Source organism: Muntiacus reevesi, chromosome 1 (genome assembly GCF_963930625.1).
Source record: "Muntiacus reevesi chromosome 1, mMunRee1.1, whole genome shotgun sequence".
Classification (NCBI taxonomy): Eukaryota; Metazoa; Chordata; class Mammalia; order Artiodactyla; family Cervidae; genus Muntiacus; species Muntiacus reevesi.
This window is the reverse complement of record NC_089249.1, coordinates 117,266,054-117,410,232: the sequence shown is the minus strand read 5'-3', so window position 1 is coordinate 117,410,232 and position 144,179 is coordinate 117,266,054.

The window sequence follows — 144,179 nt, the reverse complement described above, 5'->3', positions numbered from 1 at the left end:
TGTTTTGGACAGGAGGTGGTTTAGATGCATTTTTAAAAAGTCCTTGAATTTACCTGATGAGTTTTGTGTCCTTGTGATGGTTGTAGCCTATTGCAGGGTAGGAATAAATTTAGCAACACAAAAGAGGTCATTTAAAAATCTCTCCTTTCAGATGCCCCATTTCGTCTGGTGCCCCTTTTAGCTTTCTCTTCTTCACAAATTTGGCAGCCTGTGAGGCTGCCCTTCTGATCATGAGTTTACAATTAGTGGTATATGGTTTCAGAAATGTTTCAAAACGTTTATAGAAGGGTTGTGAAAAGGTGGAGGTTTCCAGAAAACCCATAACAGAAGTTCAGAGATCCGTTTATTTATTTATTTAGACTTTAAAACAACATTTCAGTTTAAACTAATTTTAGGCTTGAAAATGTTGAAAAAAATACTATAAAGTATTCCTTTATATCCCTCACTCTGCTTCTACTTATGTTAAAGTCTGTCATCACCATAATAATTATCAAGAATAGGAGATTAATATTAGTACAGTGTTAGTTACTAAACTATAGACTTCATTAGAAATTCACAAAGTTTCCTACAAATATCATTTTCCAGTTCCAGGATCGTATCCAGAACCTCACATTGCATTTTGCCTCCAATCTGTCACAGTTTCTCAGTCTTTCCTTGTCCCTTATGACTGACTCTTTTAGAAGAGTAGTGATCAGTAATTTTGTAAAATATTCTTTAACTTAGCTTTGTCTAATGTTTTCTCATGACTGGGGTAAGATTATGCAGGTTTTGCAAAAATACCACAGAAGTGATATTGTGTCCCTTTTCAGCATATCATATCATATGATATAATGCCAATATGTCTTATTCAGTTCAGTTCAGTTCACTCACTCAGTCATGTCCGACTCTTTGTGACCCCGTGGACTACAGCACGAGAGGTTTCCCTGTCCATCACCAACTCCCGGAGCCTATTCAAACTCATGTCCATCATGTGGTGATGCCATCCAGCCATCTCATGCTCTGTCATCCCCTTCTCCTCCTGCCTTCAATCTTTCCCAGTATCAGGGTCTTTACCAATGAGTCGGTTCTTTGCATCAGGTGGCTGAACTATTGGTTTCAGCTTCAGCATCGGTCCTTCCAATGAATATTCAGGACTGATTTCCTTTAGGATTGACTGGTTTGATCTCCTTGCAGTCCAAGAGATTCTCAAGAGTCTTCTCGAACACCACAGTTGAAAAGCATCAGTTCTTCAGTGTTCAGCTTTCTTTATAGTCCAAATCTCACATCCATACATGACTACTGCAAAAACCATAGCGTTGACTAGATAGACCTTTGTTGGTAAAGTAATGTCTCTGCTTTTTAATATGCTATCTAGGTTGGTCATAACTTTCCTTCCAAGGAGCAAGCGTCTTTTAATTTCATGGCAGCAATCACCATCCGCAGTGATTTTGAAGTCCCCCCAAAATAAAAAGTCTCTCACTGTTTCCATTGTTTCCCCATCTATTTGCCATGAAGTAATGGGACTGGATGCCATGATCTTAGTTTTCTGAGTGTTGAGTTTTAAGCCAACTTTTTCACTCTCCTCTTTCACTTGCATCAAGAGGCTCTTTAGCTCTTCTTCACTTTCTGCCATAAGGGTGGTGTCATCTGCTTATCTGAGGTTATTGATATTTCTCCCAACAATCTTGATTCCAGCTTGTGCTTCCTCCAGCCCGGCATTTTGTATGATGTACTCTGCATGTAAGTTAAATAAGCAGGGTGTCTTAATACTGGTGTGTCTTATTACTGGTGATATTTACTTTGATTACTTGGTTAAGTTGGTGCCTGCTTGTTTCTCCACAATGAAGTTACTCTCTTTCCCTTTGTTACTATCTTTGACTCTTGATAAGTACTTTGAGGCAGGTACTCTGAGCTTATTCAAATTTTCTATCATTCTTGAATTTCTTCTGCATGAAATATTAAGCACCTAAGAAAAGGAAAAGTCATGACAAACCTAGACAGCATATTAAAAAGCAGAGACATTACTTTGCTGACAAAGGTCCATCTAGTCAAGGCTATGGTTTTTGCAATAGTCATGTATGGATGTGAGATTTGGACTATAGAGAAAGCTGAGCACCGAAGAATTGATGCTTTTAAACTGTGGTGTTGGAGAAGACTCTTGAGAGTCCCTTGGACTGCAAGGAGATCCAACCAGTCCATCCTAAAGGAAATCAGTCCTGAATATTCATTGGAAAGACTGAGGCTGAAGCTGAAGCTCTAATACTTTGGCCACCTGATGTGAAGTACTGACTCACTGAAAAAGCCCCTGATGCTGGTAAAGATTGAAGGCAGGAGGAGAAGGGGACGACAGAGGATGAGACAGTTGGCTGGCATCACCGACTTGTTGGACATGAGTTTGAGCAAGCTCTGGGAGTTAGTGATGGACAGGGAAGCCTGGCATGCTATAGTCCATGGTGTTGCAAAAAGTCAGACACAACTGAGCAACTTAACTGAAGAAAAGGAGATACACTCTTTGATGATTTGCTTCTCACATAATATATGTGAAACATCAGTTCTAGCAGTTTTTTTCAGTTTTCTACAGTTGCATAGTACTCTATTACATGACAATACTAGTCTATTCAAGCACTCTTCCACATACGGGCATTTAGGTTGTTTCTAGTGTTTTGCAATTACAAACAATGAGGCAGTGAATAAATTTGTGCACATATGTGTTTACAATGTTGGAGATGTGTCCCCTAGAACTGAGATTGCTAGGTTAAAAAGAAAATGCATATGCAATTTTGTTAGATATTGCCAATGTTCCTCTAAAAGTGTTGCAATAATTTGCATTCTTATTAGAAACGTAGGTAAGTGCCTGTTTCTCCATAGCTTCAACAATAAGCTTAACTAATAGAATGTTTTCTCATATTTTACATGTTTTGCCAGTCTGATAGGTGAAAAATGGATTTGTTGGAGTATGAATGAATTTGAGCAGCTTTTTGCATGTTTGAAGGCTTTCTTTCTTAATCTTTGGGATGTATGTGTGAATTTCCCTTCATTTTCCTATCAGAATTTGTGTCTTTTGTCCATTAATAATTAAGATTTCTTTGTATATAAAGAATATTAGCCCTTTTTTCTGGTATATATTACAAATATTTTCATCAGTTGTCCTGTGATCTTGTTTATGGTGCTATTTGTCATGCAATAATTTTTTCATTCAAATGCAGTCAAATTTATTAACTTCTCTCTGGTCTCTGATTTTAAACCATAGGTAGAAGTCTTTTTCTTACCAAGGTTAAAGAATAGAATAATTTAGCTATGCTTTTCTTTATATGATTTGATTTCAATGTTTATATTTAGATATCTAATCCACTTGGAGTTTATCTACTGTATGATGTGAGATATAGATGTATTTTAACTTTTCCAAATGATTACATACTTGTTTCAGACTATTTATTAAAAAGTTCATCTTAACTCCAGTGATTTGAAATGCCAGTTTTTTCATATACTAAATTTCCATGTGATTTGGAGGCTATATCTGGACTGCTCTATTCTAGTCTATTTGTCTGTTTCTCTACTCATGTTCCACATTGTTTTAATTGTCAAGGCTTTATAGAATATTTTAATTTCTAATAAGAACTAATCATCACACAGTTTTTCTTTCTTAGTGTTTTTCTACCTATCTTTGCATGCTTTTTTTCCCATTTGAATTTTAGTATCAAATTGTCTAACTTCAGAAAATAGCTTGCTATTATTTTATTGCTATTATATTCAATTTTATTAACTTTGGGAGAACATTTTTTTTTATTTTTATAATAACTACAGTCCTATTAAGAATAGAGGATGTCTTTCCATTTGTTCTAGCCTTAATTAGTGTCATTCAAGAGTATTTAAAATTTTTTCCTTTTGTAGGTTTGTATTTTTTGTTAAATTTACTTGTAAGTACTGCATTTTGATACTGTTGTAAATGGGTTTTTATTTACCATGATTTCTTCTGTTTATTATTTCTTTATATGAAGGGATTTGATTTTAATGAGCTAATTTCATATCCCACTAGTTCGGTAAATTCTTTCATCGTTTGAGTTAGTTTTACTACTGATTCTTTGAATTTTCCAGGTTTATTATATCATCTGCAAATATAGTTTTCTTTCTTTAGCCATTCTTATGCCTCTAGTTGATTTCTTTTGTCTAATTGTATTGTAGTAGAGATCATAGGCATTTGTGTTCCTGATGATAGTGGAGATGGCACTAGTGTTTCTTCATTAAATAAGATATTAACTTTGGAACTATTCATTATTTCAAGAAGTATCCTTCAATTCTTATATATTGGAGTAATTTTATCATGATTGTGTTGAATTTAGTCAAATGCTTTCTCAGTGTCTATGGAAATTGTCATATCACTTTTTTTTCCCTTTAGACTTATTATTTGTAGTAGACTGAATAGTGGCCATCAGGTCCTAATCCCCGAAAGCTGTAAATGTTACCTTTTACAATAAAACTATTGTAGATATGATTTAATTAAGGAACTTCAGATGAGGAAATTATCCTGGATTGTCTAAGTGGACCCTAAATGCTATCACACATGTGCTTGTAAAATAGAAATAAAGTGAGATTAGATACCTATGTAGGGGAGAAGGTGGTAAGAAGATAGAGGCAGAGATTAGAGTGATATAGTCACCAGATAAGACACTGATATGATTTAGTTGGATGAAGCTCCTTCTTTGGTAGATTCTTTTTTTATTTTTTGGTAGATTCTTTATGAACAATCTATAGGTATAGAATTTCATAAGTTCTTATATATTAAAATTGTTATTTGATATTTGAAAGATAACTTGACTGTATATAAAATCCTTTGTTCACAATTTCTTTCATTAAACATTTAAAAAATGTTACTCTATTGTCACCTTTTTTGTACTTTGATTTTTTAAAACTCTGATGCTAGTTGAATTTTCTTGACATCATTAGTTTTGCCAAAAAGAAGTTTTGAAAAAATTATTTGTTCTTTTTGTCTGGAGGTCTTGAAGATTTTATCTTTGCATTTGAAATCTAAGAGTTTATAAGCATATGTCTCAGTTATTATTTACTTTTCTCAGATACCTAGTAAGCCTTTCCAACCTAGATTCATGTCTTTCTCTAGTTCTGGAAATTTTTTTTTGGATTATAATTTTAAAGACTAATTGCACATCAATTTGTTTTCTTTTTCTTCTCAATGGCTCCAGTAGTACAAATATTATTCCTTTTTGTCTGTCTTCTATTTCCACTATTTTTGTCTGATCCACTTTATATTTTCCTTTGTGTCATTTCATTCTCTTTGTTGTTTTCCTGCATTTCTTCAATGTCCCTTATTATTTTCATTTGAGTCTCTTTTCTCTTGGGCACTAAAATTTCTTCTTTATTTATAATATCATCTTTTTCCTTTCATTTCTTTCCTGAGTTCAGTCAACTATTTTTCATTCTCCCCCTTTTTGACCATTTCTGTTCTCAGTGTTTGAATTCATAATTTAAAGTGTATTTTTTCATATCTTTAAATCTTTGTTATGATATATTTAATTTGATTTGGAGTGTAAGCGTAAAGTTTCCTTCTGCTTCATGTTTTATTTCTGTTTTGTTTTTGTCTTTTTTTTTCTTTTGGAGGAGGGTGGTTGGATTTTCCTCTGTTGATTTCTGTGTAAATTTATTCTGCTGCAGTCCTTTTTGGATTTTATTGTTCTGAGTTTCCTTTTTGTGATACTGGAATATTTTACATGGTTCTAACTGAAAGGCATTCTTCACTGTTGTGTATTAAAATTCAAATACTTTAGCAGGTTTTGTTTGTTTTGGTGGTGGAAGAGGGATTGTGAGTCCACTAATTTTGTTGATCTGTTTTTCTTTTTTTTCTTGCTGAACTCTACATTTTTCTTCATTTCTGCTTTACTCCCTAATTGCTAAAGGACTCTTGTTCTTTCTTTTTTTTCTTTTATTTTCTCTTCCCAAAGCTATGTGTATGAAGATAGTTCCTTTAAATATTTAAACTATACCTATTCCTTTAAATTGTGTGCCTAGATCTTTAAAGAGATGCCCACACCCTTTCAAAGGCACAGACTTTGAAATCTCCTTTAGGATATTCTGCTCTGTTTAATCTTTCTGGTGCCCTCTCTAACTTTCCTTAAGGTCCCCTTGTCTGTTCCCTCTTCTCTATTCCTAGCAGTTTTTATTGACCCGTCTTTGCTTACAGCAAAGCTCTGTGGTGGAGGATGAAAGGGGCAGAAAGGCATAGAATTTGTTTCTTTTTCTCTTTTTACTCACTGTATATATTAGCATTAGCATTCTTTTAAAGTAATATTGAGAATATGATTTAGTAGAGAGATTTCATTGTTCTTAAGTTATTGTGTACTGTTCCATGGAGGGATGGATATTGGCAGGCATTTACAATACACCTGTCACTGTCTTCAGTTGCATAAAAGTCCTTATAGGATGCACATTTTCATGTTAAAAGAGCAATCTCATCTAGGCCAGTGGTTTTACTAACCACCTGTACAGCTGATGACACCCATATTTAGATTTTGAATTAAAACTTTTTCTAAGCTTTGGATCCTCATATCCACCTATAATCAAACAACCTCAAATTCAGCAAGATCAAAACCCAACAATCTCCCTTCCCAGGAACAATGATCTCCTCTCTCCTCTCACACACTCTGTTTTGGGTTGAAAGGTAGCATTCTCTACTGGGACACCCAAGCTAGAAACTTGAGAGTCATTTAGAGTTGCCTATCTTTCTTGTCACACATCCAATTGACACTTAGTAAACAGCTATTGGATGAAAGTCCTCAAACTTTGGAGAAGAAGATGAGAAAGAAACAAAATTTCTGTCCATTGACAACCGGTCTAGGGCCGGATCACTGTTCTTTGCTACTCAGGGTTAGATGTTGCTAGTGGTGGGAATAACAGCACAGAACACTTATAATTTAATAAGGAGTTTATAGGAGTGATAAACTTCTTATTGGAGCCCAATATGTTAGAGACAGGGACAATGTCTTAGTCATTTGATAATCGTTCGCAATATTTGGCAGAAAGCTTAATAAAGTTCATTAGGGATACTTAAAAAATTAATAATAAAATGACTGAATGACTATAATATCACCTGTGATTAAGGACACACCTCCTAATGCAAAGAAAAACTTTTCAAAAAGATCCCTAAACTTAAGCAAGTCAACTCAAATTCCTACAAGCATTAGGAATGTTAAAAAATGAATGACTAGGCTACTTTGACACTGGCAAACTTGAAATCTGAAAGGGGCTTCTTACTTACATTTCTGTGTGTGCCATGAACCCCTTTGATATCTGGTTGAAACTTATGAACCCCTCTCAGAATAATGCTTTAAATATATATATAACATTAGGACATATAGAATTACAAAGGAAACAAATTACATAGAAATATAATTATCAAAGTATTAAAAACACACAAATGTGTGAGATAGTAATATATGTGCTTCTTTATTAATGCATTAAATAACAAGATCTAACAGCCAAACTAATAACTAGCATCTTTTAAGTAGTGGTAAATATAAGCAGTTTTTCAAGATATCTATAGCAACTGTTATATATATGAAAACATCTGTGATTTCCATTGGTGATGCAGTGAAGGCATATCTGCCAACACCACAGTAGATTTTGCCTGTATTCATACTTGAATAAAATGCTAAATTTCAGTTAGAAATTTATAAAAATAAAGATACAGTATTTTTTTCCCTAACCAAATTTATGGCTATCTGAATTCCATACACATAGCTGCATCTGTGAACTCCAAGTGAAGAACCCCTGATTTAGAAGGTGCCACTGCTATCAAGTCTATCTGACTCTACCCAGACAGAATAGTGGCCTTAAGGGCTTCAGTTTTTTTTATGATCTCTGACATAAACCCTTGTGCAATTATGGATCCATCATTTCACAGTCCCTCTCTAAGAGTTGTCCTTATGAAGGGAAAAAAAAAAGATTGGATTATGACAACTGAGTTGTCTCTTGACAGGCAGAAAGTTCTGTTTTGCCTGAGACAAAGTGGACTTGTATTTTTGCAAAGTTGAGATGATATTCATTAGTCATTCTCTGCAGACTCCAGTCTGAAGGAGCTCTCAGAAGCTGGGGCCATGACAGAGGAGGGTGTGGAAGGTGATGGAAGAGGGCTGGAACCTGGAAAACAAATTCTACAACTTGTAGATAATAAACGAAAAGGGTAAGAACTTCCCACTGGCTGATAGAAAGAAAATGTCACAAACACGAAAACATAATAAAGCTGGCTTTGAGTCCTGGTGCCTTCCCTTCATGATTAATGATTGGTCTCAAATAGGATGGGTAAGGGAAAGTGAAGTTCCTCTTGAAGTAGCTTTAAAAATGCCACAGCTTAAAAAAAATTATTGTAACATCAATTTAAGAAAAAAAAACTCTGCTGAAATGTAAAGGTCAAGAAAGATTTGGGTGTTTTTAAATGCTGTCTAGAAGAAATTCTTATAAAGGTTAAGATGTCATGTAGTTTCAGAGTTATGGGCATAGAAGGGGGGTACTGGACAAAAGCCGAGTTACCTGGGGGCCTTCGGTGACGGTGCCCCACGCAGACAGTGGGCAGCGGGCAGCTGCCGGATCACAGCGTGTCACCGTGTCTGTGGGGAAAACCAGCCGTGTCCCTCTCACAGCCTTTAAAGCCGGGGAACACTTCACGTCCAAAGCTCTGTTTTGACTACACGCAGGCCTTAAGATGACCTGCGCCCGACCTCCCAACAGCGCTGCTCAGAACCGCACTTAAAGACCCCCAGGGGAGGGAACGCCAAGCCCCTGCTGCCCCTCTGCCCTCTGTCACTCTGTGTGGAAACTCTTAGTCTTCAGAGAAAGTTTCCACAGACAGAACCAGGCCTGCTTCGTGAGTTTATGATATGTAGGAGAAAAATCTCCCGACCTCCGCAGAGAAGGTGTCCTGTGAGTGCAGCGGAGGTTTCCATGGCTTCACACCTCAGTGGTCTAGGAATAGGTGCCCACTTGGTCTCAGCTGTCCTAGTCATAAGCTTTTTTCTGCTGTTCAGTCACCAAGTCATGTCCAACTCTGTGACCGCGCGGACCGCAGCTCCCCAGGCCTCCCTGTCCGTCACTATCTCCCAGAGTTTGCCCAAGTTCGTGTCCATTGAATCAGTGATACCATCCAACCATCTCAACCTCTGTCATCCTTTTCTCCTTCTGCCTTCGATTTTTCCCAATATTAGACTCTTTTCCAATGATCCAGCTGTTTGCTCTGGTGGCCAAAGTATTGGAGCTTCAGCTTCAGCATCAGTTCTTCCAATGATTATTCAGGGCTGACTACCTTTAAGATTGGCAGCCATAGGCTCCCAGGCTCCCAAGTGATATCTCCTGGCCACGGTGATCCTGCCGGGGGAATGCAGCATGGAGCGCCCACACACCAGTTCATCCGAGCAGGACTACCGCTCGGGGATGCCCAGGGGAATCCAGGGCGTCCTCTGGTCACTGCAGAGCACCGGTTCTCAGCCAGTCTCTACAAGCCTGCCTTCCCGAACCACCTGGAAGGGGCCCACATGCTTTCAGTGTGGTCTGTGAAGAGGCAGCTCAGGAAAAATGGGAATGCCCAAGAGCCTGTCAGAAAGGCAGAATTTCAGGCCTTACCTCAGACTTCTTGAACTAGAAGTTGCATGTTAACAAAATGTGACATGTGTGCCCATAAAATTCTAAGGTGCTCTGCTTGCTCAAGACATATGTCTGCATGAGTAAGTGTGTGCACACATGTGGACGCACACAGAGGCCACCTCTCCTCTGGGGAACCTCTGCTGACTGATCGAGTGGGGCATAGCCCGCAGAAGAAAAGAATGGGAATGACCATTATAGAGAGTTTTAATTTGTCTTGCCAACCCCTATGAAAGGCTCAAGAGTTAGATACTGTGCACTGGCTGTGGATGTTTATCTCAGTGAGTTTACCTGGATGATATGGGCCATTTGCAGACCAAATCAGGTCATTTGAGCCCTCACACCATCTCACCCTGAAGATAACCACAATGGTGGGATCACTCACCTAGAGCCAGACATCATGGAATGCGAAGTCAAGTGGGCCTTAGGAAGCATCACTACAAACAAACTAGAGGAGGTGACGGAATTCCAGTTGAGCTACTTCAAACCCTAAAAGATGATGCTATGAAACTGCTGCACTCAATATGCCAGCAAATTTGGAAAACTCAGCAGTATCCACAGGACTGGAAAAGGGAAATTTTCATTCCAGTCCCACGGAAAGGCAATGACAAAGAGTGTTCAAACTACCACACAATTACACTCATCTCACACACTAGGAAAGTAATGCTCAAAATTCTCCAAGCCAGGCTTCAACAGTACATGAACCATGAACTTCCAGATGTTCAAACTGAATTTAGAAAAGGCAGAGGAACTAGAAATCAAATTGCCAACATCCACTGGATCATCGATAAAGCAAGAGAATTCCAGAAAATCATCTACTTCTGCTTTACTGACTATGCCAAAGCCTTTGATTGTGTGGATCACAACAAACTGTGGAAAATTCTTCTAGAGATGGGAATACCAGACCACCTGACCTGCCTCCTGAGAAATCTGTATGCAGGTCAAGAAGCAACAGTTAGAACTGAACATGGAACAACAGACTGTTTCCAAATTAGGAAAGGAGTACATCAAGGCTGTATATTTTCACCCTGCTTATTTAACTTCTATGCAGAGTACATCATGCAAAATGCCAGGTTGGATGAAGCACAAGCTGGGATCAACTTTGCCGGGAGATATATCAATAACCTCAGATATGCAGATGACACCAACCTTATGGCAGAAAGTAAAGAAGAACTAAAGAGCCTCTTGATGCAAGTGAAAGAGGAGAATGAGAAAGTTGGCTTAAAACTCAACAATTAGAAAACTAAGATCATGACATCCATTCCCATCACTTCATGGCAAATAGATGGGGAAGCAATGGAAACAATGACTTTATTTTGGGGGGCTCCAAAATCACTGCAGATGGTGAATGCAGCCATGGAATTAAAAGATGCTTGCTCCTTGGAAAAAAAGCCACGACCAACTTAGATAGCATATCAAAAAGCAGACACATTACTTAACAACAAAGGTCTGTCTAGTCAAAGCTATGGTTTTTGAGTAGTCATGTATGGATGTGAGATTTGGAGTATCAATAAAGTTGAGTGCTGAAAATCGATGTTTTTGAACTCTCGTGTTGAAGAAGACTCTTGAGAGTCTCTTGAACTGCAAGGAGATCCAATCAGTCAATCCTAAAATAAATCAGTCTTGAATTGAATATTCATTGGGAAGACTGATGCTAAAGCTGAAACTACAATACTCTGGCCACTTGATGAGAAGAGCCGACTCATTGGAAAAGACCCTGATGCTGGGAAAGATTGAAGGCAGGAGAAGGGGACGACAGAGGATGAGATGGTTGGATGACATCACCGACTCAATGGACATGAGTTTGAGCAAGCTCCGGGAATTGGTGATGGACAGGGAAGCCTGCCATGCTGTAGTCCATGGGGTCACAAAGAGTCAGACACAACTGAGTGACTGAACTGACTGACACCCTGAAGCATTCTTTGTGACATTAACTGGTCTTTTGTGGCACAGCCAGACTTTGAGACAGGCAGGTAGATTGTTGCAAAGCAGAATTTGCAGGACATCAGGAAGCGAGTCTCAAAGTACAATCCATGTGTCTCATTAATTGAGTCTGGAATCTATCATCAAAGATCCAATCAGTTGGGTAAATGGAGAGTTTCTTGTTAAATATATAAGCCTCACCAATGCTGCTCAAACCACTTACTCTGGAGTGGGCAAAATATGTCTCATCTAGTGTCTGTCTCAAACTCTTTCCCAAAACCACCTCAATTTCCCTGACACTCTACTTACTACTGATGCTTCCTACTTCTGTACTAATGTTGTGTTCCATTCACTTAGCACTGAAAATACACTTTTTTGCTATTTCATATAACCTAGCTTTCCAACTAGATTTTTAAGCCTGTCAGGAGTACATATGTATCCTATTTCTTATATGCCAGCCCCAGCCCAGAGCACTATATCCAAGTGGGGTCTAATAAGCTTAAAAAAATTAAAGTGTCATCATCAGCTATTAATAGTTCTAGATGCCAATGCTTTCCAGATGTCAGGCATTCACACACAGTGCTTTACGTCCTTACCATTACCCTTGGATCTCCAATCTAAGAGGAGATCAAGGCCTGGGGACTTTGCAAAGTCACATAGCTAGTGTGCGGCCAGGCTGGATCTGAACTCAGCTCTATCTGTAGTGTGCGTCCCTTCTTCATTAACTCTGTTGTGGGAATGAGGTTGTCTCTTGCTGTTTGTTGGAAACCAAATACATATGAGCTCTGGGAGGTGAAGACCGGCTAATCAGAGAGGCAAGACCAGGTCTCTGTGAGTAATCGTGACACATATGGTCCTGACAAAGTTGTTTCTTTTTTGGTATCCCAGAGTCTCCCTCTCTAGCATGGGGGTGGTTATCTTTAATTCACTAGGTCACTGAAAACTTCAACACTCACTAAGTGTCAAGGAAGGGAAAGGGAGCTGGTTGTGAGAGCTGACCTCAGGGACAGTCACCAGAAGTTGGGATCCTTTGACACTCCTGAGGAGGGTGGTTCTGTGTGCAGCCGCCCCAGCTGCAGAGTCTTGCTTTTCTTCCCATTCCTTGTGTCCGATTTCTTAAAGGAGTGACAGCAGATCTTTTGGATAGTGTCTTCATACCATGAACGAGACTGCAGAGGTCCATATCCTACCTTATGACATCAGAAAGAGTAGCTTTATTCTTCACACTCAGGGCATGGAAGCCAGAAATTGCACATTTATGAACCTACTCACAGAGAAACAATTCTTGCTGAAGGAGCTTGAATTAGTTTGTTGACATTTACCACAAAAACCTTTGCATTTCTCATATCCAAAAAACAAAACCAAATCAAAATGAACCCCCTACAGTGCCCTGGATTCAGGAAGAAGTGGACATAATGTGATTCTTCCTAATCAAGAGTCAATGGAGATAGTGCTTTTCAGGTCTACCATATCCTTCTACTTCTCTGTATATTCATTTTATTAATTTTGGGGAGTTTGATATTGAAACTCCAGCTAAAAATCTTGATGTAGCTACTTAAAAAAGAATTGTAATATATAGTGAAGCTTCCCTGGTAGCACAGTTGGTAAAGAATCCGCTTGCAATGCAAGAGACCCCAGTTCGATTTCTGGGTTGGGAAGATCCGCTGGAGAAGGGATAGGCTACCCACTCCAGTATTCTTGGGCTTCCCTTGTGACTCAGCTGGTAAAGAATTCACCTGCAATGCAGGAGACCTGGGTTTGATCCCTGGTTTGGGAAGATCCCCTGAAGAAGGGAAAGATTACCCACTAGACTATTCTGGCCTAGAGAATTCCATGGACTGTATATTCCATGGGGATCCCAAAGAGTCAGACATGACTGAGCAACTTTCACTTTCACTTTCATAGTGAAGCTATATGTAACTTGGTTCTGTATTTTCCAAGTCTCATGCAGATATATTATAACACTTTCATAATTTAAAAAATAAAAAGAAACAGAAAAAAAGAATCAACGAGGAATTTTAATTCCTGAACACAATTATGATGATGACTGGGACCTCCATGGAGTCATTGCATTTTGCTGTTCTTCCAGGGAACTGGATTTCCATATCTAGGGAGGATAGCATGATACAAGGAATCTTATGTAGCAACACAAAATTCTTTCCAAAATATACAGTGCTTTTCTAAGAACCCTTTCCAACTAAATGATTCAGCCTAATATCAAAACATTCTACCATGTGATCTAGCAATCCCACTCCTAGTCATATATCCAGAGAAAATCGTAATTTGAAAAGATACATTGCACATGCATTGTTCATTGCAGCACTATTTATAATTGCCAAGACATGAAAACCACTTAAATGCCCATTGACAGAGAAATGGATTAAAATGATGTGGTTCATATACACCGTGAAATATTACTCAACCACAAAAAGAATGAAATAACGCCATTTTCAGCAATATGGATAGACCTAGAGATTATCATGCTAAGTGAAGTAAGTCAGACAAAAGCAGATATTATACAGTATCACTTATATGTGGAATCTAAAAAAAAATACTAATGAACTTATTTACAAAACAGAAACAGTCTTACAGATATAGAAAACAAACTTATAGTTACCAAAGGGGAAAGATGGGGGTGGGGAGGGATAAATCAGGAGTTTTGGATTAATATATACACACTCCTGGCATGCTGCAATTCATGGGGTGGCAAAGAGTCGGACACGACTGAGCGACTGAACTGAACTGAACTGAACCATATATAAAATAGATAAACAACAAGGACCTACTGTATTGCACAGGAAGCTCTACTCAATATACTATAATAACCTATATAGGAAAAGAGTCTAAAAAAGGATGAATACATGCATATATATAACTGAGTCATTTTTCTGTATACCTGAAACTAATACAACATTGTAAATCAACTATACTCTAATATAAAATAAAATAAAAATTTAAATTCAATTAAAAAATATTTTATGGATACATAATTCACCAGCCCAATTAAGATGAATGTTGAGTAAACAAAGGAATAAAGTTAAAAAATGTCCAAGGTTGCTATCAGAGCAGCTCCTGCTACACGAGTTCCTTCTGAGCTGCCATCATGACTGAGAGTCTCACATTTGAGCAGTTCTTACCATTAAATTGGGACTTCCCAGGTGGCTCGGTGGGTAAAGAATCTGCCTGCAATGCAGGAGGTACAGGAGACACAGGCTCAACCCTGGGTTAGGAAGATCCCCTGCAGGAGGGTATGGCAACCCACTCCAGTATTCTTGTCTGGAGAATCCCATGGACAGAGGAGCCTGGCAGGCTGCAGTTCACAGCATCACAAAGAGCTGGATATGACTGAAGCAACCGAGCATGTACTATTAGACCAATGTCATTTGGTTAAAGCCATTGTCTTTGGAAGGAACCTATTAAAAGTACAGGTTATTTGGGCCTAGAAACACAATTCTCACAAAAAATCGCTTTTCTAGCTGTGTGAATTACTTATCAGATTAATTAGTTGTCACCTCCCAGATAATATGGCTCTGAGGAAATAAGGCCTATTTTAAAGGACATCACTGTCTTAAGTATGAAACATTATATGGGACCCTATGGTGGGGGTCTAGGAGGCTAGAAGACAGAGAAAGACTGATTAAGTAGGGAGGACAGAGGAGAGATCTGTCAGGGGAACATCAAAATCAAACTTCTGTCCCCTTTGCAGTAGGACCTCTGATCCATGCAGTTCTGTTTTCTGCTGAAATGTTTCTAATGTACAAGTGACCAATATACTCTCTTCTTTGTACATGCCTCCAAAAAATAAGTCCTTCCTGTATGAAAATTAAAAGTGAAATGAATTCCCTGATCCTTTCTAACAATGTTCACCCACATCTACTCTTCCCCTCCTTTCTGGACACACAGCTAACCTCATCTCCCAGCCCCGTGTGTCTAGATGGGAGTCATGTGACTGAGGGCCAGACACCAGAATGTGGGTGACCGTAGGACATGGACTTCTAGCTTCTCTCCCTCCTCCCTCAAGTGACTGAAAACCAAGAACTGGAAAACACAGGGAAATGGAAGAAGTCTGTTGGCAGTAGACGACTTGTTCCCTGAGTCACCAACTGAAGAAGGACAACCCAGAAGTGTGTCTGACCAGGAACCTTCACTTTGGACTCACCATTGGTGGGAAGCAAAATGATTATGTTGAGACACTGAGATCTTCCCTGGTGGCTCAGCAGCAAAGAATCTTCCTGCAGTACAGGAGATGAGGGGTCGATCCTCTGGAGATCAGGAAGTCCTCTGGAGAAGGAAATGGCAACCCACTCTAGAATCCTTACCTGGAAAATCCCTTGGACAGAGGAGCCTGGAGGCCTACAGTCGTGGGGTCATAAGAATCAGATGCTACTTAGTTACTAAACCACCACCACAACAAAACATTGAGATCTGGGTATCCTTTTGTTATGTCACAGTGATCATTTATCTAAATTGCTAAAACTTACTATCTATATTAATATTTATCATCACTATATTGCAGGATATTTAAATAAACTGAGCAAATCAGGACGATGAAATGATTTTTTTAAAAAAGAGTATCATGTATATTATTAGCTCTAGTTTGCTAAGGACTTTCTATCAGGCACATTAAGTGTTCTAGATTCTTATTTAATCCAATAACAATCTTTTGAGGTAGATTTATTATCCCCATTTTACAGATGGGGAAATGGACTTAGAAAGTCCACTGAAGAACTTGCTTTAGGTCAAGCCATTAATGAGAGGCAGTATTGTGACACGGATCCCAGTCATTCAGGGTTTGCACTGAGCGCTTTACTGATGTGTGATTATATTCTTAGAATTGCTGAGGGAAGCAGGATCAGACCACGGAATGGCACAGCAAGGTCATACCATGAACCAAGGAGAAGTCCTGGCCTCAAAAAGGAAAACAATTATCGTATCTCTCTGACCACAAAATAGTTGAGAGAACATTTCCTTTATTTCTCTTCCACACCTCAAAAATACTGAATTGATTTTCGGTGATTTCCCTTTCCTACTCTTCATTGAAAGCCTTGATTATGCCCCAGTTTTCAGCAAAAAGAAAATTCTTGCTGCTGAGTTATAAATTCTGCAGGTTCTAACTAGGTGTCAACTGAGGGAGTTTTATTCTTTCATTGATACGTGCGTGTCACTCCCATCAGGGGAACACTTTGCTTACAGGAAACAACGTTCTGTTTCTATAGAGGCGAAATAGAGAGAGGGGGACAATGTGTGAGAGAAGCCTGCACCCTGAAGGGAGAGGAAAAAAAGAATGAAGCTAAGTAGATGTGTTTATTGGCTGTTCTTGTGGATGGGGAATGTTGAATTTCTAGTTTTCTTTTTTAAGCTGAGAAGGCAGACTCGTACCTGACAGATCCCTACTGAAACTGTTGCCATTCAAATTCAACAAGAGGATGCATGTGGAAGGGGTTGTGTCAACGTGTGGGGCACCTCACATAGAAGATATTAAGACTGCAGTCTTTATTGATAGAGGGTCTGTATATGGCTGTTATAGATGGTTCCCCAGGAGACCACAGCCTGATAAGGAAATGGAAGGCAGAAGTATGTGGTGGTTTAGAACACAAACTGAGGAGGCAGTTATATCTGCCAGTGCTGCCCTGTCTAGCTGTACAATAGTTACTAAATCTTTCCAGGTTCCAGATTCCTCCTATGTAGAATGGGGATAATGCTGTCTCCCTCATTGTGTTTGGAGAATGGCACAGGATAATGCATATAAACACTCATTGATTGTCACTTGTTTTGAGGAGAATGATAATAATGATGCTGACTCACACAAAAACATAGAAGAGAGAGAAGTCAACCAATAACAAGACCATATTTGCTTGTAGCTCAGTCAGGTAAAGAATCTGCCTGCAGTGCAGGAAATCTAGGTTTCATCCCTGGGTTGGGAAGATTCCCTAGAGAAGGAAATGGCGACCCACTCCAGTATCTTTGCCTGGAAAATCTCATGGACTGAGGAGCCTAGTGGGCTGCAGTCCATAGGGTTGCAAAGAGTTGGGCCCAACTGAGCTACTAACACTTACTCACTTACTTATTTGCTTATCTGCTTTTCTTTTGTTAAGTTAGTATCCATTTTATGGATTGGAAAGATGAAAACAAATTGGACTAGAAGGAATCCTAGTGAAATTTGGCCAGGCAATAATGACACAGATGTAGATATGGCAGGAATTGAAACTTGAATCGTGCGATAGTAGAAGGAATCCATCAGTGAATCTAGCAATTTTTGCTTGAGACTCATTGTAATTTGAGATCTGGTCCAGGTCTCAGTAAGCAGCCACTCATCAGAGAGGCAGTGAGGTTTCCACAAAACACAACTGAAAGCAGAAGTGGACTTGTAGGAGAAGAAGGGGCTCTGAGTTGGCAGAGAGAAAGAGAAACAGTTTTGAGAACAGTCCAGTAAGGTCTGTTGTGGGTTTAGGGAGAGTCTGGACCGCCCCATGCTCTATAGGCTAATCCTTCATCTTTCAATCACTTAATGTCCATCCTGTGGGAAGGACAAATCCTGGTTAATAGAGTTCAGAAAACAGCTTCCAGGTTGTATGTTCTGGAATTGCTTTTATCCTTTCAATATTCTCCAAGTTTCCCACCAGCCTTCTACAGAATATCATTTCTTTGTGGAACAGAATGCTCTGCTTTGATACTAAAAGTAAGGTGTTTGTTTTGGAAGCAACATAGATTCAAATAGTGATAACAATTCTTTGTGGAAAAGAAAAGCATCTTTATATTTATTTGAGTAAACAGAAAAATAGCACTATTGAAATGATTTCCCACCTGCCAAACAAAGCAATTTCCTTTTGTGAACTGTGTTCCAAATACGAGGGGGTTGGAAGCACAACACTGCACAAAGAGAATGGTGACGGATTCAGCTAGTGTGGCTGCTGCACCCGTCCGCGGGGCTCACCCGGCTCCATTATCTCTCACCTCAGCTGAAAGGCGGCCATCTTGCACGCACCGGACTGAGGACTGTGCTCTTTTGCAAAAGATGTCAGTTCTCTCCTCAAATGGCTGTATTTTCCCTGGGAGTTAATTTGTGCGGATTCATGCCTGTTGCAGACAAGGAAATGGCAACCCATTCCAGTACTCTTGCCTGGAAAATTCCATGGATGGAGGAACCTCGTAGGCTACAGTCCATGGGGTCACAAAGAGTTGGACACGACTGAGCTACTTCGCTTTCCTTTTGCTTTATGCTTGTTGAATCGGGCCTAAAGTCAAAGCAAAACTTCAGAGAAGCTGTCCTCTGTCCTGTAAACCAGGTTAAACCAGAAATATTTATTGCAGCTTCCTTCTGCAGTCAGATAGCTGTTGTCTCAGCCAGAGGTTGGGATTTTCCACTGCCAGGTATGCTTCTACCTTGGAAGGCTGGTATTGAGGATCCACAACCTTTTTTTTCTTCTCTGGTTCTCTTTAGAGATCTGGCCAAGCTGATCCACTAGTAGCCCACAGGATCAAGGAGGCAAACGGAAGGACATGGAGTTTGCTTCTGACAGCCTAACACTATTTTCACTTTTCTCAATTCTTAGGGCTTCTCAGGTCTATCCAGGAGCTTTTAGCTGTCTCCTGGCTCCCTGAAACCTTTCCTGTGACAGTAAGCCTGTATGTATGAATGCTTAGTTGCTCAGTTGTGTCCAGCTCTTTGCAGCTCCATGGACTAGAGCCCGCCAGGCTCCTCTATCCATGGAATTTTCCAGGCAAGAATACTGAAGCTGGTTCCAATTTCCTTCTCCAGGGAATCTCCCCGAGCCAGGGATTGAATCCTTGTCTCCTTCATCTTCTGCACTGGCAGCTGAATTCTTTACTACTACGTCATCTGGGAAGCCCACCGTAATTTTAAAAAATGTAGCAATAATGACAATAACAACAATCGCCATTTACTGGCTCTTTATTACATGCCTTGTGTTATGCTAAGCATCATATCTGCACTATCCTCTGTGACTTTCTGCATCAGCTATGTGAAGCGGCTCTGTGTGTAACTCAGTTGATGCCCATCTCCACTCCTTGCTCTACCCTTGGAGGCCTCCTGCCAGCAGTCTGGTCCCGTGTGTGACAGCAGTGTCTCTCCCTGAGGTGTGCTCTGGTCTCAAGGGAAGCTTCTCAGCCCAGTGACGGGCTAAACTGGAAATACCCAGGAATCCCTGGCCTGGGAACAACTCTCAACGTTTGAGGAATGCATAAATCCCCCACCTTCCTCTCACTTTGCTGGGACACTTCCAGTTTCCCAGTGTCCTTCTAGGTCCTCACAGAGCTTGAGAGCAGTAACCACAGTGGAAACCCTTCATTGAAGCCACTTGGAATGATTTTCCCCTTCTCCCATCTCACTTCTCCAGTGATCCCTGGCAGTACCGTCCAAACTTGCTCCCCATCCTTAACTCCATATGTGCCCTTGGGAGAATCCAAACCGAGAACATGCACGATTGTTCTCACATAACAAAGGAGAAACGGAGGCTTAGCGAGGTTGACTTGCACGCTGCTATGTAGCTGGTGAAGAGCCAGGCAAGACTTGGACCAGAATTATTATTCTCTTACTGCCTCATTCTGCTTCCATCAGAAATAGTCTGGACCATTTTTTTCTAGTTAAATAATTGCATTAATTAATATATAGCTTCTTTGCAAGAATGACTTGAGTTTGCAGAACATGACTGATACTCCTTCCTTCCATTTTGCCCTGCGTCTAGTTCCACTGGGATTCAGGATTCAGCTAACAATATAATTAGAGACAAATTTCATAAATTAATTAATATTGCAATGCTATTGTCTGAGAGTGGCTAAATGTAGTATGCCTCTAGAGCTATTGACACTTTACAGAGGGCTTTTGAGATTCCAACGCAATCATGTAAAGAAAGGACTGTGTGGAATATTCAGCATTGACTGTCAAGGAGACCTCCCCTCCACATCCTGAGATGTAGCTTTTTCTGAACTCCCTGTTTTATTCATCGACCCGTTGGTTCCCTGCTCACCGATACCAAATGCACTATCTAATCCAGATTCCTCTTGAACAGGAAGGCAAATTCAGTCCTTCCTGTGTGCTAGCCTGGTTCCTTCTGAGCAACAAAAAATGTGCAGCCCTCTCTTCTTTAACTCCCTGTCTCGCCAGGGGACACAGAAGACCTGTTTACCTGTCCTGGTTCCCCAGCCTGTGAAAGGAAGATAGCACCTGCTCCACCTTACTTTTCGGTGGGGATGTGAAAATAAACGTAAAGATGTCTACCAAATCCTGGAATCCTTGGGATGAAGGTGGCCACGTAAATAGAACATGGCCATGTAAATGGTCTTAGTATGATTAAACTTTAATGCAGCCTCTCTCCAGCCCATAAAGTGAGCACAGTCTGGCTGGAAGGTAGGACTGCAGGGCTGTCCCCTCTCATCATTGCTCACATGTATTCACCATCCGGCAGCCCTATCTTAGAAGTGCCCGTCCTTTCTGCTCATTCAATTTGGCTTTTATTTTCAAGAGGCCAGTTACACAGTTATGTTTTTGCCCTTCACATTCTTCAGATTTGGGGTCAGCTTTTAGAAAACACATATATACAAACATACACGCATCGTCTAATAGATGACCCAACTCCTGGAGGGCTTGGGGGCTAGATCAGTAACTAGACATTTAGATATAAATTCTACTCTGAAAACACTATTCTCGACCCTCTCTGTGTTTGTCTGTGGCCTGATACACGCTCAAGCATTGCCGATTTTCAAAATAACAAACTACATGGTTTTCCTTATTGTGACAGAATTGGAACTGCTGGATTTCCCAGCAAAAGCAAAACAAAACAACCATAGAAAACCACCACCTTTTCCTTCCCAAATTAATTCTTTCAGTTTATGCTCCTAACTCCATAAAAATGTGGCTTAGCTTTTGAAGTTTTTATTAATATTTATAATGCCCGTTTGGTGCCCTTGAACCTCACAGGAACAGAGCCCTGAAATAAATACCCAGCTTCTAGGTGGTAGGCTACCCAAGCCCAACCATAAACTTTAACGTTTACACATATATATTTGGCTTGGCTTTGTTTTTCCTGTCTCTTGATGTAGAAGATTTTAAAGAACCCACTTTTTAAAATGCAAATTTTAATGGCTTATATTTTAATTTCAAAAGTAATGTGTGCTTATAAAGAAAATACAGATGTGCATATAGACACAAAGGGAAAGTCTCTCTTTCTGGCCCATTTCTAAAATCTCAGTGCCAAGAAGTAAACCATATACTTTAAATCCTTTTAAATTAGAGTACTGTTGGTTTGAGAAATTGAAATTGTCTGAAGAAGCCAGTAACCAGTCATATTTCTCTCTTTTATTTCTGAATAAGAATGTAATAAAAACTGTAGAAAGTTTCAAAAATACAGTGAACTATAAGAAATTAAAATTGCCTATAATTTCACTACCCATCAAATAACCGATTTTTGAAAACATTTTATTGTTTTTCTTACTGAATTTTCCTCTGCAAATATGAATAAATAATAGGACTCTGTTTCACACTGCCCCTCAACACTGTATTATGACAGTTTTCCAATGTCCAAAATACTTCTGAACAGTTGCAAAGCATCCCATTGCAATTCCTTCATTTAAAGGGAAAGAAAGAAGAAAGAGAAGTTGCTCAGTCGTGTCCCACTCTTTGAGACCACATGGGCTGTAGCCTACCAGGCTCCTCCGTCCATGGAATTTGCCAGGCAAGAGTACTGGAGTGGGTTGCCATTTCCTTCATTTAAAATTATTTCCAAATAATAAGGTGGGGTGAAATGGAAAGTGCTTATTCCTCTCACCTTATGTTTCTATGGCTGAAGGTGGGGAGGATGTCCTTTCCGCTGACTGAGGGAGACATGTAAGCAGAACACTGACTTGTCACCTCTCTGGATGCCAAGGTGAGCTGATTTCCTTGGTTGGTGACAATGGAGAAGTCATAATGACTCAGTCATTACCACCATGATTCTGTGAAATCCCCAGGCTTTGTGGTTCAGCCCCTTCTTCATCTCCTTGGAGCTGCTGGTTTCTAGAGTGCAGCCAACTTCTCTTTCTCTTACTCTCCAAATAAGATTCACTTCTTTGGGCCACAGATTGAGCTACCTCTAATCTGGTTTAATCAACAATTAGATTATGTGTAGATGCCCATCAGTTAGATTCCTGTGTTTATCTCTCATTCATTTCCTGACACAGATGGGGAGATACAAGTGAGTCAAGAGTGAAAGTGTAAGTGATTATATCTTAAACTGCAACTAATACTCCTATCGTTAACATTTATCCAATGTTTACTCTGTCCCAAGCTGCATTTTCTCATAACTCTCCCAACAACCCTATGAGGTTTGGTATTATTATTCTCATTTTAGAGATGATAAAACTGAGGCATGGTAATATCTCTAGCAATAGCTGGAAAGGGGATTTACTCCCATGCTCCTAGTCACTTCATTATATCACCTTTCACTTATTTTGTATCATAAATAACACATGAACATTTTTTGTATGTAAATTGGAGCTTGAACTTGTAAACTACCCAATGCTATCTCCCATCATACAATAGATCTATCATTACTTATGTAATATTTTATTATTGTTATAGAATGCCTTTTAATACTTTATTATAGTGACTTTTTATTTAAAAAATTTCTATTCAGTTAAATCTATTCTCATTTTTCTTCATGATTTATTCCACCTTAGATTTTGTCCTTGCCCCCTCCCCAAAGATTTCACCTGTTACTCTAGATTCCTATGGTTTTATTTTAAAAATATAGCTTTGAGCATCCAGATATTATTTCATATAAGAGAGATTTTTTGGTAAGAGAAAAATCAGTTGACTCAGTACCATCCTTTCTCTATGATTTATTATATGTATACACTTTTTCTGGTCTCTGCTTTCCTCCATTGCACTATAGGCTTATTTTTCTATAATTCAGTCTTTTTGTTTGCTTGTTTTTACTATAATTTTATGATATGCTTTAATGTTTAGAAGAATAAGTTCCTTCTCATTACTCTATTTTTAGAAACTTATTTGTTGTCATCATAAGATATTCTTCTATATACATTTAACATTTATTTTTTTTATCAAATCTGATCCCTAAATTCTTACTGGGAGTTTAATTTGAATATAGCTGTTTTTACAGCTCAACTTGGAAATATTTAATAACTTTCAAAATTCCTTTTACCACGTAGGAACATGTGACTTATTTTTTTATTACTTTCTGTTGAAAGCCTCAACAATGCTGAATTTATATTTGTATAGGTGGCATTCTTTCTTCTTCAGGTTGTTTCTATTTTTAAAAAATTGTTGAGGCTACCAGAAATGGAATCTTATGTAACTAGTTATTATGGTTTAACATTGTTTAAAATAACTCATTATTGCTTTCATTGGACATTTTTTAAATGTTTATTTTGCTGTGGCTTCTTTATTGAACTCAGTGTTTTTAAAATTTTTCCTTATCTTCTTGCGTTGTCTACATATAACTGTGTCACCTAAAATAATGATAACTTTTGTTACTTATACTTCTTATATATGTTTTATTTTAATTTATTTGACTGGAACTTCCAGAATCATGTTAGATAATAGCACTTATAATGGCCGTCCTTATTTTGTTTCCAATTTTATTGCGAATGCCTGTAGGGTTTCACTGTAAGGATGTTGCTTGCTCTTTTAGGATAAACATTTAACATATTTGCATAGATTTTAACAGATAGTTTTAAATTAGACATTTAAAGAAGTAATATTTCTATTTATAAAAAAGTTTTCTTTTTAACCCCCAAGACTAGATGTTGAATTGTATTATATTGTTTTCCTTTACTTTGTTTTTATTTTTAAATATTAAACCATCCTTGCATTTTTAGAAAACTACCCACTAATGATGTGCTGGGAGGCAATTCTCCATGGATCTCTCATATTTCTGTGTCTTGTGTAAGCAGAGGCACTGACTGCTCTTTGTTTCAGAATATCTTTTCAAAGACAGAGATAGTCTTTCCCTCCAAAGCAAAGGGCAGGTTTACTTATAGCCTTGAAGATATAGTGTCTCCCTCTGGAGCAAATAGCACTCATGCTTACTGTCCACTATAAAAAGATAATGTCTCCCTCTGGGGCAATAGGAGGATTCTTACTGCCCACTTTTAAAGATTCGAGTTTCCTAAGCTCAGGGTTCCTCTCCTGTAATGCAACTCACTGAATGCGCCGGCATCTATACGGGTCCATGTAGCTTCAGCCCTCTGAGAATGGAGGGCAAGGGGCCCTGGCATACATACTGAAGCTCAGGCTACTTCCCGTGCTGCAACTAATAAAATCCTTCATCTCTGACCCCAAAGTCTTATTTCTTCTGCCTCATGAAACTATGGCAGGCTAACTTACCAGCTTGTAAATAGGGTAAAAGCTCACAGTCTTCATTATTTAATTAAGAAATCCCAATTTCAAGAATTTTCCTTATGAGTTTATATCTATACTCAGAAATAGCATTGGTTTGTAATTTTTCCCCATGTTATCTTCATTAGGTTCTTGTGAATATGCTCACTTTGAAAGGAGTCTGAAAATTTTCCATCTTTTTCTGTGCTAAAATGTATGGGTGATGAGCAGATGATTTCTTCAAAGACATGCAAAGACTGGTAAAATAGCTTTTTTTTTTTTTTTTTGGTAAAATAGTTTTGACTTAGAAATCTTATTGGAATTAATTTTTTTTCCACTGACAAAGAATTATTCAATTTACTAGTTCTTTTTGAATTAATTTTAACCATTTATATTTCCCCAGAACATTAGTAAACTTTGAAAATTTCACAGTATATGGTATTGTATTGTATAATTTTAAAAGTGTCTCTCATATCTCTAATTCTACCTCATTTCTCATCTTTTGTAATTGTCCTGTTTTTTTTATATATTTTTAATTTTTTCTGAATTTCCAGAATATACTTGACTCTTATGTTTGCTGTGTTTGCTTTCATTATTATCGGCTTTAACTTTTGTTATTTATTTCCTTCTGCTTTCAAAAATTATTTTTACTTTCTAACTTCTTAAATTCAATTACGCTTAAGTCTTTTACTTGAATTACATCTGCTCTAATAAAGCAAGTATAGAGATCTCTTATTTCTTCTGACTAGTTTTAAATATATTATTTAGTTTTAATATGGAATATTCTAATATACAATTTTCTGACTTGTATGTAGTTTATAATCAAAATTTTTTTCTCTGATCCAAGAGTCACTTATGTATTTTTCTAATTTACAAATAAAGTTTCCTTATTTACCATTCTTGCTCCTATTTTCCAGTTTATTTCATTTCAGTTGCAGGATGTAGACTGTATATTTTTCCTTTATAGAATTTATCAAAGTTTAATTATTTTTGGTACATGATCAACTTCTAAAAATATTCTACATATTTTAAGAGTCTATGTATTCTGGGAAGTTCATAAACTTTAAGCTAAAACATTATATTATTTAAAAATTACTGGTTAAATATAATTTATGTTAGGTCTACTGATTTATCAAAGAAGGAAAACTTTCAAGGTCTCAGTTGTGTATCCGGCTATTTCTCTCACTTTGTCTAAGAGCTGTGTGCTTTATACAGCTTAATACCAGTTACTAGGTAAATAATGGCTCCTACCTATTATACTTTTGTTGTCAAGTCTATCTTTTTTATTCTAAATTAACACTTTTTATCTAATGCCTTTTGTGTACTTTTTGTGTCATTAATCTTTTGTTTTATATAAACCTGGTAAAACTTTACTGATCTTTTTACTTTTAATTTAGATGTATTTTTTTTAGTCAAGTATATAGTTGGATTCTGCTTTTTAACCCAATTTTAGAGTCAGTCTTTTAATAAAGAACTTTATTTATATTTATTTTCATAAAGATATTTTTGCTTTATCTTTTTCATCTTGGTTTTGTGCTTTTCTCTCCCTGCTTTTTTTGCTGCCTTTTTCCCTCTCATCTGGTGTACAGGCTAGTTTTTCTTTGCTCTTTTTTCCTATTGAGATTAGAAGAAATGTTTTCCTATGTTTCCCTGAAGTTTTAGCTAATGTGTGCAATCCTATATTTCTCTAGTCATGCCAAGAATGAAACAATGTATTGACCTCTTATTTTGTAGATGATGAAGCTAAGTTTTTTCCTATTGTGAGAAAATAATTTTGTTTTCAGGTATTGACCATGGGATAGTTCTGAGACCTTTGCTTAATTTCAGTAGCTAGTCAATGTTGCTAACATTATAGAAAATGTTCTTAATAGAAAATGTTCTTAGAGAGTCTTAGTTCTTCAATATTGTCTGGTCCAAATCTATTATTACTATAGTGAAACCACTAAAATCTCAGGGCGTTTAAGTGTTAATTCTTAAGTCCCCAAACTAGTTCATGGCAGTATTGTGAAGTGAAGTGAAAGTTGCTTAGTCGTGTCCAACTCTTTGGCACCCCATGGAATTCTCCAGAATACTAGAGTGGGTAGCCTTTCCCTTTTTCAGGGGATCTTCCCAATCCAGGGATCAAACCCAGGTCTCCCGCATTGAGGGTGGATTCTTTACCAGCTGAGCCACAAGGGAAGCCCAAGAATACTGGAATGGGTAGCCTATCCCTTATCCAGTGGATCTTCCCAACCCAGGGATTGAACCGGGGTCTTCTGCATTGAAGGCAGCTTCTTTAACTGAGCTATCAGGGAAGCCCATGGCAGTATCAGGCAATTATGAACCTAAGACTTATGTCTCTTGCTCTTTGTAAGAAAAGATATGACCAACTTAGACAGCATATTAAAAAGCAGAGACATTACTTTGCTGACAAAGGTCCATCTAGTCAAAGCTATGGTTTTTGTAGTAGTCATGTATGGATATAAGAGTTGGACTACAAAGAAAGCTGAGGGCCAAAGAATTGATGCTTTTGAATTGTAGTGTTGGAAAAGACTCTTGAGAGTCTCTTGCACTGTAGGGAGATCCAACCAGTCAGTCCTAAAGGAAATCAGTCCTGAATATTCATTGGAAGGACTGATGCTGAAGCTGAAACTCTAATACTTTGGCCACCTGATGCGAAGAACTGACTCATTTGAAAAGACCCTGATGTTGGGAAAGATTGAAGGTGAGAGGAGAAGGGAATGACAGAGGATGAGGTGGTTGAATGGCATCATCAACTCGATGGACATGTGTTTGAGTAAGCTCCAGGATTTGGTGATAGACTGGGAGGCCTGGTGTGCTGCAGTCCATGGGGTCACAAAGAGTTGGACACGACTGAGTGACTGAACTGAACTGAACTAGGTCTCTTGATCTACAGCTTGTACGCTTTACAGTACATTATGTCCTTTACTATAAGCAGTTGAGACAAGCCTGCAGTTATTTAGAGTTGGAAAGAAGTGGGTAGAGGAAGAGAGCTCTGAAGTTTAGAGAAAGAAATGGTGGAGGAGGATAAGAGTGTCTGATTAGAAAATATGCTGCTATGACTTAAAAGAAATATAAAACAAAAATAGAAGCTGCTTCTGTCGCCTCATTAAGAGAGGACTTAACCTGTGGATTAACTGGCTGCTCCTGTGCTCTGTATTTTCCTTTTATTCTTTTATTGCGTTTTAATAAGAATCCATCTGGTGAAATATTTTGGACTTAGATTGATATTTAACATGTAAAAAGGGCTTTATTTCCTGTGAATAAAATTTTAGAAATAACAGCAGTATTAACGAAACTATAACCAAACAACATCTTATTTTAAAATTTGTTGGTTGATATGAAGTTTCTGGCCAATTTTCTTTTAGTTTTGAGATGCAACTTTTTGGGACATCAGTCCAGAAAAGCTCTGATATGAAGAAATAGGTTGTTTTATTTTCTCCTGATACTAAATACCTGATGTCTTTTCCAATACCACTTCCAGATTTGTCAGATACAACTGTGTATCCAACAATTCAATTCAATTCTGACACTACTTACCTGGAGCTAGCCTCAGATCCCACAAGTTAAAGGGTTCAGTCCCACAATTCTGTTCCCACTTCAGAGGCCAATCTCAAGTCCTAGGCTACCCGCGCTTCTGACTCCCTAACTCTAAATGGTGGATTTCCGTGACAGTCTCCTCAAGTTTGATAATTTGCTAGAATGGCTCTCAGAACTCTGGAAAGTCTTTTACTTACTACATGGAAGAGAGGCATAGGTTAAAGTATTGGGGAGTAGAGGAGGGCCAGAGAATGGAGTGTCCATACCTTCCCAGACACATCACCCTTGCTGCACCTAGAGTTGTTCACCCAACTGGGAGCTTTCTGAATTTCACTGTTCATGATTTTTCTATAGAGCTCAATGTCCAGCCCCACCCTCCCCTTCCTGTGAGTGGGGCTGACACTCTAATCATTTGGTCTCTCTGGTGACCAACCCCATCCTGAGATTATCTCGGGGCCCTGCCCAAAGTCATATGACTAGCATAAACTCTGGAATAACAAAAGATACTCCTATCACTCAGGAAATGCCAAGGGTTTTAGAAGCTCTGTGCCAGGAACTGTGGGCAAAGACCAAATAGATTTTTGTATTATGCCAGGTGGCTCAGTGGTAAAGAATCCACCTGCCAATGTAGATTTGAGTTCATGTAGATTTGAGTTTGATAGACTCAAGTTCGATAGACTTGAGTTCGATCCCTGGGTCGGAAGATCTCCTGGAGAAGAAAATAACAGCTCACTCGAGTATTCTTGCTGGGAAATCCTATGGACAGAGGAGCCTGGAGGACTAGAGTCCATGGGGTCACAAAAGAGTCAGACATAACTTAGTAACTAAATAACAAATTATGCCTCACATTCTGATGTTTTTCATATATCCCCCTTAGGCAGAGCAAAAAGGCTCTCTACACAGGACTCACAGTTTATCAATGAAGGATTTCATTCATGAATACCTGATGAAATATTGAGATTAGAAGATCTAGAAGACAGGTGTAGCATGTAGCTTATAGAGGAGGGTGTCAGGGTGTTTTTAAGGACTATTTTGGTCTTATCCATTTCACACATTTCTTTTTTTTTTTTTTTTTTTTTTTTTTTTTTAATATTATTTTATTAGTTGGAGTCCAATCACTTTACAACATTTCAGTGGGTTTTGTCATACATTGACATGAATCAGCCATATAGTTACATGTATTCCCCATCCCGATCCCCCCTCCCACCTCCCTCCCCACCCGACTCCTCAGGGTCCTCCCAGTGCACCAGGCCCGAGCACCTGACTCATGTATCCCACCTGGGCTGGTGGTCCGTTTCACCATAGATAATATACATGCTGTTCTTTCAAAACATCCCACCCTCACGTTCTCCCCCAGAGTTCAAAAGTCTGTTCTGTATTTCTGTGTCTCTTTTTCTGTTTTGCATATAGGGTTATCGCCACCATCTATCTAAATTCCGTATATATGTGTTAGTATACTGTAATGTTCTTTATCTTTCTGACTTACTTCACTCTGTATAATGGGCTCCAGTTTCATCCATCTCATTAGAACTGATTCAAATGAATTCTTTTTAACGGCTGAGTAATATTCCATGGTGTATATGTACCACAGCTTCCTTATCCATTCATCTGCTGATGGGCATCTAGGTTGCTTCCATGTCCTGGCTATTATAAACAGTGCTGCGATGAACATTGGGGTGCACGTGTCTCTTTCAGATCTGGATTCCTCAGTGTGTATGCCCAGAAGTGGTATTGCTGGGTCATATGGCAGTTCTATTTCCAGTTTTTTAAGAAATCTCCACACTGTTTTCCATAGTGGCTGTACTAGTTTGCATTCCCACCAACAGTGTAAGAGGGTTCCCTTTTCTCCACACCTTCTCCAGCATTTATTGCTTGTAGACTTTTGGATAGCAGCCATCCTGACTGGCGTGTAATGGTACCTCATTGTGGTTTTGATTTGCATTTCTCTGATGATGAGTGATGTTGAGCATCTTTTCATGTGTTTGTTAGCCATCTGTATGTCTTCTTTGGAGAAATGTCTGTTTAGTTCTTTGGCCCATTTTTTGATTGGGTCGTTTATTTTTCTGGAATTGAGCTTCAGGAGTTGCTTGTATATTTTTGAGATTAATCCTTTGTCTGTTTCCTCATTTGTTATTATTTTCTCCCAATCTGAGGGCTGTCTTTTCACCTTACTTATAGTTTCCTTTGTTGTGCAAAAGCTTTTAATTTTCATTAAGTCCCATTTGTTTATTTTTGCTTTTATTTCCAATATTCTGGGAGGTGGGTCATAGAAGATCTTGCTGTGATTTATGTCGGAGAGTGTTTTGCCTATGTTCTCCTCTAGGAGTTTTATAGTTTCTGGTCTTACATTTAGATCTTTAATCCATTTTGAGTTTATTTTTGTGTATGGTGTTAGGAAGTGTTCTAGTTTCATTCTTTTACAAGTGGTTAACCAGTTTTCCCAGCACCACTTGTTAAAGAGATTGTCTTTTTTCCATTGTATATCCTTGCCTCCTTTGTCAAAGATAAGCTGTCCATAGGTTCGTGGATTTATCTCTGGGCTTTCTATTCTGTTCCATTGATCTATATTTCTGTCTTTGTGCCAGTACCATACTGTCTTGATGACTGTGGCTTTGTAGTAGAGTCTGAAGTCAGGCAGGTTGATTCCTCCAGTTCCATTCTTCTTTCTCAAGATTACTTTGGCTATTCGAGGTTTTTTGTATTTCCATACAAATTGTGAAATTATTTGTTCTAATTCTGTGAAAAATACCGTTGGTAGCTTGATAGGGATTGCATTGAATCTATAGATTGCTTTGGGTAGAATAGCCATTTTGACAATATTGATTCTTCCAATCCATGAACACGGTATGTTCACACATTTCTTTACATATCTCTTTCTGCCAAAGAGTTTAGTGTGCTTTGCAGGTTGTAATTAAATAATTGTCAAACACTCTAAGACAGTGTTATTAACTCTATTTTGAAGATAACACTCAAACAAGAAGTACTTAAGGCCACACACAAAATATCTCTCCAAATTGACAATAGATCTATGTGTATGCATCTTCTGGCTCGCATGATCCTTGAGTTTTAGAAATGGTGACAGTGGATATGTGCCAACATGACCTTCAGTCTTTAACAGGTTTTGCGCTCATGTACTGACTGTATCATTGGGCTTTACTGATCACACTTTCTCTTGACTTTGGGTGATTCTAAAGTTGAATGTGACACCACAACTATGTGAATCAATCCCATTGCTTTCTAGATCTTTGTTTCAGATTTAAAATTGATGCTATAATGACAATATGACTTTTGTTTTATTAGGAAAATCATTTGAAAAGGTTTCTCCCTCCATCTACCTACCATGTGATAATACATGGGCAATACCATCAAATTTAGAACTAAAAAACCTCTTGATGAAAGTGAAAGAGGAGAGTGAAAAGTTGGCTTAAAACTCAACATTCAGAAAACTAAGATCAAGGCATCTGGTCCCATCACTTCATGGCAAATAGATGGGAAAAAAAAATGGAAACAGTGAGAGACTTTATTTTTGGGGGGACTCCAAAAATCACTGCAGATGGTGACTGCAGTCATGAAATTAAAAGACACTTGTTCCTTGGAAGAAAAGTTATGACCAACCTACATAGCATATTAAAAAGCAGAGACATTACTTTACCAACAAAGGTCCATCTAGTCAAAGCTATGGTTTTTGCAATAGTCATGTATGGACGTGAGAGCTGGACTATAAAGAAAGCTGAGCACCAAAGAATTGATGCTTTTGAATTGTGGTGTTGGAAAAGACTCTTGAGAGTCTCTTGGACTGCAAGAAGATCAAATCAGTCAATCCTAAAGGAAATCAGTCCTGAATATTCTTTAGAAGGACTGATGCTGAAGCTGAAACTTTAATACTTTGGCCACCTGATGTGAAGAACTGACTCATTTGAAAAGACCCTGGTGTTGGGAAAGATTGAAGGTGAGAGGTGAAGGGGATGACAGAGGATGAGGTGGTTGGATCGCATCATCAACTCGATGGACATGGGTTTGAATAAGGTCTGGGAGTTGGTGACAGACAGGGAGGCCTGGCATGCTACAGTGCATGGGTTCACAAAGAGTCGGACGTGACTGAGAGACTGAACTGAACTGAACTTTACCTCGACAGCAAGTTTGCTCCACTGGGTTGAGGCCTTCGTGCAGGATTTGGTCATCCTTGTATTCTCAGAGCATGGTGATTTTGCACCTATCAAAGAATTCTAAAGCACTGCTTCTGGAGCCTGAATGCTCACCTGAAAAAGCTGAGCAGTGTTAAGAAAATATATAGATTTGATCTCAAGCTTCAGTCAGATCAATGGAATCATAATCTCAAGGGTCCTAATATCTGAGTTTTGAATCATCTGTTTAAGTAATAATAATGTTGCTGGGCTCCTACTGAGAAGAACCAGTTTAGAGGCTTTTGACTGCTACATGTGTATACATTCATGTATATGTGTGCTCAGTCGCTACAGTCATGTCAACTCTATTCAACCCCATGGACTGTAGCCTGCCAGACTCCTCTGTCCGTGGGATTTCCCAGGTAAGAATGTTGGAGTGGGTTGCCTTGCCCTCCTCCAGGGGATTTTCCTGACACAGGGATCAAACCCACATCTTCTGCATCTCCTTCATTGCAGGCATATTTTATTTACTGCTGAGCCACTGGGGAAGCCCATGCATGTATGTATGTAAGAGGTACTAAATAGTAGCACCTTAGAATTAGAATGAACCCTTTGAACTCAACTTTCATTTCATGGGGAGAATGTAGAGTTTCTGAAGTTACATGTCTAAGTATACACAGTTTGTTTTTAGAGTGTTGATAAAAGTAAAGCAAAACAAAAACCAAATGTCTTGATCCTTAGTCCAGGCTTGTTTTCTCTAAATTAAGCTAACTTTGAATATTTTGTATAAAGTGCTACTGTTTATAAGTTCAGTATTTTCCCCTGGAGGGATAAGTTAAATGTCTTCCTCCCTTGAGCATTAGGGTAAAAGCAGAATTTGAGAAGCAATGAGTTCAGTGAACAAAGCAGCTTCACCACCTTAGTTGCTGACAAACATTAATTGATTATTCAAAATGTCACTTGTGGTCCAGGGTGATCTCAGCCTGGGCTGGTGTGCTGAGAGAAGTGGAGGAATATTATACAACTAGCAAAGCCTTTGTAGTAATATAGGCCTAGGATCAAATCTTGACTCAACTATGTGATTCTGGGCAATTTTAGGCTTCAGTTTCTGGGTCTATACTATGGATAAAATATTTTCCTTTCATGGCTGTTGTTAGGTTGTTTATAATATATAAATGGTATTTGGCATGTAGGAACTAATAATAATTTGTTTCTCATTTTTTGAGTGCTTATTAAATTATAGCTACTGAACAGATCATTAAAACTCACACTTACCCTTATGAGTGTGTTGTAATTCAATTCAGTTCAGTTGCTCAGTCCTGTCTGACTCTATGAGATCCCATGAACTGCAGCATGCCAGGCCTCCCTGTCCATCACCAACTGCTGGAGTCCACCCAAGCCCACATCCATTGAGTTGGTGATGCCATCCAACAATCTCATCCTCTGTCATCCTCTTCTCCTCCTGCTCTCAATCTTTCCCAGCATCAGGGTCTTCTCAAATGAGTCAGCTCTTCGCATAAGGTGGCCAAAGTATTGGAGTTTCAGCTTCACATCAGTCCTTCCAATGAACACCCAGGACTGATCTCCTTTAGGATGGACTGGTTGGATCTCCTTGCAGTCCAAGGGACTCTCAAGAGTCTTCTCCAACACCACAGTTCAAAAGCATCAATTCTTTGGCACTCAGCTTTCTTTATAGTCCAACTCTCACATTACGTCTATCTTAAAGAAGTTTAGGCTTTGCTGGTGGCTCAAAGGATAAAGATCTGCCTTCAGTACAGGAGACCACGGTTTGATTCCCAGTTTGCGAAGATCCCCTGGAGAAGGGAACAGCTACCCACTCCAGTATTCTTGCCTGGAGAATTCCATGGACAGAGGTGCCTGGCAGGCTACAGTCCATGGGGTCACAAAGAGTTGGATACAACTGAGCAAATTTCTCAGATGTTCACTCTATACTAAACTATACTACACTATACTAAAGATGTTCACTCACCTCTCTGGGGTCATGGAGGTGTTAAGAGGTTGAGATTGGAATTTGACCTGTCTTAAAAGCCCCAGGTTTCCTTTTCCTGACTGTATCAGCTTTTAATAAATGATAGCTATCATTATTGCCCCATCCTCGCTTGGAAGCCAGTATAATCAGTGATTAAGCACAGGGTTAAGGAACCAGACTCAGGTTTTATTCCAATTCCTTTCTTTCCAATAAATGGCAGCTATGTAACTGTGGTGTTGGAGAAGACTCTTGAGAGTCGCTTGGACAACAAGGAGATCCAACCAGTCAATTCTAAAGGAAATCAGTCCTGAATATTCACTGGAAGGATACTTTGGCCACCTGATGCAAAGAACTGACTCATTTGAAAAGACACTGATGCTGGGAAAGATTAAAGGTGGAGTAGAAGGGGATGACAGAGGATGAGATGGTTGGATGGCCTCCCAACTTGATGGACATGAGTTTGAGCAAGCTCCGGGAGCTGGTGATGGACAGGGAAGCCTGGCGTGCTGTAGTCCGTGGGATCGCAAAGAACTGGACACAACTGAGTGACTGAACTGATGTGATGTTGGATGAATTCTTTAATCTCTCTATTCCTAAATTTCCTCATTTGTAAAATAAAGATCTAGTCTATAGGGTTGTTGTGAGGGTACTTGGTAAGTAAGCCTCAATACTTTTACACTTTACACACTAGTCAGTCTATCATACCAAGTTAGAGAGAATGCTAGGTCTTATCTTGGTCATGTTGTAGAGGATTATGTGGGAGTTTTTTCTTTTTTAGTACTTTCCCTGAATCTAAAATGCTGTCACAGGAAAGGTGAAGAGCAATGGAAAAAAAATGTTGCTTATGCCTTCAAGGTTCTTCCATCCCATGATGGTCTTTCTTTTAACAGGAAGTAGACTCTCTCAAGTTCTCCAGCTCCCAGGATCCCTGAAATTTCATAAGTTGAAGGAGAAGATGGGCCAGTGTCTGAAGAGTACCTTATCAGGCACTTGTGATATGCTTGGCTAGCATGCTTTTGGAGAGGCACTCAGTTTTCTGGTGTTCTAACTGCTCTAAAGAAGAAAATCCAGTGCTAATAAGGCATTGATAATGTAATGTCATGTGATGGGAGAGCTGAGGAAATGTATGCTGTTGAGATGTTGTATATCATTGTATATTGTTTATTTGAAAGGAAGATTTTAAGGTATAAAAGCAGATAATGCTAGTGAAACTAATGAGCAATTGTGTGCATGTGTGTGTGTGCTTGTGTGTTAAATGCTTTTAGCTTTTTTTTTTTTGGTACTAAATCGAAGGAATGACCTTTAAAGACCGTTTTTATATATTTTATCTTTCTGAAGGGGAAAAACTGTCATTAAAAACATGAAATATAACGTACTATATTTGAGTTCAGTAACCCAAAGTTTGACAAATTTCTCATAGTCTCAGCTCTCTTAACAGAAGGAATTCATGGGTCTACTTCTCGGCCTTCATAACACTTCATTCTTTGTCATGGAAGAAAGTATTTGAATGCTCCTTTCTCTCTCTCCTTCATGCTTACTGTGCATGAATTGAGCACAAATGCCAACATGAGGCAGAACCACAGCTTGGGGTAGACTTTCTACCTCAAGCAACTGGTTTTCTGCTGCTTCTACCTCTACCAAGAGTTGTATTCTTGACTGAATGAGATAATACCAGTTGGGCTTTACTTATCTGATTTAAAGTATGTCTGCTACAGGTCAACATTGTACTAAATATAGTTTTATTAATAACCATGGCTTTAATGTAGTACTGAATAAAGTCTACATAGATAGGAAAGAAATTTTACATGCCTATAAATGAGTATATAGAAAAATCAGACAGGTGATGAGCTGCACTTACAAAATTGATAAAAACTGTATGATTATTTGAATGGCAAAGGAACCCTTCACTTTATTAAAATGTGCCTTTAAGAAGTAATAGTAATGTCATATATTTACATATTGAGAAAGTCTTTGCAGATGAGATACATATTATCTCATTTGCTTCTCTCAGTGTTCCTGTGAACTAAGTGCAGTAGTGACTGCATGCCTTATCAATGAGAAAAATACAAATTATTCTTAGCAATTTGAAATGTGGCTACCTTTACAAAAAGGCAACTCATCACAAATTTAGGGTGTATAGTCTATTGTGAAAAATGTGCCTACGTATATTTATTTATTATATGAATAGTCAGTGTTCTGGTTATTTCTTGCTATGTAACAAGTTACCCCCAAACATGGGGGCTTAAAGCACCATGTTATTATATCTCATGTATTTTTGGTTAATGGTTTGCATAGGGGTCATCTGGATGATTGTTTCATATGGAGACAATTGAGATCACTGGGGATTCTCAGCTGGCAGTTGAGCTGGTCTGTAGAAAAAGATTCATTTACAAATTTAGTTCCTAGGCTAGATGCCTGATCTTGGCTTCTGGAGTACTTCTTGTCAACTAGAATGAATCTCTTCAAAATAGCATGATGTAGTCGAGGATTCAGGACTCCCAGAAATGGCATTCCAAGAGAATGTAAGGTGAGGTTGTCAGTACCTTAAGCCTGGGTCCAACAACTGGCCCACTCTCACTTCTGCCATATTCTGTTGACCAAAGCAAATCACCGAGCTCACCCAGATCCAAGAGGAGGGAATATATACTCCACTTCTTCATGGAAGAGCAGAGAATTTGTGGCAATATTTAATCTGTCACAGTATATTCTTTGATCATTGATTATTTACATTCCTTCCCTATGCAAAAACACCTTTACTCTCTCTGAAGTACTCCCCAATTCTCATCTAACAATATCAGGACCCAGGCATCACCAAAAGCAGGCTTAAGATCCAGGTTCTTGTCATCTAAATCAGGTACGGGGATGAATGAGACACTTGATCTAGAAACTGTTTCTAGATCTACTTCATCTGTTTCTAGGAGTATGGGTCCTCTCAGTCTGAAAACCTGAGAACTAAAGAAACAGGTTATTTCCGCTGACATACACTGTTGAAATGGAGGTAAGACACAGGCAATAGGTATTCCTATGCAAAAATGGAGAGACTAGAAAGCACAGAGAAGTCTCTACAGCATTTCTGAAATCTTAATGGCCACATATTGGCATTCTTTGATTAACCTTCAGTCTTACTTCCTAGGAATTATGCAGAATATAATAAAATAATATAAATAATAATTTAATTATAATAATTAAGCAGTTCCTATTTTTTCACCCACCTTTATTTATCTATATCATATCATGTGCCTAAAAATAAATCATTTGGCATTCCTTTTGGAAATCCAAATCCAGCTCAATCCAGTTCATTATGTCTATTTTCTATTGCGTATATTACCATAGGCAAAAACACTGCCAACATTTCTGCTACTTCATAACCAGGATCAACTATTCTCCAGTTTCCAATAACAGTCACTGCACTAGCTTCTAAGTGTTCACCAACAGTCTCCTTCAGGTCCTCCCAGCTTTCACTGACAAAATCCTCAAAGTGTTTTCAGTTCTGCCCATTGTCTGCTTCCCAAACCACTACTACATGGTTTCACTTATTGTTATGATAGCACTCTACTTCCAGATAGAAAATTCTGTTCATTATATGTTGCTGCATAATATATTATTCCAAGACTCAGTAGCTAAACGTAACAACCATTTCTCATATATCAGGATTTTATTGCATAGGAATTCAGGCATGGCTCAGTTCAGCGATACTTCAGCTTCATGCTGAATTGGGTAAGATTGTTCAGTGGCCTTCAGCAGGTGAATGGGCCTGTCTGGAGGGCTCAGGATGTCTTCATTTACCATGGCAGTTTTACCTGAAAGGTGGACTGTGGCCTGGAAGGCTGATTGCATTGCCTTTCTAACACGGTGGGTCCCAGGCAGTAGCAATTCTTACATACTGATCCTGGGTTTCCAGAAAGATGTTCTAAGAGACAGGAAGTGAGAGTTGCCAGTTTCTTAAAGCCTAGGCCTGGAATCTGGCCCAGCTTCACTTCTCTATTCTATTGGCCAAACAGTCATAGATTCAAGGGCATGAGATACAGAGTCAATCTCTCCTTGAGAAGAATGTCCAAATATTTAGTGCTACAGGAGATAATGTTTAGTTTATTTATTTTGAATTATTTATTCATACTTATGGTGCCGACTGACTCAATGGATGAACTCAGGATTAGGAATTAGATGTTCAAGCTTCTGCTTCCATTTTTCCTACTACATAGCTACGTTTGAGCCGAGATAAATCGTCTTTGGATTTCAGTTTCCACCACAAAGTAAATGGAGATGATGATAACTGTTGGCATCCACTAACTCAGTGATATGTTGTGTCTGTTTAAAAGAAGGAATTACTCAGGAAGTAGAATAATAAATTATTATAACTAATTGGACCAAAACAAATTCACCAAATTTTTCTACTAAGAGTGAAAATTGGGTCTTGGTGTTATGTGGAATAAGGCCACATGGGAACCCTGGTTCATACACAACACTCATATTTTAAGCACCTAATTCCATGCCACGGCATATGTTTTTTTCTGTCTCCCCTGTATGCCAGGCAGTATACATTTTCCCATTGAATCTTTGCAACACTCTTTTGAGGTAGATGTTGTATTAACATTTTAATCACGTTTTCTGAAACATTTTTGTTCTGGAGTTTAAATTCTAACACATCTTTTGCATATTTATACATAATACATCTTAAAAGAATCTAATGAAAAGTTTAGCAGAGTCTGTAGGGGTTTTGTTTAAATTCTATGAAAATCTTCCCTTTTCATTTTGTACAAATATTCTTGCAAAATGAGATAAAAGCAGATTTATGAAGATATCAAAATGATATAACTAAGGGGAGGGAGAAAAAATAAAAGAGGCAGAAGAATTAAAAGAAGCTAGTTTTACTTACAGAAGCCAGAAGAAAGATAGAGTGGTTGGTACTATGGGAGGGAAGTGACCCTGCTATGCTATTAACTAAGAACTAGGTGTGCAATCTTGAAGGATTTCTTCTCTTTCTAGATCATGTTTCCATTTGTGTCAAATGAGAGGGTGGGATAAGGGGAACTCTAAAATTCTCCTCAACTTTGATATTTTTTCTTATTACTCCAATAAAGGGGCTGAAACACTAAGTACAAATAAACACATTCCTCTATCAAGGAAGTGAAGTTGCAGACTAGAAGATGGGTTTAGGGGAAAAAAGAGGAGATAGGGAGTTTTGACCTGGAAAATTACATGTAATAGAATGGCCATAAATACTGAAAAACAAATCAGCAGATGAGGAGGGAAGGCAAGACTAAAAAATAATACCAGCCCAGCTATCAAGAAAGTAATTTTAAAAAAAGTTTCATTTATTCTTTCAACAAATGTCTGTTGAGCCTCCTATGGGCCAGGCCCCTATCCTGAGTATTTTAAGTACAGTAGTTAAAAAATCTTTGCCCTCATGGAGCTTATGGAGAAGGCAATGGCAATCCACTCCAGTATTTTGCCTAGAAAATCCCATGGACGGAGGAGCCTGGTAGGCTGCAGTCCACGGGGTCTCTGAGTTGGACAATGACTGAGCAACTTCACTTTCACTTTTAACTTTCATGCATTGGAGAAGGAAACAGCAACCCACTCCAGTGCTCTTGTCTGGAGAATCCCAGGGACAGGGGAGCCTGGTGGACTGTCGTCTATGAGGTCGCATAGAGTCGGACATGACTGAAGCGACTTAGCAGCAGCAGCATGGAGCTTATGTCCATTATTGGTGAATGTGGGCAATAAACAAATTAGTAAGTAAAATATTTGGTTTGTTAGATAATCATAAGTGCTTAGAAGAATAAAGCAGAGAAGGAGGGTTGATCAAGCTAAGTGGGATTTGCAACATCAGAGAGGGTGGCCCAGGAGGCTTCACCCAGTAAAGATCTGAAGGAAGTCAGGAAATGAACTGTGATGACTTTACTCCCTATTTCATGAACATGACAGTAACTAAAAAGAGCATTCAAGACAGGGGAAGAGCAAGTGCAGAGGTGCTGACGTGGAAGCATGCCTGATGTGTTCAAACATTAGCAAGGAAGGTAAGATAGCTGGAATGGAACAAATGAATACGAGGAAAGTAGGAGTGGAGATCAGAAGAAAGACTGGGAAGATGTTGAGTAGAAAGTGCTATCTGGCAAGTTGAGAACAGATTAAAAAATAATCAAGATAGAGAAATTGGGAATAGTTAAATGGTTGCTGCACTAGTCCAGGCAAGAGATGATGGTGGCTCAGGCTAGAATGGCAGCAGTCTTGGGAAATGATGGGATTCTGGATGTATTTTGAAGGTAGAATGAACAGGGCTTGCTGGATGGTTAGCATGTGGGGCATGAGGAAATAGAAGTCAAGTTCAGAGTTTTGGTTTGAACTGTTGTCAGTTGATGAGATGGGAACGATTGTGAGAACAATAGTTTAGATGGTGGTGGTGGGGCTATTAGGAGTTTTAAACACGTCAACTGTTAGTTGCCTAGTAGTTGTATCACGTGTCATGGATACATGAGCGTGGATTTCAAGGGACAGAGAAAGGTTGGAAGTATAAGCGCTTAGATCCTTGAGACTGGATCAGTTTCTCAATAGAGTAAGCATAGATAGAAAACAGACAAGGTCCATGGACCAAGCCTGGGGACTCCAATGCAGAGATGAGGAAAAACATAAAAGACAAATGAAAAGGATTCATCAGAGAAGTAGGAATAAAACCAAACAAGCCAAGAGTCTTGAAGGCCCAATGAAGGAACACTGTCTCAAAGAGGAGACAGTGATTGTGTACAATGGTAATGATTGGCTGAGCAAGATGAGAACTGAGAAATGATCTCTGACTTAGCAAAGCAGAGGTCTTTAGCAGCTTGATAAGAGTCATGTCTTCAGAAAGTTGTAGGTAAAGTCTTGGATTGGAGTGGGTTCAAGAGAGAATAGAAGGAGGGAAATTGGAGACAGAGGATACAGGAACTTTCAAAGTTTTGCTATAAAAAGAATATGAAAAGGGGAATAGAAGGAGGAGGATTGCAGTAAAGAGAGTTTTTATAGAAGATAGGAGAAAATAACATATGTCATTCCAAAGTTTCAATGTTGAAGAGAGTGATCAAATAGAAAAAAATTGGTAATGCAGAAGAGAGAAGGGAAAATTGCTGGACCAATGTCTTTTATTGAGTGAATGGGATAGGACATAGTGGCCAGTAAAGGTTTGGTCTTGACTAGGAGTATGGCATGAACTCAGGTAAATTCTGGGAGATGGTGAGAGACAGGGAAGCCTGGCATGCTGCAGTCCATGGGGGTACAAAGAATCAAACACAACTTGGTGACTGAACAAGAACAACATGGTCGGGAGGGAAGGTGGAGTAGATGAACCCAGATGTAGGTAGGGAGGTTGATGTGATGGTCGAAGCTGAGTAATAGGTCTGTCATTTTCTCAGTGAACTAGGAAGCAAAGTCATCAGCACAGAGAGAGGATGACGAAAGTATTTAGAGATTTGAAGAAAGAGGAGTAGGTGTAAAACAGTTGTCTATAGAGGGAGAATTATTAGACTATGAAAACAGTACTGTATAATCACTGGAGGATATTAAGAGCACATTTGAGGTGAATATAGAATCCTTTGGTTTCCTGGAGTCATATATGTTTGGTCCTTGGCAAAGTGATGTTCTTATAGGAGAGCTAACTGAGAGAAGAGGAGATAAAGCCTGGAAGCAAATAAATGTCCTAAGATGCAGCTGACAGAACATAACCACTTCTTCTAGAACAGGATCAATACTTCTCTGGGATTTCTTTCCTTAACTTTCTTTTGCATGCCCCTCCCGCATGATCCCCATCCTTATTTGCACTGAGATACAGCTAGAATGGTCATATGAGGATTTCAGGGAACAGAACCACTTCCTGTACCTGATGGATTTGTTTCACTTTTGTATTGGTCGGTTTTTCCTGTGTTATTTTCTGGTAACAAATAATGCCCAGTTCTCAGTGGCTTGGGACAATCGGTGTTTATTTATCTCTCTTGTTATGTATTGGTTGTAGCCAGTTACAGATGTGTCCAGTTACAGCTGTGTATCCCATCTTTATTCTGGAATTGAAGCTGGAAAAAACTCCATATTTTAGGTCATGCTGTTCTGCAGGCAGAGGAAGAAGAGCAAGGTGGAACCACATGATGGCTCTCATAGCTTCTGCATGGAAGTGGTAATTGTCATATTTGCTCATATGTCATTGACCAAAGCAAGCACATATCCAAGCTTGATATCAGTGGGAAAAGGGAAGTTAAACTTCTTTTAGGGAGGAATGAATAATTTGAAACAATCATATAATTAGCCACAACGTTTTCCATGTGTGGCAGAACTCCTTCTCAAGCAACACAATGGGTCATATTACGTCTTTTCAAACACAGTTGACATTTAGCCCCCAGGAGTAACCTCAGGGTGGTTAGACACTTGGTATGAATTTCTGGTTGTAATTTCATGTCTGGCCCTGTGGGTTATACTATTTAACTTTAGAATTTAGGAAATACCTTTCTGGAGGCAGTTAGATATTTCAGCATATACATTAAAGGTATTATAATATTAAAACAAATATGCTAAATGTTACAAAATACACTTTTTAAATGGAGAGAATCCTATCCAGACCCATCTTTTGAGAACTTCTTAAGTTCCATGAGCAATTTCATAATAATATAAATATAATAGACAGACTGTGGGAAATTCTTAAAAGAGATGGGAATACCAGACCACCTGACCTGCTTCCTGAGAAGTCTGTATGCAGGTTAGGAAGAAATAGTTAGAATTGGACATGGAACAACAGACTGGTTACAAATTAGGAAAGGAGTACGTCAAGGCTATATATTGTCACCCTCCTTATTTAATTTCTATGCAGAGTATATCATGCGAAATGCCAGGCTGGATGAAGCACAAGCTGGAATCAAGATTGCCAGAAGAAATATCAATAACCTCAGATATGCAGATGACACCACCCTTATGGCAGAAAGGAAGAGGGACTAAAGAGCATCTTGATGAAAGTGAAAGAGGAGAGTGAAAATGTTGGCTTAAAACTCAACTTTCAGAAAACTAAGATCACAGCAGCTGGTCCCATCACTTCATGGCAAATAGATGGGGAAACAATGGAAACAGGGAGAGACTTTATTTTGGGGGCCTCCAAAATCACTGCAGATGGTGACTGAAGCCGTGAAATTAAAAGATACTTGCTCCTCAGAAGAAAAGCTGTGACCAAAATACATAGCATATTAAAAAGCAGAAACATTACTTTACCAACAAAGGTCCGTCTAGTCAAAGCTATGGTTTTTTCAGTGATCATGTGTGGATGTGAGAGCTGGACTAGAAAGAAAACTGAGTGCCAAAGAATAGATGCTTTTGAACTGTGGTGTTGGAGAAGGCTCTTGAGAGTCTCTTGGACTGCAAGGAGATCCAACCAGTCCATCCTAAAGGAAATCAGTCCTGAATATTCATTGGAAGGACTGATGCTGAAGCTGAAACTCCGATACTTTGGCCACCTGATATGAAGAACCGACTCATTGGAAAAGACCCTGATGCTGGGAAAGGTTGAAGGCGGGAGGAGAAGGGGATGAAAGAGAATGAGATGGTTGGATGGCATCACTGATGCGATGGACATGAGTTTGAGTAGGCTCTGGGAGTTGGTGATGGACAGAGAAGCCTGGCGGGCTGCAGTCCATGTGGTTGCAAAGGGTCAGACACGACTGAACGACTGAACTGAACTGAATATAATAGAGGAAAGAGCTCTGCTATAACTCAGTAAAATAAAAATCCATATGTGGTAGACAATTTCATATTCCTTCCTTGTGTAGAAGGAGGAATTTTATAGCTTGATGAGAACTGGGATATCTCTTTAAGATGCTGTATAACCAAGGTCTAGGACTGAGGACTTCCTGTGCCAAGGATACTGTCCTGCACAGAGCAGTGAGTTGTTCTGAGGGATTGCCTAGTCCTGGACTCACAGAGGTGAGAAACTTGAGACCATCCATGAAGGTATCAACCTTGACATGGATGCCTGGTATGTCGGTTTAAACAATTTCATGTTTTCTTTCTTAACACAGAGGGGACCAGGATCTGTCACTCTTTGTTCTCTGGTTTTATGTTAGTGAGTCTTTTCCTCTTTGTTTATGAATATGTGATTCTGACAGTTGACAAAGGACATTCCAAGAACTTAGCTAGAGCCCAAATAGCGCATTGCTTTGGGAGTTTCTCTTCTAAGGTTTGTCAATGACTCTGCTCTGGAGAAAACATTCGGGTAATACATTCCCAGTGGTAGATCACCTCCCATCAACTCACCACTGGTGCCCTCATTAGGGTGTTTTTCTTTCTTTAGGTTTTAGTTTTTTTCCCTAGTCCATCCCAGCCTCCCACCACAGTGACTGTACTGTCCATGAAGGGGGCTGGGTAACTGTCCCCGGAGACCATCTTAGGTTTATTTTTAGTGCAGGCAGTTTAGAAAAATTACTTTTCCTTGCTGACTGTATGCGGACTGCCTTAACTTTGACTTAGAATTCTGGACTTCTCACATGGGATTGAGACTGAGCAGGTAACTCACACCTTCATCTTTAAGATGGGGCAATCACATTACAATGAGGATGAAAGACTTGCCAAGAGTTACTCAGACATCCAATTGCAAGACTGTTTTTCTTTGGTCTGTTGGTCTCAGATCCATAAGATGTTTAACTGTGTAAAATTGCAAGTTAGTCTGACTAAATTGGACAGCTTGCAGGTAAAAACCCCACTCCCTAAATCCCAATTGATCCCTTGAGCCATCCATACTCCTTAAAAGTGTTATTATTACTATCAAGCTACATGCTCAAAAATTATTTCCCTTGGGAACACACACCTAACCTAGACAAAAAGATTACTATTGTTTTTTTTATTCACTCAATACTCTTTGTCCCAGCTTTCCTGTTTGTTCCTTCCTTTCTCATTTTACGTCTCATTCAAAATGATATTGAAATGCTATGATCTCTACAGTCCCCTATCTACTATTAGGATGAACCATACGAAACTGCTGGTGGGTCAGCTAGTTTCGACCTACAAGTGTGGTTAATTTGTGGTAATTTCATATGGTTTGCTCTAAATCATTCAGAATTAGACAGTGAATTATGAAAATTCTCATGCAGAAAAAAATGCAGATTATTGATCGAGTTAATGGCAACTCATTGATAACATGTAGTAGAGGTGAATGCATTGTTGTTGTTCAGTCACTAAGTTGTGTCCGATTCTTTTTGGCCCCAAGGACTGCAGCATGCCAGCCTTCCCTGTCCTTCACTATCTCTTGGAGTTTGCTCAGTTTCATGTACACTGAGTCGATGATGCCATCCAACCATTTCATGCTCTGTCACTCCCTTCTCCTCCTGCCCTCAACCTCTCCCAGCATCAGGGTATTTTCCAATGAGTCAGTTCTTTGCATCAGGTGGCCAAAGTATTGGAGCTTCAGCTTCAGCTTCAGTTTCAGCTTTAGCATCAGTCCTTCCAGTGAATATTCAGGGTTGATTTCCTTTAGGACTGACTGGTTTGATCTTGCTAAGGGACTCTCAAGACTATTCTTCGGCATCAGTTTTTCGACACTCACATGTGGTTCACTTCTCACATCCATACGTAATTACTAGAAAAACCATAGCTTTGACTACACAGCCCTTTGTTGGCAAAGTGATGTCTCTGCTTTTTAATACACAGTCTGGGTTTGTCATGGCTTTTCTTCCAAGGAGCAAGAGTCTTTTGATTTCGTGGCTGCAGTCACTGGAGGGAGCCCAAGAAAATAAAATCTCCCACTGTTTCTATTTTTTCCCCATCTATTTGCCATGAAGTGATGGGATGGGATGTCCTGATCTTAGTTTTTCAAATGTTAAGTTTTAAGCCAGGTTTGTCACTCTCCTCTTTCGCCCTCCTCAAGAGGCTCTTTAGTTCCTCTTGGCTTTCTGCCATTAGAGTGTTATGATCTGCTTATCTGAGATTGTTGGTATTTCTCCCAGCAACCTTGATTCCAGTTTGTGATGCATCCAGTTGAATGTGTATCCAAGTTTTAATAGATCCTTTTCAAAATGAAGATCAAATAGTGCATTAAATGAAAATTTTAATTTGGAAGAGAATTTCAACTCACGATAGAAAAAAAAAAAAAGAAAAGAGAGAGAGAAAAAAGTGTAACTGAGCTGCACACATGCATGTTAATATGTCAAGATTCTCTGCGATGGCTGTGACCGCTACTTGGCGTGTGCAACTAGAAAACTGGCTCTTTATATTAAAACATTTTCTCTCTGTCTTTCTCTTTTCCTCTTATCCTTCCTCCCTAATCTTTCATAGTCAGACTGAAAAAAGCAGTCTACACCCACTTTCTTCATGTTCTGTCTCTTACTCATTGTGTAACACACTGTAATCTGGTTTCTGTCCCCAACACTCCACTAAAACTATTTTTGCCAAGGTCGCTAATAACCTTTGATTGACAAATTCAATAGAAGCTTTTTTATCTTTATCTTACTTAACTTCCCTGTTGCATGTGACAGGATGGGCCAAGATTTGCTTCTTCATGTTTCATCTTTTTCCCTGAATTTCATGGTTTCTTTTTCTCTTCATTGTGTCTCAGGACACAACATAGTGTAGGGATCAGAAAGTACTTATCTATGTTTGTTGAGTGAATGAAAGAATGAACTGATATAATTGCAACACTTTGTTAATTATTAGTCACCACCAATAATCAATTTAATCCTCACTTCCAGCAACTTCTTTACCCCAGCCCCTACCACATACATTTTTAATCACATATAAGTTGAAGGGTGCCACCTTCTTCATGTTCCCATCTCAAAAATTCTACTAGATAGTTGTGGGCAAGGCAGACTAGACTGAAGAAGCTGCTGGTTCCTTTTCATATGATTTCCTCTAATTCTGAGCATTATAAATATGCTGGGTCATCAGTCATGTTTTTTAGTAACTCCTAACTCTTAGGAAAAAAAGATTTATGCCCTTTTTCTTTACTCCCCAGGATGTATCATTTAGAGATCCAATAAAGTGTGTCCACAAACAGCCACTTGTTGCTTGCTTAGACGTATGACCTGACAAAAAGACAGGAGAAAAAACCCAACACAGGACAAAACAGAACAAAAGAAAGGCACCAACAGAAAACATCACACACACACACACACACACACACACACACACACACACACACACACTTTATGCATGTTTAATTTCTGTTGTTTTGGTTGGAAAACAGCTGCAGGTGTCCTCTAATTATAACCCCATTTTCACAAATATCAACTGTCATATTTAATCTGTTATATTCACCGTATAGTCTACTGTTATAGCACATTTCTTTCATTACAAATTTAGTAGCAGAGTTTCAAATGCTCAAGCTAACATTCAGGCTAGTCAATTAATGCATTATTTACAAGTTAAATGTTATTAAAAAAAGGTTCTTAATTTACTAATGATTTAGTAGGCCCAAGGCGATACTCCAATTTTTTTTTTTAATTGAAAATGGAGGAATATTTAGAACCATTGAGGTGGGGAGGGATGTCATGGACATTTTGGCTTCCCTCAACATTTTCCGATTTTCTTTTCTGCTTTCTTCTTTATTCTGTGTTGTTGATGCCTATACTAACCAGTTGTGGCAGGAGTGAGAAGAAAGATGTATGAAAAATAAAAACAGCATAAATGCCATTGTGAGTGGTGTTTTTAAAAATCACCAGGCAGTTTGGAATGGCTCAATACACATGTTCCCCATACAATTCAGTGTATTTTGATTTACCGTGCCATTTCCACAGCACAGCAGGTTAAGAAGGTTAGAAGTCAAGGAAATTAAATGTTATTAGCATTCCACTGTTGTCAGGCTACAAAAACAGAATATATGTCTTTTCAAATAAGCTTGGGAAAATTAAGAGTTCCTAAGGTTCAAGGGCCCCAGAATCATCACTGAAATCTGGATTTTGTTCTTTATTGTAGTTTTTCTCTTCTTTCTCATTTGACCTAGATCATGTTTTAAATCCACGTTTCATGTTCCATAATTCCATGACACACTACTTATTTATGAAAGATAATGTAGGGTGAACTCTTTGTTGACCAGGGATTCTGGCTTCATGAAGCCTGTTACCCTGTTTTCATGCCTTTCTCTCCAGCTGTCTTCTTGGGCTAGAGTCAACCGTTTGTCCTCTCCATTTCTCTCCTCTCTTCTAATTATCTTTTAAAAAACTTAACCAAGATCCACCTTCTTAATGAAATCTCACTAAGATGAAGTCTAGTTCTTAACATTTTTTCCCATTCCTGCATCCTGATAGTTTTTTATGTCTGTGTCACAGTCACTCAGGCTTCCCTGGTGGCTCAGACGGTAAAGATTCTTCTTACAGTCTGGGAGACCTGGGTTCGATCCTTGGGTTGGGAAAATCCCCTGGAGAAGGGCATGGCAACCCACCCCAGTATTCTTGCCTGGAGAATCCCCATGGATCAAGGAGCCTGGTGGGCTACAGCTCATGGAGTCACAAAGAGTCAGACACGACCGAGCCACTAAGCCCAGCCTAGTAACTCACTCAAGAGTATGCTCCCCTGGACTTTCTCTACAATTGTTTCTCTATAGGACAAGCAATAGAGTCAGAGAGACCTACCATTTATTGGTGGTGTGGCTTAGGGCAAATGATTTCTTTTATCTTGGTCTCCCTTTTCTTCTCTCTTAAATGAAGATGAAAACCTTTATTGTGAGAACTAGTGGGATCATGTATGCAAAGAACCTAACTAAATGGTAGAAGCCAATATACAGCAACTCTTGTTGCTGAAATGAAATAAGATAATCTATATAAATCACCTAGCACAGTGCCTAGTTCATGTTTGGTACTCAATAAAATTTAATTCCCTTCAGTACAATAAATAGGTCATAAGTATTTCATTTTCACTCAGAGCAAAGTTTTCTCAAGGGCAAGGACTAAATTTTTTTTTTCAAATTTTTTAGTTTTTGTGGATCACTGTTTCATCTTCTGTATTTTGGAAGGTGTGCTGTGTATCTCTTAGGAAATCCAGGCAGAACTGAGTGACGACTGCCCATACCAGCAACCTAGAAATGGCTCTTTCTTATTCCTCTGCCTGCCCCTCTACCAACCCCACCACCCCCAACTGTCCCTCAACTCCTGGGATCACTTTCCAAATTGACTGCTGGCACCAAAGCCATTGACTCAGGCTCTACTTTTGGGGGAATCTAAACCAATTGGCTTAAAGCTTAACATTCAGAAAACTAAGATCATGGCATCTGGTCCTATCACCTCAAGGGAAATAAATGGGGAAACAGTGGAAACAGTGTCAGACTTTATTTTTTTGGACTCCAAAATCACTGCAGATGGTGACTGCAGCCATGAAATTAAAAGACGCTTACTCCTCGGAAGGAAAGTTATGACCAACCTAGAGAGCATATTAAAAAGCAGAGACATTACTTTGCCAACAAATGTCCATCTGGTCAAGGCTATGGTTTTTCCAGTGGTCATGTATGGATGTGAGAGTTGGACTGTGAAGAAAGCAGAGTGCCAAAAAATTGATGCTTTTGAACTGTGGTGTTGGAGAAGACTCTTGAGAGTCCCTTGGACTACAAGGAGATCCAACCAGTCCATCCTAAAAGAGATGAGTCCTGGTTGTTCATTGGAAGAATTGATGCTGAAGCTGAAACTCCAATACTTTGGCCACCTCATGTGAAGAGTTGACTCATTGGAAAAGACCCTGATGCTGGGAGGGATTGGGGGCAGGAGGAGAAGGGAGAGACAGAGGATGAGATGGCTGGATGGCATCACCGACTCGATGGGCATGAGTTTGAGTAACCTCTGGGAGTTGGTGATGGACAGGGATGCCTGGCATGCTGCGATTCATGGGGTCGCAAAGAGTCGGACACGACTGAGCGACTGAACTGAACGGAACTGAACTGAAACCAAGTGTGAGTCTGAGAAAACTCCGGGAGTTGGTGAAGGACAGGGAAGCCTGGCGTGCTGCAGTCCATGGGGTCGCAAAGAGTTGTACATGACTTAGGTACTGAACAACAAAAACTAAGTAAGGAAATGATTCAAATGACACAGAAAGACAATAAACTAGACACTGTGCGAAGTAGCAAAAGAGCCTTCAGATTTGCCCAAGGTAGCTGACAATGTCAATAGAAAAAAGCCAAGAATGGAATTCATTCCTTCTTCTACTCAAAACTTACCCACGGAACATAGAGTGTGTCCCACACACTCTTAGGCACTGGTAACCAAAACAGACAAGGTCTTTATGCTCCCATGGCCCTTACACTCCAGTGATGGAACATGCAGTAAACAACAAATCAACAGGCAAAATCATGTCAGGGAGTGATATGAGCTTTGGAGACAAAAAAGGCAGGGTAAGAGTTCAACCGTGTGCCAGAGAGCCTGCTATATTAGAGTGTGATCCATTTAAAATGAACCGAGGCCCATCTGGTAAGGTAATATTTGAACAGAGACCTTGCTAAAGGGAAAATGACCCACCTTTTCTCTATAGCCCATCGTCTTCAGAAGTAGAAGCAGAAAAAGTTAACAGAAAGCTTTCTAGCCTGAGGAGTGATCAAAATCCTGCTGGTAAGAAAAAAAAATGGGGTGCAGAGATTTGTCAGGGTGCAGTTTCCCCAGCAGAGTCCTTGAAAGGGCCTCAGCTCCTGTGTAAACCCCTCCTTTAAGAATTTCTGCGGGGCTCCTTCACCCTTTTATCTTCCCTCCTATTTCTCCTATTCATTGTGTCCTTCTCTTCAATTTCTCAAATATCAACAGAAAGAATGCTTTTATTTATATAAAATTTTAGAGTGTATACAGAGCATACTTTTCTCATTTAATTCCCATACAACTTTGTCCATTAAATACTTTCATCACTATTTTATAGATGAGGAAACTGGGACTTGGGGATCTTGCTTGGGACCACCCAGTGGTATTAGAGTTTGGAACTCAAATTCAGTCTTTTGGCTCCAAGTCAATATTTGTTTCAGTTCTGAAATGGTCCTCTTAACCAATTTCGCCCCCGTCCCTCACCCCCACGCTGACCCCTAACCATGGCAGCTGACTTGCATAGGCTCATGGTCTTTCTTTCTGGAGGATTCCATCATTCTGATTTTCCATCAGTGGGTGCAGGATCAGATCTCCGCAAATCCAGAAGTTTAGAATAGGAGCATCTGAGACAACTCTATAAAGAGATTCTGTCTTCACTATTCTAACTTAGCCCAATGCTGTACTCTCTTTCTTTTTTAAATTGAGGTATAGTTAATTCACAATGTTGTATTACTTTCGAAAAGTGAAGGTATTTGTTGCTCAGCCGTGTCTGACTCTTTGTGACCCCAGAGTCAAGAATTTCTGACAAGAATTTCCCAGACGAGAATACTGAAGTGGGTTGCCACGTCTTTCTCCAGGGGATCTCCCCAACCCAGGGATTGAATTTATGTTTCCACTGTACATAAAATAGGTAAAAAACAAGTACAACACAGAGAACTATGTGCAATATCTTATAAAAACCTGCAATGGGAAAGAATCTGAAAAAGCATGTATTTACAAATGTATAAACAGCAACCTGGTTGTTTACCTATTGTATGTACAGTGTTGTCTATGTTAATCCTAAACTCCTAATTCATCTCCCCTCCATTCTCTTTGGCAATCATGTTTATTTTCTATGTCTGTAAATCTGTTTCTACTTTGTAAATAAGTTCATTTGTATCATTTTTTAGATTCCACATATAAGCGATATCATATGGCATTTCCCTGACTTATTGTGATTGTGTGATGATCTCTAGGTCCATCCATGTTGCTGCAAATGGTATTTCATTCTAGTGCTGTACTCCTGATTGTACTTTCCCACTGCTATGTTAAGACATTGAGGATTTTTATTTACAGGTAAGTATTTTAAAGCGTGTGCCCGGATAGCTGATCCTCAATGCTCCCCTTTTTGAGAAAACATGCGATAAAATTTGACAGAATTGCTCCTGGATCCGTTTCTCTGTGACTAGTGAACATCCTTTACTTTTTTCTTCCAGGACATCCCACTTGATTCTGAATCAGAGATTCAGTCCCTCAGTGATGGATCCTCTCCCTATGAGTTGAGGGAACTCGGAGATGATTTCCTTTGGGGGGTGAACTCTGCTGCACAATTTAAGGTATCAGACTGAGTGGAACTTTCTTTAAGCTGCTGTTGGAAACTGTAGATCTTTTAAAGTTTAAAATCCAATGTTTGATGTCAGCATCTCAGAGAATATATGGGAAGCAACTGAGCTTTTAAGGAGATTGCTCTTAAAATGTTGGAAATTCAAGATGATGAATGACCACTTAAGACTGTTTCTTCTGGCATACAGGTTGACAATGCTGAACATTTTTTAAAGTTTCTATTTTGTATACAAACATTTCAACTAGTATTTTTTAATACTTAAGATAATTCTGTGTGAGGTAAGCATTTCTCCAATTCCCACTTTATAAGCAGTAGCACTTCCGACTTCTTCAAAACATTTTGCTCACTTGTCATTATTTAACAGTTTAGTTATTGTAATTATTTGTTTAATATGTGGGAGTTTCAAAGACACATTCTGAACCAGACAGACCTTGTTATGATTTCTGGTTCTGAAAGTTGTATGCCCTGGGACCCTGAGAAAATGTTTTAATGCCTCCCTGCCTCAGTTTCCTCATCTGTAAAATGTGAACAATAAAGGTGTTGGCCTTACACAGCTGTTCTGAGTTTTAGAAGTAATAATATGAACAGGGCTTAATACAGTGCCATTCCATGACTGTTAGCAGTTGTTATTACTATTGCTGTTACTATATGCTACATGCTAAGTCACTTCAGTCATGTCCAACTCTTTGCAACCCTTGGGCTATAGCTTGCCAGGCTCCTCTGTCCATGGGAACCTCCAGACAAGAATGTGGGAGTATGTTGCCATGCCCTCCTCCAGGGCATCTTCCCAACCTAGGAACTGAACCCATGTCTTTTACATCTCCTTCATTGGCATGTGGGTTCTTTACCTCTAGAGCTACCTGAGAAGACCCATTACTATATATTACTAATGTAATAAATAGGTGGCCGTCTGTCAGATTTTGCAAGAAACAGTCCTCATTTGCTTTCAAAAGTGTCCAGGTGGGAAAAGCCATAGGAACAGAGGACTGATTAGTTGTAGCCTGAGAGAGGGAAGTAAAACTGGGTAAATTTGAATAAGATTAGTAGATGGCACCAATGTCTATAATTTATTTATGATATTGTACTATAGTTTTGCAAGACTGAGGAAAATTTGATAGTACACAGGATCTTTCTGCATTATTACTTACAATTCCATGTGAATTTACAATGATTTTAAGATAAAAAGTTATACTAAAAGAAGAAGAAGAAAACAAGTGAGCTTGAAAGATAAGTAATAGTATGCTCATCCAAGAAACAGGATCCATGATCCTATCAGGCCATGACCACCATTTCTAAAAAGAATTTCCATTGGTTCCCTCTATTTTCTTTACCTGGTTTAATTTTTCTTCATAGTACTTATCTCCCCTTGATATATATTTATCTGTTTTATTTTTCTACAGCTATTTATTGAGTGCCTACTTGGTGCCAGCCTTGTATCAGTGAATAAGCTCTTTGTGAAATTTTCATTCTACAGGTGGGAATAAATAATAAACCAAAAAACATATTTGATGAATTATTTAGTGTGTTGGAAAGTGATGTGTAATGGAGAAAAGACAAAGAACAGATGTAATAGAGTTCTCCGGAGAAACAGAGCCAATAGAATATATATATAAATACTTGTTGTAAGAAGTCGGCTCATGTGATTATGGAGATCTGCAGTTGGCATCAGGGAGACCCAGAATGGTGTTGTTCCAATTCAAGTCTGAAGTCTGAGAACCAGAACAGCTGATGGCATAAGTTCCACTCTGAAAGCTGATAGGTTCAAGAGCCATGAAGAACCAATGTTTCCATTCACGTCTGAAGACTGGCAAAAGCTCACATCCCAGTTTGAAGGTGGCCAGGCAGAAGAGGTCCCTTTTACACTAGGGAAGGGCAACCTTTTTGTTCCATTCAGGTCTTCAACTGATTGGACAAGGCCCGCTCACATTACTACTTTACTTGTCAACTGACTTAGTGTTAATCTCATCCCAGACACTATCACACCCAGAATAATGTTTGAACAAATATCTGGCCACCTCAGGCCCAGTCAAGATGGCACATAAAATGAACCATCACAGCAGGGAAAAGAGAATGGATACTGGATGGTGGCTGAAATTTCAAACAGGGTTTATTGAGAAAGGAATATATAAGCAAAGACTTGAAAGAGATGAGCTGATTATTGGCTGTTTGCTCATCTTCCCCAATCAGAATAAAAGCTTTATAAAGCAAGAAACTTCATTTTTTTTTATCAGTTATAATCCCTGTGCCTGGTGCTTATCAGGTCCTCAAAAATCTTTGTGGGGTGAGTGAATGAATGATTGCAAATGAGAGCTGTGGTTTGCGTGCAGCTTCATCTCTGGTCTCTAGTTCAGTGTTTGACACAGCCTAAGCCATCAATAAGCGTTGGGTTTTCTTTGATTTCTGTAATTGTTTACAACAGCTAATAAACATCACTGAGGCTGTGGGATTGCATGTTTTGTTTGATATGAGAACACACACAGGAGTTAGTCAATAATTGCTATTATTGACTGTGGGCTCAGGTAAGGAGACAGAGGCTGGGAAGTGTGAGGTGGCTTGACCATGGTCTCGTGGCCAAGAAGCGGCAGAGTGGGGCCTTCACTCTAGGTTTTCAACTCTCAAGTCACAATATGCATCGACATCACATTGCTTTAAAAATTATCGCGAGGTCTCTCCTTTGGCCGTGGTCTCTCTGTCACTGCCCTCTTGTCCCTTACTTTCCCACACAGGGCTGTGTTGGGATGTCTCCCCAGGTGACAGGCGGGCAGGCGATATTGAGTTGTCAGCACACACAGCCCCCGGAGGACCACCACCTCTTCCTCTCGCCGGGGTCAGACACCCTCTCACGTGAACACTAGTGGAAGGTAGTGCAACATTTTGGCGACCATCGACTTTGTCAGACCATAGCGCAGTTCAGTTTGAAAGGCTCCACCGGGAAGTTGCAGACTTTTTAAAACTAAACTGGTGTTTATTCAACTTTGCAATCACTTCTATGTACTATCTGTGTTTCACACACCGTGAAACGGCACTGCACTGTGCAATTGAATTAGTTGTACAGTGACTCAAAGGCATTAAACAATGACTTTGATATTTTAAGTACTGACTAGGAGGGATTTTTAATTCCTTCCTCATAATGAAAGCAACAAAAAAACCCAGTTACACAACCCTGGAACACTTTTTCTCTTTTCTATTCTGGGTGGATCCCACTGAGACAGAAAAAAAATCTCCTAGCATTTAGTTTGCTTAATGGCAGAAGAAAAATTAAACAAGCATAGACGTGCAACCTTAATGACACCCAGCCACACTAGAATAACAGTTCCCAGCTTCTAAAACCTGTTATTTAATATAATGGGGAAATCTTGTGGGAGCTTTTCAGGTGCTGCTGAGTCTGAAAAAAACAGCTACTTTGGCAGGAGGGGCGGGGGCGGAGGCAGGACACAGGCCCCGCTGTGTCTTTGTGCTTGGGGTGGGGGTGTCTCAGGGCACCTTCCCAGGCAGGCAGGTGCTGGCTGAAGTATAGCGCTGGCTGGATGTCCCTGGAGGCTGTGGCCCTTGAGAAGGGAACACCATGGTTATGCGAAGCACAAGTGTTAGTTCTGTCGGGGACCTTATGGGACTCCTCATCCACAGCCTTTCTGGAGATGGCATTGACAGAAAAGGAGAAGAGAGAGGAAACACACACACACACACACACACACACACCACAGCAAGTGAATTAATGCCGTGAAACTACAAGCATTAGCTGGTAATAGTTCAGGGCAAAGCCCCTAAGTGATGATTCACATCTGACAATAAATATATGAATAGCTGTTGAAAGCTTGTTTGATTTTCACAAAGAGGTTTAAACAAACATTCATTTGTTCATTAGTCTTAAGCAACATTTTTATGGCAAGGGATGTATTAAACCACACATACGTCTGCAACTAAGATATCTGGTGGTTTTAAAGATGAAGACACAAAGCCATGCATATCATTTATGCAGAGCGGCCTTGAACTACCTGTAATGGAGTGAGATACAGTTATTATGAATTAGTGCTGTGAATCTTCATCCAACGAGGGGAAACAAACAGGCGAGGAGGAGGGCCTCGTCTTTGGAGATAAAGACTTAGAGGGCTCCGTTCTGCAAATGGTACTGTTTGCATAAACTCATTTTGTTTTTTGTGTTTTTTTTGCTGCATACTTTTTAAAAACACAAGTGGTTTAAATCTGTTCCCGGAGGTAATTTATGCTAAACTGGCATTCCAATACCATAAATTCCCTGCTTATGGCAATCTCCGCTGGGGTGTCAGGTCGGGCTAGGTTACTGAGGAAATGGCCGCTTCACAATTTTTAGGGTAATTGCCTCTATAACTCGTTGAGTACAGGCCCTGTCGGGAAATCTCTAATTGTCATCGACACTTTCGTTCCTTTTTTCCTGCCTGCTTCTTTTCTCCGCTGTTGAACCGAAGGCCACTCTTTGGTGCAGAATGGCTTGGGCCTTTCATCTTCCGGAGCACCTGGGTTTTGTCACTGTTAAAGCCTTTGCTCATGACATCGTGATGTCCCTCTCATGAGGCCCAGCTTAGCCCTATCCTTGCCCAAGAAACCATCAGCTGAGAGAGAATAAGTCATGATGATGGGCTTGGAGTCAAATGAAGAGTAAAAGACCATTAAGCCAATTCTCCTAAGGTTTTTTTTTAACCAGGTCTGAATTGGTTATTGATGTCTACCAGGATGGGGCTTCCCAGGGGGCTCTAGTGGTAAAGAACCTGCCTGCCAATGCAGGAAACATGAAACTCAGGTCCGATCCCTGGGGAGGAAAGATCCCCTTGAGGAGGGCATGGGGACAATACTCCAGTGTTCCTGCCTAGAGAATCCCATGGACAGAGGAACCTGATGGGCTGCAGTTCATAGGGTCACAAAGAGTCGGACACAACTGAAGCGACTTAGTGTGCATGCACACACGTCTACCAGGATGGTGTGAACCATTTAAATAGCATACTTTGATATTCTTCCCCTTGTGTGTGTGGGCACGGGGCCTGAGTAGGAAGGATGTCTTTGGATTGTAATCTAGACCTACGGCCAAGAGTTTTTATTGAACTGTCTCTACATATGGGGGTTTTTTCATCAAACTGCATCATAAAAATATGTTAAATATTCAGCTCCTAAATTCAATTCATTAATTACCTTGCTTAAAATATACTTCAAATAGATCACATTTGACATCGTATGTCACTGATAGTAGAGGGAAATGATAACACTTAAAACCAATAAATGTTTTAAATTTATTTTACTTATTATGGTTGTCATAATATTTTGACACAGGGGGCTGACATGTCAACAACGGTGTTATCATGATCTAAAGCAATGGCATTGAACTGTCTCACCTTTCGTGTTGCTGTTTCAGGGTAAAATGGCCCCAGGGGAAAAGTATAGTTAAAATCTCCAAGGAAGTATCTGCTTATGGAATCAATACAGGTCATCACTGAATAAAGCAGCCTGAGCTCAAAACAAAAGCAGAGGGAAAGTTTGTACTCTGATCTGTTACTTTTCTCCTGGTGGAATAAAAAAAAAAGAGAGAGAGGTAAAAAGGAGGTTTTCTATGTGCCAGACCTTGTGCAAAGTATTTCATGCCTCTTGTCGCATTCCATCCTATGAAGCTAGGTATTTTTATCCCTGATTTATAGATGAGAAAACTGAGGCTCGAAAATCATAAGTCACATTCATAAGATCACATAGCTAGTTAAGGGACAAAACTCGAGTTTGGAAGGATCAATGCCTGGCTTTACTCAGACACCAGAACCATCACTGTCCTGAATGTTTGGAACTAAAGTTGATTCTGGCTTCTGGCTTGTCTCAACTTCCCACTAGAATCCAATCTCATTCTGAGGCTCTTGCTATCTCTGACTGCTGGATGATGATAGACTAGAACTTAAATGTGGACAGTGGGTTGTGATTTCCAAAATGTTTTCATATACCTGGGGAGGATAGACTTGGAGGCAACCAACATACTTCTCTTTGTCACCAAGCTTTAGAGAATAAAGGTAAAGTCAAAGGAAACTGCAAGAAAAGAAAGCTTAAGAGCTATGCTTTTTCTGCTATTTAGGACACTATCAAAGCTAGACTTTTTAAAAGGCTAAATGTAGGCTTGACCCTGTTTGAACTATGCACCAAAGCAATGAGTAATAGATGTGACTTGGAATCTTTCACAGCAGCAGTGTTCTGTATGTCCAGCTAATTAAAATCCAGCAAAGAGCTTTTGACGGGGAGGGCTAATGTCTTCTGTACCTCAATCCCTGTTTTGTGCCCAACTAATATTTGTTGAATATGGTTGTTGATCTATAGTCAGAAATGAGAATTTTGTTCATATTTTAACCCTTCTTTTCTCAACTATTATTTTTTTAAATCAAGCAGTCTACACCAATGCCTTAACAATTAGCCTTGACAACTAAAAGCTAGTCATTTGTCTGACTAATGTTTATTTACTGTTATTTTTATGGACAAGGCTTTATGTTAAGCACTAGAGATATAGCAGCAGTGAACAAAATAGTAAAACGTTGGAGATAGGCATTCATCAATCAATGAATTAGACAATTATTTCATTATCATGGTGGCAAGACTTACAAAGGAAAAGTATAAAATGTTATGGGTGACCATAACAGAATAACTTTATCTAGACTGAAGGATCTGTGAAGGCTTCCTTGGAGAAATAATGTTTGAGCTGAACTATTCAGGGTGACTGAGAATTAACCAGAGCAAGCAGAGTAGGGAATTGATAGGAAGGAGAGTGATGAAGAAACAATCCAGGGAGAGAGTGTTGCTGAGAACAGTTTGATATAAAAAAAGCTCATTTATGTTCTGAAAACAAACAAACAAACAAAAAAAAAAACAGATCTGTTTGACTGGAAAGAAGTGGGGAGCTGTGGAGCAACATGAGCCTTTTTTTTTAAACCAGCTAAGACATTTTGGTTGCAATAATAAAGGAAATTTATTGGTTCAGTAAACAGAAAAATCCAGAGGTAGATGACTCCAATCAAAACATTATTAGAGTTCTTTATCCTCTTGGGTTTCCTTGGCGTTAATCTCCCCTGTGTGTTGACTTGAGTATCCTAAGGTAGTGAAATGACTGCAGCAGCTCCAGCCCTCACATCTGCCTTCTATACCACCCAGAAGAGAGAAAAAATTGTTACAGAAGTCCTAGTAAGATGCCTAAGATGTCCTCCAACTGGAGCAGTGGAAGTCACATACTCTGCTTTGGACCGTGCATGGGGTTGAGGAGACAGGAAAAGCCTGCTTAGCTTGGCCTGGGTCAGGTGTTTGTTCTCTGGAGCCAATGTAAGAGTCAGCTTCTCTGGAAACACAGAGATTATTATGACAGAAAGTGGGACTGCTGGGAAGCACAGAAAGGTGATGAAGGCTGAAGAGGTGAAGATAGGCATGTGCTAAAGGATTTGGGGATTCTTACAACCACAGGGCATCATGACATGATTTTCAGCCAGTCAGTAAGATCATTAGATAAAACTGAGATGTTTAAACACAGATTATGAACTCTATGTTGATGTATATGTAGTTCCTAAGAGGAAAATCAAAGTCAGGTAAATAAATAAATCATTAGGTTAGGAACAAAAATGCAAATCATTATTTATCTAGTCTTTCTAATAATTATAATGGCTAATTCTTATTAGTTTATCTAATGTTAATAATAGCTAATAATGATAATGAGTCAGACATTTTGAGAAGAGCTTTACAAAAATTATCTCATACAATCTTCACTAAAATCCTAGGAGGTGGGTTCCATGATTATATCTGAATTATTAGTGGGAAAGGGAAGCTGAGGTTTGGGGAGATTAATTTACCTGCTAGGAAATAGCAAGATCAATAACCACTTGTACTGAAATACTCTGTTCTTTCCACTATACTCTGAAATATCATGGGGGAAACTATGTCTTTATTTGGCAAATAAATATTGAACAAAGCCTTGTGCCAGGACTCATGAGTCTTAACTGGCTACCCAGATTGAGTAGATTGTGCCTGAATTAAAAAAAAAAATTGTAGAGACACAGACAGAGAAGGGACATCTGGACACCATCTCCTCTTGTTCATTCTAAATCTTGACTCTTCCCATTTATGTCCTTCACACAGATCTTGAGATGGGGAGGCCTGTGACAAATGAAAACAGAGACCATCACTTTCAGCTGCATAGCAAGACAGAAGGTTGTTGTGGTCTGCGTGGCATTATCCTCTTTCCCAGTAGCCTACTGTTGACACCCCAATAAGCGGGATTTCCAGGTGACATGGGGGGTGGGGTGGGAAAGGGGAGGGTGGGATGAATTGGGAGAGTAAGAATGACATATGTTTATACACTATTGTGTTTAAAAGAGATGGCTAGTGGGAAGCTTCTGTATAGCATAGGAAGCTCATCTCAGGGCTCTATGATGACCTAGTGGTGAGGGATGGGAGTTGGGGTAGGAGGGAGACTCAAGAGGGAGGGGCACTTTATTGTATAGCAGAAGCTAACACAACATTGTAATGCAATTAAACTCCAATTAAAAACAAATAAATATATAATCAAAAATTATTGTGGTAAAATATAAATAATGCAAAATTTTCCATTTTAACTATTTTTAAATGTATAATTCAGTGACATTAATCAACCATCACCACTGATTTCCAAGGGTTTTACATCATCACAAATGGAAAGTGTAACCATTAAGCAAAAACTTTCCATATCCCTCTTCCTGTGTCTATGAATTTTTTTATTCCTGGCATTTTATGTAGGTGAAATCATATAATATCTATCTTTTGTTCTTATTTTATTTTGTGCTTATTTCACTTAGCATCATATTTTCAAGTTTCATCTGTATTCTAATGTATTTCAGAAATTAATTTCTTTCCATGGATGAATAATCTGATAGAAAGTTGACAAAACTATTGATATTTTTGTTAGTAGAGTGATTACAAAATATTTGAAGTTCAATAGCTGTAATTTTAAGCAAGCATTGTACTCTTCAATTTTTACTACGCTCATGATATTCTATTGTCTTAAAATCAGCAGCCTACTTTCACGCAGTGTTTTCTGTTTGGTTCTGAAGGCATTTGCGTTTGCAGTCATCGCCTTGCAATATGGGGTGATAGAGCTCTTGGAGATGGGTTAAACTGAATCCTCTCCTGAAAAAGCTAGAAACTTCTTTCTATACTCAATTTTGCAATTACCTATCTGCACAGCACCTTATATACCAGGTACTTAATAAATATTTGTGGATTCAGATTTAAATTCAGTAGGAAGTATTTATGATGTTGCAGGCACTGTATTAAACAACAGGGATTCAATGGAGATGAAAAGAAATGTGGTTCCTATTCCCTTGGAGACTACACTACAGATAGACAATAATGATGATAAGAGCCAATAATCTTAAAAATAACAGTGCCTTCTATTTTTATAGTTTTTTGTTTCCAAAGGCTCTTCACTTCGTGTATATATTACCTCATTTAATGCCATGACGTTTGACATATATTTCCTTCTAATGGCTATTTTTTAGTATATTCCAGATGTAATAAGTTAGAAGAGATTATTGGTTAGCCATGATTTTAAGGTTTGACTTAATGGGGTGGTAAATGATGAATTGGGCTTCCCTCGTGGTTCAGTGGTAAAAAATCCACCTTCCAAGGCAGGAGACATGGGTTTGATCTTTGGGTTGGAAAGATACCCCAGAGAAGGAAATGGCAACCCACTCCAGTATTCTTGCCTGGGAAATATCATGGACAGAGGAGCCTGACGGGCTATGGTCCATGGGGTCACAAAAAAGTCAGCCATAACTTAGCGACTAAACAGCAAAAAAATGATGAATTAATTCTTTCAGAAAAAGGTTTCTTTAAATCTAAAAAATGGTTTGTAGAAAGGACATTGTTTCTCAGCCAATCATGCTAATTTTTGCCTGGCCTTATATTCCCATTTGAATGCAGAGTTCCAAAGAATAGCAAGGAGTGATAAGAAAGTCTTCCTCAGTGATCAATGCAAAGAAATAGAGAAAAGCAACAGAATGGGAAAGACTAGAGATCTCTTCAAGAAAATTAGAGATACCAAGGGAATATTTCATGAAAATATGGGCTCAATAAAGGAGAGAAATGGTAAAGACCTAACAGAAGCAGAAGATGTTAAGAAGAGGTGGCAAGAATACACAGAAGAACTGTACAAAAAAGATCTTCACGACCCAGGTAATCACGATGGTGTGAGCACTCACCTAGACCCAGACATCCTGGAATGTGAAGTCAAGTGGGCCTTAGAAAGCATCACTATGAACAAAACTAGTGGAGGTGATGGAATTCCAGTTGAGCTATTTCAAATCCTAAAGGATGATGCTGTGAAAGTGCTGCACTCAATATGCCAGCAAATTTGGAAAACTCAGCAGTGGCCACAGGACTGGAAAAGGTCAGTTTTCATTCCAATCCCAAAGAAAGGCAATGCCAGAGAATGTTAAAACTACCGCACAATTGCACTCATCTCACACGCTAGTAAAGTAATGCTCAAAATTCTCCAAACCAGGCTTCAGCAATACATGAACCGTGAACTTCCAGATGTTCAAGCTGGTTTTAGAAAAGGCAGAGGAACCAGAGATCAAATTGCCAACATCCGCTGGATCATCAAAAAAGCAAGAGAGTTCCAGAAAAACGTATATTTCTGCTTTATTGACTATGCCAAAGCCTTTGACTGTGTGGATCACAATAAACTGTGGAAAATTCTGAAAGAGATGGGCATACTAGACCATCTGACCTGCCTCTTGAGAAACCTATATGCAGGTCAGGAAGCAACAGTTAGAACTGGACATGGAACAACAGAATGGTTCCAAATAAGAAAAGGTGTACGTCAAGGCTGTATATTGTCACCCTGCTTATTTAACTTATGTGCAGAGTACATCATGAGAAATCCTGGGCTAGATGAAGCACAAGCTGGAATCAAGATTTCCGGGAGAAAAATCAATAACCTCAGATATGCAGATGACACCACTCTTATGGCAGAAAGTGAAGAGGAACTAAAAAGCCTCTTGATGAAAGTGAAAGAGGAGAGTGAAAAAATTGGCTTAAAGCTCAACATTCAGAAAACTAAGATCGTGGCATCTGGTCCCATCACTTCATGGGAAATAAATGGGGAAACAGAGGAAACAGTGTCAGACTTTATTTTTTTGGTCTCCAAAATCACTGCAGATGGTGACTGCAGCCATGAAATTAAAAGACTCTTAGTCCTTGGAAGGAAAGTTATGACCCACCTAGATAGCATATTAAAAAGCAGAGACGTTACTTTGCTAACAAAGGTCTGTCTTGTCAAGGCTATGGTTTTTCCAGTGGTCATGTATGGATGTGAGAGTTGGACTGTGAAGAAAGCTGAGTGCCGAAGAATTGATGCTTTTGAACTGTGGTGTTGGAGAAGACTCTTGAGAATCTCTTGGACAGCAAGGAGATCCAACCAGTCCATCCTAAAGCAGATCAGTCCTAGGTGTTCATTGGAAGGACTGATGCTGAAGCTGAAACTTCAGTACTTTGGCCATCTCATCTGAAGAGTTGATTCATTGGAAAAGACCGTGATGCTGGGAGGGATTGGGGGCAGGAGGAGAAGGGGGTGACACAGGATGAGATGGCTGGATGGCATCACCGACTCGATGGACATGGGTTTTGTAAACTCCAGGAGCTTGTGATGGTCCGGGAGGCCTGGCGTGCTGCGATTCATGGGGTTGCAAAGAGTCGGACATGACTGAGCGACTGAACTGAGCTGAACTAAAGAATCCTTACCAATCTTCTAGTCATTTTATGAATTTAACTCTCTTGATAGCTCTACAATTTAAGTTAGAAGAATGCCTAAAACAAAATTCAGAGCACATGACCCTTGTCTCTTCATGTATACTGTTTGTCTCTAGATCAGTTGTGAAGGCTTTCAGAGAGTGAACAGTTTCACTGTTTCTTTGAGCGGGTTTCCTGAGTTCACCAGACCTGCTGTCACCTGGAAATGTCCTGCTTATTGGGTTGTCAACAATAGGCTACTGGAAAAGAGGATAATGCCACGCAGACCACAACTTTCTGTCTTGCTATGTAGCTGAAAGTGATGGTCTCTGTTTTCATTTGACACAGGCCTCCCCACCTCAACATCTGTGTGAAGAACATAAACGGAGAGTTTATTTAGGATGAACAAGAGGAGATGGTGTCTTTCTGAATTTTGTATTAAGCGCTTATTCCTGTGTCATTGCCAAGTAAGGATGAAAGGGGCCCATGGACATCAGTGGACTAGGATCATTGAAAATCTCCAAATGCAAACCACAATTACAAAAAGTGCTTTTTGTCAAACATTAGGAAGGGGCATGACTACATTTGAACAAGCTTACCTAAGAAAATTGTGTAGGAGGGAGAGAGGAATGGGAGGAAATTCCAGTTCAGTCTGGTTTATAGAAACTTCAACCACAAGCTCTTTTCAAAAGGATATCAGGATTCAAGCATGACATCATTTAAAGAAATCCTTATTGGTGTTCAGGCTCTGACTGGCTGGAATCTGGTTCTCTTTATTTAACCCTTTCTCAGCTGAGACTTTGCTCATTTAACTTTAGGAATACACTTTTTATGTTGTTTCCAACAACAGTTAGTGGAGCAGAGAGCAATTGAAGGAGTTGCTTTCTATAAACCCCTCACCTCAGTGTAAGTTTTTATGCTTAGCGTGTCAAAAGTTACATCAAATGCTTTACTGCGTTACTAACCGTAATCCTAACGTTTACAGTTGTGAAAGCAGCATTACTAACAGAAATGCTTTAATTAAAGCTTTTGAAAACTAGAGAACAAGTCATTGTATGATTACTTTCCCTGTCTCAGTCTCCTTTTATTTTTTATCCTAATTTTACTGAAATATCATTGATATATAACATATTGTGTATGTTTAAGATGTCCAACATGAAGATTTGATACAAATATATACTGCAAAATGATTACAACAATATAGTTATTTAGCACATCCACCTCCTCACATAGTTGTGTGTGTGTGTGTGTGTGTGTGTGGTAAGAACATTTAAGATCTATTCTCTCAGCAACTTTCAAGTGTACAACACAGTATTGTTAACTATAGTCACCATGCTGTATGTTAGAATCCCAGAATTCATTTATCTTATAACTGGAAGTTTGTACTCTTTGACCAGAGTCTCATTTCCTCTGCCCATAGCACCAGACAACCACAATTTTTCTACTCCACTTATGTATGAGTTTGCCTTTTTTTAGCTTCCACAGATGTGAGATCATACACTTTTTATCTTTCTCTGCCCAACTTATTTTGTTTCGCATAATACCCTCAAGGTTCATCTGTGTTGTTGCAAATGGCAGGATTTCCTTCTTTTTCATAGTTGAGTACCATTCCCTTGTATGCAAATACTACATTTTCTTTATCCATTCATCCTTTAACAGACAGGTTGTTTCTATACCCTGGCTATTGTGAATAATGCTGCAATGTACAGGATAGTGCAGACATCTTTTCAAGATAATGACTTCATTTCTTTCAGATATATACCCAGAAATGAGATTGCTGGATCATATGATAGCTTTATTTTTAATCTTTTGAGGAATCCCTTCATACTGTTTTTCATAGTGGCTATATCAACTTACATTCTCACCAATAGTGTGTAAGGGATCCCTTTTTGCCACATCCTTGCCAACACCTGTTGTCTCTTGTCTTTTAGTGATTCTAACCATGTGAGTTATATCTCCTTGTGATTTTGATTTGTATTTCCCTGATTTTAAGTGATGTTCTACATCTTTTCAAAAAAGTACCTGTTGGCCATTTGTATGTTTATTTTGGAAAAATGTCAACTCTTCCACCCATTTTTAAATTAGATTACCTGGGTTTTTAAAACTTTGTCTTGTTTTGCTATTGAGTCATATGAGTTCATTATATATTTTGGATATTAACCCCTTATCAGATATATGGTCTGAAAATATTTTCTTTTATTCTATAGGTTGCCTTTTCATTTTGTTGATGTTTCTTTTACTGTGTAGAAACTTTTTAATTTGATGTAGTCCCACTTATTTGTTTTTCCTTTTGTTGTTTGTGTTTTTGGTATAATATCCAAGAAATCATTCCCCAAAGCACTGTCAAGAAGGCTCTTCCGAAGTTTTCATTCAGGTATTTTATCTAAAAGATAAAATATATTTAAATAATTTCTGTTCTTACATCTAAATCATTAGTCTATTTCAAGTTAATTTTTTGTGGTGTTAAGACAGGGTCCAATTACATTCTTTTGCGTGTGAATAACCAGTCTTCCCAGCACCATTTATTGAAGAGATTTTCTTTTCCCTATTCAATATTATTGGTTTCCCTTGCCAAATATTAGTTGACCATATATGTGTGGGTTTACTTCTGGACTCTCGATTCTGTCCCATTGATCTATGTGTCAGTTTTGATGCCAGAAACATACTTTTTTGATTACTATAACTTTATAATACAATTTACAATCAGGGAATGTGATGCCTCAAGATTTGTTCTTCTTCCTCAAGATTTCTTTGTCTGTTTGGGAGTCTTTTGTGGTTCCATACAAATTTTAGGATCATTTGTTCTATCCCTGTGAAAAATGCCATTGGAATTTTTATAGAAATAATATTGTTATATAGGTGACTAATAAGGCAAGTTCCTTTTCTTATATAATCATACTGTTTTCTTTTTGGTCAACACTTATGTCAGATTATTGGTTTACCTTGTTTTTATAGTTAGACATTAAATTTACAGGCTTATAACTAAACAGCTCTTTTCAAAAACTGAAGTAACATACTATGATCAACAAAGAGATGTAAGTTACTTTGGCTGAATGGTGACAATTTTGTTTGAGTATTTCCCACTTTATCTAAGGCTTCCCTGGTGGCTCAGACGATAAAGAATATGCCTGCAATGTGGGAAACCTGAGTTCGATCCCTGGGTTGGGAAGATCCCCTGGAGGAGGGCCTGGCAATCCACCCTTAGTATTCTTGCCTGGAGAATCCTCATGGACAGAGGAGCCTGGGGGCTGCAGTTCACGGGGTTGCAAAGAGTCAGACATGACTTAGTGACTAAGCACAGTAGGGCCCTTTATCTAGGAAAAGGAACAGACAGAGTTAATAATTTCAAAAGCATGCAATTTGGAATTAGCCTTTATTCTCATCTTCTCACTGGGTTCTTCAATGGAACCAGATAGACACCGGCAGTAATTGTGGGTCAGGGTGATAAAATGATGCATAATAGCTTGAGAGTTGTGAAACTTAGGGATGTTATCTTGATTTCATATCACTTTCACTGTCTTTAATGGTAATATAGGAAATATACACTTTCTAGTTAATAAATTAAAACCTTCCCTATTTCAATAATTTTTGGTTTTCATAACATCCCTGGAGATAAAGAAGACAGCTACAAAAGTTAAGAGGTCTAGAGGCATGAGGAGTTATATAGGATAAAGGAACATAGGGAAGAGAATATGGGGGTGGAGGACGAGACATACTGTCAGTCATTGGACTAGGGAGCAAGGAGCTACTTCTTGAGCTTTTCAAACATGATATGTTTACACTTCCTTCTGGTTCTATTACTACAAAAACAATCATAAGACTTTATTGACAAGTTAAGATCTAGTCCTCAAAGAAATGAAGAGAAAGGTAGGAGCAAGACTCCCCCCAGTGTTTGACCTTTAAAGGAGATAGATAGTTCAGATAAAGGGTGAGTAAGAATAGTTGGGGAGTATTAGCTGTTTCTTTGGGCTTTCCTGATGGTTCAGCAGTAAAGAATCTGCCTGCAATAAGACTCTGATGCTGGGTAAGATTGAAGGCTGGAGAAGAGGATGATAGAAGATGAGATCATTGGATAGCTTCACTGACTTAATGGACAAGAGTTTGCACAAACTCTGGGAGACGGTGAAGGACAGGGAAGCCTGGTGTGTTGCAGTCCATGGGGTTGCAAAGAGTCAGACATGACTTAGCAACTGAACAACAACAAATTAGGTCTCTTTGGCCTTCCCTGGTGGCTCAGCAGTAAAGAATCAGGCTGCAATGCAGGAGCCACAGGAGATGGGGGCCAGTCTCTGGGTTGGGAAGATCCCCTGGAGGAGGACATGGCAACCAACTCCAGTATTCTTGCCTGGAGAATTCCATGATCCCGGAGGGCTACAGTCCATAGGGTCACAAAGAATTGGACACGACTGAAGTGACCTAGCACAGCACAGCACATCAGCTACATTTCAGCTGATACAAAATTGGCAGCTTACTCAGAATGTTTTAGCGTTAACACTGTAAAATTTGTTGTGTTTGGAAGAGTAACATTTGTATATTTTTTACCTGATTCAGCAATATTCTCTTATCCCCTGTGAAAATCATTTTTCTAGAATAAAGTCTCCCTCTACCCCAAAGCTCAAAGTTATTAGTCATACTGAAGAGAAAAAAAAAAACAACAAGTTAACAAACTGCTATGCATTTGATTTTCAGTTGATCAATTCACTATGTTTCAAATATCCATGTTGTCGGCAAATAGACTCTGGAGCATGCGTTGGGTAGTACCCTGCCTTTGGTGGAAGGGAAGGGAATAGGATCAGGGAGAGGAAGGAGTAAAGCTGTGATGCAGCCCCATCAAAAGCCTCGGGCTCCTGTGAGCCTTGTCAAAGGCCCTTTGGGGATATCTGAAACTGGGCTAGCTTTGCAGAGTTGCCCTGAAATGGGGTAGAAGAGTGGGCCTTTATACCCCTGCAGTGACCAGTCATGGGATGTGGGTGGCCCTGTGACCCTAGGTGAGGTGGGTCTCTAGGGCAAGTCCTAAAGAAGGACTCAGCTGAGAGCTGAGGGAATGGGTGTCTCAGTCTCAGAGGATGGATTTGGGCGGTCTCCGACATCATCAATTGCAATACAAATTAGACTTCTAAAGTTATTCAATTCTTTCAAAATTTGCCAGAGTGTACCAGAGCTATACAGATTTCAAAGAGAAACTTCAATGGCCCAGAGATGGCAGATCTCTTAGAAATTTATGGCAGTCACATTTTTAGAAACTTTTTTACAAGTCATCAAATAAATAGCTTTTCTATTTAATATATAGTAGCAGAAAGACAAGGGCTCTTCTGGTTTTTGATATGTAGGGTGGTTGGGGGACTGGGGTAGGAGTGTAGCTGCCTTTATCACAATCTGCTTGGAAGAATAAAAACGGTTGGCTTAACCTTCACCACCCCAGCTTGAGTCCACATTCTTAGAGGATGAGCTAAAGATTGAATTCTGGATCTTTTGTGTAAGAGAGGGAGAAATCTGCTGCCAAGTACAGGAGCATTGGAGCCTTGAGACTGAATCCAAAAACTGATTGTGGATTTGGAACAATGCCTTATATGGCATGATTGTTCGGAGCCACTTCAGGGAGCTAGGGGATCATCATGGCATTGCTTACGATAATCAAGGGCTGTCTGAGGTTCAGGAGGTGAAGCAAGAAGATATGTGTGCCTAATGTTGAAGAAAAGCATTTTTATGTCTGTTAACATTTATGGTGTCCGATTGAGTGGGTTAGCAAAATAAAGACAGATGGCAACAGATTAATGCGAACACTTACAATACCTACAATATTGCACCCACTCCAGCTGAAGCTCTCCCGCTCAACTTCCTCTACAACTCACAGTCAAATGTCACTTAGTGACCCTGAAGAGAAGAGCAATTTATGATGGATCAGGAATCAGGATTAACCATACATTTATCATGGAATGAGGAATCAGAAACTTCATTTAATGTATAACTGTGATGTTTGTCTGGGCCTGGTGGATCATTACTTTGCAATCACTCCTTGTGTTAGGAAGCAGGAATTGATTAGCCTAGGGTCATTAAGTCCATCCCCTGCCTCCAGGCTGTACAGTTTGTGTAAATGGTTCCAGCTGGATATGCCTTTATGCTATTCTTAAGGAGCTCCTGAAGAGGAAATTACGAGATGTCCCGGAGGAGCACATTGTGAAGGTCTCACAGTCTTAAGCTCTGAGAAGTTCTTTTCCATATTTAAGGAGCATTGGAGTAAGGAGTCACAAAATCTGGGCTCTCCTATTAACTCTGATATTTAGCAGTGGCTAGACCTTGGACAAGAATTTGAGCAAGCTCAGGGAGATAGTGATGGACAGGGAAGCCTGGTGTCCTGCAGTCCTTGGGGTCCCAAAGAGTCGGACACGATTGAGCGACTGAACAAGATCTTGAAGTAGCCATTCTTTGATTCAATTTTTCCTATGTAAGAGACGGAAAAGTATTTCTTCAGCCACCTCTTGACACCCCCCACAAGATGATAGGGAGGATCAAAGGAGGCAGTGATATGTGAAACACTATTGTGTTTCTAAATTAGGTTGTGATGTACTAGTTCAAAGGTACAAATTGCGATTAATTAACTACAATTAAGTGCTGATCAGGCCATGATGAAGCAGATGTGATCAAAAGTGAAAAGCCTCAGCAATTTTAGATTGAGAGAACAGTCTAAGATGGAGTTTTATCATGCCTGCAGTTGAACATTAGATGCATTCAACTTGAATATGCAACAGGTGATGTTCAAGCCTATTTATTATCTTTATCATAATGTGACACCAAAGATTAACTTTTTTGGTACAGGCATTCCAGTTATCATGGTTGGGTTTAAGTATCATTTGGAATGATTTTTGTTTCTTATTTTAAGATGCTCAATGACCTGGAGTGCTCTGTCCTGTATTTGGCTGAATCCAATTACTAGTAGGACAGTGTGGGTTTGGTGTTGAACCAGAAACCCACCCACCCATGCACATGTGTTTCCATATCACATAATGAAAAATACATTGTAGTTTCAAGCCTTTGATAAATGATGGTAAATTTTTTCCAATGTTGGAATTTTTCTAATGTCTGATAAATGTCTTTCATAATTCACCAAAGCTTTCTGAGCACAAGAGAACATCCATTATAAAGCAGAGATATGAATTCTCCCTGTATATACCTCTGACATGATCCCACCTTTGCTTTGCCGGCATTCTAGTCGGGGCTGCCCCACGGGCTACACGGTTGCACTGGAAGAGTTGTGACCCCCCTCCTTCGACACTTGGACACAATTTGTCCTGTCTCTTTCACCCTTGGAGAGCCTCACAGCTGGTCTGCATGATACCCGATATCATTTTGATGATAAATGAAGGCCTCTCTTAAAGTACAGTATCTCTGTCCTGCGATGGTGAACAGAATGCCTCCTCCAAGGACAAGGTATTTCCTATTAGTCACAGCTATTGCACAGCCATTCCTGCCCTTTGGTTTTTTGCATTTCCTAAAGTTTGCGTATATATCTTTTACTCCTTTTCTGTTTGATTTCTCGGGCTTTACAGGAGAGTTTGTTTGAAGTTCCTGTCTTTCAGAGACCTTTTAAAATTTGTTTTTAGAGTAATGAGTGGCGGCTTCTGTAAACAACAAGTTGTGAAGACTGAAAATAATGTAACAAAATATTATATTTGAAATAACACTTCATCATTTATGAAGTACTTCTATTATGAAGATTGGCCTTTCTTCACTTATGCTCACATTGGTGCTGCAAGATAGATAAGGAAAATTATCAGAAAGCTGGGACTTAATAAATTTAGATTTTAGATTTTGTTCATTTTCTTATTCCTAGCAAATATTCAAACTCACAGAGAAGGCAATGGCAACCCACTCCAGTACTCTTGCCTGGAAAATCCCATGGACGGAGGAGCCTGGTAGGCTGCAGTCCTTGGGGTCACTAAGAGTCGGACATGACTGAGAGACTTCACTTTCACTTTTCACTTTCATGCACTGGAGAAGGAAATGGTAACCCACTCCAGTATTCTTGCCTGGAGAATCCCAGGGACGGGGGAGCCTGGTAGGCTGCCGTCTGTGGGATCTCACAGGGTTGGACATGACTGAAGCAATTTAGCAGTAGTAGCAGCGTTCAAACTCAAGTCTTCCGGTGATTTGTCCCATGTATTTTCAACTTGATCACAGTGCTCATTAGTAAATAAAACTTACAATGCTGTTTATTTGACACATTTAACAGCATGACTATGGGTGACTGGGCTGCCTGGCCCTTGGACAGACATGGTAAGTTACTCAAGTGAAAAGGGTGAGTGTGTTTTAGGCAAAAAGTCAACAATTGTAGGAGTGATTGGAGAGTGAGTGGAGAAGGAGAGATAAAAAGGCTGTGCCTCCCAGCAGCCCTTCCTTGCAGGTTCATCTTCAGGAGGGTGCATGAAGCCAATTCTGCCACCCCAGGCTTGGGAAGAGAAACAGGGTGGAAGCTGGGGTGGTGAATCTCTTCCCTCTCATGGCACCTGCTGAGTCTGGCTCCTTTCAGTTCCAGGAGACAGAAAAAAAGCAAGTGCCTCAGAGAAGATTATTTTAGGGTTCAGTAGTCGTGACAAGTTTACATCTGTGGTGGTCAGTTCTATGTCAACTTGATTGAATCATGGTGTGCTCAGATATTTGGTCAAACATTACTGTGGCTGTGTCTGTGAGGATGTTTCTGGATAAGATTAACACTTAATCATAAGACTGGGTAAAAGAGATTGCCCTCTCCAATATAGGTGGGCCTTATTCATTCAGTTGAAGGTATGAATAGAGCAAAAATGCTGACTGTCCCCTGCATAAGACAGAATCCCTCCTGTTTGACCACCTTTGTACTAGGACATCAGCTTTTGTCTACCTTCCCATTCAAAGTGAAACATCAGTTCCCGAGTCTCAAGTCTGCCAACCTTCCAGCCTGAACTAACCACCATCAGCCCTCCTGAGTCCCCAGCTTGCCAACTGTGGCTCATGGGGCTTCTCAGTTGTCATAACCATGTGGACCAATTTCTTAAAATCAATCTCTCTCCAAATACATCTTGCTGGTCCCATTTCTTTGGAGAGCCCTGACTAACATCCTTCCAGTAAGACAGATGGCAAGTAGCAAAGGGCAAGGGAGACACGGCTGTGGTGACAGCACTGTTGGAGGTTTGGAGAAGGGGACTGGGGTCCTGGCAGGGAGGATACTCAAGAAACAGGACACAAAAATGCAGAAACAACTACACTCTCCATATATCGCATGAGTGTGATTTCTCAGCTTTGTTGTGCAGATAGTTTTGTTAAGGAAGTAGTGAAGGGGAAGAGCCTGAGGCCGAAGGCAATTTGGGAGCAGGAATGAAGAGACCTGGGCCAGATTCCAAGGCAAGGGTCTTGAGCAGTCATAGAACAATATAAAATGTGCTGGGCTGAGGAAAATTGGAGAGAAGCAGAGATGCAGAAGAGGGTGAGAGAGCCATTCTGAGAGGGTAAGAGAAGAGCACAGAGACAGCATCTCAAAGACTGAACTTTGCCTTCAGCATCTGTTGCTTGCTCCTCTCTTAGAGTTTAAAGTGAAAGTGAAAATTGTTCAGTTGTGTCCAACTCTTTGTGACCCCATGGACTGTATAGGCCAGAATACTGGGTGGGTGGCCTTCCCAATCCAGGGATTGAACCCAGGTCTCCTGCATTGCAGGCGGATTCTTTACCAGCTGAGCCACCAGGGAAGCCCAAGAATACTGGAGTGGGTAGCTTATTCCTTCTCCAGTGGATCTTCCCGACCCAGGAATGGACCTAGGGTCTCCTGCCTTGCAGATGGATTCTTTACCAGCTGAGCTACCAGGGAAGCCCCTCTTAGAGATTAAAAGAGCTGCCATTTCACTCTGTCAAATTAAATTTACCGATTTTAACTCAAGCCATCAAATATTTTTTCATTCATTTACTCAATATTTACTGAGTGCTTACTCTGTACCAAGCATGGCTCTAGAGTGCTGGGGATACAGTAGACCAAGCAGACAGAATTCCTCACCCTCCTGGGGCTGTCTGTGTGTGCTGCACTGTAATAAGTTGCTTCAGTCATGTCTGACTCTTCGTGACCCCATGGACCACAGCCCGCCGGGCTTCTCTGTCCATGGGATTGTCCAGGCAAGAATGCTGAAGTGGGTTGCCATGTCCTCCTCCAGGGGATCGTCCCCACCCAGGGATCAAACCCGCGTGTCTTAGGTCTCCTGCATTGGCAGGTGGGTTCTTTACTGCTAACGCCACCTGGGAATACTTCACTCTGAATACACCTGGTTATTATATATGCAGCAGGGATGCCTGGCACAGTCAAATAAGCATCTACCCTCCTCTACCTTATTCTCACTCCTAGTAAAAGCAAATATTTTGAACAAACAAGACAGTCCCTGCTCTGAAAAAGCTTATAGTCCAATAGAGTGATTTAGATACTCACGAACAATGATCACTAAAATTTGACACATAGGAAGAGGTTTGAGGGAATCAATATTACTCCCTCCTAATTTTACTTGACCCACTTTGAGATCTTGCTCTGAAACCATATGATTATTTAGTGCCTAACAAAGCACAAACTTCATTTGACAAGCATTATAGCTCTTCACCCTCTGAACAATCCTTCAAGTTAGATAAAGCAAGTATTACTATTTGCAAGTTTGAGGAAAATAAATGCTCAAATGTTAATGCGCCTATTTTTATACAGCATTTTATATTTCCATTTCATGTCAAACCAAAAATCCTGCTTTTCATCACCTTTCCCACTGGAAGGAGTGAAGCATTGAATGCCAGACACTGGGTAAGCCAGTGGCAGTGGGCTGGCTCTGAGGGGTTACTAATCAGTTAGCCAGGTGGATGTGGTAGGTGTGGGAGTGATATTTTGTCCTATAATTGGCCATGCATGCCCAATTCATGTGTAATCAATGTGAAGGAGGTGTATTATATGATATTAAAATTTTCTAGAGAACATCCCTCCACCCACCTATAGGCAAACTTTAACATTCACAGATGGTTCTTTCCCTGTCAAACAGGTCCCATAAAAGGGAGAATGAACAATGGGAATGGAAAGCAGCCTTGGTAAAAGAGGGCAGGCTTCCTAGAAGTTCTCTTTTGGGAAGCTCTTCTTCCTTTTCCCAAAAGGAGGAAGGAGTGGAAGGAGGACCAGTTCTCCCAGGATGCTCCTAGAACACATCCAGGGAATTGCTGTAGTTCAAAAGTCAAGGAGACTGCAAGCCAAAGACTCAGATTGTCTCTAATAATGTGTGTTTAGAAGAGTTTAGCAATCTCTTTCATTCTCACCATCCACCTAAGAGACAGAGGAATAGGTACTGATCCTCACTTCATGGATGAGGAACCAGAGACGGAGACCTTTAGTCATTTATGGAGATTAAAAATGGGTTACAATTGGAGTGGAGATTTAAATTCAAATATATCTGCCGTTTAAACCTTAGATTTCCTTTCTTCTGCTACAGTGTTTCCTCCTATGAATAAAAAGTGAGGAGGAATCAGTGATTAAATATTGTAAGCAGCTATTTGTAAATGTAAATTATATTATTTTGCAAGCCAGCATATAGTTTACTCATAGTACTATTTTTATTCTTAATTAATTGTGGCTTGCAGAATCTAAGCATAATAGCTCTTAACCTTGTTACTCAACTGGAGCTACTCGAAAACATCATATATGTATGTCTGCATGTAGGGGATGACACAGAGACAGCTACACCTTTTATATTGAGTCAGAATTTCCAGGAGGTGGAATGTAAGGTTTATCAGATTATTCTGATAGGCAACCAGGTTTGGAAGCTACTGTTAAGTCTCCTGCTTAAGGTGAGTCTGGCTCTGTTGGAGTGTGACTGACAAAGTCTCCCTAAATGGTGTCCAAATAGTGACCATGCTTATATATATTCATAACTGATCAAGATCCACCCTTGGTAGTCATAAAGTGAACAACTTACTTGTGGTAGGTAGAATTCTGAGATAACCCAATGACCCATGTCCTAAATATTCCTCTCCCCATGAATATGGTCTAGACCTGTGAATCTGATGAGATCCTCACTCCCTTAATTAGGTTACATGATACTGTAAAGGTGAATGGATTTTACAGATGTGATTAAGGTCCCCAATCAGTTGACTTTAAACTAACAAAAAGAGGATTATTATTGTTCAATTGCTAAGTCTTGTTTGACTTTGGGCTGCAGCACACCAGGCTTCCCTGTCCTTCACTATCTCCTGGAGCTTGCTCAAATTCATGTCCATTGAGTCAGTGATGCCCTCCAACCATCTTGTCCTCTGTCATCTCCTTCTCCTCCTGCCCTCAATCTTTTCTAGCATCAGGGTTTCTTCCAGTGAATTGCATCATCTTCCAGGCTCTTTGCATCAGGTGTCCTAAGTATTACAGCTTCAGCCTCAGCATCAGTCTTTCCAATTAATATTCAGGGTTGATTTCCTTTAGGATTGACTGCTTTGATCTCTGAGCTGTCCAAAGGTCTCTCAAGAGTCTTGTTCAGCACCACAATTTAAAAGCATCAGTTCTTTGGCACTCAGCCTTCTTTATGGTCCAACTATTACATCTATAACATGACTATTGGAAAAACCATGGCTTTGACTATGTGGACCTTTGTCAGCAAAGTGATGTCTCTATTTTTTAATACCTGTCTAGGTATGTCATAGCTTTTCTGACTTAATTAGATAAACAATTTAAAAGAGAGTCTAGAATTCAGGATAAAAAAAAAACAAAAACAAAACAGCTGAGGTGGTCTCCTATTCATGTGAAGGAGCAAACTCCCAGTTATGCAGAGGGCCATTTGGTAGGGAGGGGTGGAGGTCCCCTGCAAACTGAAGGTCTCAGTCCTACTATCTCAAGGAACTGAATTTATCCAACAGCCAGGTAACTTGGAAGAGGACACCGATGCCCGGATGAGTTCTGCAGCCCTGGCTGACTTCTTAATTTTAAACTGATTATACACTAAGCAGAAGGCTCAATTCACCAGTGCTAGACACCTGAACTCTGAGAAAAACAAGATAAGTTTGTGTTGTTTTAAGTCTTTACAACTGTGGTAATTTGTTATGCAACAACAAAAAATTTATATAAACAATAAAGTAAAATAAAAATTTCCTAGGATAATAGCTAATAAACAGCAAAGTCTTTGAGCTATTTTAATGTTTTTCTTTTTTATTTATTCTATGTTAAGGGGAACCACACAATGACAAAACAAGCAAAGTTTCAGTATCTTACATATTTGTAATCAAACCTTCATTCACATGCAACCCATGTTATTGTGGTTGTTGTAATTGTGTGTGTGTGAGAGAGAGAGAGAGAGAGAGAGAGAGAAAGAGAGAGAGAAATATGGATAAGTTAAATTTTATTGCAGTTTTAAAATTGAGATATAATCCACATACCACAGAAGTCACCACTTTAAAGTATATAATTCAGGGGTTTTTACTGTATTCACAAGACAGTGCGCCTAACATCACTACCTAATTCCAGATATTTTTATCACCCCCCGCAAAGGAAACCCCGTAGCAATCACTACCGCATTCTCCCTCTCTATAACTCTTGCAATCATAAATCAGTTTTCTGTCTCTTTGGATTTGCCTATTCTGGACATGTCATATAAGTGAAATCATATAATATGTGACCATTTATGTCCAGCTGCTTTGACTGAGCATAGTGTTTTCAAGATTTATCTATTATATAATAAACACAATGTATTATGTTCATGCAATGAATATTATTCAGCCATAAAAGAAATAAAATATACTTTTGCTTTATGGATTTTATTTGTTTTTGTTTTTAGGTTTATACATGTCATATTGATTGACATTTTTATCATTATATAGCATTCTGTATTGTCTGTAGTAACACATTATATTTTAAAGTCTATTATTTCTGACATTACTATAGCCATTTAAGCTCTCTTCTACTTGCTGTTTGTATATCTTTTCCTGCAGTTTAACTTTCAACCTATTTTCACCTTTGACTCTAAACTGTGTCACCTCTAGGCAAGACAGAGTTAAACTATGCTGTTTAAAATCCATCCTACCAATTTTTGTTTTTTATTGAAGTGTTTAATCCATTTACACTTAATGTAATTACTGATAAGGTAGGATTGATGTCCATTATTTTTCCATTTGTTTTCTGAATGACCAATGTCTTTTTGTTTCTACTTTTTTCTAATAGTGAATTTTATATTACACAGACATTGTATAGGAGGCAATGATCAAGACCATCCCTAAGATAAAGAAATGCAAAAAGACAAAATGGTTGTCAGAGGAGGCCTTACAAATAGCTGTGAAAAGAAGAGAAGTGAAAGGTAAAGGAGAAAAGGAAAGATATACCCATTTGAGTGCAGAGTTCCAAAGAATAGAAAGGAGAGATAAAAAAGCCTTCCTCAGTGATCAATGCAAAGAAATAGAGGAAAACAATAGAATGGGAAAGACTAGAGATCTCTTCAAGAAAACTAGACATACCAAGGGAACATTTCATGCAAAGATGGGCTCAATAAAAGACAGAAATGTATGGACCTAACAGAAGCAGAAAATATTAAGAAGAGGTGACAAGAATACACAAAACAATATACAAAAATATCTTCATGACCCACATAATCACAATAGTGTGATCACTAACCTAGAGCCAGACATCCTGGAATATGCAAAGTCAAGTGGGCCTGAGGAAGCATCACTAAGAACAAAGCTAGTGGAGGTGATGAAATTCCAGTTAAGCTATTTCAAATCCTAAAAGATGACACTGTGAAAGTGCTGCACTCAATATGCCAGCAAATTTGGAAAACTCAGCAGTGGCCATAGGACTGGGAAAGTCAGTTTTCATTCCAATCCCAAAGAGTGATCAAGCTATTGCAAAATTACACTCACCTCACATGCTAGCAAAGCAATGCTCAAAATTCTCCAAGCCAGGCTTCAACAGTACATGAACTGTGAACTTTCAGATGTTCAAGCTGAATTTAGAAAAGGCAGAGGAACAAGAGATCAAATTGCCAAATCTGCTGGATCATTGAAAAAGCAAGAGAGTTCCAGAAAAACACCTACTTCTCTTTTATTGACTATGCCAAAGCCTTTGACTGTGTGGATCAAAACAAACTGTGGAATATTCTTCAAGAAATGGGAATACCAGGCCAGCTGACCTGCCTCCTGAGAAATCTGTATGCAGGTCAAGAAGCAACAGTTAGAATTGGACATGGAACAACAGACTGGTTACAAATTAGGAAAGGAGTTCATCAAGGCTGTATATTGTCACCCTGCTTATTTAACTTCTATGCAGAGTACATCATGTAAAATGCCAGGCTGGATGAAGCACAAGCTGGAATCAAGATTGCCATAAGAAATATCAATAACCTCAGATATGCAGATGACATCATACTTATGGCAAGAAGTGAAGAACTAAAGAGCCTCTTGATGCAAGTGAAAAAGAAGAGTGAAAAAGCTGGCTTAAAGCTCAACATTCAGAAAACTAAGATCACGACATCTGGTCCCATCGCCTCATGACAAATAGATGGGGAAACAATGGCAACAGTGACAGACTTTATTTTTTTGGGCTCCAAAATCACTGCAGATTGTGACTGCAGTTATGAAATTAAAAGACATTTACTCCTTGGAAGGAAAGTTATGACCAACCTAGATAGCATATTAAACGGCAGAGACATTACTTTGCCAACAAATGTCAGTCTAGTCAAAGCTATAGTTTTTCCAGTAGTCATGTGTGGATGTGAGAGTTGGACTAGAAAGAAAGCTGAGCACTGAAGAATTGATGCTTTTGAGCTGTGGGGTTGGAGAAGACTCTTGAGAGTCTCTTGGACTCAGGGAGATCCAACCTGTCAATCCTAAAAGAAATCAGTCCTGCCTATTCATTGAAAGGACTGATGTTGAAGCTGAAACTCCAATACTTTGGCTATATTAAGTGAAGAACCGACTCATTGGAAAAGATCCTGATGCTGGAAAGATTGAAGGTGGGAGGAGAAGGTGATGACAGAGGATGAGATGGTTGGATGGCATCACTGATGCAATGGACATGAGTTTGAGTAAACTCCTGGAGTTGGTGATGGACAGGAAGGCCTGGCGTGCTACAGTCCATGGGGTTGCAGAGTCAGACAGAACTGAGCGACTGAACTGAACTGATATTACATAGATATTTTCTACTGTGTCATTTGAATCCCTTCACTGTTTTTTTTTTTTGATGATATTTTGTAAGTTAATTCCTTAATAGTTAACATGCTGATTACCATTAACACTATAATTTATCACACTTGACTTTGCATAAATAGAGACAATTTCAATATTATACAGACACTCTTCCTGGCTGCATTCCCTCTCTTCTCCTTTGCCGCATTTTTGTCATACAAATGACATCTTTGTGCATTATTTGCTTATCAACAGTTATAATTACTGCTTAATGCAGTTGTCTTTACTCTTAAAGGAGAAGAAGAGAATTATAAACAGAAAATAGAGTTACACTGTTTTTTATATTTACCTATGTAGTTACCTTTACCAGTGTTTTCTGTTTTTTTAAAATGTGGATTTGATTTGTTGTCTAGTATCCTTTTATTTTATCACGTCAGACCCCCTTAAGTGTTTCTTATAGAGCAGTTCAGCTACTGACAAACTCTCTCAGTTTTTGTTTATCTGGGAATACTTTAATTTGGCCTTCAGTTTTGAAAGATAGTTGTGCTAGATATAGAATTCTTGCTTGATAAGTCTCTTTCTTTTTCTTTCAGTACTTTGAATATGTTATTCCACTGCCTTCTGACCTCCATGGTTTCTGACAAATATTGGATATTAATCTTCTTGATTTCTTCTACCTGATGAATCACCTCCTCTTGATGTTTTCACGATCTTCTATTTTCAATAATTTTGCTACAGTGTGTCTAAGTATAGATTTCTGTGAGTTTATCTTATTTACAGTTCATTGAACTTCTTGGATGTGGAAATAAATGTTTTCTAAATCATACATAGGGTGTTTTTGGTCATCATTTCTTCAGATATTCTTTCTGTCATTTTTCACTATTCTTCTACTGGGACTCCTCTTACAAATATGTTGGCACCCTTTTGATGTGCCATAAGTATCTGAGACTGTTCATTCTTTTATTCTTTTTATTTTATGTTCTCTAGCCTGGATAATTTTGGTGGACCTATTGCAAAATCCTCTGATTTTTTTCTCTTGTCAGCTCAAATCTGATATTGAGACCCACAAAGTTGACGTTTTGTTTCTATTATTGCACCTTTTTAAAATGTCAACCTATTAATATTTTCTATTTAGTGATACATTATTCTCTACTTCTCATTAATTCTTTAGGATGTGGTGCCCTAAAGATTTTGAATATATTTAAATATCTGATTTGAAGCCTCCAATTAGTACATCTAACATCTTGACTTTGTAATGGACAGTTTCTCCTGATTGATTTTGTTTTCCTATGCAAGGACCATAATTCTATGCTTCTTTGCACGTTTCAGAAATTTTTCATTGAAAAACAGACATTTAAAATAATATAATATAACAGCTCTGGAAATCAAACCCAGAATTTATTGTTGTTTGTTTGTTTGTTTAGGGACCCTCTTGAACTAATTACGTAATATCCATTTTTTTGGTCATGTTTTGCCATTAACATCACTGCAAAGTTAGCTTGGTGGTAAGCTAATAAATGGAAAGATATTTTCCTAAATGCTTGGAACCAGTATGTCTCAGTCTTTGCCTAAAGGCTTTGTGTATTGAGGTACATCTTTGACTCACAGATTGGTAGTTTACAACTCTGCATAAGCCTCCACTTTTTGCTTCCATAGAGCCTCGGGGTTAGCCAGAAATGGGAATGTAGGGTCTTGTCAGGTCTTACCTAGAGATGTATGCAGCCCTATACATGCATATGGATTTCTAAATTTTCAGAAATATGTCAAAGGTTTTTCAAGTCTCAATAAATATTACCCCAAGAGTTTTAAGTTTTTTGGTTAGCTCCTTGTTTGCCCCAAATGTTATCCCTTTCTCAGTCAACCGTAAGGTTATACAGCTGCTGGTGATTTTTTTTTTTTAGCTATCAGGTGATACGTAGGATCTTAGTCCCCCAACTAGGGATCAAACCAGGGCCCTCTGCAGTGAAAGCATGGAGTCCTAACCACTGGACCACCAGGGAAGTCCCAATTGCCTGTTGTTTTTGATAAACATTTTCAGGGAAAAGGCTGTTCACACTTAGTTAGCTTTGAGTCAGATCAAATGAAGATAGTACTTCAAGTGAAATTTCCAGGAAACTGGCAGACTGGTCAAATAATGAGAGTTCTCTGGGAGCTCTCCAGTGACTGCTAGACCAGTGATTTTTATTGTCACTGTGGGGCTGTTGGTCTTCAAGTTTACATCAGCATTGAGAAGAGGGGGAATGGGAAGAGGGCAAACCATGAAGTTTGATTTTCTTATGGATATTCAGCTGTTTTTCTTGAGTTAACACATCTCATTTCAAACTTTTGGTTAATTTCCAGAGTTTTTAAAAATTCAATTTTGGCAATTTTGTCAGTGTTCTTTTTGCTTTATGAAGAGGCAGATTTTTGGAAGTTCTTACTCTGCCATTCCCATTGACATCATCATCTCTAAATCATGCTTATTCTTTAACAAATTTCTTAAGTTTCTATACTTTCTCTTTTTTGTAAAGTGAACTAATGATACCTAACCAGACTTATTTTAGATTTATGGCAAAAACTAAATGGGATAATACACCTAGAACATAAAGAGTTCAAAATAAGGACAAGTTGAGATTGAATACACAATTTCAACTGTATTATTGTCATTGTGTTATTTTTCTTTTGTTAAGATATATATTCCTGTATAGTTCTCTGGCAGAGATGCCTGATTCTCCTCAACATTTGTGCTTCCTTTTCTAGGGTGTAGAGGTGTCCTTTGGAAATGATTTCCTGGCCATGGACTGTATTTTCACTTACCACCCCTTATATCTAAGAGGGATCATGCAATTGACTTTCACCAATGGATTTTATGCAGTGTGTTGAAGCTGAGTTAAAGGCATTAAGAAATAGTATTTCTCTCTTTCCCCTTCTCTCAGTTTAATGCAAAAGAGTATGGTGGATTTGGAGGTCATATGTTAAAGATAGCAGAGCTAAAGATAAAACGAGTCTGGGACCCGGGATAATTACCTGAAAAATCACCCATTCAATTTCTTTTGTGAGTGAGAAATAAACTGTTTTGTTTGATCTATTGCCTCATTTTTGGGTTCTTTTGTTACAACAGATAGAATTACCTTAATACAAGAAGCAGTCCTATGAAAGCAATGTCACAGGATAAGGTTAATATCTGCATCCATACATTTTCCTCTACGTAGTAGCCACAGTTTTGGTAAATTTATTTCACTTAATCATGTACATTTGAGGGTCTCAGAGTGAGGATCTATACTGTATAAGCAACCAACGTGGTGCACCTAGACATTACTCTCTGCACTGGGTTAATGAACTGGTGAAACTCCCTTTGGACAGAGGGAAGAATTAATAGCTGTCAGACTGGGGTGAATGACTTGTTCCCCAAGGAGAAGACCCTCCCAGGAATAAATGACTAGCCTTTAACTTCCTAGACAATATGTTAGACTGAGAAAGAATGGGTTCCTTTTATGTAGGTATGAGAAAGCTTCTCCAGGCCAAGGTCAGAATCTTAAAACAGAGTATGTCAAGGGTGGAAATACCTAGCTAGAAGATTAATGTCAATTTTAACACCTGGAGAGTCATTCTGGAAGTCAGGAATAGCAGAGAAATTTGAGAAAATGCCATAGGTGGTAGTGGAAGATGCTTGTAGTGATTTGGGACACATATGAGACTCCCCAGCGATTCCTTGAATCAAAAGGGGCTAGGGAATCTGGAGACTTTGCCAGTGAGGGTTATGTAAAGCACAGTTCTTTTGTTGCTTTATCGTGACATACATTTCTGATTGAACCATCAGGCTTTTGAAACCCGAGGAAATGAGGCACACACACATATATACTGTGATGAGCTGGGTTATGCAGCTTATAATGGAGTCAGAAAAAGATGCTGTGATTTGTGTCTGTCTTTTGCTCATTCTTTTTTATTGTCTGAAGTCTCCTTTTTTTTTTTTTTTTTCCTAATTGTGTGACCACTGGGACTAGAGATCCGATGGACGGAGTTCTGAGAAATCCAGTGGAATGTTGTAACAAGAAACTGTTTCCTATTGATCTTCTCCCCTCCCAGTAAGCTCTGTATTTGGATTGCTTTGGGCATGGGGGGAATGGGGCAAGGGCAAACATCCAGTAACTTATATTTTCAGGAGCTTTGTGGTTTCTACTCAGAAACTCAGTGAACTGATAATGATGGCAAGCAGAGGTTAAATCTCCATCTCATCATCAAACCAGAGAGAATAAAGGATTTGTATTCAGTCGCACAATGTGGAATGAGGGCAGCTCTTAAAATGATTGCTCAGGGTGCTTTTTCACACAGCCTCTGTTTAGCTGTATGTGACAAAGTCTGCTCAAAAAGAAACTTTTGACTAGATATATAATAAATGAGAAATGCCCCTGGGAAAAGGAAACACCTGTTTTCCCCCCACTCAGTTCAATGCCTACCCATTAATTACTCAGGAACATTTAGCGGGCAGACAGGAAGGGTACAGCCCCCTTCCCCCATCCCCCCGCCCCTGCCCCAACACAAGTCCCTTCGGCATTTTAAAAATTAAGAGTTATTTTTTCTTCTCCTTTGGCAAGTTGGTTTACTTTTTACTGTCTCTATGGGACCATAGGAATACCCTGTCCCTGAACATACACAAACACAAGTTTGAAAAGCCTGATGTGGGAATGACCCAGAGAAACAAGAGAATGCCTTTGCTTTTGACCATACATGGGTCTTGGCACCGCCGGGCGGGGAATTTGCCGGGGCTATTCCACAGCCTATGCCCTGTGCCCCCGGCGAGCAGGCAGTTGTGCTCTCTTTAGTGTGGACGCTTCCGCAGAGTGGCTGCTCAGAAACCTCTAAGGCTTTCCCTTCACCACAGAAGGGCCCTGCCCCAGGATTTTAGCTGAAGCTGAAATCTCAAAGGAAGATGCTTCCTGAACATCCCTTCCCTTCAAATTTTTTGTTGTAGTCCTCACCAGAGCTTTGCAAGAAACTCTTTCACTGCCACCTCCCACAAATGTTTAAAAAATATTTCTTTTTCACTTAATTTACTTTCCAATTTCTTACTCACACTTGGCTTCTGTCTTGACGCCTGTGCCAATCGAAGGTAATATTATTTAATAGTCATACATACACCTTCCTCATGGGGGCTACATCCTTGTTACTTTACAAGTCCTCAGCTCCCCATTTTATTCCTCGAAATCAAGAGGAAACACCCCAACAGACCAGGGCAAGATAGTGAGCTTGGCTACTGTTGCTGCAGAAAGCATTTCTTGTTGGCTCTGGGCACAGAGCCTCAGCCTTCAGGCTGGGCCTCCGCTTAAATGGAGGGGGCAGGCAGGACCCTGGCCTGCAGCAGCCAGACCCCGGCTCTCTCACCACAAGCCCTTAATTGTTTATTAATGAAGCTTTTGCCAAACAAATCTACACATTGTCTAAACCCTCCGCCTCCAGAGTACATTCCAGCCCGCCCACGAAAGTGCACTGTGGGGCCGCTCTCTGAAAAGTCTTATTCCGTCCTTGGCAGAGTTGATTAGAATTGAAACTTTTGCTTTTTTTTTTACTTTTATTGGCAGCACCAGCTAAACATGAGATTGTTTCTGATTCCCTATTAATGGCAGTACAGGTGTCACCACTCAGCTTGCATCCCTCTGCTCCCTACCTCCTGAGAACGGTGTCCCTTTCTGCTCTGCCGCTGGTATCCAGGCCTCAGAGACAGGAAAACCTGGGTGGAAGCACCTCTCAAACACCCAGTGGATGGAGCATTCCAGCAGGAATAAGCTAACAGTCGCTGCTTGGTATTTGAACATCATTTAATGAGTGCCCAGAATTCATCTGTAAATGTACATTGTTAATTTAGGGCCTGCTATTCATTAATTAGGGTTTTAGTGGCAAGTGCCACTGAGCTATCTGCAATGTTTAAGGTTACGTCAAGCCCTAGTAAACGGCTTGCTGATAACAAGCTGCATCCATCTTCATTACTCGGCCACTCCTGTCTGCCTTCGCTCAGCATCTTCGAAGGGCCATGCCTCTTGGAACTGAAGAATTAAACTTTTATCCAAACCAGATTCTGCTCTTTCACCTCTTCTGATTCCTTGAGTACTTCCCATTTATTTTGCCTAAATGACATCTGATTACCTAACATGGAGTGGAGCAAGGTCTTAACCTAAAACAGCCTGCAGACCTCAGTTCTCAGCTGGAGAATTCCAGTGGGTTAACTCTAAGGAAATCCTTACATTTCCATTTCATCTGATACTGGGCTCAGTGTAAAAGAAATAGTTTCTGATTTTTCTTCTCATAAGGTTGCAGTTCCAATAGAATTTTTTTTTAAAGCCAGATGAAATACAGGAAATTAATTTTAAACCTGGAGAATAAATGTCCCTATTGGTTCGAGTTTACTTTTGCAGTGTTTCTCTCTCTGAAAACATGTATCATTTGAGGCGATCACGGTGCCAAATGAAATAATTCCAACCGTCTAAAGAGCCCTACATGCCGAGCCTCAGCTGTACAAACGTAGTCATGTCGGAGGTACAGGCTCAGTCACCAGAGGGGCTGGAAGCCTACACTGCTTTCCTGTTTCTAGGCCCACAGTTGAAGCAGGCAGCTAGAGCGGACATTTAGGGAGATACTGTTCTTAAGGAAACTATATGAGTACAAGTTTGTTTATCCTTCAAACGCTAGGTTAGAGGACTTGCATAAAAACTAACTTCCACTGACAGATGGTCTCCATAAGTCGTTGATTCTGAGAAGGCAGAGAGCTACCTGGCATGGCCGTTTAACACATTAGGGAGCTTGCAGGGAGAACCTACTGCTCCCCTGAACCATGGTTCAATTTTAAGCATCACTGGCTGGGATGGGTTATTTTAACTGTGTTGAGAAGTGAGCTTGGGAGCCGGATGCTCACTGTGTGCGAGGGAGAGGGGAGGAGGAGGAAGAGAATGATAGCCCAAGGGAGGGTATCTGAAAACCTTTGCACCGCTGAGCTGGCGCACTTATCACAGGGCGACAGTCTATACCGCGGGCCTGCAGTGCATTGCTGTTTGAGGTGCATGCTGCCTACTGGCTTAGAAAATGCAGATCCCCTTCTCCGATAGCGAGGGAGAGAAACAGAATAGCGGACTGCCATTCCCAACAATAGGTGCTCCTCGGCTCGGGACGCAGGAGCGTGGGCCCCAGCTGGGTCTGCCGGGTAGGCGGTAGCTCTTCCCAGGGAAGGCGACCCTCTCTCCCAGCTCTCACCACGAGCCCACTCGGGGCAGCCTTCCACTGGAGGGTCCTTACCACTCTCATAGGCTGGCAGGAATGCCTTCCTGTTTTTTTTTTTTTTTTCTTTTAGTCTGATAATTAAATTCCACATCACAAAGATGAAGAAAGAGTTGTGTTTGTGAATCATCGCCTTGTCCTGCAACTTTCCAAACAGAAAATAGAAAATGCCCTGGAGACTATGGTGAGGGAAAAAAAACACACACAAAAAAACAAGCAAACAAAAGGCTTGGTTTATAACATGTAGTCATGAAGTTATCTACATTATATGCTATTGAAAGAGACAATCTAAAGCTGAAGATTTCTTAAATTTACCATAATGATGCTCTGGACACTTAAAGTAAGAGCCCTTTGAAACTGACGTGCTTGCAGGATAAAGCACACTCTTCCTTTGGAGGAGAGAAAGCCAATATATTGTGACGGCAGAAGGAACAATGGAGCCAATGAAACAGAGGTCAGAGCTGAAGGTTTCTGCTGGAAGCAAGCTATATACAGGTATTTTAATTTCATTTTATTCAGAAACTCTGCTCTAGGACCCAGAGCCCTGCATGTAGACTGCTGGTAAGAAAAGCACTCAATTGTTCAATTTTTATTATTCAATATTGTATTAAAATTTTTTTAGGTTCTTCGGGTCAAGGCGACTTTTAAAAGGTTAAAAGCTATTCAAAAGGGTTACCATATCCATAAAAGCAAATGAAATTAAGCCTAAAGACTGATGGAGGAAAAACAATAATTTAGATAAACTGCCACTGCCTCAAAATGTTTTGACTTTTTACCAGAGAAAAGGAATTCAGAGATTCTTGGATTGGTTGTTGTATCAAAGAAAGATTCATTCAATCTGAAGCAATTATTTTTGTGCCTTTTAATGTTTGGTGTGTTTTAGACGGGTCCCACCTCTCTTTGGTTGCATTCTTTATACTGGGAAATGTAATTGCGTGGCTTCAACTTCCATCTGTCAACTATTGACCTTGCTGGTTAGGCATCTGTAACATCAGACACTGTTGTCATGGAAAGAATTATGATGTTTCAATCGAATGTATTGCAAAGTTAACAAATCCATAACATGATCTGGATCACACGGATGAATTTGGAAAATGTGTTTCAGAGACCTCTGGGAAAAGTGAATAGGATCTCCCTATTAATGTTGATCTCCACTGCTTGCCATTAATTGTGAAAGCCATCATGTTACAACAGTATAGCTCAATTTCAACCTTGAACCTGGAGTACTCCAAATCCAAACATGGGATTCAGCAACTGAGACAAAAACCACTATATGCTTCCATGATGAAGTTATACATCCATATCACTGATTGACTTGGTGGTAAATTTGAAATGTTTGCCGTTATTGGGTTGCTTTAGTTTTTGTTCAAAGTTCTTAAAGATAGGGTTTAGTCTGGTTTTTGCTGCTGGTCTCAGAAAACTAAACCTGCCAGAAGGTAGATGAGTCAAAGAAGTAGATCCGTGAAAGAGGTAATTAGAACAATCAGGGTCAGCTGATATTTACTCGAAAGTCAAATTATACAGAAAGGCGAATTTCCTCACATTAAATGAGAAGTGAGCTGATACAAAAGTTTATTTCATCTGCTATGGAAACTGAATCTGGCCTGACAAAATTAAAATGAATAAAAATAATATTCTGGACATAAATTTTATTTTCACTGCCCTGTGTCTGAACAAATGTGTTCCAAGTAAGTACAAGTAACTAAAATTTCCATTTCATGAGAAATAGTCCCTAACAAAGAGTTTTTGTGCTATGTATCTTTCACTTTCATAAACTCTAAAAGGAGAAGGCTGTTGTGAACGTTAAAATAATTGGTTTCTTGGATTACAAAATGGCACAGCAAAAATGATGCGTCTGAGAACTAAAAAAGAGCCTGATTCATGTTGGCCCTAACTGAAGAAAAATCTATTATACGAAAAACAAAAATTTACAGATGAATAAATTAAGGGGTGATTATTCATATTGTAAAAGAGTCTTTAAAGGATTCCCCTAGGATTCTTTTAAAGGCTGAGCTCCACTAGTTCATGTAAGTGTTTGTGTGCAGATCATTAACTATTTGACAGGCAGGCCGGAAATGCAGGTGGAGAGAGCTGAGGGGAAGGGAGAGAATGTTCAAGAGACAGAGGAATCAGTGACACTCAGAGGCTTACCAAGTCTCAAGATAAATGTTGATGAAACAATAATGAAAGTCGAAGTGAAAATATGACATGTGTTTACAAGATATGCTTTATAAACTAGACCTCTCGGAGGCAGACTGCTTGGTTTCAAATGCCATCTCCACCATGCATTTATCTGCGTGCCACTGGAGAAGTTCCACAACACCTCTGAATACCAGCTTTCTAGGACTATATGATGGAGAAAGCAATGGCAACCCACTCCAGTACTCTTGCCTGGAAAATCCTATGGAGGGAGGAGCCTGGTAAGCTGCGGTCCATGGGGTCGCGAAGAGTTGGACGTGACTGAGTGACTTCACTTTCATGCGTTGGAGAAGGAAATGGCAACCCACTCCAGTGTTCTTGCCTGGAGAATCCCAGAGATGGCGGAGCCTTGTGGGCTGCCGTCTATGGGATCACACAGAGTCAGACACGACTGAAGAGACAGCAGCAGCAGCAGCAGCAGCAACAGGACTATATGAATATTGCATGGGTTAATAATATATAAAGCACTCAATGTCCTGGCTCATAATAGGTGCTGTATACATATTTCTAAAATGATTCTGCAACAAAACTGTTATAAAATATCAGATATTTCCCAAAGCAGGGATTATTGTGTGTATAATCACAAAGCAGGGATACACATTGTGTGTATAATCACAATGCTGGAACTTATTTAACAAGAACAAAATACTCTGCACTCTCTAAAAGAAAAAAATAAAGAAGCATTGAGAAAAGAATTCTTTTCGGGTTTCCCAAAGGAAGTCAATATAAAATTTAACCTTCTTTGAAATTGTTGTCCCATCTTTAGTTTTCTAGGGGTTTGGAAAAGTTCCTAAAAATTGTGAAGCACATAGAGACAATCAGCAACCTAATGTCTATTGATTTTCCTGTTAAAGGAATTTGATTCACCCATTTTTACATTTGTTGTTTTAAGAACAATAGTACATAGTTGAAATATGATTTCTTATTTGTGAGAAAGACAGCTTCTTGTTTAGTTGCCTTGGCTTGGTTTGCACAAAAATGAGCTCTTCCCATATATTCTATCCAGTGCATCTGTACATACAGAGGTTTGGGCTTGAAATGGACATTGATACTGTCTAAAGGAATAACCAGTAACAAAGTGTCCCAATCTATTCTTCTGGCCTGATCAAATGGTTAAGTTTATCAAGTTGCCAGACCAGAAGCACCAAAAGTGGGTATGACTCTGGGTGTGTATGTGGGTGTAGATAGTATGGCAGTGGGACTCAGAGTCAGGTGAATGTGGAAAGGTGCAGTTTCATTGCAGACGAGGTGACCTATTCTGGGGCCTCTGCACTTACAATTGGCCTTACCATGTCAATTTCAACATAGCACATGCAAAAGCTCAAACTTGTTTTAAGGCCCAAGAATGAAATTTTTATGGATTATAAAATGGCCTCCTGATTATTTAATGTATTCTCCTTTTGTCCCTCCATGCGCCCCCCCGCCCCCCGACACTGAAACCTCTCTTTCTCTCAGGACAGGCTTCCCTGTCTGGCCAGCCCTCTGGTTTTATCAGAAGAACCTCTCCTCTCTCACACACTATCCCATGTCTCAGCTGGATGCACGATGAATTAAAATATGCTTTCTGGTCCTCACACTTGGTTTATGTGAGTGAATGCTGATGGAAATGGGTAAGTAAATAGTTTTTAAGTGCAGTAGATCAAATTACTTCCTTCATGACTTGAAGTTCTTGACATCTCTGGAAATACTAGGCTTTTTTCAAATGTGAAAGTGGGTTGATCTTCACCTAGCTTCAGCTGATTGCCAAATTGTCAGCTTTCAATATATCTTTTTCGTTTTTTGGAAAAAAAATTTAAGTGATTTGATTCACCTTTGGGGGAAATTTCCTCAGTTCAGAAAATTCAAAATGATGAACATCTGTAACTGCTTTTATTTTTGACTTGAGTTACATAGAGTAAGGGACAGAACTGTGCTTAATGGGAAGTAGTTCAGCTATCTTTAGTCAAACAATTGTCTCTTAATGGTTTTTTCCTGTGTGTCCAATAGTCTTCATAGGTTAGTATCAAGAAATCAAATTTATTAAACTTTGCTTGTTACACAACTTCATCCAAAGCAACCTGGTCTCCCAGGCTTAAATACCCCTGTTATGTTTTCTCCTTATACACTTATCCTTCACAGCATGTAACACAAGAGTACTGAGCAATTTATTTGTGTAATTATTTGTTTAATGTCTGTCTTTACTGATGGAGAGTGAACTCCAGTGTGACAGGGTCCAGACCTGTCTGACTCAGTGCCGCAAATCAGTGTTTAGCACAGAATATACAGAGTAGATGCTCAAGAAATTTACTAAACCAACAGATATTAATACTTACTAGTAAATTTTCTGTGCTTACTCTACTTAATTGCAGTAAGATATCTATTACATGTTGCTTAAACCACTCTATATGTAATGGTTAAAATATTAAAACTTGTGTACATGGGGAACAGATGAAAAATAAAATTTATCCTCACTGTCCTCTACTGAACTCTAAAGGTTTCTAAAGAAAATGACTGCTTCTCTTTTTAACTATTCAGATATTTACCATCATATTTCTAAGCAACACAATCTATTCTTGATTTTCTTAAGACTTCCAAGAGTATCTATTCATTTACTGATGAAAGATGAGAAATTTTATGCACTCATATTTTTCTTTTTCCTTTCTCACTATTTCCCCCTAAGTTCAGGGTTTTTTTTTTTGTTGTTGTTGTTGTTTTGTCATTTTGATTTAGTTCTTCTATTGGTTACCTTTATTTTTTAATATACTTTACCTTTTTTTCCAGTCACCAGCTCTAGAGTACTCTATCTTCCCCATATTAGATGAGATGAAGAAATCAGTGCACTTACACTTCCTTTGTTTCTTTCTCCTTGCTAAATCATTATATTTTACATTTTTAGAGTTTAATACAATTTATAGATAAAAATTATTATTTTAACAACCTAACCTACACACTGGTATCATTACATTTATACCATTCACATATTGGATCTGTATCCAGTATCTTTCATGATTTGTCTATAATTTGATTTAGAAACATAAATATCTGGAAAGAAAACAATATTTAAATATTACTTTCACTAGAACATGTATGATTCAGCACACAGAGCTGGTGATGTGATCCCATATAGCTCCAAACACCAAAGTCCAAAAGATTAATTTATATAGCAGATATTATATCTTACTTTAAAATTATTATAATAAAGTACATATATGTTGTACATATTATATATATCAATATTGTTCAAATATTATATTTTAGCTTGTTTTCTATTTCACCATGCCTTTTTTTTAACTTGTTTTCCCATGCACACTGCTATCCTCAACCTACCTCCAACTAATATAATTTTTTTTTCATAAAGTCCTCTGATTTCCTTCTGATTTCTACTAGTTATTTTTTTGACCTATAGCTCACTCTGAGATTTCTTTTATTGTACCTCTGGATTAGATTAAGATGTTCTTAGATTCCTTTTCTTCCTCTTTCTTTGATTATTTTTTCATATTACTAGAGTACCTCCTCATAATATCTTCTTTAGAAAAGATAGATGAGAGGTAAATTTTCTGAGTTATTTCATGCTTAAAAATGCCTTTATTTCTCACTTAAACTTTATTTATAACTGTCATTGATATAGAATTCTAAATTTAAAGATTCTTTTAGTCTTTGATACCTTATATAGTTGATAAGATGTTGATGCCAATCTGGTGATTATTTCTTTTTGAGTAATCACTTTTTTCCCCTATTTGAAAGTTTTTAGGACTTTTCTTTTCATGCTTAGTGCTTTCTATATATACAAATATATATAGGTGAATATATATATATATATAGTGCATTTTTTCCACTTGGCTTGTATTTGGATACGTCAATTGTGGGGCTGATATTTTTTCCAGGAAATTTTCTTTATGTATTTTCTTCTGTTGTTTCAACTCCTTTATTGTTTATATTATCTTCTTCTAAATCATCTTTTAATTACATTTTTGGTCTTTCTAAAATTTATGTTCTATATCAGTACTTTTCAAATTTTAATGCATAAAAATCACCTGGGAATCTTATTAAGATGAAGATTCTGATTCAATAGGTCTGGATGAAACCTTTAACTTAGCATTTCTAATGAGACAGATGTTGTCAATCCTGCTGCTGAATGGACCACATTTTGAATAGAGAAGCTTTGTATTTCTTGAAATGACATCTCATATTTTTCTCTTTTTTTTCCAGTTTGGAAAGTTGTATCAATTCTATTTTCAAAATTAAGTTGAATATTTACTTCTGTCTGCCATTGTTCTATCCATAGTTTATTTTTAGATGATTTATATTTTCATTTCCAAGAACCCACATCAGCCTTTCTAATATAACAAAAATAGCATATTCTTAAGATTTTGAGGATACTGATTAGAAATTTTTTGTTCTCTATTTATTCCATTATTACTATGTTCTGTGGTCAGTTTTTAAAATTCAACTTTGGTTTTCTTTTTCTTCTACTTAGTCTATGTTAAATTTATATTAATCCTTGGTTAATCACTAATATTTGGCATAAAGGACTATATTTTCTTAATTTGCTTAGCTGTTATGAATATCATTTTAAGTCATATACACTGTTTTACCCAAAAGGCCACTTTCCTGAATGGAAGGGCTGCCTTCAGGTTCTGTGTCAAAAGGTGAAACCTACAGACAAATGGCTTTTTTCTTTCACTGACGTTAACAGGTTTAGGGCATCAAACTGCCAAAGAGGCTAACTATTCCATATACAAGATCCAGTCCAGGTGCTCTGAAGATGGTCTTCCACTTACAAACCATTATTGCTGCCCGTTAGCAATTTCTTCAGTCTGTACCTGCTTGAGACCTCTCCAGAGATATTTTAAGGAAAATGATCCCTACCTCTACTACATCTCTTTTAGTGTGCATTTTGGGGTGTGATTTACTCGACAAGAGTTTATCTAACAATATAATCCAATCTGCTTTCTATCTTCCAAGACTTCATCAAACTTTCTGGCCTGCTAATGTCATTCCCCTTTCTCCTCCCTTTTTCTGGTTTGTTTCAAGTGCTGCTAACGATTTATTTATTTTTCTGTGTGTATTGTCATTTCAATAGGAATCTGGAATGGAGAGAAGGCAGTGTAGGGCCTGTCCATCATCTTGACCCAAGACACCAAGCTGTCTCAGAATTACTCTAAATGCTTATTTGAACCTGGCTGAAACTCACTTGGCTGTTCACAAACAGACAGACCTAACTGTAAATAGGTAAATTCCGGTACAAGCTCCCCAGACCTTGCTAATTATTCTTCATGGATCAAGTAGGATTTAATAGTGTTAAGGGCTTTGGATGATTCTAAATTGTTCCCTGAGCCTCTTGGCAGTTTCATGTGTATACAGAAGACAGTGATCATAAAGCAAAGTAGCTATAGAGATGTGCCTAAAGTAAGAGGGCTAAGATAAAAATGAAGGTTAAAGCAGAATTTGAACTGGCCTACAGTTTACTTTGAGGTGTTGCATATTTTTATGTTAGTTGAACTTGACCAATTCTGCCCTGGATTTGCCAAGAAAATAATTGATGTAATCAAGAGCCAAGAATGATAACATGTGAAGATCTGTGGAGGATTGGCAAAACCCCAGATTACTGGGAAAAAGCCAATGGAGTACCTATTTTTAAAAGGCCATAAAAAATTGTTTGAGATTTAATGACCTTTTACAGAGTAAAAAAGCAGTGCATACCAATTACCTTGACCCAAATAAGTTTTAGATAGTCTTAAATGGTAATGGCAGTAATGAATAGAAGCGTATTCATTTTTTATATCAACATAAAATTAAGTATCCAAAACTAGATAAATTTTTTAATGTAAAAATGCTGGATTTTTTATTTATTTCGTTTATTACCATCATTTTGTTAAGGTTTAAATCCATATCATGTCAAACATCTAGATAATGCAAAACATCTGGATTTTGGCCACATTTCTCCATTTTTGCCCAGGTATACATTGGTTTTTTTTAGATGTTCCTAGCTATACAAACATAGGATGCTGAGTTGAAATTATTTAGAGTCATAATTCGGATGCCAAATCTTTTCTTAATATGTATGTAAGATATAGTAACGTTTTGCACATATGACTGAAACTGATGGTGGCCGCCTTACTCTAGAATTTAAAATTAAATTCAAAATGATTCTAATGAATTAGGTCTCCGTCCTAAAATCAAACCAAATAAAATGAAACATGTGCTGATATAGGGAATCTTAATTAAGAAGGCAAATAAAATCCCCCCTTTTTTAATTGAGGAGAACTATGGTAGCTCAGCTGGTAAAGAATACACCTGCAAAGTGGGAGACCTGGATTTGATCCCTGGGCTGGGAAGATCTCCTGGAGGAGGGAATGGCAACCAACTCCAATATTCTTGCCTGAAGAATCCCCATGGACAGAGGAACCTGGCAGGCTACAGTCCATGGGGTTGCAAAGAGCTGGACACGACTGAGTGACTAAGCACATACACGTGTTTAGGTAATAATTGAGTGGGAGAAAAAGATCAGAGGTTCCTCAGAGTTCCCAGGTAGCGTTATCCACTGATTCTGTAATTTGATGACATCTTTCTCACCTCTGATCTTTGTCTAGAATGCTTCCTCTGCTGCAATCTACTTTTCTTTCTTTCTCTTAGAATTTCTCTACTCATCTTTCCAATCTGAACCCTGTGGAGCATTTCTTGCCTTGCATTTTGAGTCAGTTTGCTTTGTTCTATTCTCTTTTGTACATTCAGATATAGCCGGCATCTGTTGAGTGTCTCCTGCCTGCCAGGCACTGCATCATGAAATAATATCTGTATTAGTATGCCTCAGTGTGATTATCACACCTCATTATGATTATCGGCATTTAACCAATTGAAGAATCTGAGGCCAATTCATTCTTTTATAAGGTATTTACTTATGCTTATTCCATATAAAGGTGTTTCATCAGTCATTAAGGGGGAAATAAAGTATACAGACACAGTGCTTGACTCCAAGTTCCTGACTTCAGCATGAGACAGTGTGTAAAAGATGTGTATTCATCGTATGTGTCAGTTCTATAGGAGTCAGAAGATAATGTGCCAAGTGATCAGGAAATGTCTGTATGAACCAGGCCTTAGATAGGTCTGTTAGGTGGAAGAGGTGTTCAATGTTTGTTTAGTATTGAGTAGCATTTTGAAGATTAAAGTTTAGGAGGAAAAACTATTCACTCATTCACTTATTCATTCACCCAACACATATTTGACTGCACACTAGATCCCAGACTCTTCTAGGCACTGGGACATGGTTATTTTTCTAGTTGTGGACCCTTCTTCAAATACATTCTCACTGTGCTAGATTCTTTTTTTTTTTTTAATTTTTAATTTTTTAAATTTTATTTTATTAGTTGGAGGCCAATTACTTCACAACATTTCAGTGGGTTTTGACATACATTGACACGAATCAGCCATAGAGTTACACGTATTCCCCATCCCGATCCCCCCTCCCACCTCCCTCTCCACCCGACTCCTCTGTGTCCTCCCAGTGCATCAGGCCCGAGCACTCGTCTCATTGAATTCTAGGGTTGACAAGGCTCTTTAAAGGTCATGATATCCACCTAGTCTTTTGTTCTAACTTCTAAGGTAAAAGCAGCTGCTAAGGAATTAGCGGGCTTCCCTGGTGACTCAGATGATAAAGAATCTGCTTGCAATGCAGGAGACAGGGACTCAATCCATGGGTCAGGAAGATCCCCTGGAGAAGGGAATAGCAACTCATTCCAGTGTTCTTGCCTGGAGAATTCCGTGGACAGAGGAGCCTAGTGGGGTCACAAGAGTCAGACATAACTTAGGGAGTAAAGTCCACCACCACCACCATTGCCACTACAAAACAGGCCTATCTGAGTCCAGGCTCATATACCAACTCTTTCTAGGCATTTCCTGATCACTTGGCACATTATCTACTGACTCCTATAGCACTAGTACTAGCACTAGTATTCCTATAGTACTAATACACATACCACCTTGTATTGTCATGATGAATACACATCCCTTATACCCTGTCTTATGCTGAGGAGCCTGGTGAGCTACATTCTATAGGATCACAAAGAGTCGGACATGACCGAGTGACTTATCACTTACTTACTTAGGGAATTAATATAAACACTGAATTTTAAGCATGTTTTCTTCACCCCATTTTCAAAAAATTTATCAAAACAGCAGTGAGAAAACCACAAATATGTCCCAGTGCTTTCTTTTACATGTTGCCAGCTCCAAGGCTAACCACTGTAAGTGAAGAATTAAAGCTGCAATGAAAGATCAGCTTCATTGAAATAAGCTGCAATTAGCCTAAGTAAAACTTTCTGATTGATTTTTAAATCCTAGCTAATAGCGTGGCAGGATCTGGGTAAATAAGTTTAAAAATATTATCTGTCACATTCAGAGAATTTGAGAAATATTAAAAGGTACGCATTACATAGCCAGAGATGATCTTAAGACAGTCATGAGAATATCAGCTATCAGTTCTAGTCATTCCCTGACTGGATATGAGGATGACTGGTTGAATATGAGAAGGTCCTAATGTACCAGGATGACTCAGACTCCACAGACATTTTAAGAAGGTGTTAGTGGCTCAGGAAGAATTAGGATACAGTGTCCCCATTGGTTCTGAGATTGTCCCTGAAGAGAGCATACAAGGTTTGGCAAGAATCAAAATTTATGTGGACTTAACCATTCTCTGCTAATATAATCACAGTCCCTGATATTTAACTGAGAATGAACACTGTAAGGTAACTTCTTTTTACTATTAACATTTGCAAAAGAAAAAGACTCCTAAAAGCCTCAAAACAAAGCTTGTTTAACTACACTTATTTTTGTAGAAAAAATGTTTTACTTCTAGACTAAAAATCTGCCAACTTCCACATTAACCTAATATAGCTTTAAAGCAAAAAAATGCTTGACAAAAAAATGAGTAACACGTAGAAAAATGCAACACTTACTTATGGGAGGGTCAAGTACAAAGGGAGAGGTAGGTATATGGTACCCAGGTTGAAAGGCATCTTGCCTTATAGAATAATTGTATTAGTTATCCAGGGAATGATTGTTGAGGAAAAACATCAAAAGACAGTGTTCAATTGCCTTCACTTCTCTTTTACTTGGTCATAGAGCTACACAATGAATCTTCAAGTTACCCTGTTTATCCTGTGGCCATTTCCTCCCTCTTTTCACCAAAAGAGCTGGTTCCAAGGGCCACCCTAGCCCAGGGCTCCCTTCACACCTGCACACCTAAGAGGTTATTCCTTTTCCCCACTCCAACATCCAGAACAGAAGCTCATTGCTTATACTGCAATTTTGATAACCTAACTGGCAGAACAGTTATTCAAATTTCAAGCTTCTGAATGCAGCAAGATCAACCTAGCCTATCCACATAAATAATTTTGACATGATAAGTATGCGAGAGCGATGATAACCGATAAGTGAAGCAATTACCTTGCTTTTTTGGATTATATTAAATGAAGATTCTGATAGAGTAATGAAAAGAGACAAAGCAGACAAAAAGTCGGCTGCAGAGCTTTTGGGCACTGTGTTATCTCTATTATACCATATTGAAATAGAGAAGCTATCACCAATCATGCATTTCTATGTAACTTCTGGCTTCTAACAGTGAACAATGAATAAATTGTCACAAGACAGTAACTGATAAATTGGGATTGGCAGTGCTTTTTAAAAAGCATAAATAAACTTCCTAGTCACCTTTTTCTTTCTCAAAGCCATTTTTAGGGACTCTTGGGGAATCCATTGTAACTTATGTTCCCTTTTATTTCCAACCTCTACCCCACTCCCTTTCCTGCCCCTGTTCTTTGTTTAATAATCAATTTTAAGGAATCAAAACTGTGTTCTGGCATTATCACCAAATTTTACCAATTGGTCTTTGATTTGGTTTGTGGCATGACTATCTGAAATTCACAACTTCAAGTTAATTTAGAAAGTGTATTTTTGGTAAAGTAAGTTTTACAAATAAGGGTTAAGTGTAAAATATGGGCAATCCATTCCATGAACTTTGGATTCTAGCAGAATGAAAGTTCTTTAACAATCCACAACTGCTTTAATGATGGCCCAGTCCTGCATTCATTGATTGTTCAAAAACAATATCGCCATTGTTTTAAACTCCTTAAATGAGAGAGGCCCTTAGGTGTGAGTGGATGAACTTTTCAAATGTGAACCATTCCAACTCAGTATCCTGGCAAAGTCTATTCACCCAGGAGTCTGTGGGTTTAATGATGACTTGTTTGTTTATTTTTATTTTCTTTTTCAGGCAGTCTGTGGTATGAGAAAGTTTGGTTTAGGAATAAATAGGATTCAGTTCTTTTCACAATTATAGCATGGACCACCTAAGCTCATTACATTAACACACCACCCACCATCGTGCAGAGGTGGGAGCTTGAAGGGCTCAAGTCCCAGTGCCATCACTACTTATGGTGTGACATTGATCAAGTCCATTTTACTCTGAGTGTCTCTTCTGTGAAATGAAAGTCATATGGTTTCAGAGAGTGCATGTCAGTGAAAGTGCTTTGTAAACAATTAGGCACAGGGAAAATGTTAGTTAGTATTGATCTAGTTGGTGGATGCCCTCAAGGTCCAGAGAAAGGACCAGGCCCAGTGCTGCCATTGGCTTTATCAAGATGGAGTTTCAGACTGATCACTTTTAATGGTAGGATTGTCTGACTTAGTTCTCTGAAACAAAAGTGTGAGAAAAAGCATCATTAGTCTTCTGTTCCTATAAGCAAAAGCATTTATTTCCTCTCTTGTTAAAAATGCATAAGCAAACCATTCACGTGGCTGCTTTTGGGGCAAAATGAAAGGGCCAATAAAGTTATTAAAAGCTAATCACATTTGATTACATTATTACCATTATGGTGTTTAAAGTAACATTTGTTCTGTTGATCAAGTTCCAGTCTTACTGCATCAGTAAAGAATTTGCCTTTAAAGACCAGGAAAACAACAACATGGAAATGAAGCCCAGTGCCTGCACCAAAGACTGGATTTTTGGATTGTTTTTCCACGAGTTCTTTACGACAAGCCTACACTGCTAGAACTCAGACCTCCAGTCACATAAGCTAAGGACATGTTGGTTGAGAGTTTCCAAGGCTGTGGGGGAGAGATGGAGGAGGAGGAGAAAGGAGATCTTGATATTGCTAACCCATAGCAAGGTCTGGTTTAACATGACTTTGGCAGTTGTTTTACTTTAAGGACACATTTAGCAAGCTGAATTCACATTACTGTTTGTTACTCACCATGTTTTTCTTATATGTATAATTTCTTCCCTACAATAAAAAAGACAGGTTTTCCTGTTAATTGAAATAAAGGCGGGACTTCCCTGGTGGTCCAGTGGTTAAGACTTTGCTTTCCAATGCAGAGGGTGCAGGTTTGATCCCTGGTTAGGGAGCCAAGATCCCACATGCTTTGCAGCCAAAAAAAAACCCATAAAGCAGAAGCAATATTGTAACAAATTCAATAAAAGCTTAAAAAAAAAAAGAAATAAAGGCAAAGAAAATCTGTCAGTTTGTACATGGCCAGTAGCAGCCTTATCCTTAGATTTTAGAAATCAGTAATTTAAAAATTGAAGTATAGTTGATTTAGCAATCTTATTGTTCAGTCGCTAAGTCATGTCCAACTCTTTGCAAACCCATGGACTGCAGCACTCCAGGCTTCACTGTCCTCCACTATCTCCCAGAGTTTGCTCAAACTCATGTCCATTCAGTCAGTGTTCCATACAACCATCTCATTCTCTGTTGCCACCTTCTCCTTCTCCCCTCAGTCTTTCCCAGCATCAGGGTCTTTTCCAATGAGGTGGCTCTTTGCATCAGTTGGGCAAAGTACTGGAGCTTCAGCTTCAGTATGTTATAATGTGATTGATCATGATTGAACATAACCAGAGAGATGTGTTCATCAAAGTGGATCAGGAATGTACTGCACAACTCAGGGCCAACTGTTATCATTAGTCAAGAACAGCATCCAGGAGTTCCCAAAGTTCCCCTACCCACACCATTCTGGCCACCTGAGCACCACTCCCCACTACACCTCCTCTAGAATTCCCTGCCACCCAAAAAAGGTTACTGATTGGCACACCTGAAATCTCCATATATCCATTCTGATTGGTCAGTACCTAAATCCTCCTGATTGTTAAGTATTTGAATAGCATAGATGTCTATTTAGTATTACAAAGTCAAGTAGAAAGATGTGAGGGCTATATTTCAGCCCATAGAAATGTGTATACGCCTTAAAAGAAGTCAAGATAAGCCTAAAGGTAAACTTAGGGACCTTTCATACTTTTAATCTATGTTCTATTTATGCTTCTATGGGTTACTCTGGATATGTTCGATAAAGATTCTTAAGCTTTCCACTTAAGATGAGTGTTATATATGTGGATAAAGCACAAGTCATACTACTTGGGCAGCTACTGACAAAGGTCCTTGAATCGCCCAAACACCCTGCAAACCTCTTACGGTAAAGTACCTTTGACAACTATCCTTAAAATATATGGGATAGGTCGAAAAGAATGAAGCTTAACCCAGCCCACACCATTTAGAAGAACACCAACATATTTACATGATCTGCAACACTATACCAGGTACATATATGTCCCAGTACCAAAATATGCTTTCCAAAAACCTAGAAAGTATTCTAAGATAGTCTGGGGTTCCAACTAGTAATGTTACTTATGGATTGCATCCTTCTTGAACACTTTTTTATTTATTTATTTTTTCATTTATTTTTATTAGTTGGAGGCTAATTACTTTACAATATTGTAGCGGGTTTTGTCATACATTGACATGAATCAGCCATGGAGCTACATGTATTCCCCATCCCGATCCCCCCTCCCACCTCCCTCTCCACCCGATTCCTCTGGGTCTTCCCAGCCCACCAGGCCCAAGCACTTGTCTCATGCATCCCACCTGGGCTGGTGATCTATTTCACTATAGATAATATACATGCTGTTCTCTCGAAACATCCCACCCTCGCCTTCTCCCACAGAGTCCAAAAGTCTGTTCTGTACATCTGTGTCTCTTTTTCTCTGTTTTGCATATAGGGTTATCATTACCATCTTTCTAAATTCCATATATATGTGTTAGTATGCTGTAATGTTCTTTATCTTTCTGGCTTACTTCACTCTGTATAATGGGCTCCAGTTTCATCCATCTCATTAGAACGGATTCAAATGAATTCTTTTTAACAGCTGAGTAATATTCCATGGTGTATATGTACCACAGCTTCCTTATCCATTCGTCTGCTGATGGGTATCTAGGTTGCTTCCATGTCCTGGCTATTATAAACAGTGCTGCGATGAACATTGGGGTGCATGTGTCTCTTTCAGATCTGGTTTCCTCAGTGTGTATGCCCAGGAGTGGGATTGCTGGGTCATAGGGCAGTTCTATTTCTAGCTTTTTAAGAAATCTCCACACTGTTGAACACTTTTTAAAAAAGAAATAAAAATGAGGTCTTCTGATGAGATGCTCACCAGGGATCTGGCTGCTATGGAATGGGTGCATCTTGAGTTTTGAGCATCCCAGTGAATGCCGTCAGCTCCTGTTCTCACTGAGTTCACCAGTGTTGATTTCATCACATGGAGAGTAGTAGTGGCGATGTCTATGTGAGCAGGACACAGGAGCGGGAGGAGGGCGGCATGCTCTCTCACATCGAGGGGAGTATAAATAAGGATTTGGTCTTCCTCCCGCTCCATGGAGGTTCAGGTTCCTTATTCTTAGTGGACAGTTAGCAAACATATGCTGAAAAAATAAATATTCTTGAGATGAAATGGTGAGTCCTTTTTTCCTACCTCATGCTGGTTCTTGGAATGATTTTCATTCATTCTCTTTGTGCCAGCTCCTCATTCTCCATTTATTTATACATCAAATATTTACTGAGTGTTTACTGTTAAGCCAGGAACCATCTCAGGCATTGGGATCCAGTCCCCAAAAGGACCTGACTCAAAGGTCACCACATCTGAGAAGCTTTCCCTGAGTTTCTTGAGCAGGAGTTGCCCACATCTAGATCCTATACTATCTCCATGGTTAGGATATTATAGTACATTCTAATTAGCTGGGTCAGGTTCTTTACCCCCCTCTAAATTATGACTTTATTGAAGGGGATGATTGTATCTTGATCACCACTGTATTCTCATAGCCATCAAAACATTATTTGTGAGATTGTAGATTGACTGCAAGAGTGACTATGATTCTTCACCCTTTTCTGCATCCACAGCTTTGCCATATGACCTTGAAGTGTCTCTCATTACGAGGCAGATCTTATTTCCTGGAATGTGCTTTGGCCAATAGAACATGGCAGAAGTGATAGTAGGCCAGTTCTGAGACTATATCTCAAGAAAGAACAAGACAGATCTAGCCTGCTGGATGACGAGAAACCCTTGGCTCAATCACTCCTTTGTCTCCCTCGCTAACACCCAGCCAAACACCATGTAAGTGAGGAAGCCTAACCTACACCAGCAACCCTCAGCCAGCTCCCTAGCTGAACACAAACATGAATAGGCCCTGCTAAGGTGAGCTGATCCTGCCCCAGATCAGCCAACTTTCAACTGATCCATAAACTCATGAAAAATAACAAATACTTAGTTTGAAGCCACTCAGTTTTGATGTGATTTGTTATAAAGCAATTGCTAACTGATACGGTGACATTTTTTTCTTTTAATTTTCTTCTCTTTCTACCCAAACAACAAAAACAAAGGCTGTGTATGCTCTTATCTAGAAAGCTTAGCATTTTGTTTGGGGAGGAACAGTCAGTTCTTTAGCTTTCTAAATCTAGCTATTGCCAATCTTGGCCTGGTAACTAGCTCACTAAATGTTAGAGCTGGAAACTGACCTAGTGATCATCTTTACCGCCCCCCCCCCAATTCTCGACAAGGAAACTGAGCCAAGAGATGTGGTATAACTTCCTTAAGGTCACCTAATCTCTTCCCAAAAGAACAGTCTCCTCTTGTATGGTACCAGAAGAGAACTGTGGGCCTCTACATTTGTGGCACATCTCTTAGCTCCCAGCCAAGCTTTGATAACCAGTCTTTCATTTATCTTCTTTTTTTTAAAGGTAGAGTTGGCACAGATGTTCATAAACATAGTCAAACTTTATGAGGAATGCTGTACACATCCAAGAACGAGGTTATCAAATTGCTTAAATTGCTAAAGAAGTGTAGTATGTGTATTTTCTTCTGCCCCATTTATAATGTTTTTGAACACTCACTGCAGGCTAAATCTATGCCAAGAGTTCTCCAACAGACAGATGTGTGTTCTTGCTTGCCCCTTTAGCTTGAAGCTTATTAGTCTTACAAAACACCAATTTCTCAACTGACCACATGATTACTGTTAAACTCCGACTTGGAGGATGTGATCACTCCTGAAGTTTGTTTGCTAGAGGAATTTCAGTCGCTGCTGGATTCTGTGATTCTTGGATGACCATAATCAAACAGGCTCAGGGGCTCTTCAAAGAACATTATTTTCTGGCAAGAAAGCTAACAGCTTCAATCTGAAAAATATATTCTGGGGCCTAACATTTTGGTGTTTGGCTTAGTAGAATATAATATCAACCTTCTTTGCTGAGTAGGTGCAGGAAGCATGGATTGGATATGGGAAGAAAGAGCTAAGGGCTGTGGTTGAGGCATTTTCAAATGTTGATGGAGTATTTTCCCAGTGAAAGGCAAGAGCTGAGAAACTCATAGGTATACCACTCTAAATTTATAATAATTGAAACTATGAAGAAAAAGTATTTTTTTGTATTGATTTTCTCTTAATCAGAAATCAAACTGAAACTTATCTCATGACAAAGTAAAATTAACTCTTCTGTTAATTACTATGACTATCTTCCCCATATTTATTTTGGTAGCCGTGGCAGCGGTAGAAAACTATCTTCTTAAATTGCTTCTTGCCTATTATGAATTACAAATTCATACAATTTTGATAAATGATTTTATTCTCTCCTTTATACTTGCTTTGGGGCCTTTTGCAACAGATGATTTTTCAGAGAAATGCCTTGGTGACTTAAAATAAAGAAATGTGAAGAAAGGTCATATCAACAAGATTAACTATGTGGAGAGACATCAGGCCTTAGAAGTACCTATCAATCAAAGGGAGCCTCATCTTTCCTTTTGTTTTCACTCTAAGGGTGTTCCAAAACCCTGGAATGTTATCAGCAAAGCCTCAGAGGCTACTGTGATTGGCTGAGGAGTTGTCAGCCCAGAATTACCTTAAATGTGACTTTTGGCTTTATTCTTAGGTTTTTCCCAATGTTACGTCACAGTTGAGATGTACTCTTCAGATTGTCATGAACTCTGTCAGGACTAAAGGGGAAATATTATTTGCTAATTTAAATACTTAATGTTTGTTTAGGCAGAATGTCTGCAAAGAGTTGGCTACTGTGCTGTTCCAAAGCACACATTCTTTAGTAAGATGCTAATCTTCCAAAATGACTTTGTTCTACCCAACTTGTGAAGCAAGTGAAGTAAAGATAAATGTTAAACTTTACTTTGATTTTACCATGATTGTCAGGATACAATGAAATTCATTAATTCATTAAACAGATATTAGGTAACTACTATGCCCCAGGCATGATAATAGATATCAGAGGACCCACATTTTGCCTTCTAGTGCTCAAAGACTGGTATGGGAGACAGGTACAAAATCAGATTATAGAACTTCTCTGGTGGTACAGTGGATAAGAATCTGCCTGCCAATACAGGGTACATGGGTTCAATCCTTGATCTAGGAAGATACCAAAAGCTTCAAAGAAACTAAGCTATTGTATCACAACTACTGAACCCGTGCTCTAAAGCCTAGGAGCTGCAACTACTGAAGCCCAGGTACCCCAGAACCAGTGTTCTGCAGCAAAAGAAGCCCCTGCAATGAGAAGCCTGAGCATGGCAATGAACCCCCACTTGCTGCAACTAGAGAAAGCCCATGTGCAGCAATGATGACTTAGCTCAGCCAAAAATAAATAAATAAATAAAAAATTTTAAAAAGATCACAGAACACTGGTAGGGATTTTTGTTTGTTTGTTTTTTTCTAGCTCTTATATTGAGTCCCTCTGAATCTTACTTGGTTTTGTGGGAAAAATTAAGCTCCTTTGCTTTGGAAATCTATAGATTGGAGAGAATGCCAAAAAAGGTGAAGAATGAAGCTAGAGACAGGCACATTTTGTCACTGAGGGGGAAAGAAGGTGTATTTCATCTAAATTTGGGACTCATAGACTTAGTGAATGAATTTATGGTTACCGGGGAAGGCTGGCAAGGAGGGATAGACTGGGAGTTTGGGTTTGACATGTACACACTGTTTATATTTAAAATAGATAAACAACAAGGGTCTACTGTAGAAAAAATAAAAATAAATAAATTTGGAAGTGGTACAAGGAGGAGGAGAAAAGCCCTGCTGGGAAAGGTGACCCGAGGATAAATCTTGATATAAATATGATTTGATTCCTATTAGAGAGGAACTAACTCTTCATCTTCCCCATGGAATCTCTGTCCTTGGTGAGAAATTATCAACAAAAGCTTTTGGATCAACTGAAATATCTTTCAGGGTTGCCCATGTTATACTCTGGCAAGTCACTGGAGAAACTTCTGTGTGTTGTTCAGCCTGTTCATGCTGGCAAGTCAATTAACTAACCCAGCCTACTCAACTGGCGGTGTGATGTGGTTTGTACTGTGTTTTGTGGTTAACTTTCATTTATGTTATTATTACTGATGCTATCTGTTATGGATGTTGTAGTGAAAATAATTTTTTTTTGCTCTCTCTCTAGGCTCAAGGAAAAGGAGAGTTTTACAAACCAATAAGTAAACTTAAAATTTCTCAACACAGAAAATATAGACAGTCCCTGTTCTGTGACAAACATGCTGGCATTTTCATTTGGAAGGTTTTTGTTTTCAAACGAATGACTTTCTTGTTGTTCTCAAGTAGTTTTGTAGTACTTTAGAACAGAAAAGATTGAAAAGATAGGTAATTTTCTCAGTTAAAATGAGACTTTAAAATTTCCTTGGACTTATTGCTGATTTTTCTTGCACATTTTGCACATTTTATACATTTTCCATTTAATACACTCATGAAGGCAGTTCTGGCTTATCTGTGAGTAACTAGGCGCTACCTTGGCTCAGACATTCCTAAATCCATCTATTTTAAGAATTTTAAAGTACCTCTTATCATTTCAGAATTCAGATTCAAAGTCAGGGAAAGGAAGAGAGATATTTGTTCTTGGCTTCAGTCCCATTCTGAACAATATGAGGCTGATATGGTAGCTTGGAGAATGAATTTGGGATGTGTATAGATTTTATTTTAAAACTACTTACAGTTCCTTTCATGAACAAGCAAATGGTGGTTTTGCAACCGTCTTCCCCAACTGAAAACACATCTATTGTGAAAGGAACACTCCCTTAGCTCTCAGTGCGTCTTTTTAAAATAAAAATAAAACTATATTGTACTTGTTTGTGGGAAGATTAAGATTCTTTGCTTAGAAAACCTCCCTTATATATAGAGAAAGTCAATAACAAGCATAAGATCATTTGTCTCGTGAGTTCCTGGAAACTGAGGTACCTGGACAAGAAAGGTGAAGCATAGAATTAAGTCTTATTTCCAGTTCGTGACTAAAATGAGCTGAGCAAACAGGTTTCCAGGTTCCCTCAGCCCTGTGAAAAATCCAGCCAGAATTCCTTAGACCATCAATTTTGCTTTGTGTTTTGGAGTCTTACTATTCCTAAAAGTGACTAAAATGACTCCACAATGAGATTATAAAGACCACATAGGTTTCTTAGACGACCCTGTTCCATGGCCAATGCCTGTCTCTTCTACATAGGAAGATGCAACATAAGATACACTTGTTGCATCTCCTCAGTTCACTCCTAAAATCCTAATATGTTAAAAGTTAGTCTTTCCTGGGCAACACTGACTAGTGTTTCTCTTCTCAAGTGTCTTTCAGTGGGTCCTGTGGCTGCATCTTTTTGGATCTCACAGGGTTCATGGCTCACTCTTTCTGGCAGAGCCACACAAGCCAACATCCTAATAATTTCTTTCATTTCCTGGCTTTTCTGTTTTACTGTGACTCTTCCTCTATGAGCTCTTGTTTTCAATCAAGTTTCTCCTTAGTGAGACGTGAGAAAGGGTCCTTTCGTTTTCTTCGCTGTTTGTACTTCTCTTTGCCATCACCACAGGGCCGTTCCAAACTATCATTTTTAAAGGTCACTTGTTTTGTTCTATATGCAGTTGAGTCTGACAGTGGGTTAATGATACCCTAAAAAGTCATTTTAAAATTACGTACTGCATGATCATAAACAACTCTTGAGTAAAAGGAGAAGAAAGTAAACAAGTTCCCTTCCAAGAAACCAACACTGAAGATATTAGTTAAAATGTTAAAGTATATTAGCCAATTATATAAAATTCTTTTATATTGCCTTGCTTCATTTCAAACATGGCATGGGCTATTTTGTCTGTGAACTCAAATGGAACAAAAAGCTACAGAATGCAATTTGTGTCAGGAGCTGGACTACAGAAGGACAACTAATTCTAATTAGTACGAATTCCCCATAGGCCCGAGGGAGGCCAAGTGCAGGAACCAACTGCCTAGTGCTGTTTCTATCTTGCAACAGGTGGGCCAAGGCCTTCTAAAGGTTGTCATGGCAATAGCTAATGATAGACCTTTAGCTGGACACCAGTAATTAATTGCGGGCAAGTCCAGCCTTTGAATGTGATATCTTTTAATACATTTCTGAACGAAAAGAAAATTGGCTCTTCTAATTGGTTAAAATTAGAAGGCTTTGCCAAGAATTCTTGTGATGGAGTGCAAGTCTGATTTCAGCTTCTCAAACTCAGATTCTTTGCCTATCACCACATGAAGGAGTAAAGAGAAAGGTATTTACTTCTGATAGCATTCACAGTCAGTTGCACGTGGGCTGGAGAGCAAGACATTTGTGCAATACACTGCTCCATCCATGCTTGAGGTCTATAAGAGGTGTTCCTTCAAAGTTCTGACAGGTGATCAGGAATGCCATCAAGTTTCCCAGTCTTGAGTGCGTACAGCCTACAGGACAGCTTTCCCTTAGACAGCAGTGATCTTCTGTGATGGTTTTCTGTGTGAGGCCTGGCCTTTGAACATGGGCTGGTCTGGGGATGTGGCCGAGATCTGGGCAGTGGTGGAGCCACCAGCAGGATGAGGCGACTGAAGAAAGACAGCTGTACTACAAGCTCCGTAGACGTCCCCAGGGTACCACTTCAGTCTTTGTAAGCTGCTGTACAAACTAGTCAAGGCCTACCTTGGCAGGGGATTTGAGAAACACGGCATGATCCAGTTTTGACAAAGTGCATGAGAATAGGGTGAAAAAGAATGGATGTTCTCTTCCCTTTGGGTTTGGAATTGTGCTGTTGCCTATTGTGAAATGATAGAATAAGAAGAACAACCGTAATAGGAATAATACCTAACACATGTGTGCCAGGCATCATGCTAAGTACTTGCCTTAGTTGAGCCTTCTGGAAACATTAGGAAACGGGAATTACTATGATTTCAGTTTTAGAGGTCAGGAAACTGAGCTGTCCAGAGGTGGACTTGCTCACTTTTTCTCAGACAGTAAGGAGCAGAGTCAGAATTTGAATCCAAGTCTGTCCCCAAGGCTTGAGCTGTTCACAAAAGAGAAAGCCATTGAAATAGCAAGTTAAGCTGTGATTATTTATAGCAAAAACCAGTCAGCCTCCCTTTTAAATGATTCAGTCCAAAAGACATTATGTAATCTCTGAACTCTGAGTTATGAACCCTGAACCTGAATTCCTGAATTCTGACCCCATTTATTGAAATGATTTTTCTAGGGACCTTTTATTAAATGCTTATTTTTTAATTACATGTCCATTTGTCCTACTTCCCTATCTGTTGAACATAATGGGAAATGCAACTGTTCTGTCTCTTGTTCTAATGGTAAAAAAGTAAACAAATAAGGAAGGCGCTCTCCCCCACCTTGCTGTATTAGCCAAAACACACATTTGGAAATTTCCAGCCACTTCTCTTCTATGTCTGATGTTTTTTAAAAAATAATGTTTTAGTGAAACAAACTCAGACTCAATCCATTTTAAGAGGTTCTAAGCAAAATGAAACTGAATTATATGTTTATGAGGATTAACTTGTTTTCATGTATAGTAGTGCTTTTCCTGAGTAAACAATTTCTTTTTGGTTTCCTTGGATGAGAAAAATACACAAATTCTTTTTTTTCTTAGTGAGATCTTAGTTCTTTAGGTGAACACTTGAATTTGAAATATCTATTTTTGCTATCCTCCAAGTGTCAGTGAATAAGTATGAGAAGTACATGAGGAAAAAGAAAATGAAGGCATGTTTAGGATTTCAGTTCATGAAGAAGTCTTAGCCTTGTTCTCTGACCACCTTGTCATGATATGTTTTGTGGGCAACAGACTCCCTCGCTGTGTTATCACACATTTCCAGAGTTGATACATGTGTATGCTTTGTGGTCCCACCTTTACCTGTGTTCATGCGTGCTCAGCTGCTAAGCTGTGTCTGATTCTTTGCCACCCCATGAACCGCAGTCCACCAGGCTCCTCTGTCCATGGGATTTTCCAGGCAAGAGTACTGGAGTGAGTTGCCACAACTTCCTCCAGGGGATCGTCCTGACCCAGGGATCGGACCCGGGTCTCCTGTATCTCTTGCACTGACAGGTGGATACTTTACCACTGAGCAACCTGGGAAACCCCTTACCCCTACCTACACATGTTCAAAGCAGAACAGTTTTTTAATTCAGTGTAACAGGAAATTTCTGAGCTATGGGCCTCCAAAGGGGAAAGATTTTAGTCTTATTATTTTAATACTATTCTTTTTATCGGGCCCTGCTGCTCGGTAAATAAGGCAGCCTTTGGAATCTCCATGGATTTACTTTCACCAAACAATTGGAATGAAAATGCTCCGGAGGGTGATGCCCCTGCCCCTATCCTGTTACTGGAATCATTTTATTAATAAAATGCTTTTAACATGACCTCCCAAGATTTTGACTCTTATTGCTTGGGTGGCACTAGAGGCTAAAATGAGGTTCCTTTTAATAACACATTTGCATAAGTTGATCTGAAAGATTCCCATGCGATTACATGACTCCAGGGTTGGCCTGTCATCTCAGAAAAGCCTGAGGTACTCGTCCCAAAGAGATCAAAACTCAAGAATTAACTAGTCTTCAGAAAACGAGAACATCTCTAGGAGCTGTAAAACAAATGATTATCATTTCTTTTTGGCGTTGGACTATGCCAAGCTAGAGAAAAACAGAGCTTTCAAACGTTGACAATCTGGTATATTGAAGTATGACCATTATTTTTTATTTTCCACATTTTTGGTCCAAAGACAGTTCTGAGTAATTGATTCCCATAATGAGCTATGGTTCGTTAGTCAATTTAATTTATAATTGAATTGGATGGATGTAACTCTGTGTAAAATTGTCTCTGAAGAATCTGTTTTGTTCGTCTGTTCAACTTCTGACAGGGATGGAAGAAAATCTAAATTATTCCCTCCTGCATGGGGGAAAAATTCAGAGTCTCAGCTTCCCTGGTGAAATTAAGAGGAAAAAATATTTTTAATAGTTGCCATGCAAAAATATTATGGCTTTACTAAAATTTATACAAGCATGTCAATTAACACATTCATGGCAAGGTTGGTGGATTCAGGCATCTGAGTAAATGCCTGAGGCAAAGACCTTTCTGAGTGCTCAGAAGGATTTCTCATTATTAGAATGAACACTAGGTCTCTCTGCATTTATTTTTATCAGTTATTGACAAAGATGGTCTTATTGCTACATAAATATACCCGGAAAACAATAGCTCTAATTTTCCAGGTGTTCTGCAATCATCACAACTTGTATTTTCTATACATTTCTAATAATGGTATAATTTGGGGAACAATTATTAAAATCACCATGTAGAGTTTTCTTATTCCTTTAAGTTTTGAAAGATTGTCAGGAATATGTTGAACTTTAATTTTTAACAACAGGCTTTCATTTTTGCTCAGAGATTTTTCTCCGGTTCCCCAAGCCCTTCACATTTAAAACTTTTACAACCATCTTAGCACACACTCAAAACAAAGCCATAATTATGTAAAAAGAAATGTTTTACAGTTAATGCCATCTAAGACACTCACCAAGTGCCAAAATGCATAGGATTTTGGTAAAAGGCAATCTGTTCTTTGAGGATAATGCATGCAAACTACTCTTGTGCAAAACCTGAGGCAGGAATAGTACCCCGCCTTAGATCACACCTATGGAGCTGACTTTGATACTATGCCCAGAAGTGGGTTACAGGCTGTGATTTGAATGAAGTTTAATCATTTTTAGAAGTGAAGGGCCTTTAGGGTACTCTTGTTCCCTAAGACTTATTATATCTAAGAGACGAAGGCATAGGCTTTATGCTTCCTTGTTAACAATAGTAATACAGTAATGATCTCTAATGATGGACTGTTGTGTGAAATCAACTGACTGCGAAGAAAAGCTAGATGAAAACAGCTGTCATTTTACATCGTCAAACCCTGTTCTTATGTGGACAAAGAGATCATGAATTCACATCCTATAATCTGATGGAGAAGGCATTATATCACTGTATGTCCACTGCCATTTGTATGGGCTTTAATCTAATCCCTTGCAAATGTTAAAAATATATATTTCAGTTAGTTACAATGATATGTATAAATAGGGTTGAATTAAGGTGGGTCAGGATATAAAGGTCAAATGTTACAGCTCCCAAGAGACAGATCTTTTGCTGTTTCTCTTCATGCACACACACCTGACTGCTTTTTTCTCTGACCTTCATAGGGTTTCAGCTAGTTTTTATTTTTTAAATTTCTGACACAGACAAAAAGGATATTTCTTTTGGAAAAATACTGCCCAAATGAGCCAGGCTTGACTTCAGTTCTCTGATTCTAAACAAAGCAGAAATTAGCTTAATCAGGCGAATAAAATCACCAGAGATCACTTAAGTTCATAATTGTTACATTCCTCCTGTAGAATTTTTCAGTAGGACTCATCTTTTCTGGAAGTCAGCTATGTAAAATGGATTGAAAGGTGAATCTAACAAAATATTCAAATCCACATCAATCATTCATACAAAATGCACAGTTCAATGAGGGCCGACTCTGGAGCCCAGATAAGCAGTGTCACAGTAAGTTATGTTCTATGGGAGCAAAATCAGTTGTGATCAATCACCTAGTAACCTGCATAAGTTACATTTTTACTTTAGTCCTTAAACTCTTTTGAGTGTACTTTGAAAAGTATTGTTTTTATCTAAAGTAGTAGATCAATACTGGGATCAATAAGCATTCATTTCCAACTAACAAGGACAATGGGGAGTGAATTCCTTTAAATAGTTTCATAGCAAGAAATGTTGGGTTGAATAGTAGATCATTAATATGTCAAATTTTAAGCAGGGATCTTAAAAACCTTCACGAGGACAACTCTCAATGAATACTCCCTTTAAGACAACTGTACTATTTCTGGAATTTCCAGGAAATTCATCAAAACCTTGTGTATTGATAGCCTCTATAGTTTTAATCCAAAGTCAGTAAAATGTAAATCATTATTTGTTGATAGTTTTGACTTTCGTGAAATTTTATAACACATTTTGTGTGACAAGGTGAACACCTTTGCAATGGCACTAGTGAATATCAGAGTGGAGAATAGGGAGGGCTCTGTTCTCAGGCCCACACTTCTAGATGTGGGATCATGGAAGGAGGCCTGTTTACTGGTCTTGAGATCAGGAGAAAGAAGGAAGACCTGGACACTAGTCAGGTCAATCTTTTCTAAATATTTACTAGTTTTCACAGTATGTCTTTTAACCAGTTCCTTGAGGCAGGGACTATGGCTTATATTTTATTGTCTTCAGGAGTTGCTAGTGTCTTTTTTGCACTGACGAAGATATTAAAGGAATATCTAATGGAGATATTTTTCCACTACCTTGTAGTTTTGACTAAAGGCCTCACCTTGCCATTGGTTGAGTGGCTTTATTTCTACAACAGCAGAGGGCTGACTCAGATGAGAAGTGGCCAGGCATTGCAAGATTGGATGGTTTATAAAGTGGCCTCTTGGATGGACCATAAAGTGGTCCTTAAAGTAGTAGGCTTCGGGTTTTGAGAGAACAGAGGAAGATAAGGTGGGATGTGGAATGGGCAAGAAAGAAGGGACTTGCTCCTTTCTGGACATATGTTTCCAAATTCTTTCAATTGAACATCCCTCAATTAAAAAAAATCCCTTGCATATACATCTATATGTTTGTTTATAAACTATATACATGTGCCACTATCATCAATTAACACCTCAAACACAAAGTCCAAGGCAAAGTTTATCATTTACAACAATGAATGTAGCTGACTTAAAACATTTTTTTTTTTGTTTATTATTGGTTGACTTATTACCATATAAAATTATATTGCCCTTCTTTTAGTTAGTAATATGGTATTGAAGAGCTCAAGCTTGTGCTTACATTACTGTTTTCATCTTTGATCCATAGTCTTTTAATCTGCATTAATTTCAAGCTGTAGTTCACAGCAATTTAAAAACATAAGGTGTCCACTTTGTGAGGTTAGTGTAACTAAAGTCAGGTAACAGACTCCATGAATCCATTTTATCAGTACGTTTAACCTTCAGTAATGGCATATTGCATGTGCTTTCATTCCCTCTCCTCAGAATCTTGTGGTTACTACACCACTCAAGGCTGCCTGATTTACATACAGACTGGGATGGGCATGAAAGTTGATTCAAACAGAAAATATTTATAAAACTTGCTGCTGCTGCTGCTAAGTCACTTCAGTCATGTCCAACTCTGTGTGACCCCATAGATGGCAGCCCACCAGGCTCCCCCATCCCTGGGATTCTCTAGGCAAGAACACTGGAGTGGGCTGCCATTTCCTTCTCCAACGCATGAAAGTGAAAAGTGAAAGTGAAGTCGCTCAGTCGTGTCTGACTCTTCGCGACTCCATGGACTGCAGCCCATCAGATTCCTCCATCCATGGGATTTTCCAGGCAAGAGTACTGGAGTGGGGTGCCATTGCCTTCTCCTTATAAAACTTGGTTCTATATAAATATAGATGAACATCACAATATTTTACCCTGCATAACAAATTGTCATTTTACATAACCCATTTTACAGAACAATGCGCTAAACTATGGGAAAAACACCCCACTAATTTCTGAGTGTGAACAGACTTCATATATTATGAATATCAGAGACACTGAATTCTATATTGCTATTTGGGAGAAGGTAGGCTTACATTATGAGGCTTCCCTGGTAGCTCAGATGGTAAAGAATCTGCAGGAGACCTGGGTTTGATCCCTATGTCAGGAAGATCCCCTGAAGAAGAGAATGGCTACCCACTCTGATACTCTTGCCTGGACAATCCCATGGAGTGGGGAGCCTGGAGGGCTACAGTCCCTAGGGTCGCAAAGAGTCAGACAGGACTAAAACAACTTAGCATACATGTACAAGCTTGCATTATAGACAAAGAGAGTCGCTTCTGCTTCCTCTCCCTTAAAGAAATACACAAGAATGGGAATTTATTTACCTTCATTAATTCTATAAATATTTAATGGAAACAGTCTGTAAGTCTGGCATTCAGTCTCTCTGTCCGTATGTAATTTATGGTCTAATAGAGAAAATGGAAGCAGGAAATGACAATATATCCAAATAAGTGCATAAATCGGAGAAGGAAATGGCAACCCACTCCAGTATTATTGCCTGGAAAATCTTATGGACAGAGGAGTCTGGTGGCTACAGTCCATGGGGCTGCATAGAGTTGGACATGACTGAGCACATACAAACACAAGTGCATTAATGACAGTGAACACAGGTGCTCTCTCCGCCTGCAGAGACACTTCACCAGGTTGTGTAAGGTCAGAAAACTCCCCAGAGGAAGTGATTTAGGAGCTGAGGTCTTCAAACTAAGTAGCACTGGTCCTAAAGTGAGAGAGAGCAAGGTATCCTAGGAGAACTGATGGAATTCCTTGAAGGCTGGTGTATAGAAGGTGAGGTAGTAGGAAATGAGACTGAAAAGGTTAAAAAGAGAAGTTAGATTTAGTAACATCTTCTCCATTCTGTTATTAAAGTTTGAGTTTTATCCTGAGAGCAAAGGAAAGACATCTCAACAGGGGACAGATATGATGAGAGGAAGAACAGGAAGTAATGTATTCTAATGTCTTGCACGTGGGAAGTACTCAATGAGTGGCAGCTCTGATGAACATTATCAATACCATTATCAAACTGATTTATCAGTATTATTATCAGATTTTATCTGTGGAGGGGACCCTGGGGGAAAGAGAAATGGATATAACTTGGAGAAGGGTTACAGTCAGGACAGAAGCGACTTAGCATACACACATGTATTAGCCTCACAAGTCATATTTCATAAAGGTGAATTCTTCACTGTGCACTAAGGACTGAACATTTCTTTATGTAAGTTTTAACAAAGGCATTGTTAATGGTGCTGCTGACAATTTTGAAGATAATTTCTCTTGGTGTCATCAACATCTGCCCAGAAAAATTTAGCGAGATTGCTTTCTTTAATGTCCTCAGGCTGCCATCTTATTAAAGGGAAACAGCCTCAGACCTTTCTCCTGTGTGAGTCTCAGGGCAAAAAGTGTCCAAATGAATACAGATGTGGAGCTTCACATTCTTAAGGGGGACGATGGGCTACGCAAGATTATCTTAGCAATGGTCAGAGAAATCCAACAAAAGTATCATTTTTAAAGAAACTGGTTGTTAAGGGGATAAAAGACTAGATGCTATAAAAACCTAGCTGTGTTTTAGGCATTTCATCATACAAGAAAACAGGTGGCTTATTCCCATTTTTGGATATACTAATACCTGCTGTGCTGAAATTAAACCTCACATGAAACAGGTATTTAGACTGCCCATCAGAAAAAAGATTAAAAACAGTAAATCTCAAGCTCATGAGGTCCAGACTAAATCTGGCAAGCAGCCTATTCTGCAAAAGACTTTCTACTCTTGAAGACAGCAAACTTCAGCCTGACCAGGCAAAGGCCATGCACAAATGCTGCAAGAGAATCTTTTCTTTTTCTTTTTTGCATGAAGGGTAGTGATGCCTCAATTCTTTACTCAGCTAAAACAAGATTTATTCCCAAAGGAAAGAACTTAATTCCCTGAGACAAGAGTGTGAAAAACCTATGAAAGGAAATATGAGCCCTCTTCAAATGATGTAGGGGAAAGTCAGAAGGAACTAGTCTGTACGCGGGATGGATCATCTCCATCTGTCAGAGTGTGAAGTTGTATGATTCCACCACCTTCACTGCAATGAGAGAGGATTCTCCTCCAAACAAACAGCAAAACAAATACTAGTTTGTGATTCTGCTTAACAAGTCAGAAAGTGCACAAGAAAGCAAACGTAATTTAAAGTTGGTATAAGGAAGCTAAGGTTATATAATTTGGAACAGATGATTTTTTTGTGTGTGCACATGGTCAAGTTATAGTTTACCTTTGACTTTTATGTGTGCTTTCCCTTTTGGGTGCATTTCATCCAATGCTAGTCCAGATTTATATGTGTAATATAACCTAGAGAATGATGTACAGTATGCAATACTTTTTTGTTGGTACTATCCATTTACAAGAATAAACAGTTAAAAAGATAGAATGTAATGTTAATAGTAAGCAAAAAAATCAATGCTTTTCTAGCTTCTCATGTCTAATTTTTCTTTATCATTTCCTAATGTGTATCTGTTGACTATTTTAAACCCTTTTTCTTCTTATGTTCACTTCCATTTTGTCCACTTTGTCACCATATTCCTCTAGATCCCTAAATCCTTAAACATTCCTTCTTGCTTTCATATTTAAAATAAGCTTTAAAATGGGGACCTCCTTGGCAGTCCAGTGGTTAATAACATGAGCTTCCATTGCAAAAGCTATGGGTTCGATCCCTGGTGGGAGAACTAAGATCCTGTGTGCCTTGTGGCTCGGCCAAAAAAATAAAATAAATAAAAATAACAAATTTTAAATGATTACTTTCTCATATTAAAATGCTCAATTTTCATCTTTTCTTAGCTATTACCTTTCGTTTTTTCTCTACATTTACATTGCCTTCAAAGCATCACTTTTTGTCTCTCTTTTCTTCCTGCTTCTCATGTTCTTCCCTTTCTCTCATCTTCTACTGTCAAGTCACATCACTTCTTTTCTCTTCCATTATGCCTCTTCCTTTTTACTTCTTCCATCAGCTGCTTTTTCCTTTCCTCCTTGGCTCCTTTCCTTTTTGTTTTGTCTCCTTTCTATCAGCTTATCTCTACTTCCCCTTTCTCTGCCTTTTTTTCCCCCTTATAATATACTCTACTGTAGAGAGTAACATGGAAATACTACAAGTATAACGTGCTTTTTCTCTGAGGCGTAAGGTCACAAGAAAAGTACAATGAAATAATTTTAGGGAAATAATGTATCAGACACAAGTATGTCCTGCAATATTAGAACATGCCTTAGAAATGGATTGACCAGACCTTTCTATTAGTACAGAACCATGACACTATATTTCTTCCAGGAGCACTCTGTTTATAAAAAATGTCATTTTATCCCAAATTCCAAATACTGAATAGTGCTATTAGAATCTGTCAACCATTGTAAATTCAACAAATATAGTTATACTCAGAATGTTCTAGGATTTTGTAGGTTTTCTGCTTCAGTGGCTGATGATCTTTGGTCTTAAGATATCATATGCACATTTTGAAGTTAACTATTTGTTAGAATTGTGAAGTTAACTGAGATCCAAAGATTGGACACTGGGAATACTTGATATTGGCCCTAGGGTTTGAAATCAGGCCCCACTCAAAATATTTGCAGAGGAAATGAGCCAATGCACTCTTTATTTGGGGTATAGAGATGGGGAAAATCAAGAAGCTACTTCAAGAAGCTACTTAGTCATTAAGTCATGTCTGATTCTTATGACCATGGGTTGCAGCCCACCAGGCTTCTCTGTTCATGGGACTTCTCAGGCAAGAATATTGGAGTGGGTTGCCATTTCCTTCTCTAGGGAATCTTCCCAGACCAGGGATCAAACCCGTGTCTCTTGCATTGTAGGTGGATTCCTTACCACTGAACTACCAGGGAAATCCAACCAAATATGGAGTTTTTTTATAATTGATTTCCTAGATGGGAATACCAGACTACCTGACCTGCCTCCTGAGAAATCTGTATGCAGGTCAGGAAACAACAGTTAGAACTGGACATAAAACAACAGACTGGTTACAAATTAGGAAAGGAGTACGTCAAGACTATATATTGTCACCCTGCTTATTTAACTTCTATGCAGAGTACATCATGTGAAATGCCAGGCTGGATGAAGCACAAGCTGGAATCAAGATTGCTGGGAGAAATATCAATAACCTCAGATATGCAGATGACACCACCGTCAGTGGCAGAAAGCAAAGAAGAACTAAAGAACCTCCTGATGAAAGTGAAAGAGAGGAGTGAAAAAGTTGACTTAAAGCTCAACATTCAGAAAACTAAGATCATAGCATCCGGTCCCATCACCTCATGGCAAATAGATGGGGAAACAGTGGAAACAGTGACAGACTTTATTTTTTTGGGCTCCAAAATCACTGCAGATGGTGACTGCAGCCATGAAATTAAAAGACACTTACTCCTTGGAAGGAACGTTATGACCAACCTAGACAGCATATTAAAAAGCAGAGACATCACTTTGCCAACAAATGTCTGTCTAGTCAAGGCTATGGTTTTTCCAGTAGTCATGTATCAATGTGAGAGTTGGACTATAAAGAAAGCTGAGCACCAAAGAATTGATGCTTTTGAACTGTGGTGTTGGAGAAGAATCTTGAGAGTCCCTTGGACTGCAAGGAGATCCAACCAGTCCTTCTTAAAGGAGATCAGTCCTGAGTGTTCATTGGAAGGACTGATGTTGAAGCTGAAACTCCAATACTTTGGCCACCTGATGAGAAGAACTGACTCATTAGAAAAGACCCTGATGCTGGAAAAGAATGAAGGCAGGAGGAGAAGGGGAAGACAGAGTATGAGATGGCTGGATGGCATCACCGACTCAATGGACATGAGTTTAAGTAAACTCCAGGAGTTGGTGATGGACAGGGAGTACTGGCGTGATGCAGTCCATGGGGTCGCAAAGAGTCGGACATGACTTAGCAACTGAACTAGACTGAACTGAACTGAAAACTATCACAGAGGGAAGAAATTAGATTATTTTATGGATTGTCCATCCTGAGAAATAAGCCAGTTTTTGCACAGAAATTTTGATAGTTAATCAAAACATATGAAAAAGTGAAAGTGAAAGTCGTTCAGTAGTATCCGACTATTCTCAACCCCAGGGATGATGTAGTCCATGGAATTCTCCAGGTCAGAACACTGGAGTGTGTAGACTTTCCATTCTCCAGGATACTTCCCAACCCAGGGATCAACTCCAGGTCTCTCGCATTGCAGGCGGATTCTTTACCAGCTGAGCCACAAGGGAAGCCCAATCAAAACATATGATTTCAGTTAAATATGATTGAAAAAGACTCAGGATGTGAAAGTCTGGACCTTCCGTGACTTCCCTGACAGGACACTTTCTGGTCCAAGCACCTCTTTTTCCTAGATCCTAACACAGTGCCCGCATTCTCAGATCAATTTCTCCCCCACCAGATGAGGGTTGGCACCCCAAGGCCAGAGATGCTTAATAAGTATTTGTTAACTAAATAAATACATGTTGAATGGATACTGATAGAGAGGTTGAGAATTCTCTACAATTATCATATTAGGCTTGATAAAAGGAAACAGTCAATCTGATCTAAATTCTGTGGTTTGTAGACTAGCATGTGTGATATTGCAAGAGATCAGAAGTGATGTATCAGGCAAATGACAGTAGATTTAACTCAGCTTCCACTTTACAGTTAAGAATTGTATCTTAATTGTAGCCTGCTGTCTGTGGCCACATCTGTATTTAAATTATTTAGCTTACTCTGTATATTTCATCGCATAACATGCAGTTGGCCCTTCTAAATTATTCCCTTTTTATTTATTTTTTCCCCTGAACTTTAAAAAATCTTTTCTAATATGACTTAAGAAGTTCTGAAATGAATGGAGTTAAACTGACCTTCATCACGTGTCCAAGTAGTCAGAGAGGGAAGACCATGGTAAATAACATCCCTACCAGAGCCTAGCTGAGCAAGATTAGAGCTCCTTTGGATCATTCCCACCTGCACAAACAGCTGGTACACAATAAACACTCAATAAATATTTGCTGAATTGAATAGGAAAGTTAGGAACAGGTCGTTGTGATGGGACAGAAAAGCTAACTTACACCCGGCCCCAGAAATCCCGAGACTGATCACCAGTTGAATTATATCTGAACAACTCATTAAAAACCAGAGGAAATGCAGAAGAGCATTTCTTCCCTACCCCATTACTCTGTGGGAAATACAAATGAAATAGATCATTTACATAACGGCATAATGTGCCTAGATATAACAGATTATTTGCATAACTGCATAATGCCACCAATCAGGGAAAAAGCCTTAAATATTTCTGGGATATGAACATACAGAATTATATAAGGTATGCATATCAACCAATAATCAGATCCTTCTTTTTTTGTAATTTGTAATAGAGAGAAACTAATCTGCAGAAATGAATGAACTTCCCTAGCACCATAATATGAACAAGGAGTGTTTGTAAGACACAAGAGTGTCTGATCTGGGTTCGATTTTCTCAATCCACCATTCTTTCCCTTCATCATGAGCCATTGACAGGGATCTATTCTCATTGGAATATAAGAGAAGTCCTTTTAAAGACAATTTTAGGGTGAGTAATAAAGAAGCAAGGACAAGACTGTTACGTATCAAATGCCTTACTTTTTTTGTTAACGAAGATAGCCATTTAAGGAGCAAGCAGGACAAGGGAAGAAAAAAAAAGGCTGCATGGTGTAGTGAGCTTTAATAATCTTCTTTTTCAAAACCAGAGCAGCTATAACAGGTCATATATTTATCTTAGTGCAAAAGTTCTTCAGTGTGTGCAACTCCACTGTTCATTATATTTTTTAATGTATCTCAGACTAATTTCAGATTCTGATTTCCCAGTATAAACTAGAGTAACAAATATATAATTATTCTCATAAATAACTCAGCACCTTATATTTCAAACAAGTTTCCCCACAAGGCACAAGTGCCCTATATTAAATTCTTTTAAGTGTAAGTTGATTAAGGTAAAATTAGTTGTTATTACCTTATGGACATTTTAGTTTTAGCAGCAATTCAAAGCCAGGTCTATCACGAGTAGATTTGTTGCCGCCCACAGGTATAATCATCAGGAAAATTAATAATCATGTTCAGTGTGACTATAAATCATTGTGGTTTAGGCAATTAATTTCTGTAGAAAAATGAAAAATCTATAAGTATTATTACTGTGCAAACTACATGTTGTGAAAACCCAAATCCAACACAGTCAAATTGCAAATGCAAGGTTTCTAATTCCAGAGTGTGATAATATGGGGTCATCAGAGGCAGGGAAGCTGATGATTCTGAATAAATAATGTGGTAATTTTTAGTGGTTTATAGTCGACTGTAGCTTTTAGTACATACAGTATTCAGAATCTCTAAACCAGGTGCAGTGGAAAGAGTTGTTAGTTTCTAGTAAAGGTAGAGGAAATGCCTAGAAGTAAGGGACACAGCAATATTTGAAGGAGCCCACCCTCACGGCTGGGCAAATACCCTGAGAGCCATAGTGTAAGGCTCACTGTTGCAGAATTGCTTTCTCTCATTCTGGTCTGTTCAGAGTGTGGAGTCGGACTGGGTCTCCAACCAAAACAGATACCTTTAATTAAAAAAAAAAATATTGTAACATCTACTCGTTGGCGAATACTCCCGGTATACCAGACATCCCCTTGGCACTTACCTTCTCATTTAATGGTCACACCCACTTTATGAAGTGTTTGTGATTGTCAACATTAACAGACACAGAAAGAAGCTCAGGGGCTTCCCCGGTGGCTCAGAGAGTAAGGAATCCACCTGCAGTGCAGGAGACCCTCGTTCGATCCCTGGGTCAGGAAGATGCCCTGGAGGAGGGCATGACAACCCACCCTAGGATTCTTGCCTGGAGAATTCCCATTGACAGAGGAGCCTGGCAGGCTGCACTCCAAAGGGTGGCAAGGAGTCAGATAGGACTGAGCGACTGAGACACATGCGAAGAAGCTCAAATGGTTATGTCATTTGTTCAAGGCCCAAAAGCTGGGAGATGGCAGGGTCACGGTTCCCATCCAAGTTGACCACTTAAGTTAAAGGCCTCTTCCCATCTCATTCTCTGTTTTTTTTTACTCTCTCTCTATATTTTTGTTTCCTTTTTCTATTTCTACTATCTGACTTTCTTTTTCAGATTTTTCCCCTTTGTGTTTATACTTTTCCCTTGGTGATATTTGAGGTCCCCTCCTGTTGAGTTATTTCTTAGCCAAATAACAGTCCCTAATTTCAAAAAGCTGCTGCCCCTTTGTGCAGTTATGGCATTGGTAAGCGTGACAATTTGAAGAACAGTTTATTTCTATTTTTAATCATAAGCATTTTCTCTTTTCCAAGCCTAACTCAGTCTGCATGTTCTTTGTCCTGTCCTTTCACAATGTATTAAAATCTCTTTTCTAAGAGGCAGTAAGTTTTCATTTTGTCTGTCTTCTGCTTTTCCTAAAGCAAACATACAGGTGAAATGAAGAAAAGAGAAAGAAACAGAGAAAGGGAGGAAGGAAGGAGGAATGAAAAGAACAGGAAAGAAGAAGAAAGAAAAATATTGTAGCATGACTGTTCACATTAAAAAAGATTTGATGCTTTCCCAAAGATTCACCATAGGTTTTTAAAATGGCCAATTAGTTTAAAACATTGACTAGTATTGTGGAGATTTACTTTTCTGGAAACCATTCATTGCATAGATGCATTAGAGTCATCTCTATTACTAGTTCAGCAATACCTCACCTTGTAGAACATAAAATTATAGTTAAGAATGTATATTTACCAAACTAATTTATTTGACTCTCGGAAAAATATAACACATTGGGTGGCTGGGGGAAAAGTTTTTATTTCTGTTTTTCACCTGAGAAAGGAATTTAGACTCTAAGGGATTAAGTGATTTGTGTAAACCATGTACTGAGGAGCGTGAGGATAGGAACTCAAACCTAGGTCTCTGTCTCCAAAGTTATAAGTCTTGAGCTTAATTTTTCTTTCAGATTCTTACTCACTTAGCGTAATTGACCCAGTTTCTCTTCCCATCTTTCTGTTGAAATTGCTCTGGCTAGTGCAAACAGAACTTTCCCAATGATTTAGTTAACCATTCAAGTATTATCTTACCTGACCTCTAGACAGGTTCAACATACTTGAAATTTATTCTGTGTCTCTTTACTTACTTATTTATTCTGAGGTTCTTTCCTATCCTTTTTCTCCTCCTACACTTCAAATCATTCTTTCTCACTCTTTTACTGGTTCATTCTTCACATACTTAACGTTAATGTGATATCAACCCATTTCTCATTTGAGCATTCTTTCTGTACAGTACTTTTTCCTTCTATAGAGTCAACTACCTTCATCACTGAAGATGACTATGTATTCATACCTGTAGTCGAAGTTTCTCCTCTTGGTTCCATGTCTATAATTCCAGGTGATAAATGGATATATTCATTGGAATGTCAAAGTTCAAAGTTCAAATTTCAGTATCTCAGTAGTGTCCGACTCTTTGCGATCCCATGGGCCGCAGCACACCAGGCCTCCCTGTCCATCACCAACTCCCAGAGTTTACCCAAACTCCTGTCCATTGAGTCGGTCAGGCCATCCAACCATCTCATCCTCTGTCATCCCCTTCTCCTCCTGCCCTCAATCTTTCCCAACATTAGGGTCTTTTTCAATGAGTCATTTGTTCGCATCAGGTGCCCAAAGTATTGGCGTTTCAGTTTCAGCATCAGTCCTTCCAATGAACACTCAGGACTGATCTCCTTTAGGAAGGACTGGTTGGATCTCCTTGCAGTCCAAGGGACTCTCAAGATTCTTCTCCAACACCACAGTTCAAAAGCATCAATTCTTTGGTGCTCAGCTTTCTTTATAGTCCAACTCTCACATCGATACATGACTACTGGAAAAACCATAGCCTTGACTAGACAGGCATTTGTTGGCAAAGTAATGTCTCTACTTTTTAATACGCTATCTAGGTTGGTCCTAACGTTCCTTTCAAGGAGTAAGTGTCTTTTAATTTCATGGCTGCAGTCATGATCTGCAGTGATTTTTGAGCCCTCCCCAAATAAAGTCTGTCACTGTTTCCACTGTTTCCTCATCTATTTCCCATGAAGTGATGGGACCTGATGCCATGACCTTAGTTTTCTGAATGCTAAGCTTTAAGCCAACTTTTTCACTCTCCTCTTTCACTTTCATCAAGAGGCTCTTTAGTTCTTCTTCACTTTCTGCCATAAGGGTGATGTCATCTTCATGAGGTTATTGATAATATCTGAAGTTATTGATATTTCTCCTGGCAGTCTTGATTCCAGCTTGTGCTCCATCCAGCCCAGCGTTTCTCATGATGTACTCTGCATAGAAGTTAAATAAGTAGGGTGACAATATACAGCCTTGACGTACTCTTTTTCCTATTTGGAACCAGTCTGTTGTTCCATGTCCAGTTATGTTGCTTCCTGACCTGCATACATGCTTTTCAAGAGGCAGGTCAGGTGGTCTGGTATTCCCATCTCTTTCAGAATTTCCCACAGTTTATTGTGAACCACACAGTCAAAGTCTTTGGCATAGTCAATAAAGCAGAAATAAATGTTTTTCTGGAATTCTCTTGCTTTTTCGATGATCCAGCGGATGTTGGCAATTTGATCTCTGATTCCTCTACCTTTTCTAAAACCAGCTTGAATATTTGGAAGTTCACAGTTCACGTATTGCTGAAGCCTGGCCTGGAGAACTATGAGCAATACTTACTAGCGTGTGAGACGAGTGCAATCATGCAGTAGTTTGAGCATTCTTTGGCATTGCCTTTCTTAGGAATTGGAATGAAAACTGACTTTTCCAGTTCCATGGCCACTGCTGAGTTTTCCAAATTTGCTGGCATATTGAGTGCAGCACTTTCACAGCATCATCTTTCAGGATTTGAAACAACTCAACTGGAATTTCATCACATCCACTAGCTTTGTGATGCATTTTAGGCCAACTTGACTTCACATTCCAGGATGTCTAGCTCTAAGTGAGTGATCACACCATTGTGATTATCTGGGTCATGAAGATCTTTTTTGAACAGTTCTTCCTGTGTATTCTTGCCACCTCTTCTTAATATCTTCTGCTTCTGTTATCCATACCATTTCTGTCATTTATTGAGCCCATCTTTGCATGAAATGTTACCTTGGTATCTCTAGTTTTCTTGAAGAGATCTCTAGTCTTTCCCATTCAATTGTTTTCCTCTATTTCTTCACACTGATCACTGAGGAAGGTTTTCTTATCTCTCCTGGCTATTCTTTGGAACTCTGCATTCAAATGGGTATATCTTTCCTCCTCTCCTTTGCTTTTCCCTTCTCTTCTTTTCACAGCTATATGTAAGGCCTCCTCAGACAGCCATTTTGCTTTTTTGCATTTGTTTTTTTCTGGGGGATGGTCTTGGTCCCTGTCTCCTGTACAATGTCATGAATTTCCACCACAGTCACAGAAAACTAGCCAATCTCATCACATGAACCACAGCCTTGTCTAACTCAATGAAACTAAGCCATGCTGTGTAGGGCTACCCAAGACGGATGGGTCATGGTGGACAGTTCTGACAAAATGTGGTCCACTGGAGAAGGGAATGGCAAACCACTTCAGTATTCTTGCCTTGAGAACCCCATGAACAGTATGAAAAGGCAAAAAGATAGGACACTGAAAGATGAACTTCCCAGGTCGGTAGGTGCCCAACATGCTACTGGAGATCAGTGGGGAAATAACTCCAGAAAGAATGAAGGGATGGAGCCAAAGCAAAAACAACACCCAGTTTTGGATGTGATGGTGATAGAAGCAAGGTCCAAAGCTGTAAAGAGCAATATTGCAGAGGAACCTGGAATGTTAAGTCCATTAATCAAGGCAAATTGGAAGTGGTCAAACAGGAGTGAATGTCGACATTCTAGAAATCAGCGACCTAAAATGGACTGGAATGGGTGAATTTAGCTGAGATGACCATTATATCTACTACTATGGGCAGGAATCCCTTAGAAGAAATGGAGTAGCCATCATGGTTAGCAAAAGAGTCTGAAATGCAGTACTTGAATGCAATCTCAAAAATGACAGAATGATCTCTGTTCGTCTCCAAGGCAAACCATTCAATATCACAGTATCCAAATATATGCCCCAACCCAGTAATACTGAAGAAGATGAAGTTGAATTGTTCTGTGAAGACCTACAAGACCTTCTAGAAAGAAAGTGAAAGTGAAGTCGCTCAGTCATGTCTGACTCTTTGTGACCCCATGGACTGTAGCCCACCAGGCTCCTCTGTTCATGGGATTCTCCAGGCAAGCATATTGGAGTGGGTTGTCATTTCCTTCTCCAGGGGATCTTCCTGACCCAGGGATCGAACCCAGGTCTCCTGCATTGCAGGCAGATGCTTTAACCTCTAAGCCACCAGGGAAGCCCCAGAATTAACCCCTTTCTAGAATTAACACCCCAAAAAGATGTCCTTTTCATTATAGGGAACTGGAATGCAAAAGTAGGAAGTCAAGAAACACCTGGAGTAACAGGCAAATTTGGCCTTGGAGAACAGAATGAAGCAGGGCAAAGGCTAATAGAGTTCTGCCAAGAGAACACACTGGTCATCACACACACCCTCTTCCAACAACACAAGAGAAGACTCTACATATGGACATCACCAGATGGTCAACACCAAAATCAGATTGATTATATTCTTTGCAGCCAAAGGTGGAAAAACTCTATACAAAAACAAGACCGGTAGCTGACTGTGGCTCAGATCATGAACTCCTTATTGCCAAATTCAGACTTAAATTGAAGAAAGTAGGGAAAACCACTAGATCATTCAGGTGTGACCTAAATCAAATCCCTTATGATTATACAGTGGAAGTGAGAAATAGATTTAAGGGACTAGATCTGATAGACAGAGTACCTGATGAATGGAATGTCAAACAGGCACTTATATCCCAAACTAAACTTAGCATCTTGCCCACCAAATCAACTTCTCTGTTTGCTTCCCACATGGATTACCAGTGCCACCATTAAACAATCCCAACGAGAAACCAACCTTCACTCAACTTAACAACTTCACTCAAAGTATTTGTTCTGCATTCCAAATACATCTTGTGTCTGTCCCTTTCTCTTTATTTTCCACTCCCAGTCAAGAAAGCATATCAAGAACATGGATAAGCTTAAGTGTAGTGGAAAAAGGAACGTCAACTTGACTTGTGTCTCTATCCAAGGCTGAAGCCCAAGCTGGCCCCTAAAGCCAGCCCTTGTAGTTCATAAATGCTTCCTCTTTTTACCTTTCTTTTCAGCATTCAAGTCTCTAAGCATTATATTAATAGTATATTTTAATAGCCAGGAGAGATAAGAAAGTCTTCCTCAGTGATCAATGCACAGAAATAGAGGAAAACAACAGAATGGGAAAGACTAGAGATCTCTTCAAGAAAATTAGAGATACCAAGGGAACATTTCAGGCAAAGATGGGTTCAATAAAGGACAGAAATGGTACGGACCTAACAGAAGCAGAAGATATTAAGAAGAGGTGGCAAGAATACACAGAAGAACTGTACATAAAAGATCTTCACAACCCAGATAATCACGATGGTGTGATCACTGACCTAGACCCAGACATCCTGGAATGTGAAGTCAAGTGGGCCTTAGAAAGCATCACTATAAATAAAACTAGTGGATGTGATGGAATTCCTGTTGAGCTATTTCAAATCCTGAAAGATGATGCTGTGAAAGTGCTGCACTCAATATGCCAGCAAATTTGGAAAACTCAGCAGTGGCCACAGGACTGGAAAAGTTCAGTTTTCATTCCAATCCCTAAGAAAGGCAAAGCCAAAGAATGCTCAAAGTACCGCACAATTGTACTCATCTCACACGCTAGTAAAGTAATGCTCAAAATTCTCCAAGCCAGGCTTCAGCAATACATGAACCGAGAACTTCCAGATGTTCAAGCTGGTTTTAGAAAAGGCAGAGGAACCAGAGATCAAATTGTCAACATCCGCTGGATCATCGAAAAAGCAAGAGAGTTCCAGAAAACCATCTACTTCTGCTATATTGACTACACGAAAGCCTTCGACTGTGTGGATCACAATAAACTGTGGAAAATTCTGAAAGAAATGGGAATACCAGACCACCTGACCTGCCTCTTGAAAAACCTGTATGCAGGTCAGGAAGCAACATAACTGGACATGGAACAACAGACTGGTTCCAAATAGGAAGAGGAGTATGTCAAGGCTGTGTATTGTCACCCTACTTATTTAACTTCTATGCAGAGTACATCATGAGAAACGCTGGGCTGGAAGAAGCACAAGCTGGAATCAAGATTGCTGGGAGAAATATCAATAACCTCAGATATGCAGATGACACCACCCTTATGGCAGAGAGTGAAGAGGAACTAAAGAGCCTCTTGATGAAAGTGAAAGAGGAGAGTGAAAAAGTTGGCTTAAAGCTTAACATTCAGAAAACTAAGATCATGGCATCTGGTCCCATCACCTCATGGGAAATAGATGTGGAGACAGTGGAAACAGTGTCAGACTTGATTTTTTTTGGACTCCAAAATCACTGCGGATGGTGACTGCAGCCATGAAATTAAAAGATGCTTACTCCTTGGAAGGAAAGTTATGACCAAACTTGATAGCATATTAAAAAGCAGAGACATTACTTTGCTAACAAAGGTCCACCTGGTCAAGTCTATGGTTTTTCCAGTGGTCATGTATGGATGTGAGATTTGGACTGTGAATGAAGGAGAAAAGAGTGAACAAATGACAGTTATATCTAGTTAATTCTAATGCATATAAAAATAGCTTGTCACTCAAAACTGCATCAGTTTAACTGCAATGAACAAAAAAATGCCTTCGATCCAAATCACATTCTGTGTAAATATACCTTGGCCGAGGGCCACCACTACATGTTTTGGCCAGTGGCATCTTTTTAAAGTGCTCATCTGATCAATCAGTATCCTACCTGGAATATTAAGATCATTGTGATTTGATGTCATTCTCTTTCTGGGCCTATCTCCTTTTGCCCCGAAGCACATGGTCACTACTCACCCAGTGGGGAGTAGGTCCTTTGGAGAAAGGACCTCTCCTGGTCCTTAGTAGTATCATTCCTTTGCTCATATTCTTTTCTTCTGCCTAGAGGTTTTTTCTTTCTTTCTTAATCTCCTTTCCATCTTGCATGCTTTTTTCCTGGCAAAATCATGCTTTCCTTCAAGAATGACTTGAATATAAGGTCTCTGATGCTTTCTGTGGCCTCTTATCCCATTCTGAATACTTTTCTTTTCTTATTTAAGGTTTAATTTATTCCAAAGAGATTCAAAGTAGAGACCTTACACAATTAACACCTCCTTCATTTAGACTCTAATAATATTTTGAAATGCCTTTATTTACACTTCCATCCTTGTATTGTATTATTTAAATTTCTTTTTACAGAATTGTCCTTGAAAGCAAGGACTGGATGTATTTACTATGAATGAAAGTCTAACATTAAGAAAATGTCCAGTGCATAGCACTTGATGGACACAATAGTTTTTTTTACGAATAAATGAGTAACAAGAAAGAGCCTAAAGTACAGAACTGTCCCGTGTGATTCCACCTTACTGGACTCTAAAGTTGTAGTATCCAAAGAATGAAGCATAATGAGCTTCTGGGATAATAAAAAGCAGAAGGGGAACCATTCTTTTGATTCTTGTGTGCGTGCTAAGTTGCTTCAGTCATACCTAACTCTTTGCGATCCTGTACTGTAGCCCTCCAGGCTTCCCTGTCCGTGGGATTATCCAGGCAAGAATACTGGAGTAGGTTGCCATTTCCTCCTCCAGATCTTCCCAACCCAGGGACTGGACCTGCGTCTCTTCTGTCTTCTCCATTGGCAGGCAGGTTCTTTACCTCTAGTGCCACGTGAGTATGAGTATATGGATAAACAAATCATTCTTTAATATACACTCACTGGCTAGAATAGAAAATGATCAAGTGAAGGGTATAGGTTTCAATATAGCACCAAGGCATACTGACTCTCACATACTAGAAATAATCTGTCAATTATAAATCATTATACAAATACTAATGACTTACCATCATCATAACTAGTCATTATGACCTGGAAGGAGATACAATTAATTAAATATTTGCAATGAGGATGAACCAATGTTAGAATAAAATATTTCTACTCTTCCTGGTCCTTGTGTTTTTCTGTGTAACCTTCATGTTTCATAGTCTGGTTCATCTTTTGAAGACTAAGTAGACCCGTGAGATGCAGAGTGGGGAGAAGAGAAATATTTAGTGAGCTTAGAGAATATTTGGAGAGGAGAATTGAGGTATTTTACAAAGTTTGGAGCAGTTCAGATCTTTTCTAGTGTACTTTTCCTTCACTATTTTTTCTTTCTAAAATTTCTTTTGAGATAAAATGTATGTCCATTGGAATTCACAGAACTTAAGTGTACAATCCTGTGAATTTTGACAAATATATACACATGTGCAGCAAGCATCCTTATCAAGAAACAGAATATTTTCAACACTCAAGAAGTTTCCCTTGTGTTCTCTTCTAATCAATCTTTATCTCCATAGGCTGCCACTGTTCTGATTTGTAATACCATAGATTAGTTTGGCCTGTTCTTAAACTTCATATAAATGGAACTATACAGCATGTATTTATTTGTGTCTCACTTGTGAGTCAACATAATGTTTCTGTGATTCAACCATATTATTGTATGTATCAGTAGTTTCTTTTAATTGCTATGTACTATTATATTGTATGAATATACCACAACTTGTTTATCTCTTCTCCTATGAGATGACATTTAGGTTGTTTACAGTTTTCAGATATTATGTTATATGAATGAAGTTATTATGAATAAAGCAGCTATAAACATTCATGTACAAGTCTTTTTCAGACATATGCTTTTATTTCTCTTTGGAATGGGATTGGTAGGTAGGTGTATGTTTAATTATAATAACTCTCATTTTTCCAAAATGATTGTATCATTTTATGCTCTTATCAGCATATATGAGAGTTCCAGTTATACCACATTCTTGCCAATATTTAGTGTTATAAGTCTTTTAAATTTTTCCCTTTGTAGTGGGTGTGTAGAAGAATCTTGCTGAGGTTTAATCTGCATTTCTTTGATGATATTGAACACCTTTTCATGTGTTTACTGAACTTCTGTGAAAACTTTAAGTCCTTTTAAATAGTTTGTCTTGTTATTGAGCTATGAGTTCTTTATATATGCTAGATGTATCCTTTGCCAGACACACAATCTCTCTTTCTCTCTCTCTCTCACACACACACATACAGGGAGAGCGGAAGAAGAGAATATTGAGAGAATAATGTTTTTAACAGTGCCATTTAATGAGCAAATATTTTAACTTGATGGAGTCCAACTAATCATTTTTTTTCTTGTATAATTAATGTTTTTTTGTTTCCTCTCTAAAAAAGTATTTTCTGGATAATAAGGTCATGAAGATATTCTATGTTTTCTTTCAGAAAATTTACAGACTTAGCTTTCATGGTTAGGTCTACAATCTATCTCAAATTATTCTTTGTGTGTGGTGTGAGGTAGTGGTCAATGTCTGTTTTATTTATTCATATGCATATTCAGTCTTGAAATATCCATATGATATGGATATTTTAAAACTGCTTTTCTTTTCCCACTGAATTTCCTTAGAACCTTTGTCAAAACCCAGTTGATCAGTATGTGTGGGTGTATTTCTGAACTCTCTCTTCTGTTGCATTGACCTCTTTGTCTAGCCTTTCATTAATACCACACTGTCTTGACTGCTGTAGATTTAAAGAAAATCTTTAAATCAGTAGATAAGTGGAGTCAACTTTGTTCTCTTTCAAGATTGCTTTGTCTCTTCTAGCTTTTACCATCAGGTAAATTTTAGAATCAACTTGTCGATTTCTGGGGAAAATTTTTTTCATACCAAGAAAACATATTTATTTGAGTGTGATTTACTTGAATCTCTAGACAAGTCTGAGGATAATTGACATCTTAATGATATTCATATTTGATATAGTAATACTGATAGTATTGATAATAATATTAAATTTTAAAATCCAAGATTATTCACTTAGCTCAAGCTGCCATCTGAAATACCAAAGACTGGTGGCTTAACCAACAAAAATGTATTTTCCCACAGATCTGAAGTCTGGGAAGTCCAAGACTAAGGTGTTAGCCGAAGTCTTTCCAGTTTGGCGTGTGTGCTCACACGGCAGAGGCGGAGAACTCTGGCGTCTCTTTCTCCCACCCAAGTACTAACCAGGCCTGACCCTGCTTAGCTCCCGAGATCAGACGAGATCAGGTGTGTTCAGGATGCTATGGCCGTAGATTCTCTTTCTCTTCTTATGAGATGCCAACCCTAGTAGATTAGAGGCCCACTCTTATAACACCATCTGACTTTAACACACTAAAGGTCTTATTTCCAAATACAGTCACACTGACTGTTAGGACTTCCACATACGACTTTGGGGGGACATAACTCAGTCTACAGCAGCTATGTTCTGTCTCTATTTATTCAGGTCTTTAGTTTCACTCAGCAAAGTTTTATAATTTTCAATATAATGGTCTTGCACATTGTTATTAAATTTATTCCTAAGTATTTTAGGTTTTAACATTATTTTAAGTGCAATTTTAAATTTGATTTTTTAGTTTTTTGCTTCTAGGAAATATATAAATATGGTTGATTTTCATATGTTCCTTCCTTAAGGGGTATTTTTGAAGGTATAGTTGGCAATGAAAATTTGATTTAGAAGAATTTGATAATGTCTGAAAGCAAAAAGTGAAAATGTTAGCAGCTCAGTCATGTCTGACTCTCTGCAACCTCATAGACTATAGCCTGCCAGATTCCTTTGTCCCTAGAATTCTCTAGGCAAGAGTACTGGAGTGGGTAGCCATTTCCTTCTCCAGGGTATCTTCCTAACCCAGTGATAGAACCTGGGTCTCCCGCATGGCAGGCAGATTTTTTTTTTTTTTTTTTTTTTTACCATTTAAGCCACCATGGAAGCCCAACCAAATGTGAAAAAAAACAAAAACAAAAACTTGTAACACTACATCCATCTCTTTAGAACTAGGTTGAAGTAGTCACACAATTTTTAACTTGTAAATTCCAGACACAGGAATGAACATTACTGTTAGTGAAGTAGGCATTCTCCACTTTCCTCACAGTAGACAACATCACCTCTGACACATCCTTTGAGGATCCTTTCAGGATGGCTCCTGTCCAGAATCCTGTTTCAGATACTTAGGACAACAAGAGAGCTGAGTTTTCATTAGTCACACATAACTGTCCACATGGGCAGGCATCCAATCGCAAGGTCTATCTCCTTAACCAAAGATACCATGGTGATGCCAAGTATTTTTGCTACAGATTCAGTTTTTAAGAAGCACAAAGCATATTGAACATAAACTACAATCACTTAAAACTTTCATAGCACATATCTACAGACATAAAGTTTGTGGGCAGCCATGGTATATAGCTATGCTTTTTTATTTTTTAAATGGATTAACTACAGATTTGATAAATTAGGAACCAAAAGAAGAAAAATTCTAAAAACAAAAAACAAAAACCCAAAAAAACCAACCCAACTTTCCATTGAAAATTTAGCTCTGTGATTATGGTATGTCTTATATTCTTACCTTGGGCAATCTGGGGACACTCTTGTAGAAGAAGACATATTGTTTACAGTTTGTATGTGTCTCAAAGACAGTGGGACCTCCAAAACATTTTGCGGGAGGGGGGGAATATAAACCTTTAGGTGAGAAAGAATTTTCTGTTCTGAACAAGCTTGAATTTTGTGCCATATTCTTCTCTGAAATGCAATCACATACTTGTCAATACAGACGTCCCCCATAGCTCAGCAGGTAAAGAATGTGCCTACAATGCAGCGGACACAGGAGACATGGGTTCGACCCCTGGGCTGGGAAGATCTTCTGGAGGAGGAAATGGCAACCCACTTCAGTATTCTTGCCTGGAGAATTCCATGGACTGAGGAGCCTGGCAGGCTATAGTTCAAATGGTCTCAGAATTGGACATGACTGAGTGACTAAGCATGCATATACTTACTGATACACCGCAAAAGATCAGAGTTAGGAACACTGGGGGCTTTTCCACACGAAGTCCATCACCTTCCTAAGACACATTGAACAGAAGCAGTGAAAATTCAGCCCTTGAGCTTCTGATCCACTGAACCCAGGACCAATTTTTCTATTCAAGTGAACTCATCTCATGTCTTCAAATAAAATCTCCCACTAAATACTAAAGGCAAAGCTAATTCTCCACAGCATGTTTGTATGATGTGGTTCTTACTGTCATAAAATAACTATAAGGACACATCACAGAGAACTCATTGCGATTTTCTATGAAGTAATACCCGGTGATTCACTGTTCATTCTTTGGGTTTGTACTGTTGCTAGATACCTCAGTATCTTTTGTAACAGGCCATCCATTCAGCTTGGTGATGTTTATTTAGCTTCTTTTGGTTTATCCTCTGAAGAAGCTTTTGATTCCAGAGAGACGGGGGACATAAATCCATCAGTGAGGATTTAGGGCAAATTAGGTTTAATAACCTCAGAGTTGAAATTTTGCCACTGTACTTTCTAAATATCCACTCCAATTTGTTAATACAGCATAGATTAGTTTGAGGATGATTTCAGACTCCCCTGTCGAGAGTTTTACATATTTAAAATCGCTCTAAGGTCAGAAGTTAAGTGTTCATAGTTACAAAGGGCCTTTAACCTCCTAGGATAATAGTACAATTTTATGGTCTAGGTTAAGAATTCTTCTCCCAGTTATTAAGACTGAAGAATGAACCTTGGACCCAAAGAAAACAACTCTAGAGTGAAAAACATGGCTACTGTTCATATCCCAACAGCAGAGCTGCCACAGGGAAGGCAGAAGATAAAAGTAAGAAAAAGAAAACAAAAAGGCTTCCAACAGACAATTCACACATGTCACAAAAATCCACCCTCCTGTGTCTGAAGTCACACATATGTCTCTGTATTTCTATATTTAAGCTTATCTTTGCAATATCTTTGATTGTAGAAGCTATAGAGCTTTTTATTCAAATGGGCATTTGCAAACAATATGTTTTCATTTGCAACACACATCACTTCAAATCATCCAGATGCCAAGGGCTCTCGCATAGTCCACTAATTTATGTGACTTTGGAATTGTCAGATTAAAGCCTAATTCGACAACCAAATTTCGTTGTAAATGTAATTAGAAATACAAAGCATGAGGCAAGCATACGGCAGCTTTAGCTGAGTTAAAACTATCTACACAGCCTAAAACTTTTACTCCTTTTCATTTGAATCATCCATGTCTCATATTTAGATTTGTGTTTCATTGCCATGAACAATAGAATCATTTTCAAGTTGTACTGAGTTCTCTTAAAAGATAGTGTCAAATCTATATGGCTTTTGTCAAAGTTTTAAGAAGAATGCTGCATTACCAGTGCAGAAGAAAGAAAGCATTTGCAAACTTGATAAATATATGATGCTTGGTTTTATAGCTTAGTTAAGGTACCATTTATCTGATATCGATCTGATATCATACATACATCCCTGTGTCTAAGTGGTTAATCTTAAAGAGAGTTAATTTTCTCCTATGTTGAAATCTAATCTAAAATTATTGTTATGATGAATGAGTGACTCTGCTCCATGTTGGAGTTCAGGGACCCAGACTTCTTCCATCTGTGGCTCTACCATCCTTAACTTATAATTCTTAAGTTCACCATCCCCACTTGCATCAAGTTGGTGAATGTTGCAAGAATATGATGGATAGGGAGAAAGTGGGAAGTTTTTACTGGGCAGGCTGGGAGCTGGCATGTGTCACTTCTCACATTCATTGGCTAGAAGTCAAATCATATGGTCATATGTAAGTCAAAGAGGGATGGGAAATGTCATCTAGTTTGGGGTTTTGAAGAATATGGACATACTTATCATTAAAGACAGCTGTGTTTAGTTTTTGTTAAATCAAAATAAATAACTGAAACTCATATGAAAAAGTTTTCATAGAAATTATGAGAGTGAACATTTGTCTGGTGGGCACACTGGGGTTTCAGAGCTGAGACATGCTGTCATTATGTTTTCTGACTCTCTTACAAGGAATGATGCTGCTTAAAGCGTCATTTGTGGTGTGGTATAGTAGAAAAAGCAATAGACCCAGGTTCATAAAATCTGAATTGTTTTCTCCCATCTACTACTAGTTACTTGAGTGACCTTAGGTAAGTCACTTTCTGGGCTCCATTTTTTTTCTCATTGGTAAAATTAGAGCATTGAATTAGATGACTGCTAGTGCTCTATCCAAATGCTAATGGTTTGTGATTCTCTGACTTTGTTTTGTTTTCCTATATTACTGTATAGCTGTAATTAGGAGAATGTAAAGGAATATTTAGTATGTTACCCATGCTCTATAGAACTGTTATTTTTTTCTTTAACTTATGAGGCTTTGATGAGTGTTTGATAAAAGTTTTGCCTTTTTCCCCTCTCTGTATACCAAGTAAGTGTTTTACAGATTTACCCTCTCTCCAACTTTCTCACTGTCTATTTTTGAGGAACAAAGGTTAAAAAGGTACCCCTTTTACTGATATCTGCTCTTTAAATCATTACATTCTTGGGCTTGCAGGATAAACTGGGTCATGAAGCTTAGTGGCTGTCATCCTTGAGGGCGGAATGAGGACTCGATATTGGGTCTTTTCAATTCCCAGCTCTAGACAACAGATGGGATCTTGTTTAACATTAAAATGTTTCCTGAAGGTAAATGATACCTTCCTTGTATCCAAAAGCAGCATAGAAAACAGATTTTCCTGGTAAGATTTCTTCTCTTTTTTTTGGAAATTTCTTATTTCCTCTACTTCCATGGGTATAGGTGTGTGTGTGTGTGTGTGTGTGTGTGTGTGTGTGTGTGTGTGTGTGTGTGTGCATGTGAGTGTGTGTGCACGTGTGTGTGTGCACATTTAAAATAAACTATTTGTACCCCAATTTCCTTCACTCTTGAGCTTATTTTTTGCTGCTCCAATATTCTCAACAGAGAAATGAATAAGCCTTTTTCCACTTTCAGACTTTCATTATCCTCCCCAACTCTTTACAGGAACGTATGTTCTCATGTTAATAAATGTACACAGGACAAGATTTGGAAATTCTCGCACTGAATGGCAGATGATATGCCAGTGGGTTTCATTCTTATGATCAGAGAGTATATAATCATGGCCCATGGATCTTACTGCATTTCTTTTTCGCTAGTGGGAAAAAGACAAAAATCAAACAAAACAGCACAAACACTTAGAGACCTGCTTCCTTTTCCAGGAAAAGTATCATAGCAAGAGGCCAAGGCCTCCCCTTCACAACGCTCTGAGAGTAGATTATTTCATTAATTCCCATCAGGCTCAAGGGAACATGGATCTGGTCAAATACTAGGTTCCACATTATCCGCTTTCATCAGAGAACTTCAGAACACTTTACCAACACAGTTCATTCACACTTATGAGACTTAATGCTTTCCTCATTTTCCTAATGGGAAAAGTGGAACACTGAGAGAGTAAGTGACAAACTCAGAGGATGTGGTGGAGCATAGAACTGTACTCAGGGCTCTGGAAAGCCGGGTTCCTGCTCTAACAACTAGATAAGACCTCCTCTGAGGGTATGCTTGTGACTCACATTTTTTTAAAAAGATGCTTTATTTAATTTTTAAGGCAGAGATACTTACTGAAGAGACAGGGATGAAAAAAAAATTTTAATAAGTCTTACTTAGAAGGTTGAATGATACTTATTATTAGAAGTGGAAAAATATGTCCCACCTGGAACAATCCAAGATGCTGATAATTTGTGAAAGCATTAACAAATAGCAGAATAGGAAATGAAAAATATTCATAGGAATTTTTAAAAATAGAAATATCTTGGTCTAAGAACTAAATTTGAAAATGAAACTATCCCAGTTTCTTTTAAATTCATGTCTTCATTATTGATTCTCACCATTGAAAACATATTTCATTGCTTTCAACTAGACACATTCTCCGGGCATCTATCTCTCCATCAGTATATTTCCAGTGTGATCTTTGTCATGTGCTACTTTCACTTGGACAAGGTAGGCTTGTGTATTAAGTAAAACCCAAAACATGCCAAACTTGATGAACTGTTTCAGTTTTGAAAACATCAGCTTAGGTAAGCCTTTCAACAATAAGACATTAATAATCTTCTGTCCATGATATGAAACAACTTTTAATGATTGATTAATAGCTCTCTGATGCAAACAGTGATAACAATGAATGTACATGTTTGTGGTTGTGTAGGCAGATAGATCGTGATTCAAATGAAAATTAACCTATAATTAATAAACAAGCACATGCTGAAGTCAAATATTTGTGCCTCCAGCCCTTGAAGCCAGTAAACATACACAGCTTGTTGAGTATTTTAAATTTCACTGATAGAGCAAGCACTTAGAAGATGCAAGAAAGACAAAAGGGTGTCTTTGTCAGGAAAGAATGTGTTTTTAAAACTTGCCCAATAAAATCATGCAAATAAGCAGATTTTCATAAGCCCCAGGTTGAAAAAAATTATTCTGGGCTTAAAGGGAATCAGGACATCCACCCAAAAGAGATGTATCACTTTACTTCCTTAGTTTTCTTCTCATTCAAAAGTCTGCTGTTGATGGAGAAGTTCTGAGTTAGTCTTCTGCATGGCTGATATTTATACTCCTTCCTCTTGTGAGAGGAATTGGAGGATGTGATGGTTTAGGCCTGGGTGACCATGATGAAGCATGGGGTAGGGAGGCCCATGCAAATTCTGGGGATCAGTAAGACTTTAAGAATGTTTATGGAATTTTTCAAATCCTTTGGGAAGGAAGGGGATACAGGACACAGCTGTTGGAAGGATGTATAGTGTTGTAAACCTTTTAGTAATTGTGTCACTGCCAAATTACATTTTCTCTTTGATTTACTCTGTTGAGTTCTATGCAGCCTAGAGGAACTCTGTGTCTAACAGTGAGATAGAAATGATGGGGACTGCAAATTGACTGTGAGGTGGTATTGTGGTTTTACTGCTTTACAAGCAGTGCTTTACAAGCAGTGATTCTCAAAGTGTGGTCCCCACCAACAGGATCTGTATCTGGGAACATATTAGAAATGAAATTCCTTGGGCTCCATCCCAAGGACCTATTGAACCATAAATTCTGGGTGTGGGGTTTTAACAGGGCTTCCAGATGATTCTGATCCACATTGAAGTTTGAGAACCATAGTTAGGAGAACTAAGTAACACTTCTGGGAAAACTCGACACTGTAGGAGGACCAGACAAAATGGGATTCTCTTCAGGAGATTCTATACTTGTGGACTTGGACAGGGTCTTAGGACCAGTTACACTAATTCTAAACAGTCTTTAAATAAGGTATAAGTTTGTATTTTGAGGGCTTAATTGTCACACCTTGAAATTTTTCTCAATGTACACTTTGGGTGTAAGTGGTAGCAGGCCTGAAGAAGCCCTAGCCAACTTCCCAGAGGATCCTGTAGAAAAACCACAAACAGGGTCAACTCACAACCTATTACTTGTTAAGGCAACAATACAAATTTCTCAGCCAAATTCCTCTCATTTCTTTTTCTAGTACTGTTGGAACTAGAATTGCAAACATGGATTGGGTTCCTTTTATATCGTGTGTAGTCTCACTGGGTATGTTTGGGTTAAGACAGAGAAAGATTTAGCAAATCAGATATTATACACTATTTGGAGATCACCAGTCTTTCAAATATTAGAACATTGAACTCCATGCAAAAACTGCATGTAGTAAAATGTAACAAAAATTTTAATTTACCCTAAAATTTATAAGCAAATATTGTTTTTATCTTCCCATCAGTCTATTCTCAGTGTCATTTTTGTCACTTGTGCAGAAAGCTGTGGAGATGAGAGGTGAATATGGCAGTACAAGGGTGACCCTGAGCGTGTAAAACACCCATCATGGAGGAGGATCTGGAATACCACCTTACTAGGCTCCAGCTTATGGAGTGAAGGAGCAATGGTGCCTTGGGAAGATGACAGTGTGGCCGGGCAGGAGAGGGGAGTCAGGGAAGTAGTGATTTCCCAAAAAGTATGACCTTTTGGTGCATACATGCTGTGCTATGGCCCTAACTCAAGAAGAAAAAAATAGATATATTAAAAAAAAAATACCGTAGAGTGAAAAGGCTCTGTTAATATTGAAATTTTAACCCCATAGGCCTCTCATTTGTATCTCTTGGATGGGTGTCTGAGCGTGGGTTGGATGGTCTTCATGCTTGTTTGGCAAACTGTATTTTCTCTTATCATGTACTAACCACATTCTATTGTGAATATCTATTTATTTGCTTTTGTCTTTCACTGGACTGTAAACTTCTAGAACACAAGGGCTTGCTATTTCCCTCCCCTTCCCCTACCACTTTCCTTTCTTTATGGCCCTAGCATCTGTAGTGTCTGATACAGAGTCGGTAATCATAGGTGTTTTTGAATGAATGAGTAATTACAAGCTTACTGGATCTAACTGCTAAGAGTTGATCAGCAAGAGACAGAGGAGAGATGCCTCATCATGGGACAGACTGGCTCTTGGTCCTAGATGAAGCCATGAAGAAAACATACTTTGGTGTCTCTGTGGAACAGAGAGGCTGGTTATAGAAACCAAGAAAAGAATCAGTTCCTAGAGAAGATGGATACTAGAAATGGCATTTTCTTTGGGAAATCAGGATATTTCAGAGAAGAGTGAAGCTCAACTCAGACAGAAATGGGAACTGATGGAGAAGAAATACCAACCAAACCAACCAACCTCTCTTTCCCTTAGGTATCTGGTATAGTTTGTAGGAAGCCAGGCTTGAATAAAGAATAGTCTACTAGAGTCACAAAGGAACTTGGGGAAAGATGCCCTCAGTCCAGGGACAGATGAGACCCAGAGAGGTAGTCATGAGAAATTTAGAACAAGAAGTATCTAAAAAGAACAGTTGAAGCTAGACAGTCTGTGTGCTGGGGACCTGCTAGTTGTTCACCAGTATGACATTGGTTGGTCATCTAGGAAATAGTCCTCTTTGTACCATATTTTGTAATATTGCAAACAACTGGCCTAAGAGAACTATTAGCTGTGACTTTGAGTAAGAGTGCCTTGAATATCACAGGCAATTACTAAGTGCTTGTTGAAAGAATAAATGAATAATGACAAGGGCTATATGTCATTACTGGGCTAGGAAGAGCCCAATAATCTTAGGGTGGGGGCCTGCTTTATCACCCATCAGTGGGGCATTTAGGGTGACAAATGCCCCAGGTGACTAAGTCAGAGAAGCTAAGACGCTAAGGCAGGAGGCTTTTGATTAGTATCAGGAAGCACTTCTTCAATCATTAGTTTGATAAGACATAGAAATTGGCTATTAAGAGAGATGATGCTCATTGTTTATAAAATATTTGAAAGAAGACAAAAGACCTTATCGATTCTGGAGAGCTTTGTTTTATTTTGTTTTTTTAATTTTCCTGGCCTGAAGACAGCACCTAGGTGCGCTCAGTCTAGAACCTGGCCAGTTTCTCAAGGCCCCCTGAGCACACTGTGATTCACTCCATGGCCACCTAGCCTTCACCTCCTTTCCCACAGCCTCATCTTTATTTCTTGCTCTTTCTCCTCCTTTCTTCTCAATATTGGCCATCTCTCTGACTTTTCTGTTTCTTTCACTTCAAAACCCTTTCTTAACATGTGTCCCCAGACTTTTCCTCTTTGGCAGCTGTATTGGAGGGTGTGGCATTTGGGCTCATTGTGGCCTGACACTGGCCCCCATCTCAGCTCATGGTTGGAGCTTGTGAAATGCATCTCAGACAGGCTGCTCAGCCTAGGACTGGAGGGAGATCATGGGTATGGCTCTGGCCAGGTGCAGCCTAGAGGAAGCTGGCAGTTGAGGAGGTAGCCTTCTGTAAGCCAGCTAGGGAGGGTGACACCAAATGAGACAGCCTCTCTAGAAGGTACCCCTGACTCTGGGGCACTGCCTATCTGGGGTTTAATACCTGGTTCTAAGATTCTAGAACTAGACTTCACAGACCAGTAAAATAAAGTAAAAAGAAATAAAGCAAATTGGAAGACAACATAGAATTGTTAATGTTAAACTTATCTCAACAGCTTTAAAATTAAATATGGAATTTG